This window comes from Hypanus sabinus, chromosome X2, assembly GCF_030144855.1.
Source record: "Hypanus sabinus isolate sHypSab1 chromosome X2, sHypSab1.hap1, whole genome shotgun sequence".
In the NCBI taxonomy this organism is placed as follows: domain Eukaryota; kingdom Metazoa; phylum Chordata; class Chondrichthyes; order Myliobatiformes; family Dasyatidae; genus Hypanus; species Hypanus sabinus.
In genome coordinates this window covers 40,778,364-40,922,542 of record NC_082739.1, presented here as the reverse complement: position 1 = coordinate 40,922,542, position 144,179 = coordinate 40,778,364, and positions in this window count along the sequence as shown.

Sequence of the window (144,179 nt, the reverse complement as noted above, 5' to 3'; positions counted from 1 at the left end):
TTAGGGCTACACCCCTGTCACCCACTGGCTCAACCATGGATACTGACACTGAATGTAACCAATCAGTAGCTGAGTTTTAATTGACATGTAAAGATTAACAAAAAGAACAGCACTTGTTTAAAACATTTATCATAATACAAAGTTCCCATACTGGATTTATAGTATTATTTATCATAGGATTTCAGAATCAGATGTTCTACAATTCATTTTTCAATACATGCACCATTTGTAATCTGGTCAAGATTGTATTTGGAAACTTGATGTTGCAAATTCTTACTATGGCTCATGAATTCCTGTTCAATCTATGTTGACCTTAACAAAGAGCATTTAAAATTTTTTTTCAAAAGATTTACGGTAAGGTCATATACCGAGGATTACATGTTGATCATTGCTTACCAGTTCTGTACTTATTCTCTACTCTATTATCACTCCCCATTTATCAGGAAAGAAAATTGTCAACTTGCCAAGATCTAAACACAGTGCCCTGGCTAGTTTTTATCAGCCTGTTACATCATTCACTCAGTGTTAATGCAATCTCACATTTTAGTTCGATACTTACATATGAATTCAAGTGAATCACTTTGAAAATGTGTGAGATTCCATCTTCACTTGTCATGGTGGCAGGTTTAATGACTTATCCATTTAATTCTGAGGAAAGATCTGATTACATAGTCTCTTTGAAAAGATATTTTGACAGCTTTGTGATCATATACTTCTGGAAAAAGAATGGCCAGGAACTGTGAATATAACAAAGTCTATCAACATTTCATTGTCCTTAGCAGATAGCACCCATCACCAGCAGCATAGTTTTTTTTTTGCAAAGGATATACTAAATATATCATGGAGACAAGCCACAAAATGGATTCAAAGGGCAAGACAATATTTCATGCTGTAAAACAACTTAGCTAAAGAATATGACTAGTCATTACAGCTCTCTTGATTCGGTTCACTGAGTTAGTTGAGGAATTGCAGACAAATCCTATTTATAGACAACATTAAAACCACACCCTTAATCAGAAATAGATAAATTAAAGAGACTGTTTTCTTATAGAGGAAATGAGCTGAAATATCTTCAAAGTGCCCTTGAAGAAATAACCCTTCCCACACTGCATGAGGGTCTGACCCATGACTATTCAACGTGGAGGAAGAACATTATAAAATTGTACTGAGAACCTTGAAGCCACGAATTTCCCTGCATATACAATGGAAGCTGTTCTAGAGTATTCTGGTGCTATGTGAATACAGCAGATATTAATTCAAACAAGAACCCAGGTTCATTTCTTATTTTAAACATAAATATGTTCAAGAAGTTTGCAATTAGCATTCAGTTTTTTGGTGATTGTGAGTAGTAAATTGAAGTTAAAAGCACAGGCTGCTTCACAGACTAAAGAGATTGCATATGCAAGAACCAAATGTTAAAACAAAGAGTTTGTGTTAATTGGCTTGTATCAAGCCGGGCAACATGGCTAACTTATTTGTACCATAGTAACTTGAGTGCAAGCTGGCGGACCAGATGGATGCTTTCATTCAGCACATCAAACATGGTCACAGATATAGGCAATCAATAATTTTTGTGTACCTTTTATATTTATGTACTCAAAGACAGCCCTGAGAACAATAGTTTTGGGTATCTGGCTCTCTGTCATCCAAAGTTTTAAGATTATTTATGTTAATTAGTTTCTCTCAAGGGTGTTTGAACCTTCACAGGTATCCTTCCACTATGTGTATCAAAGAAACTGTATTGAAGTAAACAATGTCATTGTAACTATTAAAATTGTATTGCATCAGCTACCCTTTGATCTTAAGGGTATAAAAGTGGGATGTACCTTTGGGTTTGTGAGCCTCTACAAAGTGTGTCTCTAGAATGCTGCTTGCTTGTTGTGCTGAATAAAGACTTCTATATCACCAGCTTCAGTGCCTCTCTGGTGACTACGTAAACAGTCACAACAGAAGCAATAGACAAGTTGCCTTCCAGTCCTCCGTGTCAGCCATCTTCTGCCCCGGCAATCACCTTGTGAGTCACTTTGAAAATTTCATAACCAAAATGGAATCATATCATCCTCAATCCCAAGTGACTACCTCAGAAGAGTAAGAAGAAAATTGGTCAGAGTGATGAGAGTCATCCTTGTACTGTGCTCCCTCTTTAAAAGCATGATTATAATTCAAGAGCTGTGTTTAGACTGAGAATGTTCCTGGGGTTATTTCAGTGTTTCAGGCACTGAAGCTCTTACTCTAATCCAGTTGTGAAATGGGGCAGGCCTGAACATTTCATCCCTCTGTGGAATGATGAAGATCGCTGCTTTCAACTCTCTGTGGATGAATTCCAAATGATGTCTGGCAGAGAGAATGAACACAGACATCAGAATGAGATTACAGTCTCCACAGGAATGACAGTAACAATGTACGGAGACAAATGGGGCTTCCTATCTGGATTCTTGTGAACAATGGATTTATTTTGAGTCATCTTCAGAGAGGAGGGCAAGAAAACTCAATGTATTCCTATTATCATGAATGTTAGACACAAAGAACAATTTCACACACTATTATTTGTTGTTGCAAAAATTGAATAGCAAGTATTTTACATATGTAAACTGCCAGCAAGACAATTTTTACTATGCTGAAAACTACATTATGACTCACTGGTTTCATAAAAATCAATTTCTCATTGTTTACAGGAATTTTAATGATGTGCAACTGGAGGATAGATGTTCCCTGAAGTGTTATATCGAAATGGGATTTTAAATGAAACTGATACTCTGTATTATATATTATAAATGTTTTTTGCTTCTGCCTGCAGCATTCTTCTTTTGTTCTTACAAATGGTATAGAGGAAGCAACCAGTGGTTCTGTAGTCTTTGGGGAGGGGGAGGGTGTGCGTTCTGCATTTAGCAATGCAAAGGATTCCCAGGATGGGAAAATAATGTAATCCTTCACTGGAAGTGCCATTAACATCAAACTGGGCTCTGGACAATAATTCAGGGATGGAATGATTTTATACCATCGTGGATACTGACTAAATCTGATCAATAGGCTGAAGGGTTGAATTCCAGACAGGGTAGAAGTGGGAAATTCGTTTGAGAGAAGCATGAATCCGAAATGTGTCACTATTAACAAATGCTAGACTGAGGAAAAACTTCATCCCTTGAAGTGTAAAATCTCAGAATTCACTATCTTGAGCAATCCTCTGTATCAAGAAATTGATGTCAGATAAATATCTCTCAGTTACCTGGTTACTAAGTATTTTATGTTTGAAATTGGTGAAAGATATTTAAGCACAAAGGCCAAAAACAAGGCCACTAAGAATGAATAAAGGCCAAATAATGATTCCAGTACAAATCATAATAAAAGAGAAATTTTAATCAGTGTACAGCATAATCATAATTTTATATGTGTAAACAATTCTGCGGAAGCCCATGCACTAATCACAAAATATTCTCACAAAAGTATAACTAGAAAACATGGAAAGTTTTGATTTTTTTTCTCGCTTGTACAAGCTAAGAAATATATACACCATCCGAATGATAACACAATGAACAATATCATCACGTTACTCATGATATTTGTTTTGGAAAATATAATTTTGTTTTTAATTTTGGAATGAAGTTCTACGTTAAAATATTCAATGCTTGGAAAAAATTGTACTTCAGAGCCAAACATGCAGTCATCATTCTGATTCAAGTCAAGTCAACTTTTATTGTCATTTCGACCATAACTGCTGGTACAGTGCATAGTAACAATGAGACAATGTTTTTCAGGACCATGGTGTTACATGACACAGTACAAAAAACTAGACTGAACTGCGTAAAAAAACAACACAGAGAAAGCTATACTAGATCACAGACCTACACTGGACTACATAAAGTGCGCAAAAACAGTGCAGGCATTACAATAAATAATAAACAGGACAGTAGGGCAAGGTGTCAGTCCAGGCTTCAGGTAGTAAGGAGTCTGATAGCTTGGGGGAAGAAACTGTTACATAGTCTGGTCATGAGAGCCCGAATGCTTCGGAGCCTTTTCCCAGACAGCAGGAGGGAGAAGAGATTGTATGAGGGGTGCATGGGGTCCTTCATAATGCTGTTTCCTTTGCGGATGCAGCGTGTAGTGTAAATGTCCGTGATGGCAGGAAGAGAGACCAGGTTGATCTTCTCAGCTGACCTCACTATCCTCTGCAGGGTCTTGCGATCCAAGATGGTGCAATTTCCGAGCCAGGCAGTGATGCAGCTGCTCAGGATGCTCTAAATAAAATCCCTGTAGAATATGATGAGGATGGGGGGTGGGAGATGGACTTTCCTCAGCCTTCACCAAAAGTAGAGATGCTGCTGGGCTTTCTTTGCTATGGAGCTGGTGTTGAGAGACCAGGTGAGATTCTCCGTCAGGTGAACACCAAGAAATTTGGTGCTCTTTACGATCTCTACCGAGGAGCTGTCGATGTTCAGTGGGGAGTGGTCGCTCTGTGCCCTCCTGAAGTCCTTAGGAAGGCAAGCTGTCTGTTGACGTTTATTGCAGGAGGAATTTGAGCACAGGGATGAAAAAGCAGCTCCCAATGAGCTGATTTGTGCCTGTTAAGTGCATTTCATAACTATTATAGCCATAAGGATAGAACATTTCACACAATTTAAAATATTTAGGTATACAAGGCTAGACTAAATAGCATCCATATAGATGCTTACCTAATCATCAGTACAGACATAGTGGGCTGAAGAGCCTGTTTCTGCTCTATAATTAAAGCCTACATCATCAATCTGGGCCAAAATTTCAACGTGATGTACCAGAAGAGAACACTGACATTTTAGTTCAATTTGCTGCCCAATTCTCCACTTCAGAAATGATTTGATTAACTCAAAATAAAATCAACTTAAAATATAAAAAAGCACTAAAATATTACTTCTTGTGCATAGGTCTGGGATGAAACTTTAAGTGAATAGAATGCAGTGCATTGTTTGACCTCAGTCACTGGAATAAAATGTACTTAGGGTAAAATGTTCACAGAAAATAAAAACCTCTTTGATAATCCTTTTCCATTTGTACCTGTAATAATGTATGCATTATTCATACAATTTGTTACTGAAGAGTGTTTCACAATAAAATGATGACTTAAAATATTCTCCATTGGATAGCAGCATGGTTCTGGAGTTTCTGAAATATCTCTTTCCAGGAAGCTGCACTCATTGTAAAGCTACTAATCTTCATTAAGCTGTGATTTTATTTAGGGTATTTTGGACCCTGAGACAATTAGATGATTAGAATGGAATAAAGATTAATTTCCAAAGAAGTATAAAGTAGGAACTCCCTGTGCATCAATAATTTGGGTTTGTCAGATCTCTGGATCTAGCCTTGAAGACTCCAGGAAATAAAGCTTAATCTTCTGGATACTAGTCAAACTAGTCAGGTGCAAAATCCCAATAGTATAATAAAATAAATTATTTCAATTTTTCATTTTCTTTGAATACTTTTGCTCATTAGTCATAAAATTTAAAAATAATGATGGAAGTGAAAAAAAAAGAACATTTTTTCAACCATAGCCAAAAGACAATGAATTTCAGAGGATTGAAGGATTTGACCAGTAATTATGGAGAATGTTTCTCCGTCATGGAAGATACAAAGGTGCCTGGCGTAGGAGGGGAGAGGTTGAAGCAGCACTGGATGGAGTCATAAGAAATTTAGACTTGCCATTCAAAGTTGGTATTAAAAAGCACCGTCTCAGACAAACACACGTGAAATTATGGATTGCTCTCCCCCAAAACCAGGTAAATTGAAAATGCCAAAATTGCAATTGATTTTTAAGGTGAATGGTCACAGTCCTTTCTCTCACAGTAGGGGAGCCTAAAATAAGAGGATATAGGTTTAGTGTTGAGGGGAAAGATTTAAACGGGCCTGAGTGAACAGTTTATCACACAGAGGCAATGTGTACAGTACTGTCCAAAAATCTTAGGTACATACATATAGCTAGGGTGCCTAAAATGTTTGCAGAGTAGTATAGTAATTTTATATATTGCACGGTACTGCTGCCACAAAAAAAAAACAAATTTCATGACACATATGAGTGATGATAAACCTGATTCTAACATGGGTCTCCATTGTGGACTGAGAGTCGGAAGGGGACAGCCAGATGGGAATCATGGTTGGAAAAAGGGGAAGGGGAGTAGGAAGGAAGCAGGATGCACCAGAGAGGTACTATGTAATGATCAATAAACATCTTTTGGAATCAAATGACTTTGCCTACACCCATGCCACACGAACTCCCACCCTTGGCTCTTCTTCTCTGCCATCTGTCCCAAACCTCTCCCGCGACACTCCATCCTCACTGTTCCCAACATACTTTGCTCCCACCAGATTTACAAACTCGATCTCCGCTTCACATCGCCAAATACAGTACTGTGCAAAAAGTCTTTGGCCCCTTAACGATACATGTGTGCCTAAGACTTTTGCACAGCACTGTATATGAATATACTACCATAGAAAGTGGTAGAGTAGGGTACAATTACAACAGTTGGGCAGGAAAAATTGAGAGGGATATGGACCAATTGCAGAGAAAGAGACGTTTTGTGATTGTTGAGTTCCTCCAGTATTTTGTGTGTGTTGCTTGCATTTCTGGCATCTGCCAATTTTCTTTTGTTTGTAACTTATGATCCGTTTATGGATCATGAGAACTTCACACAAGTGAAAGTATAATGCATTCTAGCAAAAAGTTATCAAGGAGATCGATAAATAAACCTATCCTGTTGCTCAACAAATTACAATGATCTGAGCTTCAAAACTTGTGATCAGTAGCAGAAGGATCCATTGCAGATCTGAAAGATCAGCCTTAATTAAGGAAATAATTTAGATTGATTACAAATAAATTTGGATGGAAAGTTACAAGGGATATTGCATTATGGAATCCTTTTTCCAAGTTTGTCAATGGTAACTAACCATATGCCAGGCCCCATCAAAATATGTAATACTATCTGTTGCCAGAGCATCAGTGAGATCACAAATCAACAATCAATTTGCTGAAGGAATTCAATAGGTTGAGCTGGATCTGGGAGGGGAAAAGGAATTGTCAACAGTTCATGTCGAAAGCCAACATCAGGACATCAGAACGATTCCTTTCTCCCCATAGATGTTGTTTGAAACATGGAGTTCCTTCAGAAGTTTGTTCATGGCTCCACATTCCTTCTGTAGTTTTGTGTGTCTTACAAATAGTTCACTTGGACCTGAAGTTCCTTATAAAGCTCATGAGCTAACTTTACTCTGCCTCCCGAACCTAATGTCTGGATGAAGAGAAGGAACAACAACCATGGGCAAGCATGAGGAAAATTAATCGGGGAAGGCTTGATTTCAGGATTTTACATATGCACATATTCTTTTAATTTTTTATAAATATTTTTATTGAATTTTCAAATGATTACAGAAGGAAAAAAAATTATCAACCCTTCCCCCCTCCCCTTAACCCCCTCCCCCTTAACATATCCCTGTAGAAAGAGAAAAAAAAGAGAAAAAAAAAGAAAGAAAGAAAGAAAGAAAGAAAGAAAGAAAGAATGCCTGGATATCGGAAGATCCCCACATAATCCATGGAGTTCATAATAGCTTTAGTATGTATATTTATTTCTTTCCCCAAATAACCAATAATTTTATCTTCAGAGCATTTACTATTTAATATTTAATCCAACCTTTTGTAAATAAGGGTGCCAAATTTTCACAAATATTTCATATTTATCTCTTAAATTATGAGTAATTTTTTCAAATGGAATGCAGCTAAAAGCTATATCTATTTTCATTTTCTTAATGTATGTTAAAATTATTTTTCTTTTCACCAGTCCATTAACATTAAAACTTTAAAAGTTCAGTAAATTAGTCATTATTTTTAACAGGGTTACTCCAGTCTATAGTAATACCTAACTTTTCAACTTTTGTAGTACCTTGGGGAATCTTTTTAAAATTCTCCATGTTGCTATGTGTCTCCCCCCTGATTGTCCAGGCAAAGAAAGAAAGATTAAAGAAAAATAGATTATAAAGAAAAAATAACAAAATACCCCCCTACTAATGTTGTGAATAAAAAAAACACAACATTACCCCCCTCCGTTGTACGGGTCATGGCAATCGCCATGATTACACACATGAATCCTGTAGCAATTGATCTGAAGTTCCCCCAGCTCCCCGTAACATAAAAAAGTATATATAAGAGAAGAAAAAATAATATCACTACTCTCGATTAATATTTCTCAAATTTTTACCTTTCTCCCCCTGTATCATATAATTAAGAATATATTTAAATATTCTTCTGTCCTTAAACATCTCTCAACTCCATTCACTGTCCCTGTCTTCATCTTTAATCCGTTTCACTTTTAAATCTTTGGCTGTGGTTAGCGAATATTTGGGAGTTCTTGTGCAAATTCTTCCGCATCCCGAGAATCAGTAAAAGATCTTCTTTTTCCGTTATCCAGAAAAATTATCAGGGTTGCTGGTGGCGCAATATAAATTTATAACCCTTTTCCCATAAAACTTTTTTTCGCTAGGTTAAATTCCTACTTTCTCTTCAAAAGGTCATAACTTATATCAGGATAGAAAAGAACTGTTTTCCCTTCTATCATCAATGGCCCATTTCTCTTTCTGGCACATTGGGCAGCCGCCTTCAGGATCTTTTCTTTATCTTGATATCTTAAGCATTTCATCAAGTTTGATTGTGGGTTTTGATCAACTTGAGGTCTTGATCTGTGAGCCCTTTCAATTTCAATTAACTGGGTTCCTTCTTCAATTTCCAAAATTTCCAGTATCCATTTTTGAAAAAAAATTATTGGGTCCTCTCCCTCTATACCTTCTTTAAGTCTAGCAATCTTAATTTTATTTTGTCTGTTAAAATTTTCAAGTACATGCACTTTTTCCCACAACTGTTTACTTTCTGATGTCCAGGCAGAAATATTATCTTCCATTTTATTCACTCTATCAATGGTGTCTCCCATTGTTTCTTCCAAGTCTTTAATTTTCTTGTCCATTTTGTCCTTTCTTTTCATCATTTTATCAAACATAATCTTCATATTTTTAATATTTTTATTATTTTTAATGCTTTTAATTCATGCATTATTTGCACCAAAGATTTTTTAATGTCTCCAATATCACCTCCAACCTCTTCCTGTTGCTCTTCTTTGTTTGTCTCTTCAGCTTCATCTGATTTATCCAGAGAACCTGATTCCACCTCATATTCACTTTCACTTTCAGTTCTGATCATAGCTGGGATTTGTAGTTTGGGTTGCTCGTGTTTGCGCATGCCCCTTCCTTCACGCATGTGTAATTCCTGTTGCTCTTTTTTTTTTGGAAACGGTTGATGTTGCCGCAGTTTCCTGTTCCGTATCGCCAAAGGTAAAATGCACTTGAGCCCGAGGCTCTTTCATGGCGGCCAGCCTTGATTCTTTTCCAATTTGTGTTGTCTTCAAAATAGTAGTTTTCTTCTGCTTCTGTTTAGGAGACATATCTTAAGACAATCCTGAGTAGTTTGTAAGTAATTTTTAAAAAGTATTTACTAACTTTTCTTCACTTAAACATTATTTTACGGGAGAGCTAGATTTCCACATCTCGATCGTACGTCATCACGTGACGTCCCCATATGCACATATTACTGACCTTCCAGCCCAAAGTCCTTTTGGAACCTCTGTCCATTTTAGGTATTTTAAAATCCCTTAAATTTAATCACTACCTCAGCTATCTGGGCTCTGAAACTCATTCCTTTATGTTTTCTGGTTGTCAATCTCTCTTTTAAGATATTTGAAACATCTTTAGCCAAGACTTATTGTCATCTCTCCAATATTCTGACATACCCTGGTCCACTTTCCAGACATGCTGAGCTTCATCATTGAAAGAAACTCTAACTCTGTAAGAAGTTATTAATGATCATGGAATAACATGTGCTATAAATCAATTGTTGTAAAGCAATGAAGGAGATCAAACTAATTGTTGCATACCAATTTAGCTGCCACTGGAAATAGGCCTTGATGAGATAAATAGAGGCTGTTATTTATATATATGTAAATGTAGGCAATGGGGTTGTGAAATCATTCCATCTTTTACCATGCATCCACCAAAATTATGCTATTTTGATGAGAAAAGCCTTGAAAGATTTTGAATGTGAGGGGGTGGTAAGTGATTTGCAGTAATCAGAAAAAGGATTAATGAGGCTTGGCCTCTCTGAGATTGGCCGTATAACTTACTATTCATGATTAATTATGCGATAATTGAATGGACCCTAGTACTACAATATGCCTGCTGGCTGAATTAAGAAATGCTTAATTCAGAAATACCTGCCACAGCTTGCAGTCATATGAGTGACTACTTTAACTGACTGTAGACAGGTTTAATTTCTTAATGTATTTCTAAAAGGAATAGGAAATTAATATTGATGGAAGTCAGTTTGTAAGCAAGAATGTTGGAAAACAGAAGAGTGTTTGGATTTTTAAGCAACAAATTAATTAATTGTTCTAATTAGTATGATTTATTAACTAATTTGTTATGGCACTGCTTGTATTGTTACTGTGCTGATCTAATTCATGTAATGAATGGTCTGGAGAGTGTTCAAAACTTTAATATTGTAATCGGTCAGTGAGTATCCATGACTTTCAAATATGATGCTGCTTGGCTTTATTTAACTCCTTGAAAATGATCTCCTCTGACAAGTTTTAGTTTCTAAATAATGATGCTGATAACAAGCCTAAAACATTTCTCACTGTGTTAAAAGTTCAATAAAAAACAGCCAGAACTCAATGCAAAACTTATCCTTGATGATCTGAAGCCTGGACAATCTGGAATAAAGAAAGTTAAAATAACAACTACGGTTGTTGGTAATCTGAAATAAAAACAAAAGATACAGGAAGTACTCAGTGAAAAGGGAAAAATAATTAACATTCTGAAAAAGGGTCTCAGGCTTGGAACACTAATGTTTTTTTTTATAAATCCTATATGAACTGGGGACTGTTTCAACTTTTTCTGTTTTATTTCAGACTAACCTGGAACTTAGCCTCCTTGAGATTCTGCATCTTGTTGCACACACGGTGCCTTCTATTCAGGATGTAGCCCCATGCTTTCTAGCCCATCATAAAAGAAGAAGAAAAGCTTCCTTTTAACACCTTTAAAGTGATGATCAGAAGTTTCTACAGCCTATTGGGCACTCTGATGTCAAAAACATTTTTCCACCTTGAAATCAGCTCAGTTCTGCAAACCGCAATGTGACTGGATAAACTATTTTAGTAATGAAATACTTCTCTGCGTGAATTGTTTTAAAATTTCAGCTAAGCATGGAGAGTGTCATTTTTAAATTGGAACCTTGCTGGTTATTTCATTGTATTTTCCAGCATCTTAACCCAGGCAACCTGTTCATATTCTATACCTTCACATTATGGTCCGGCTCAATTCTGACCCAGCCCAAGAATCCCCTCATAATAAGTGTCTATACCAAATTTTGAACCACAGATCTATTTAGAATGTATAAATAGCCTATCTGACATTAATAAATGGGTGATTAATCCTTAATTAATGTTTCAGAGATCTAAAATCCATTTCAATAGATACAGGTCAAATTTGACCTGGAACAGCCTCAATATACAAAAATTTGTAGCACCCGTACAAAAGTAAATTTTTAAAAAATATTTTCATTTTTGCGCATTTTGGGTCACTTTAGGAAAAGTCATCAAATTTTGCTGAAAAATGGCATTTAGGGTATTTTTACTGCTGTCAAATGTCAAAACAGGTCAAATTTGAACCAAACAGTATGTAAGGGTTAAAAGATAGCTGAAAAGTGGATATGTTATTCCAATAAGAACTCTTATATGTTAATGACATAAAGGTTTTGACCTGCAGGTTACCTGTTTGTATGCAATAGCTTGCTGGGTTATTCACTTTGATCTTAGTGAATGGCATTCCAGATACAAGGGCTTGACCTGTATGTATGTATTGTATTACTAGACCTGCAAGCTTTAATGAATAGATACTATTTGCATTTTGATGAGCACTTTTTCCTTTGTGACAAATAAGAGGCACTGATATTGGTGGATATGGTCCCTTGTGGTGAAAGACAAATTTCTTGGAAATACATAAACCAGAAGGTGTTAATAGTTGACATTAACATAGCAAAGGATATAGAAGGAGTAGACGGAGCTGAGTGCAATCAAGAATCTTTTAATTAATATGTAGTAAGCTTAATTTGAAAAAAATGATGCTGGGTAAGTGAGAAACAGTGGCAGTTGGAGAGCATGTTAGGGCATTGATCATAATTCAGTTTTATTTAACACAGATATGGAAAAGGACTAAAATAGATTGGGAGAAATGGTTAAGTTTGGAATGGGCAACAGCAATTTTGCAGGTGTCGTAAGTCTGTGTAGGCATTGATGGAGTACATTTACAACAAACTTTTTTTACAATTTAAACAGAAGAAAAACTCTCAACACCATAGCTGTAGACCAGGGGTTAACAACCTGGGGTCCATGAACCTATTGACTGGTCCAAGGCAAAATAAAATATTGGGAGACCCTGCCGTAGATGAACCTATCAGGTAGACTAAAGCAAAACAAAAGGTTTTCTCTCAATGTGAAAGAGAAAATGTGTAGCAGAGAAGGAGGTGGGAACTGGCTCTGATGGGGTTGTTCTGAGAGGCTGTATAGCTGAAACGTGTTCTTCTATGTCTTTGGAAAATGTAAAAAGTGCTGTGAATTGCAACAAATTCAGGAAATTTGAGATCAAGTTAATTTTCAGCCAGCAGGTCATTTAAGTCCAAACAACCTCACTCTGTGTGAGTTATTTTTGTGAATTCTACCTACACAAGCTGACTAGTGAGAGAGTGAAAATCCAAAGCTTCTGTCCTTTGACTGGGGAAGAAGGGAAATTCTAGCAGTTCAATTATGGAAATACATTTTTTTACCTTGTTGGGAAGAAACCCTCTTAATTTAGGGAGTCATTCATAACGTTGGGTGTCTTGATGTGCATTACAGCTAAAAAACAAATCTCTTTTTTATGTGTGGCTACTTCTGTAATGCATTATCATTTGTAACATTGAGCGCTGAAAATTAAGACGATATAATCCTATCCATGCAGTTGAAGATTTTCCCTGCTCACTGTTTTCATATCTGATTTCCATCTCTGCAATGTTTTGTTTCTGGAGACTATGTAGGGCAGTCATTCCGCAACGTGAATACTTTACCAATCTTTTTCAGTGAAGGTGCTTGTGATTCAGTGCTGAGGCCTTGATGGATTAGTCAATTAATGCCATAGACAAAATAGAATTGGTAAATGCAAACATCATTTTGAAGAAACCCTTATAAATTAAACTATTTGGTTTGAACTGATAACTTTCTGTGGGAAGAAGGTTCTTTGTTAGTGGATCACTAAACATTACTGTCAGTTCTTGATAGCAGAGGAAATTCAAGAAAAATGGTGTTTCCAATTTCTTTATATAAAATGTGAAAATAAAATCAGAAGATGCTAAAAACAGGCTAAGGTTCTAGAAATATTCAACAGGTCAGGCAGTATTTGCAGTGTAAGAAATAGAGTAAATGCATGGATTGTGTTATTGCACCCCATTTGCTTGCATTGACTGCTCATAATCACAATTCTCCCACACTTAACAAGTTCAAATGTAGACTGATGATCTTGTTGACCCAAAGTGTCCCATAGATCAATGATGATCTTTGTTATGAATAACTGGGTCCTGAATATTGCAACTTCCTTCACAATGTTGACAGGCTGCAAAGCCCCATCTTCAGCTTTGCCAGCTGTCAAACCTTCCAGGGCTTAAAAATGTTTCTGAATGCCTTTGTAATTCAGAAACATTTAAGATGATTAATCATGAAAAGTGAACAATCAAAAATTAAGATAATTAAACAAACCACAACCAATTATAACAACCATATATTCTGTTCAGCTTTGCAATCCAGACTGGTGTTATTGCAGATATTGATGCAAAGAGACTCGTCAAAGAAAGAAGAAATACCATTTCTTTCAAAGAAAGAAGAAAGTAAGTAGGAAAGTTGACAGAATATGGTTTATTGTAAGGGAAAATGAATAGAAAAGTAAGGACCAGTCAATGTTTTGAGTCAAGACCCTTTTTCAGGACCTGATGAAGGGTCTCAGCCTGAAACATTGATTGTTAAGTTATTTCCATAGATTCTGCCCGAACTGCTGAGTTCCTCCAGCATTTTCTGTGTGGTGGCTTGGATTTCCAGTATCTGCAGAATTTCTTGTGTGCATGAACAGTTTAGGCTTGTTGGAAGAGTAAGAATTGACTTAATTGAAACATACAGTATTATACCTGAGGGGGCTTGACAAGGTAGATGTGGAGAAGAATTTTCATTTTATGAAGAACCTAGAACTAGAAGTTACTGTTGAAAGAAAACATTGTCATCTACAGTATTTAAAAGGAAGGTTTTTTTCACAAGATGGTAATTTCTGGAACTCTGCTCAACCAGTGTTAAAGATTGAATGTTTGAATGTTGTTTAGGCTAACTTTCATAAATATTTGATAAGGAAGAGGGTAAATGGTTACTATGCGTGGATGGAAATGCAGAATTGAGGTTACTGTCACATTCGCCATGATGAAACAGGCTGGAAAAATAGGGGGAGAGGGAGCTCTGGGAAATAAAGATGGCTATTTGAACAAAGCCTAGGGTGGTCTCAAAACACAAAGTCAGCCCAGATTAAAGTACATATGTAGCTGCAGAATACAATACTCCCAGAAAATCTCTGTCACAAAGAGAAAGCAATAGATAAAGAAGCTAAAATCATACTGGATCCTTGCTGAATATAATGATAGCAATGGCTATCATGAAGGCAAAAATGGGTTATGAATTATTCTTGGCAAGCAAGACCAAGAAGAATCCCAAGGCATTTTATCCTTATATTAAGAAAGAGAGGATAACTAAGGAGAGGGTAGTTCCACTCAAATATAAAGGAGGGAATTTCTGCTTGGAACCAGATACAAAGTACTAATTGAACATTTTGCATTGGTACTTACTGAAAAGAAGGATTGGGATGATAGTGAAAACAGAGTAGGCATGCATTTATACCAGGACACTTAAAGATCAAGGAAGCAGAAGTATTGGATCTTGTGGAAAGCATCAAAGTGGATAAGCACTCAGGGCCGGATGGAATATTTCCTAGAATATTGGAAGATACAAGTAAGATTACCAGGGTTTTGATCCTTGAGTCCTCACTGGCAACAAGTGAGGTCACAGTGAACTGGAGAGCAAGAAATGTGGGCCTTTATTCAAGATAAGAAATAGATAATTCCGTTAATAATAGGCCAGTGAGGCTCACTTCAATGGTAGAGAAGCTATAGGAGACGGGACTGAGAAATAGGATTTGAACATATTTAGAGAGGCATGGCCTGCTTAGGGTCAGTCAGCCTGGCTTTACATGGCAGGTCATGTCTTACAAACTTGATTGAGTTATTTGAGGAAGTTATAAAGGAGAGTGATGAGTGTTATCTACATGGATTTTAGTAACAACATGGAATGTTGAACATAGAACAGTCCGACACCAAAAAGGCTCTTTGACCCACAATGTTGTGTTGATCCAGCTAAAAAGTAAATAAAGAACTCTCAAAAACTAATCTCTCCTATCTACACAATGTTCATATCCCTCTATCTCCCTCACATTCATGTGCATAAAAGCCTCTGATGTATTTGTCTCTACCACCATAGCAGGAAGTGCATTCCAGACATCCAGCTCTCTCTGAGTGAAAAAACTTATTGCTCACATCCCCTTTGAACATACCCCCTCTCATCTTCAATGCATGTCCTCTGGTATTGAACATTTCTACCCTGTCCCTGTCTACTCTACCTATGCCTTTCATAATCTTATAAATCTCTATCAGATCTTCCCTCAGCCTCCGATGCTCCAGAGAAAATGATGCTGTCATGATAGCACAAGCCCTCTAATCCAGGCTGCATCCTGGTGAACCTCTTCTGCACCTTCTCCAAAGCCTCAACATGCTTCATATAGCGGAGCAAACAAAACTCTATGCAATACTGCGGATTTGGCCTAGCTCGAGTTTTATAAAATTGCAACATAACCTCTTGACTTTTGAACTCAAAGGAATTAGGTAAGTTGATTCAGAAAATAATGGCATCTAGGGTGAATTGCAAGTTTGAATTCAGAACTAGCTTACCCACAGAAGACAGAGGGTAGGGTGGAAGGCTGTTATCCTGGCTGGAGATCCATGACTAGTGGTGTCTGACAAGAATCGATGCTGGGACCTCTATTGTTTGTAATGTATATCAATGATTTGGACGAAAATATTGGTTTGGTGGTTTAGCAAGTCTGTAGATGATACCGGGATTGGTGAAGGTGTGGACAATGTAATGGACTATCAAAAAACAGAGTGGGATAGAACAGCAACAGAAATGGGCAGAGAAGTGGCAGATGGATGTCAATCCAGGGATCTATGAGGGGTCTGCACTTTCGGGGGTCAAATGAAAGGAAAAAGTACACAGTTAATGGGAGCTTCCTAAATAGCAATAAGGTATGGAGGGATCTTGGAGTACAAGACCACAGTTCACTGAACGTGGCTATGCAAGTGGATTAGGTAGTAAAGAAGGTGTGTGGAAAGCTTGTCTTCTTTGGCAGGGGTGTTGAGTTTAAGAGAGAGGAAGTCGTGCTGCAGTTATGTAAATTTTTAGTCAGACCACATCTGGAGTATTGCATGCAGTTTTGGTTATAAGAAAGATGTAGAGGTTTTGGAGAGGCTACAGAAGATGTTTACCATGATGCTGCATAGATTAGAGGTTATAAGCTATAAGGAGAGGTTGGATAAGCTTGGTTTGTTTTCTGCAGAGCATCAAAGAATGAAAGGAAACCTGATAAAGATTTTTTAAATTTCAAAAGACTAAGATAGACAGTCAGAATCATTTTCCAGGGTAGAAATGCCAAACATCAGAGGACTTGCTTTTAAGATTAGAGGGGGGAAGTTTAAAGACAATGTGAGGGGCAAGTTTAGCAGGGATGCCTGCAATCGGTTACCAGGGTAATTGTGGAAGCAGGTAGTTTAGTGGCATTTCGGAGGTTTTTAGATTGACACATGAATATGAAGAAAACAGAGGGATATTGATGATATACAGCAGAAGGATATTTTGTATAAATTAACATCAGGATCTGCAGAAAATTGTGGGCAGAATGGTCTGTCCAGTACTGCAGTGTTTGACGTTCTAATAAAAACGGCATATTCCTGTGTTTAATTCATTGAGTTCCTTCATGAGCTGCATGAGGTATAAAGCAGGTTGAAGTGGTGATCAGCCTACTGGAACAGACCTGTTTGTGGATAACGGGATAAAGTGATCAATTGCTCAGTTTCTTCAGCAGTATAGCACAGCTGTGAACTGCTGGTGTGAATTATAAAGACGCTAATGGGAGAAAGGTTATGTTCTGAATTGAAATAGAAAGGAAGGAACATGTGTAATTTTGAATGTAATGGGAAAACATTTCTTTCTAGCATTAATGCATGTTCAGATTTCTCATGAAATTAAAGGACACCATTCAGCCCATGAAGATTTTTCCACTTTTCAGAGAGCAATCCTACCAATCCTTCTACCCTTCTTTCTACCAGTGAGGAACCCTGGAGCACATCCTCAGCGTCTGCACAAGGGCACTTGGTGAGGGATGGGACTGATGGAGGCATGATCAGGTCCTGAAGACCATCGCTGAAGCCATTCAAGCAGACCATTGCCTTTGTAAGAGCTGGGGAGCAGCCAATACCCGCCAAAAGAACATCTGCAAGAGACTGGCAGCTGTTGGTGGACCTCGAAAGGCAGCTGAAGTTCCCCAACCATATTGCAGCCACCACCCTGCAACCTGACATTGTCCTTGTGTCTGAGCCTATGAAGCAGGTGATGATGCTGGAGCTGACAGTCCCATGGGAAGATCGCTTGGAAAAAGCCTTTGAAAGGAAGCTATTGAAGTACACAGGACTGGTCAGCAACTGCCAGCAGGCTGGATGGAGAGCGAGATGTCTCCCAGTGAAAGTTGGTTGTAGGGGATTCATAGCCCGTTCCTTAGCCAGAGCCTGCAGCAATTTGGGCATCGAGGGAGAGGGGAAGGAGAGCCATCTGCAGTACCACCGATGCGGCAGAGAGGGCCTCAAGATGGCTGTGGCTCAAGAGAGGGGAGCCATGGAGTCATGTGTAGCTAGCCATCTGGACACAAGCTGGGGTCTGATCAGCCCCAGCTGGGTCACCTGGAGAAGGGTGTATGATGTTGAAAGACCCAAAACACCCGATGATTCCAGGAGCATCACTGAATATGTGTCCAGAGGCATCGGTAGATGTATGCACACAGCATTCTCTCCAACATGCCCATCATCTCCACCCTGAATTCTCCTACCACCTACCTACATTTGGGGTAATTTATCCACTATCCAGCACATCTCTGAGATGCTGGAGGATACTAGAGTACTTGAGGTAAATCCATGTGATCATGGGGACAAAGCTGAAAGTCCACATCACATTGATGTCAGGATTAAACCGGTGTTGCTGGAGCTGTGAGTCACCCGTGTTATCTTATTATCAGTGTGTAATTATTCTGTTCCTTTTGCTTTTTTTTCCTCCAGTTGTTACCAAGTTCAAGCTCAAGCTTAATCAGCATTTAACCACACATTAATACAGGCAAACAAGACAGCATTACTATGGGCAAAGGTGCAAAACACAGTTCCAACAGCAGACACCACACAGCATATAGCACATATAGTACACAGTGTTATGATAGCAAAAAAGCATACAGTAAATAAAATATAGCCCATGTCCATGAGTGGCATATCCTATCGGTCGATGGTGCAAGGCATGTTGCCCTGGCCCAGTTTGCCTTCTGCTCAGTGAGCACTGATGGGTACCTCAGAGAGTAGAAGCCAGCCCTCCAAGCCAGAATGGATTCCAACAAGACTGCAGAGGCCTTGCTCTCTCCCACACTGCCTCAGTGTCTCCTCTTCTGGGCAGCTGCAGCAGGAGACACTGTGGCAACAGGTGACACCAATGCGCGGGGCAGCCAAAGCTACGCAGTGCCCCTGACATTGGTCTCCCCATTGAACCAGTGAACCAGACTTGCAGTATTCTACATTACTAACGTCCACCAGGGTCTTGAAGCCACAATAAAAACGTTCAAAACAATCATTTGCATCATTTGTTGGACCACACACCACCTCCGTACAACAATGACATGCAACAAGTCCAGGCAACAACACAGTAGTGGTATGCAGATCCATCACTATCCAACAGACCTGCAGTCTTAATGTCCAGCAGAGTCTTGCGATAGAAAAGATGTAAAGGATGAACAATTACACTCTTAGTGTAATTCTGTGACTGCACGGCAACTTCATCATTATACCAGAACCTTTGTATATTGCAAACATACACTATTGTAATACTAGCTGGGCATGTTAACCAGCATCTATGTGGGCAAAGGAATTGTTGATATTTCAGGTTGAAACTTTGCATTAAGACCTACCTGAGTAACGATCCAGGATTTTGACCCAAAACCTTGATAATTCATTTCTCTCCACAGATGCTGCTCAGCCCATTGAGTTCCTCCAGCAGATTCTTTGTTGCTGCAGATTCCAGTATCTGTCATCTCTGTTAAGTACCCTGGAATATTTTCCTACTTTTAGAGCAACAAGGTGTTTTGGCTGAAATTATTCTAACTTGCTGCAATAAATCTGGTTACCGTATAACCTCAACCTCCAGAATTACATCAGTCATTAATACAAGTAATGAGTGTCTCTCCAAGTGGGTGAAAATTAAATGAAGTGTTAGTTACTTTACTCCATGCTAATGTATGTGATTGCACACAACCATTGTGGGAAGCACTAGTGACTTGGTAAGTGAAATGGAAAGCGGAAGGACAAGAGAGAGAATTGCCCATTAAAACCAATTCAGTGTCAAGTGATGTGCTGTACAAATGCAGGGGTATGAATTGGGAGGAGAGGAGAATCAGAACAATCCATTTAACTGAAATTTATGGGCTTGAGCAGCAGAATTTGTATGCATTATTCCCAAACATAAAGCTACATTGAAAAGATTGAAAGCTCTCCACTGATATAGTATTAGACTTTCCTCAGCAGCAACCTATTTAAAGCCAATAGATACAACGCTTTGTCATTTTAGAATACATAATGAAAACAAATGAAGCCTATTCAGAATGCTGGAATTCATTACAATTAACAGTGAATGAAGTGGAGTTTTGTCAGTGCTTGAGGGTGATGTAGTGATGCAAATTATTGGAAGTTTTTCACCTGCCAATGAGAACTATATATTTTTATTTGCCATTTAGACCTGATTTACAGATTACATTTAATTTATTATAAATGAGGAATTATTCCAACCTAGATATGTTGCAGCATCGCTTTATGCAGAAAGGTTTCAACTAAAGTGAGAAGCTGTATCAATTTAGATTCGTTTATTTCCTAAAAAAAATGGAATGGCAAATTCAGTAAATTTTTATTTGCACATAACCAGATTGAGGTTAGCCTTGATCTGTTTTAGGGCTAGTGGAAAGATCCATCATATGCAAGCCTATCTGTGCAGGAAATATGTAAAAGGATTTGTCTACAGTCTGAACTGCTGTGAATGAATATTGACTGGAATGATGTTTGTAATAAAGGGCTCAGATGTACATAAAGCAGCAGTAACCTATTGTTTCCACCAGTGACAGAGAGGTGCACCAGGGTATAGTGTGAATATTATTGGTATATATCGGTGGAAGAGTGGAGAAAACATCTCTACCAAAAGAAGCATGAGGCACTCCTTCCCTCCGCTAGCCTGCAGCTCACACTTGGGCAAGATGTAGCATTTGCTTAGCTTCCCCCCCCCCCCCCACTGCCGATCAGGGTCACGTGAAGTTATGTGAGCAGGTGGTGGATGGCCGTATGAGAAACTGGTGCATATCACAAGTCCTGGTTATGCGACCACTGACACCAGGCAGTCAATCTCTGAAAAGTATTGATAATGGCTGGGGTCACCAATTATGTAAAGGCACTGCCCAGAAGAAGGCAATGGAACCACCTCTGTAGAAAAATTTGCCAAGAACAATCACAGACCATGATAGCCTATGTCATATGACACAGCACATAACAACACTGATGGTTGGTACAGAGTGTTTATCAGAACAGGAAGATCATACAAAATAATTGAAGTCAAAATTAAGGCTCTCAAAAAAACTTGGTCGATGCCACTTTCAAATGGTAGCTTAACTTGTCCAGTATGCATCTCCATCTGCTCCTGTATATTTGATGCAAAATAATCTGAGATGGTACATCCTGAATGAACAATGAAATATTTCCTTCACTTTAGATTATAAATTTCAATTCCACGTCAATCTCAGTCAAAAAAAGATTTCTTTGGATCATATTAGGTTTATTCAAGTTGTCATCTATAGTATATGATATTGAGACAATTGTCCAAGGTACTACAAAATTACATGGCAATGTTGAGCAAATTGATAAGAGTTAAATTTTATTGTGCTACATTGTAGATCTATTAAACTTGGCTGGAACTGTTTTCTTCTGGTCTAATGATTATGGTGCTTCTTTAAACAAGTTGCCATAGATAGAATCATATTCTGGATTCAAGACTTGGCTGTTGAAGTCAAGTTACTGACCCATCCCTGCAAAAAGAAACTCATTGCTGATCATTATTCAAAATACATGTATAATATATAATATAATACATAACATACCTCATTCCAGCAATGTCATCAGGCACACATGTATTGCTAAGTTCATTACAGCTAAAACGAATATAGAATAAGTGTAAATCAATGCAAACAGTTTAAGTACAAGGAAAGTCCTGAAACAACATAATTTATTAGTACAAACACGAGAAAGTCTGCAGATGCTGGAAATCTAAAGTGACACACACAGAAGGCTGGAGAAACTCAGCTGGTCAAGAAGGGTCCTGAAGAAGGGTGTCAGCCTGAAACGTCAAGTGTTTTCTCTTTTCCATAGATGCTGCCCCTGACCTGCTGAGTTCTTCCAGCATTCTGTGGGTGTTGCTCATAATATGTTCATTCCTTCAGTAAGGGTTAAACTTAGCCCTTCACATCAGACCTTTGACAAATGAGATATAACAACTTACAGAGGAAGCCCTCAGTTGTTCATGTGACATATGCTAATACTACAAATAACATGCAATGGAATAGAGAAAAATAGAGCATGTCTATTTTAAAAATCCTTTCCCCCCAAATTAAAATATATCAGGAAATGTTTCCTGTTACATCTGGAAATTCTGAGATTATTTGAAGGCTGCAATCACAACAATCTTTTCAACCTGCAATTTGTATGCACCGCTGTTATTATGCAAGAATGTGTGCTGTAGCATGGGATCGGTTGATGAAGAAGTTAGAGATTTGCATGTCTTATATTCAGGCTTTTAACTTGCTTACAATTCCTGGATTTTTAACTTGCACACAGGTTGGGCATGACTTTTGGACCATAATACACAGGAAATACCAGACTCACTGCCATCTGTGGTGTTTAGTAAATACAGGCCGTTATGATGGTTGCGATAACACAGCGTCACTGATTTATAGTAGGTGTTGCAATCTAATTATTTCTAACATTTGGATATACCGTGTGACTTTTTAAAAAAATCATCTCTTAACAGCTAACTTCACTTTGAAGCACCTCAGGCAGAAGTAAAGAGTGAGATCCATTCGTTCAGCACAGTACTTCAAATGCAGGGCAAAGAAAGATCTATTTTGAGAAGAAATATTTTATCATCGTATTTGGGTGCCATGGGATAAATAGCTTAGCCCAATGTTTCCAAACATCCTTTAATTTAAAACAACATAAATACATAAATAGGAATAATATATTTGAGAAGCAGTCAGCAGATTATAACTAAAATGAGCCCCAGACTTAGGTGATTTTCTTTGCATTTTGAAAATAAAATAATATATCACTGGTTTTGTCATTGTTGTCATGGTTATGAGTGAGGAGATCACTGTAATTGGTCAGATATCCAGCATATTGGTAATTGCAAGCCTGCTAAGGAATGCCTGTTGTTCACCGCAAGATGCTCTATAGCACACAGCTATCAGGCAAACAGTCTGTGCAGTTTAAACATTCAGCACTTTTGGCTGTGCAGTGAAAGGTTATAAAGGAATTCCATGAGTTTTACCGCCTACTTGAATGAGACGATCCATAATATAGAGTAAATTAACAATAAAAGCTGTTTTTCTAAACTTGCCCCCTCCCGTTTACGTGGATCATTTATCTTGTTAGGTTACTTTAGTCAGGTTGCAAGGGATGGTTGGGGTTAAACAGGTTAAGGCCAAATTGAAGAACATGAATTTATTAACTATGCTATAGAGAGCCCTGCCCGCTGCCTTAACTGACTATTGTTTCCAGTAGTGTTGTCTGCACTCTTCATTGGCTATGCACAGCCCCAGGTAGCCCAATATCATGAGGATCTCATGCTATTTCAAGCTAACCTGCCCTTTGTAAAGAGGAAAGGAACTGTTGTTGGGGGTTCTTCCAGAAATGTGCTGGGGAAGAATAAATAGTGATGATTAAGAGAATGTTCCAATGTATTCAGAGTAAAAGTGTTGGGATGGAGTCTTCCAGGCAAAAAGTGGAAGAGATCCATGTACAGATAACAGAGCAAAAATCTAAATGTACAAACTTTGTAATATAGGAAGAAGTTTAATGATCTTACATGAATTGTAAAGGTCAGTTCCTTCCAGTTCTGTTACTATCCTTACCCTTTGCATCTCTATCAGTCTCTGGACTTCATAAGCTGTATCAGATCTTTGGTTTTGAGCTTTGCTAAAGTATTGGCCCTCTATGATATTCTCCAAAGCTCCTGCCAAAGGATCTCAGTTATCCATCAATATGTCCTGCAGTAGAGTAGTTAGATTCCTAACTTGCTACCTTAGAAAGACTCCTTTACCTACATTTGATCTGAGAATGCCTGCATTCATGATCCATTGTTACCACCTGGCCTTCCAGCCAACTGCACCAGATTGCTATAGCTGGAAATTTGGTCTGCCGCCAGGCTCCCTGGACCCGGACATCCACGAAGCTGGCTGCTGCCATCTTTAAGGCACTTCACCATAACTGCAGTGTGTTCACTGCTACTTTATTGTCTAACATGCCTTGTCGCTTCCTGTTTACTGTTTACTCTTGCTCCCATATATATTCTGAGTCTCACCTTAGTATGAGTAGCAAAGTATGTTTCACAGAACATAGAACATTACACCACAGTACAGGCCTTCTGTTTCATGTTGATCCAACCTTTCAACCTACTCTAATAACAACCTAACACTTCCCTCCCACAGAGCCACCATTTTTCTATCATCCAAGAGTTTCTTAAATGTCCCTAATGTATCTGCCTTTATCACCACTCCTGACAGGACATTCAACACACCCATCACTCTCTGTGTAAAGAACTTAACTCTGACATCCCCCCATACTTTCCTCCAATCACCTTAAAATTATACCCTCCTTGTATTTGCCACTTGCACCCTGGGAAGCCGTCTCAGGCTATTCACTCGATCTAAGTCCCTTATCATCTCTATCAAGTCACCTCTTATCCTCCTTTGCTCCAAAGAAAAAAGCTCTAGTTTGCTCAACCTATCTTCATAATTCGTGCCCTCTAGTCCAGACGGCATCTTGGTAATCTCCTCTGCACACTCTCTAAAGCTCCCACAGCCTTTCTACAGTATAATGACGTGACCAGAAGTGAACACAATATTCCAAGTGTAGTCTAACCAGGGTTCTAGAGGGCTTCAACATTACAGCTCTTGACCTCAATCCTTCGACTAACAAAGGCCAACACACCATAAACCTTCTTAATAATCCTATTAACTTGCATGACAACTTTGGGAATCTATGGACATGGACTCCAAGATCTCTCAGTTACTCCACCCAGCCAAGAATTCTGCCATTAATACTGTATTCTGCTTTCAAATTCAACCTTCCAAAATCAATCACTTCCTTTTTTGGTTGAGATTGACCAATCTTTCTGGTCAAGATTGTGCTAAGCTGTCGTCTCTGTTGAGGTTATGGTTTAGACTTAGTTACTCTTTAGGTTCATAGGGATGGTTTTGGGAACAGAGTGGAGTGGACTTAGGGGTCAGGTTAGAGTTAAGAGCAGGGATGTGGTGGGGGGGGTGGTGAGGGAATTAGCAGTTAGGGCAGAGTCTAGGCCTCTGCTTCACATTTTGTGTTCAAAGGCCAATGATATAAATGTGCGACAAAGGACTGATGCCAGGCTAACAAAGCAGAAAAAATGAGGGCTGATGCCCCCACCCTAGTGTCAACATGTCAGTCTGGGATCAGAATTCCATGCTTGTGGGAAGCGTGAGGGCTGGCAACCCTCCTAGGTAGGGGAGTTGACAAGACTGAAGTTAGAAGCCCAGTTTTCAGGGTCCCGTCATCGGTGATTCTGGAGTTTGAGGCTTGGAATTTGGGGTCCTTACTCATTGCCATTATCAAGTTCTGGGGTCGAGACTGAAGATCAAATCCTGAATGTTGATTGGAAGTTCCAAAATTGAGGCCAAAGCCTTGGGTCTGTGGCACTGCAAGTCCTGTGGGGAGGACAAAGGCCCAATGTCTGTGAGAGCCCATGAGTCCACTGGAAAATGGAGGCCCAATGATGGCCTGTCCTGGAGTTAGAGGATGTGTGTGTGTGTGTGTGTGTGTGTGTGTGTGTGTGTGTGTGTGTGTGTGTGTGTGTGTGTGTGTGTGTGTGTGTGATAAAGGTGTGCCCCAGGTGATAAAGGGCTTGTTTTATTGCTGTAATTGATGCTTGTGTTAGTCTGTGAACATGGTGGGCTTGCTATGTTGGCACTAGAATGTGTGGTGATGTATGGGGGCTGCCCTCATCATATCCGTAGGCTGTGTTGGTTGTAAATGGAAATGACACAATTCACTGTATGTTTTGATGTACATATGATAAATAAATGAAGCTAGATCTGAATCTGCTTGTTCAGAAATATTAACATCATAATTTAGGATCCACCTTTGGTTTGACCTTCAAAAGGATACACCTTCTGATTGAATTTCATTGCGTTTGTATTCTTGGTTTAGTGTAATTTGCTTAAATCAGCATGTTAATTTTTAATTCATAATCTACACACAGAACAGAGATAGGTTATTTGCTCTGGGCAGCTGGCCAGTTATCAACACAAAATTCAATTCACATGCAACTCCCCAAAAGGTGTTGGAGCTCGTTTCAGAAAGTAATTTGTGGAGAAATACCCTCTTGAGACTTTGTAGTGCATATTACTGGCTGAATGATGCTGTATCATTCAAGTACGGAACCTTACAAATATACAGTAACAAGAGACTATGCATTTCGGAATGTTTGCTTTACTTTTTACCACATTCCCTCTTTGTATCTTTTTTTCCCAATTTCTCTCTGTACTCAGAAGATTTTGGCTTTGGCGCCATGGTAGCACCAAAGCGGTTAGTGCAACGCTATTACAGCTTGAGGCGTCAGAGTTTGAAGTTCAATGCCGGTGACCTCTGTAAGGAATTTGTATGTCCATACAGTGGAATGAATGGGATTCCCTGGGTGCTCTGGTTTCCTCCCACAGTCCAAAGACATACTAAGTAGGTTAATTGGTTATTGTCTTGTGATGGGGTTATGGTTAAATTGGGATTGTCGAGGTTTGCTGGGCCGTGCTGTATCTCTAAATAAATAAATAAATAGAACATAGACATCTTTAATTCTTTTGCTACCAAGTGTAACATTTGATTTTTCCAACCAGAAGTTTATGAGCTCATCTTCCACTCCATAATCCTGTGCACAATGCCTAAGGTGACACTTCACTATGGTGCTGATGGAGGGCAATATTGCTTGAAATGACATCAGTGACCTACTTCTGCTCCCATTTTCTTGTGTACTTATTTGTTTATGTTAAACTAAAATATATCCTCAGGTAGACAATTCCCCTGCATCATTGCAGAAGAGGAAAGAGTCCTTCCTTATTGTCTTTTTCATATTCTGCATCTTTCTAGTTGTAAATCAATTTTGTTCTATCTAAATGGCAGACACATTTCCTGCTTTACAACAGTGACTACACTTGAAAGAGGACTTGCTTTGGCCCGAAATGTTGACTGTACTCTTTTCCATAGATGCTGCCTGGACTGCTGAGTTCCTCCAGCATTTTGTGTGTCTTTCTTGGATTTCCAGAATTTGTAGATGTTTTTCTTGTTTCTATATTCTTTGTTCATTCAGTCTTCCTCTTTGCAGTGATAATGGAAAAATACACAAAATGAAAGCAAGGATCACACTTGCACACCAGCTCATAAACATGTAGCAGGAGGTGGTATGATAATTCTCTTCAAGCAGTAATGAAGAGAATCTTGGCCTTGCCCTGAAACATTGAATGTTTATTAATTTCCTGACTTGCTGAGTTCCTCTAGCATTTTGTGCTCTTCACACTCTAACTTACCTTTTCGAGTATAAATGAATAATTGTGATAAAGCTTTCAATGCCATAGAGTTTCAACTGGTCATCTACTTATGACTTAATATTTGTATGAATATTTGTATCCATAAGCCTCCCAAGGCAGTGAACTGTGTGAATATATTATGGACATCTGATAGAATGCCAGATTGCATTGAAGGATCTTTGAATCAAGCTATTTATTCACATAACTAAACAGACCCTGAAAGGCGTGAATAAAGTGGATATGGACAGGATGTTTCCAATTGTGGGATAGTCAAGGATATGAGAGCACAGTCTCAAAATAGAAGGGTGTTCCTTTAGAACAGAGGTAAGGAGGAGTTTCTTTAGCCAAAGGGTGATGAATCTGTGGAATTAATTGGCATAGTGTTGTGGAGACTAACTCATTGGTTATATTTAAAGCGGAGGTTGATAGGTTCTTGATTAGTAAGGATGTCAAAGAGAATGGCAAGAACACAGGAGAATAGGGATGAGAGGAAAAGTAAATCAGCCATAATCAAATGTTCGAGCAGACTCAATGGGCCAAATGTCTACTCTTACTCTGTGCCTTGTGGTCTATGGTCTAACCTGTGTCACAGAAGGTTATGGGATCCAAGTCACTGGGTGTAAATTTAAAGCAAAGATTGATAGGTTCTTGAATGGTAAGGTGGTTAAGGATTATGCGGAGAAGGCAGGGAAATGGGGCTGAGATGAAAAAAAAGAGCCATGATTGAATTTTGGAGCAGATTCAATGGCCTAATTCTGCTCCTGCATTTTATGGTCTTTTGCATTGCAAAGGATATTTGAAGCTGAGTGATGAGAAACTTGCCTCACACATCCAGAGAGCCACAGAGTAATGCTGCATGAAAGCAGGACTTTTGGCTTATCTGGTCCACGTCAACCACAAGTCTCGTCCCATTTGCTCACATTTGGCCATATCCCTCTAAATCCCTCCAGTCCATGTGCTTATCCAAATATCTTTTAAATCTGCAGCTCCATCCCACCACAGTCATTTGATAATGGAGTACTTCTTTAAATCCCACTAACACTGCTACACCCCTGGCTAAATCTCAGCAGCCAAGGCAGAGAGATTGGACGTGGTTTTGAACTTCCACATTACTAGCTTATTACTCTGGAACTTGACTTAAATGCAACCACTCTTAAACCCCACCCAAGGTTAATGGACATAAATAGATTCTTAACCAAATGGCACACACTGGGCTGAAATATATATTGAAAATGACAAACGATGGAATTCAGAATTGAAAATGAAAAATGCTGAAAACACTCAGCAGATATGCAGAAAGAGCAAGAGATGACCCGAGATGCTGTAATCTGTTTCTCCATCCAGTGTTGCTCTCTTACCTGCCAAGTGACCACCTGAATTGTTGCTTACTAAATAGCAGCAGTACAACTCACTGTTAGTATGAGAAGGCATTGACACCATCATCCAAATCACAGCACATGGAAACAATTTAATACATCATTCGGTTGTTCCCCGGAGGAAAGGAGGCTGGGAGGTACATGAAATTAAGAGAGGCATAAATGGGGTAGATCGCCAGAGCCTTTTTCCCATTGCAGGAGTGATAAAACTAAAGGATATAGTTTCAAGGTGAGAGGGAGGATGTTTAAAAGAAATCTGAATGATAATTTTTTCATACAAACAGTAGTTAGTTTCTTGAATGAGCTTCCAGAGGAGGTGGTAAAGGCAGGGACAGTAACAGCATTTCAGGCATCTGGACAGGTATTTAAATGAGTAAGGCATAGGGAATGGAATTAGTTCAGGCAAATTGGATTAGTATAGACAGGCACGGTAGCTGACAAAGACACAGTGGGCTGAAGGAGCTGTTTTAATGGTGAACAAATCCATGACTATATAAACTGGAAAATCCGTCACGTGCCTACCTCCCTACATTCTAAGGAAACCGAGCAATGATGTATAAATGCATATTCCCATAATTGGCTTCCAAGTGCTGGTGTTAAACCATATTTAGTTGATCTTAAATTATCACTAAACATTGGAATACTGCAATCTGTAATGGTGCTTACTGAAACACGAGCTGTCTCCTGGTCAAAGGATTTCACTGCAGCACTCAACCATCAGGCTTTTAAACCAAAGGAGATATCTTCATTCAACTTCACTTGCCCCATCTCTAGACTGTTCCCACAACCTATGGATTTACTTTTGAGGACTCTTCATCTCATATTAGAAACATAGAAACCCTACAGCACAATACAGGCCCTTCGGCTCACAAAGTTGTGCCGACCATGTCCCTACCTTAGAACTACCTAGGATTTATCCATAGCCTTCTATTTTTCTAAGCTCCATGTAGCCACCCAGAAGTCTCTTAAATGATCCTATCGTTTCCAGCTCCACCGCCGCCGGCAGCAGCCCATTCCACGCACTCATCACTCTCTGCGTAAAAAACTTACCCCTGATATCTCCTCTGTACCTACTTCCAAGCACCTTAAAACTATGCCTTCTCATGCTAGCCATTTCATTCCTGGGGAAAAGCCTCTGACTATCCACACGATCAATGCCTCTCATTATCTTGTACACCTCTATCAGGTCACCTCTCATCCTCCGTCGCTCAAAGGAGAAAAGGCCAAATTCACTCAATCTATTCTCATAAGGCATGCTCCCCAATCCAGACAACATCCTTGTAAATCTCCTCTGCACCCCTTCTATGGTTTCCATGTCCTTCCTGTAGTGAGGTGACCAGAATTGAGCACAGTTCTCCAAGTGGGGTCTGACCAGGGTCCTATATAGCTGCAACAGTACCTCTTGACTCTTAAACTCAATCCCACGATTGATGAAGGCCAATGCACTGTATGCCTTCTTAACCACAGAATCAACCTGTGTAGCAGCTTTGAGTGTCCTATGGACTCGGACCCCAAGATCCCTCTGATCCTCCACACTGCCAAGAGTCTTACCATTAATACTATATTCTGCCATCATATTTGACCTACCAAAATGAACCATCTCACACTTATCTGGGTTGAACTCCATTTGCCACTTCTCAGCCCAGTTTTGCATCTTATCAATGTCCCATTGTAACCTCTGACAGCCCTCCACACTATCCACAACACCCCCAACCTTTGTGTCATCAGCAAATTTACTAACCCATCCCTCCATTTCCTCATCAAGGTCATTTATAAAAATTACAAAGAGCAGGGGTCCCAGAACCTGAGGCACACCACTGGTCACCGGCCTCCATGCAGAATATGACCCGTCTACAACCACTCTTTGCCTTCTGTGGGCAAACCAGTTCTGGATCCACAAAGCAATGTCCCTTTGGATCCCATGCCTCCTTACTTTCTCAATAAGCCTTGCTTGGGGTACCTTATCAAATGCCTTGATGAAATCCATATACACTACATCTACTGCTCTACCTTTATCAATGTGTTTAGTCACATCGTCAAAAAATTGAATCAGGCTTGTAAGGCACGACCTGCCTTTGACAAAGCCAGGCTGACTATTCCTAATCATATTATGCCTCTGTATTTCTTGATATTCTCAATATTTATTGCATATTTGTTTATTATTGTTATTTCTTTCTTTTTATATTTGCACTGTTTATTGTATTTTGCACACTGGTTGTACGCCTAGTATGTGCTCAGAAAAATAAATCTCAGGGTTGTATCTGGTGACACACATGTATTCTGATAATAAAATTTACTTTGAACTTTTGAACTTTGAACAGTTGGTGCAGTTTTTCATTGATTTTATTATGGTTATTGTATTTATTGAGTATGTCTGCAAGAAAATGAATCAGGGCTGTATTTTGACATATAGAGTATGCACTTTGATAATAAATTTACCTTGAACTTTGAACTTTATGAACTATTTTTCCACAAATTTAAATTGTAAGGAAGATTCAGACAGGCAGAAATTTGAGCCAAGTTTAGCCAAGGAACAGAGAATCAATCAGCATCTGGACAGTGAAAAAGGTTTGTCTGGAATCCCAGTCACACCTCTGCTGTTCTGCCTTAGTAATTTGAAAACATCAGCACACCTATTCATTCTAATTTTACATGAAGACTTATCTGAAAGGTAAAGATAAACACTAAAGATTCTGTAGATGCTGGAAATCCAAAGAAACACACACAAAATGCTGGAGGATCTCAGCAGGTCAGGGAGTATCTATGGAAATGAATAAACAGTCGACGTTTTGGGCTGAGTCTTGATGAATGGTCTCAGCTTGAAATGTCGACAGTTCATTCATTTCTATAGATGCTGCCTAACCTGCTGAGATCCTCCAGTATTTTGTATGTGTTGCTCTGAAAGCTAAAAAGACAGTTTAGGTTTACAAAATGTTTATTTTCTAAGACAGAATGAAGTGCAGATTGAACATCGTGCATTCTGCAAGCTGGAGCTCAGAATGCTCATTTCAGAAATACATTATGTTGAAAATGCAACACATTCTTGTTGCTACAACAGCCAGTGACATTTCTCTGGGCAATCGTTTTATAAGATAAGCCATCAAATCTGTTCTTATCAGAATATTACACATCTTTGCACAAAACACCTGTTAAAAATTCTTGTTGTGAAAAATAATAGATATACTTGTTAATGGCAGCAAGCAAAACACATGGTGTGCTAGCAGTCAATGTTGCCTGTTGGAAAAATATGCTTTTAAAATTATTTTCAAATTATGCTCCTGGGTATAATAGTAGAATGTCTGTTAGCCTTACTCGTGTGATTAAAAGAATCTAGGTCTTGCCAGATTTTTGCAGGCAAATTCTTGTTTATTAGAATGAAAAGAGGTTCTTGTCTGTGTTGATATGTAAACTTATAACATGGTTATTTCATGCTGCAGTGTAAGGGCAATGGAATAACAGCTTTCCATATTCCCTAGTCATTCATTCCGTTCCTGGTTATAACTGCAGTTTGAAGGAGAACCCACACATATGTCATAGACTGGCAACAGGAATGAAATAATGGTGCTGGTGTTCATTGCTCTAGGTTGTGGCACTGGCAATACTGGGGCACAGGCATCATCATCCCCACATCTGGTCTAGGCCCAAGATGCTGCCTGGCCTGCTGAGCTCCTCCAGCATTTGCCTTCGATTTCCAACATCTGCAGATTTTTTCTTGTTTGCCATCCCCACATCTACCTGGTCAGATCTTGTAGAATTCTTTTTTGCATTTTAATAAAATCATCTTTCATTCATCTAATAGCAAGAATATCATGCCAGACTGCATCATATCCTCACGTGCAACATGACCACCATTACAGGAATGAATCTGTTGAGCTTCCCTGTCCTCCCTAAGTGGCAAATATATCATTTGTTAGATAGGAATGTAGGACCTGTTAAAAATATTGAATCTCACTTGAACTTGATATAATTACAGAAAAACATCTCAACTACTGCACTGAAAAATTCCTTGAGAATTCCGTTTTCACCCAGAGGGTGATTAGAATATGGAATATCCTGCCTCATGGAGTGGTGAAGGGCATCATTTCTCATTCTCCAGCCTTCTACGGCCTTCATCATTTTGTATACATTTAACAGGTCCCTCTTCAGCTCCCTCCACACCAAATCCATCCAGTCCAATCTATCCCGATAGTTGAAATGTTTCATTCCAGACAACATTCTGGTAAATCCTATTTGCATCCTTTCCAGAGAAATTATTTCCTTCCAATAGTGATGCCACCAGAATATTCTTCTTGCACATAGAATTGAAATATCCTTGTCACTGACACACTGCCACACAGGTATCAAAAACCAAGGTTATTCACCAAAACAATTTCATCTGTGTGATTTCTTCATTAAGAATGTTTTTTTTTTAATAGCAGAAAGGTACTCAGAGAAAATCTACTTATTATTGAAGGTAGTGAGAAAACTGGGGAACCGGAGTTAAGTAGACTGCAATTGTGACACCAACAACGCAGCTGAAAAGAAGATTGCCTTTCAGCCAAAGATATGGTTAAATCCTCATTGTATTGACATAAGCAAAGTAGAGGATTGTTCAAATTTTAGTTCTGCCAAGTGCACTGATGAAGAAAAAGTGTAGTTTAAAACATTCAGCTGAAATATTGAAGACTAGTATAGGTGAAACATTTATTCAATCACAACCATCTGGGAATAAAATAGCAATAGTTGCCGCAGACCATATCAATCAAGCAACATTGCTGAGCAAAGATTGGTTCAGAAAGTTGAAGATGATTGTAGAGAGGTTTTCAGCGTGGATTGATTAAAATCATATTCTGACATACAATAGTGAAAGAATGTAAAAGTATTCAAAGATAAAAAGAATGTTACAGGTGGTAATGCCCATACTGTATTGAGCACAGAGTGAGACCAATGTGTTGTATCCTGTCCCACATATGTTGAAGAACTAGGTAGAGAAATAGTTAGACAAATTAGAAAAAAATGAAATTCTGGTAAAGACAAGACAGAGTCACATGAACACCATTCAATTAGGAGTATGACAGACAGGGGATAGTTAAGCCAATTTTAGGGAGTTATTTATTAAGTAAGATCCTGGATAAGCACTCTAAAATCGTTGCGAAAGTGTCCAGTCTATCAGACTGGTTCCAGGAGATGACAGAGAGTATGGATGACTCCATATCCACATTCTACCTGGAGTAGCTACTGAGCTAGGATGATGTCTCTACTATCTTAGAAGTGCTTTGCTCTCCTGTGCCAAATGCTAGCAATACTAATGAAACACAACTGAGGTTACTGCCACAATCACCGTTCTGATAACACTAAGTCCAGGTGGGTTGCCAGTGAGAGAGCCTGTCATGCTGTTGTCAGGAGCAATAGCAGCATTTTAATGTGAGCAGAGGGAGTCTAAATGAGGATTGGAGGGGAAGGTTTTTTTTTATAAAGAGAGCTAAATCTGAAACTTTCTACAAGAATCAGTGGTGGAGTCCAATGCAATCACTGCATTCCAGAGATATTTAGACAGGTACTTGAATAGGCCAGGCATAGAAGGATACAGACCTAATGAGGGGAAATACGATTAATGTAGATTGGCATCGACATTGTGGACAAAAGGCTGATTTTTGTGCTGTACAATCCTATGACTCTATTTTAATCAACTTATTTACTTTGACAGCTTTCTGGAGGTTTGATAAGAGTCCATGTAACCTTTCACCATCTTAAGTGTCAATCTGCACAACCTTTGCTGCACTCTATTTATCTTTTCTTTGATAGGGATGCAAAGACCTGTACACATCATTGCAGAAACATTCTTATCAGGTCTTTACATAATTTGACAAAGGTGTCTTATTCTCGTATTAAATTCTTCTTTGATATTAATAAACTTTCGTCAGAGCCCCATCTTCTTCTGTAACAAGGGTACAAAACCCTTCTCTTCAGGTGATATTTGTCCATTTTTAAGATAACCCTTATGCGATACCTCAGAGGACAAATAGATTAATAGTGTGGCATGAGTCTAGGATGCCATGTGTTTAAGCTGCATTGAGTCGCTCAGGTTTCATTATTTGGGACACTGGCAATCAGTGTGCCACTGACTGTGGGATCAATGACTGCATGGTGGCAATAATGGTCACCACATGCTGATAGTTTAATGGCTCAGAATAGAGGTAGTTTCCATGGAAACTATACAGCAGTACAGAGTGACATCATGATTCATGTAATCTTATATGTAGAGGCCAGGGAGCTGAGGTGCATTTGGAATTGTGAGGATCATCTCCAATTAATGAATATACTGACAGATGCCAAGCTTCAGAAAATTTATCGTATGAGTATTTTTTTAACTTTAAGGTCTTGTTTGAAGCATTGCAGAAAGAGAAAGAGGAATATTTTGCTCGAAGCAGAAGTTCTGTGTGAGTATTAGGATCTGATTGTCAAATATGAATTTAGGTCTGTGATTGAATAGATTGATAAACCAAATAGGTTTAATTGTTAGAGATTTTGCTTCAATTTCAAATGAAACCAAGAGGCTACTGACTGGTTTCCCTTGATCAAGTGAAATGGTGAACATATGCAGCTGCAGCCTATTAAATCAAGAGAAGATTTTTAAAGCCCTTTTGGCCTAATGAGTGTTCCTGTTTGTGTTCTGATTCCAAATATCCATTTGTATACTTAACTGCAAGTGTTCTTAAGTGGAATATTTGATGAGCACTCCAAAGTTCATAAATGGGAAGAGCTGCTTGCCATGAAGGCACTTAGCCTCCAAGATCAATTTGCAATGCAATGGGTGTTAGCCTTGAGAAGCGAAGGCACTACGTACAATGAGGAATAGCATTCATTTCCTTTTGCAAGGCTAATTCATGATGACAATTGAACTTCTTCAATTTTGTCTTCAGTTGTGAGAAAGCATTTGTTATCCATATAAGAATCATAAAGGCACAGAGAACTTTGGTACAGAACAAGGCTATTTGGCCCATCACTTCAGTGCCAGTTAAAATAAAATTACCTCACTTAATCTCATCCTCTCAAACTTAAGCTGTAACTCTGCAGGCCTTAACACTTCAAGTGCACGGCCAGGTCAAACTTAAATGTTTTGAGGGTTTCTGTCTTATCCACACTTTCAGGCAGTGAATCCAGGCATTTACTGCACTTAGGATGAAGAAGTATTTCCTCCTGTTTCCTCTAATCTTCCTGCCAATTAGTTTTAGTTATCTTTTTCGTCAAGAAAGGGACCTTTCGACTTAAACTTCCACAGAACCGGAATTTACGGTCCTCAATTGCCTCCAATCAGCCTTAGTAGTTCTAAAGTAGCCATTATGCACTACTCAAAAAAGATGATTTTCTAATACTGGTAACCTATATCCTTACATACCCCTACCCATTCCCAACCCACTCTGGCGTAACCAGATCTTTTCCATGACCAAGCAGTAACATATACATGAGTGAACGTACTAGTACATTCTGCAGATCCAGCATAAAATAACCTTTTTATTTCTTCTGTGGTTCATCAGTCTCTTTTATCCATTTTATTGACCGGTTCCACAATTTTTCATGCATAGATGTGCTTTCCAAGTTTACTGCATTCTTACACACCACTCAGCACCAAACCATGCATTGTAAACTTTGCTTTGTTGTGCTTTCTTAACTGTCTTATCTCAAACTTGTCTCTATTAAATCTAATTTTTATGCAAAACTAACCAGATCATCTATTGGCATGACTTCCTTCCATCCAACTTCCTCTCAGGCAGGAGGTCCCAACCATTTTTTTATGCCATGGATGAATACCATTAAGCAGGGGTCCCATGGACCCAAGGTTGCAAACCACTCATCTAAGGGCTGTATTCCATTCACCCAGTTCCATCATCTTCCAGCTCTACACTTGAAACGATCCACTAACCAGAACATTCCTTCCCAATCAAGCAACAGTTTACTTGCACTTCCAATCAAGTATACAGTATTCAATATTCAAAACCTGAACACCACAGAAGAGAAGAAACCAACTCCCAATTGACAGGTTGCTTTGTGTAAGCTTCCAGCTGTCTGTCAATATCGTTTCAATAAGTTTGAAATGATATTGATGTTAGCCGGCAGGTGGCGCAGTGGCATCAGCATTGGACTTCGGGAAGCGAAGGCTCCCAAGTTTGAACCCAGTCGGCCCCCGCACCCCGGGCACAATTTTCATCCTTGCCAGGTTGAGCGCCAAGCTAGCCACTCAGCCTCGTAAGAAAAAAAACAAGGGTTGAGTCAGGAACGTTCATACCATGACGCAGTTAATCCAAAAGGAGACCAATCCTGACACCACACGCCAGACAAAGATGGCTGACTGTCTGGTGTGACAAGCTATGTTGATGATGATGATGAGTTTGATGGTGGAAAAATAACAACAGTGACTTTGAAAATCGCACCCATAAATGAACAACTAATTTTACCAACTGGTGCTACGACACCCAGAAATATGTTCACAGTTAATTGAGTCTGTTAATGTGATTTTCACCAATAAAGCTCTTTTTATTGGCTTTGGGCAAATAAATTGCTATTCACAAATGTTCTGGCAACACAATTTATAGCTCAAAAGAAGCAAATGTATTCACACAGATGGAAAAGTTTATCTTGGGCTAAAAGTGGGTGCAAATCAATGTTCCCTCTAATTTTTTTTACAGTTGCCCAATCCAATCATCGCTCTGAGCAGGAAATTTTGACCTGGCCTGAAAACTGCATGGTACATTAAATGTTTTTGTTTTGTATTATGCGTACTATGAATATTTAGAATGAATATTGAAAACTCACATACTTTTGATTTTATTTATTAATCGAAGGGTGTAATGAAATACAGTACAGCGAAGACAATTTTTCACATATTGTAAACTTTTTCTCATCTCTTTTTATTACAACTTTATTTGCTATAAACACTGTCCAGATTAATTTTGTATCCAGATGAAAGATACGTCTTAATCCTCATTAGATCATCCAAATGTTCCACTTCTGGTCTGTTTCTGGATTTACATTTGATTGAATTCATAAGACCGAATCAATGTTCGCAGACGGCACTAGGAACTTGAAATGTTTCAATGATGTCAACAAGAACTGACAGTTCTTCAAACTCTTCATTTAAAAGCGCACAGTTCAACGTATCACTGAACACTTAAATGAACCATTTTTAACTTTCTCAGAAATGACAAATTTGAAATAACAGTATTGTTGCAAATTTTTGGCTTTTGTCATAGTTCGTAATAGTAGCTGAGTATTTTTTTGTCTGTCGCACAAAATTCTCTTGTCCAAATTCAAAACTGGTTGCATTTGCAATAGCAACAAGGTCAAATGCTTGCCATCCTCTTAACTCATTGTCAGGAAATCTACTATCCAAGTGATTACACACAAGCTGAATGAATCAAATAATAGGGTCAGTACTGATTCAGAGCTAATATGCAAGAAGATCTCCGACTTGGTCAATTCCTGTTGCGTGACAACAAAGGACATGTGCACAGGAACATTTCAGTTACTGTATGGCCATGCATCTGTGCAGCTTAGAGGGAATAGTGGTGCAAATGGTTTCCAATCAGTGGCAGAAAAGATGGACAGAATTCATAATAGCAAAGAATCCTGAATGCAGTTGCTGAAGAAAGAGGAATTATATCTATGGCCCCTGCTTTTCCCTTTCTGTTTATACTATTTAGGCCTCTTGCTATTTTGTTCAATACACCTTAGCTAAGTTCTTCCTTAGTCACCTCTGTTCCAAAAAAAAACATGCCTATCCAAATTTTCCTCCAGACTAAGATTAACCCATTATTGCAACATCTTTGTACTTGTTCTTTGCTCACTCTAGTATAGTCTCTAACCTGAACTGTGCTGTAGCAGTGGTCCACCTTGTAAGCCATTCTAGCATTATTATCCTTTTCTTATATACTGTGCTTTATCTAACAAAATAATTCATCTTATCAGCTTTCATTACCACCTTATTAAATGATCCTGCTATCTTTATGTATGCACTATCTGGTTGTTCCAGTACTCTACTGATGTACAGTATGTTTTTAACAGGGCAGAAAATAGATTTTGGAAGTTATTTTAATTTTAGTTTATGAACTGTTACAAAAAAATTGAGCATGAATATGCCAGTACCAAACTTGGAATTAATTCCAAGTGTACTCATCTGCTGTTGAAAATTAGATTTGACCTTGAGTTTGAATAATGGCTGTGTGTGGCAGTGAAATTGCTATCTTATCAGTTCCCGCTGCCAACAATTGGACCAAGGTTAAAACTACTGGGATTATACAGACAGACATGTACAGAATCTTCCCCTATGTTAAATGTTTAATTATAGCAATGGCTACCTCAGACTAGTGACACAAAACTTGTGACTGATATCATCACAGCACGGAATTTACTGTAGAGATTTATTGTAAATTCAAAAATTAAAAATCCCAAGGCAGAAACCTGATAGGAATATCTAAAGAAGAAGCAGTAGTACCCTCCCAAGCCTGCTCCATCATTCAATAAGGTCTTAGCTTTACTTCAGCCCCAAATCTACATTGACATCCCATCTTCATTCTTTTAGTGCCTAAAATCCTATCAACCTCAGCCTTAAGAATATTCAACGACTAAGTCATTTCATCACATCCTGGATAATTAATCCCCTATTGTGAAGCAATGCACAATTATTTTAAGCTCTCCAACCTAGTTGTATTTTGTTACATTCACTTCTGCTTGCCTCATTATAGGAAGGATGTGGAAGCTTTAGAGTACTGGGAAGATTTACCAAGATTTACCAGGATGCTGCCTGGATTGGAGAGTATGTCTTATGTGAAAAAGTCTGAGCAAGTTAGGGTTTTTCTCTTCAGAGTGTAGAAGGATGAGAAGTGACTTGATAGAGGTGCATAAGGTGATAAGAGGTATTGACAAAATGGACAACCGGACCCTTTATCCAAGGGCAGAAATCGCTAATATGAAAGGGCATAATTTTGAAGTAATTGGAAGAAAGTATGGGGGGGGGATATCAGAGTTAGGTTTTTCACACAGGGAGTAGTGGGTGACAGCGGTGGTGGTAGAGGCAGATAGATTAGGGACGTTTATGACAATCTTAGGTAAGCACATTGTAGAAAAAACTGAGGTATTGAAGCTTATTGATTAGTTTTGAGAGAATGATGGTATTGAATGCTGAGCTGTAGTCGATAAAGAGTATCCTGATGTATGCAGCTTTGCTGTCCAGATATTCCAAGGTTGAGTGAAGAGTTAATGAGATGGCAATTGCTGTGGACAAGTTGCTTTGGCAGGCAAATTGGAGTGGATCCAGCTCGTTTCTCAGACAGGGGTTGATATGTTTCATCACTAACCTCTCAAAACACTTCATCACTGTGGATGTATGTGCTACTGGACAATAATCATTGAGGCAGATTGCCATGTTCTACTTAGGCACCGGTATAATTGAAGCCTGCTTGAGGCAGGTGGGTCCCTCAGACTACTGAAGTGAGAGGTTAAAAATATCGGTAAACACTTCAGCCAGGTGATCAGCGCAGGCCTTTAGTACTTGGCCAGGTACCCCATCTGAGCCGAGTACTTTTTGTCGGTTCACCTTCCTGAAGAATGTTCACATATCAGCCTCAGAGACTGAAATCACCGCGCTGTGGGAATTCAAGATGGTTCCTTCATGTTTTGACAGTCAAAGCAAGCATAGAAGGTATTGAGCTCATCTGGAAGCAAAATCCTGTTGTCATCTATGTCACTTGATTTTACTTCATAAGCTATGACTGCATTCAAGTCCAGCCACAGCTACGGAGCATCCTTCCTTGGTTCAGGTTTAGTCCGGAATTGCCACTTTGCCAGTGAGATGGCTTTCTGGAGACTGTACCTGGACCTCTCGTAACTTTCTTGGTCACCAGACTTGATAAGTGTTTCACGATTAATATTAAAATTCTTGCCTTTTAAAATATTTAATGTTGCAATTGATCACATTAGTTTTTCTTTATAGATCAGCACCTCATGCCTGGAATCAGTTCAGTGGATCTGCATTGTACTAACCCCAGAGAACGAACTGGGATCAGTACTAAAAAATGAGATTTTTTTCCAAAGCCCGTACAATCCCAGCAAGATTTCTCTGTTCCAGGGCCCCCATAACAGAGGGCCAATCCAGTTTTCGCCTTTCCAGTTGACTTCTATATTTGTGTTTCATGAACTAATGCAGTAAGATATACCTACACAGTAGCATTTAATGGTTTCTGCCTGTTTAGGTATTGGTCTGGAACTTACTGGTCAATATCACCAGGTTTCAGCTTTCAAAGCATATGATTTGGATGAGAAAATCTCCAAAACTCTGCTACTGGATTTTGCACCAAATCCAGAAATGAAATCCAAAGTTACTTGAAATTCACTGACATCTATAATAGCAAATTTACTGACAGATCTTGCTGATTGGTGTGGCCTATCATCAGAATGGAAATGTTATGACTGAAAGAAAGAAAAGAATAACATACATTACAATTGTTTTTATTACTTGTACTTGCTGCAGTTAATTTAAATACAGTGGATTCTGGTTAATTGGGATGTTGGCAGCTGCTTATTTGAGCCAACGTTTAAAGAACAAAAACTAATTGAGAAAATAGCTGGGATTTTCTTTGTTTCTTTGGGACACTATGCCTCTTAATTGTGAGCTGAAAGGCCCTTTCCTGGGCTGTATATTTTCTGTTCTATTACTGATGAGGTAAATATTGATAGGATTTGCTTTACTAGTAATGGTCAAACATTGGCTCATTCCCCACTCTCGGGCCTGGGCCCAGCCACCTCGGTTCTGCCTATACACACCATGCCTCAACCATCTTGCACCTTCAAGACTTCAGTTCACTCCACAAAAATGCTAGGTCATACAGACAGTTCAAAAGCTCACCTCCAACAGGGAAGTTCCAGGCAGTGATTGTATCCAAGATAAAGTGTGATTAATACAGTAACTTGTAGTTTTATTTTAGTTTGCTACCAGCAAATTGTCACTGTGCTTCACCAACACCTACTTAATCCGGAAGTGCAACAAACATATAACATTACAGAGAGCTTGCAAAAATCCTAAGGTAATTTTCCTGAGACTGAGGATATCCCTAACTTTGATTATGAGAGACGTATGGCAGTTGTCTGAGCTTCTATTATTGGTTTCCAGAGATGATAAATGTATTCCAAGTCTGAAGGCTGGCTTGAAGATGACAGACTGAAACAGGGACTGCAGTCAGTACATTTCCAAAGAGTTTCAGTTCAAAATTGTAGCCAGAAACCCATAAAAAATCACACAAATAGCAAAATGTTTCCATGTTTGTAAAATCAGAAATGATTAAAAGAAGCAGAGAAACATATATGACTAAAGAGGTAGTAGCAAAACCTTTCTCTCTTAAATTCCACAGGGAGGCACCAGCTAAGTAACATTCTGCAAGTCCAAAGTCCATGGAGGCTAATTTTCCAAGGTCAGCCTCACACCCAGTTAGGAAACCTCGGATTCCCAGCAGCAAATCCAATTTGGAACTTAAATCCAAACTGATCGTCTTCTATTCCTTCTAGGGTTAATATCTGCAAAAAACATTCCTGGCAGTCTGAATGTGGTTTTACATTCAATTAACTGAAATGCAATTGAAAGTTTTAATTTGATTTTCACAAACCAGGTTATTTGATAAACAGGATTTAGAAAATTCTCATACTGACCACCCAGTAGTCTGTTTATAGAGGCTGTGCATCTTGCTGTAAATCAATAACCACCAGGAATGGAGCCTGCATTTTTAATAGAATCACATATTTTTAGATAGAAAAGCATCTTTGAAAATCAAAGTAGAAAACCTGTAAGAGCTGTAAATCTGAAACAAATTCTGAAGATCCTGGAAGCATTTAACAGGTCAGTATCCTCTGTGGAAGAGATAATAAAGTTTGTTTCAGGCTGAAGACCTTTTGTAAGAGATGGTAAAATAAAAAGCTTGTTGGTTTTAAGTTGCAGAAAGGATGGAGGAGTGAGGGGAGTTGGAAATGGCCGATGGCAGATTAGTTTATTGTCATATACCCCAGGGTGCAGTGAAATTCCTTGCTTGCATGAAGCTCATTAAGTAAACACTATACACAGTAATAATAAATACAGTGATGAGTGCAAAGCAGCAGGACGGTGCAAGAACTGTAGTGCAAAAATTGTGCTGTAGTGACAATAATGAAATTACTATGAGATGTAGAATTAGGAGTCTGAGAAAGTGGCAGCATCATTGGGAAGGGGAAGTGAAAGAGGTGATTGGTTCAGAAGTTTGAGAGGAATAGGGAAGAAGATGACATTAAGCCTGGTCGTCTGGGCTATCAAGTTCCTTTATTTTCGCCCAGAAGTCCGAAGAGAGAAAGGGGATGGCTAAGGTGGCAGGCACCCTTGATGATACTTCCTGATGCAATGCACAATGAAGAAGGAGATGATGAGCATGTGATAAACTGAGCAATATTTGCCACACTCTTCAAGTTCCATTGATCTAGAGCAGAGCGATTGCCATACTAGAATGAGGTGCAACATGTATGAAAACTTTCTATAATGGATCTATAGAAGCCTACTACACCACAGTCCCCACCGCCACTACTTCATCATTTCCTGTCAGAATCATCTTATGTGCAGACACTCCTGCATCTAGCACAGGGGTGGGCAAACTTTTTGACTTGTGGGCCACAAAGGGTTCTAAAATTTGACAGGGGGGCCGGACCAGGAGCAGATGGACAGAGTGTTTTGGTAATACACCTCATAAAAGAAAATAAAATATCATGGGATATGTAGAAAACATGTGCTTTAATTTCAATTGAAAATGAACAAATGCATTACAACAAAATATCTGTCTTTGAAGTCCCATGGTATTTAGCTATTTATTGAAATGACTTTTAAAACACTGAAAATTAAATGAATAAAATACGGCTTTTTTTAATAGTAACAGTTATTATTTTAAAGCACTGAAAATTCTGTTATCCTTCAAGATATTATCATCATCCCTCTCCTCCTGACTGTCTTTATTTCAAAAATGGTAGGAGATGCAGGTCTACTTGTCCTGCTCCTTCTTATTCAATTGTCCCCTGTGCCAAAACTCAACAACGACCAGCCAGTATGCGGAGCGCGTTATTTGATCTGGAGCGCATTTTTTATTTTGAGAACGTACGTGCACCTGCGCACTACTCATGTCCATCACTTAACAGAAATGACATGTAACATGTAAGGCTTATTGAAAAAAATATTTTCAAATGCATTTTTTACATAACACAATGAAGAAACTTATTTTTAATTTCAGTGGGAACAGTGTGGTTGGTCTCCCTTTTTAGCCAGCGCATCAAAGTCTGGATTTAGTTTTGTTGTGGCGATTCTCAGGATGGATCTGAGGTGTTGGTGAGTTAACTTGGATCTGTGGCTGGCTTTGTTGATGTTCATGATGCTGAACGCCTGTTCACATAAATAGGTCGAGCCGAACAAAGAGTAAAGCGCAAATGTGGAGTAATACGCTGCACCTCAACAAAGGTCAATGTGTAGCGGTGTGCTACATGCAGCGCTAAAATTATGACATGGACTCGGTAACTGCAGTTGAAGAAAAAAACTTTATTCGAAATCCCCAGCCTCACTTTTAAGCCTCCCTCAACCTGCCCCCCCCTGCACAGAGTCTCCAAAGCTCTGTGCTCGCAAATCCCCGCAGGCTATCTCCCTTAGCCGGAACGCTGGCTAATTGTGAGCCTGTTCGGATGTGCCAGGAAATGGGTCGCCACAAATGTATATACAGTGCGTCATCTATTGGGAAAACGCCAGGATTGCGGGGAAAAAACGTTAACAAGATTTATTAATATAATTTCATCAAGTTCTGCGGGCTGGATTAAAAAGCTTAACGGGCCGCATATGGCCCGCAGGCCGTAGTTTGCCCATGCCTGATCTAGCATCACTTTATGTACATACAACCAGTCTATGTATATAAGCTATGTATTTATGTTTATTTGATTGTGCTCTTTATGCTCATTGTGATTTTATGCTGCATTGGATCTGGAGTAACAACCACTTCATTCTCCTTTACGCTTGTGAACAACAATAAACGAGCTTGATTCTTGAAACTTGTTTGAGAGAATCTTCTTGGATAAGCCAAATTCTCTCAGCTGCCTAAGAAGATACATACACTGCTGTGCTCTCTTGATCACTTCATCAGTGTGGAGGTACCAGGTGGGGTTGCTGGGGATATGGTTGACAACAAACTTGAAGTTGTCAACCATCTCTACAGCTGATTCCTGGATGAGGACAGGCTGTGACATTAAGAGCTGGATCGTTCTGACACCATGCTTGCAACTTTGTGAGCTCTTTCCAGTACTCCTTAAATTTCCAGTACTCCTTAAATTTCAAAACTGAACTGTATTTATCGAAAATGTATATACGAAAGGATAAACATAGTGCAATATATTTTGCATTCTGAGTGTGGGATGAATAGTGCAAACAGACACCTCTGATAGTGTATGGCTGTGCAGATGATGGTATTTGGTTAATAGGTTAATGGGAGTGAATATAAACAAAGGAATGTAAAGTCTGTGAAGTGAAATGCTGTGTCAAATTCTCACCAGGACAGGCCGTGCTATTGCAAAAAAAAAAACTGAGTATTATGGATGATATTTACTTATTTATTTATTGAGATACAGTGTGGAATATGGCCTTCCAGCTATTCGAGCCATGCCACCCAGCAACCCCTGATTTAACCCTAGCCTGGTCACGGGACAATTTACAATGACCAATTAACCTACTAACTGGTATGTCTTTGGACTGTGGGAGGAAACTGGATCACCCGGAGGAAACCCATATGGTCATGGTGAGAACGTACAGAGTCCTTACAGGTAGTGGTTGGAATTGAACCCAGGTTGCTGGTGCTGTGAAGCATTGTGCTAACCACTACACTACCGTGCCACTCTATGTGAAAAATTAAGTAGAGTTAATGCTTCAGAATGCAGATCCAAAATGGTAACTTTACATCATTTCCCACTGATGCTGGCTGACCTGTGCTCTCAGGATTTTCAGTTTTTATTTCAGATTTCCAGGATTTGCAGTTTGTCAATTTTTAAAATCTATTTTCTTGCTCAGATTTTAGTCAAGGAAGAAGGTTTAGAGGACGTGACAGCAATATACCAATGTATTCATATTCCAGGTGTAAAATTTCCAACATGTACTACACCAAAATCACAACCATACTAAACAGGTGTTGATAAATCAGTTATTCATTTATCAACAGTGGGTCACCTACACAAATTTATTGGAGAAATTGTATCTTTTATAGTTGTGCTTCATGGAAGAGTTTTTACCTGAATATTTGCGCAAGATGATATCCAGTTGTTCTCTACACAGCTCTAACATAGTGAGCAACTGCGTAACCCACAGTTATATACTCCAGGACCTAGACAGGCACTACAGACTCTGTCAAATTAATCAATCAGCCTGCTGATGCATGGTTTGCAATAGCAAACCAGTTCTACCTCATTTCTCATGAACACCCAACAAAAGGCTCAGAAATCTCCAGAGGAACAGCTTCCTCAATGAAGCAACTGTCATCATCATCATTAAATTGTGCAGCAGAGAAAGTGTCCCTTGGACCCATCTCCTCTATGTTGATTTTTTGGACCAATCACACTCATCTACCTGTATAAAGTCTGTATACTCCTATACCTTATCTATTCAAGTGCTTATCCAAATGTCTCTTAAATGTAGTGGTGTATCATCAGCTCTGCCAGTGCGTTCTTGATAGCCTCTACTCTCTGTGTAAATACAAAGCTTTCCCCTTAAACTCCTTCCTCTCACCTTAAGCCTGTTGGCGTTGATGGCCCTATCATGGGAAAAAGATTCTAACTCCCTACTTAATCTTTGTGTGGTCACAATCGATCAAATGAGGCCATTAATGCACTTGTCCAGCACCATTCCTGCTTAGCCTTAGGGCCTTCAAGTGACAATTGGAAGTTATAGCTGAGTTAACACAGTTCAGTATTCCCTTTGACATTTACACAGACACTATTAGAGTTGAGTGGAGATGAGACAAGCTTTGATGGTACACTTTTCATGCTTCGTTCCCTCTTAAAAATAAATCAATAGTTACAAAGCAAAAGTGTTATGGCCATACTAGATTCCCTGCAGTGTTCACTTCATGAACTAACCTGGTGACCATAGGAAATACATGGCCAGGAAAGACCATTTTATTTCTAGTGAGCCAGGGAAACATCAGTCTGTTTTAACAAGAAGCCCTTCTTCAGCATGCAAGTGAAGCTTGATGCAATGTTCCTTTCAAAACAAATCATGGTTGTCAAGATATATACCAGTACTAATTGAGGAGAATCATTAATAAATATATAATAATTCTGGGTCAGGAGGTAGCTAATGTTGGTGACTAGGTGACCCCAGCATTTTAAAATTGGAAAAAATGCATGCTTACCTCAGAACATTACAGGGTTGGTTGTGTAATGACCTTGGAAACCCTTAAACAAAAACAGATATGTCTGCATTAATTCAAGCAAATTCATCACCAAACTCCAGACTCTGAGAGTCAATACCTTCCTCTACAATTGGATTCTTGACTTCTGCCCAACAGGCCACAGTCAGTAAGGATAGATAGCAACACCTCCATCACGATCACTCTTGACACAGGTGCTCCACAAGGTTGCATCCTCAGCCCCCTACTCAACTCTCTGTACACTCAGGACTGCATGTCCAGATGCTGCTCCAACTCCATCTACAAATTTGCAGACGATACCACTGCAGTGGGACTCATCTCAAATAATGACGAATCAGAGCACAGGAAGAAGGTGGAGAGCTTAGTGACATGGTGGCATGACAGCAACCTTTCCCTCAGTGTCAGCAAAACAAAAGAGCTAGTCATTGACTTCAGAAAGGTACAGCACACATACTGCTGTCTACATCAACAGCTTCAAGTTGCTGCCTGTGCTTACAGATTGTGGTCTGTTGGTCAATATCACCAACAGCCTGTCTTGATCTAATGATGTTAATGTCACATCCAAGAAGCCCTCTACTTCCTCAGGATGCTAAAGAAATTCAGCATGTTCCCGCCAACTCTTACCAATTTTTACCAATGCACCCTTCTGTCTGGATGCATGATGGCTTCCTATGGCAACTGGTCTGCACACGACCACAAGAAACTGAAGAGTTATGAACAGAGCTCAGGACAACAGAGAAAGCAACGTCCCTTCTATGGAATCTGTCTGTACTTCTTGCAGCCTCAGTAAAGCAGCCAACATAATCGAAGGCCCCACCCACCCCAGAATTCTTCCTTTTCCCCTCTTCCATCAGGCAGAGATACAAAAGCCTGAAAACATTTACCATCAGGCTCAAGAATCGCTTCTATCCCACTGTCATCAGACTCTTGTACGATAAGATGGAGTCTTGGCCTTATAATCTACCTTGTTATGATCTTGCACTGTATCTACACTACTTTTAAAGTAGCTTTTACACTTAATTCTGCATTAATTTTACCTTGTTCTAGCTCAATGCACTGTGTAATGTATAAACAGTATGCAAGCCAAGTTTTTAACTGTATCTTAGTAAGAGTGACAAAAATAGAAAACCAAACCAAACCATGCATTGATGATCACCAAATAAGGTGATAAATTACCCAAGTTGGTCCTATCCACAAAATAAAGGAGAAATCCAATCTGGCCCATGACTTTAATCATCAACAAAGTGAAGAAAGGAACTATAATCAGTACTTACTCATCAAAAGCCTGGTCACCAATGTTCAGTTTGAGGTTCTACAGAACCACTCAGTTCCAGATCCAGTCACACGCATGGCTCAAACATGGACTAAGAAGGTGAAGTGTAAGTGACTGCCTTTGTTATCTCTGCAGAAGTTCCTCAGGGCAGTATCGTATCATGGGCACAACCATCTTCAGTGGTTTCATCAATGGTGTTCCTCTATCATCAGGTCATAAGTATAGTTGTTTATTGAAGATTGATCAACGCACAATTCCATTTGAATCTCCTCAGGATAATTGAGAAGCAGTTTTGAGGCACAAAAATAAAACAGTCATTGTCCAGCAAGGGTCAGTCTAATTATCTTTCCTTGACAATTAATGGCATTTATCATTGGTCTCACAATTCATATCCCAGGATCTCCAGGAGCTAGAAAATGGACTTGATCAGCCATGTAAAAGCTGCATCCACAAAGACAAGCCAGAGGCTGAGTATCCTGCTGCAAATAATTCACCTCCAGAACTACTAAATCCTTTTCACCATCTGCAAGACCAAAGTTGGAATATTTATTTATTTATTTAATGATACAGCCCTTCTGGCCTTTGAGCCATGCCGCTCAACAACCCCTGACAAACCCGCTTAACCCTAACCTGATTACTGGAACATTGACAATGACCAATTAACCTACCCGATATGTCTTTGGACTGTGGGAGGAAACTGGAGGGCCTGGAGAAATCCCACGCACTCTACAGGTAGGACGTACAGAAGGATGCTGGAATTGAATTCTGAATGCTGGAACGTCCTGAGTTGTAATAGCAGCGTGCTAACTGCAATGCTACCATATTATAGACAATAGACAATAGACAGTAGGTGCAGGAGTAGGCCATTCGGCCCTTCTAGCCAGCACCGCCATTCACTGTGATCATGGCTGATCATACACAATCAGTACCCCGTGCCTGCCCTCTCCCCATATCCCTTGACCCTGCTATCTATTAGAGCTCTATTTAACTCTCTCTTGAATGCATCCAGAGACTTGGCCTCCACTGCCTTCTGGGGCAGAGCATTCCACATTTCCACCACTCTCTGGGTGAAAAAGTTTTTCTGCATCTCTGTTCTAAATGGCCTACCCCTTATTCTTAAACTGTGACCTCTAGTTCTGGACTCACCCATCAGCGAGAACATGCTTCCTGCCTCCAGTGTGTCCAATCCCTTAATAATCTTATTCTCCTGGATGAATGGAGCTCCACAAACTCAGCACAATCAAGGTAGCCTACTTGATTGGCAACTCATCCACAAGTCTTAACATTTATCATCTCATCCACTAGCACATAGTGTGTGCTATTTACAACATGCAATGCAATGTCTTGTACAGGCCACTCCAAGAGTAATTCCCAAATTTGCAACTACTATCACTGAGAAGGTGATGTATGCATGTGAACATTACCACTGGGAGGTGGTGCACACAATCCTGACTTTGCCATAGTTTGTCGTTCCTTCCTCATCTGGAACTCATTATCCCATAGCTTTGTGTGAATATCTCCACCAGACCAACAGTAGTGGTTCAAAGAGATGGCATCTCATGACAAAATAAGGATGGGCTTTTTGGTGATACCTAAATCCTGAAAATTGAATGAATAAATAAAAGTGAAGGAGACCTATCTTTATCAGGCCAAACAAGCTCCTTCAGTAATGATATCTGGATTAAAACCCACGGGTGTGTCTTTTTCTTCTCGACTTTGTGGGTATTGTGTAGTACTTAAAACCAGGTCGCATCTGTATTGAATTAACTATCAAAGAATCTTTCAAATCATAGAAACAGGCCTTTGTGTCCACTGTGTCTTTTCCGATCATCAATTACCCATCTATATTAAAACTCATTTTATCATAATCTAGTTTGTAGCTTTCCAGTCCCTGGCAATTCAAATACTGTAGTTCTAAAATGTTGTGTGAGTATCTGCCTTCACCAACCTCTCAGGCAGTGTGCTTTAGATTGTAACCACCCTCCGGGTAAAACTATTCTTCCTCAGATCCACTCTAAGCCTCTTCTCGCCTACTCTCAGCCAATGTTTTCTAGTTTTTAATACCTATAGGAAAATAGCTATGCCCCATAAAATTTTGTTTTATCTCAATATGAATTCCTTCTTCTGCCCTGCTCAATCTCATCCGTTCCAAGGAAAAATCCATTCTCTCCTGATAAGTGAAATGCTCCATCCCAGGCAACATCTTCTTGCATCTCCTCACTGCCATCTCCAGTGCAATTATGTCTTTGCTAATAGTGTGGTGACGAAAACTGCACTTAGAATTCCAGCGATTCCTTAAATAAAGCTTTATAAAACTGTAACATAAATTTTGATCTGAACCATTAACCCCTTCCTGCCATCAAACTCTTCCTGCAGTGTCTCCAATGCAACTATATGCCATCCCTTTGTACTTCATGTATGAGGACTGGTAGACCCCTTTATAACAGTGCTTTGTAATTTCGTTCCATTACAATAATCTGTTTTCCTACTTTCTTTCAAAGTGAACAACCACTCATTTTCTTATATTATACTGGACTTGCCTACTGAACACACTTATATCCCTTTATCATCTTGATGCCCTCTCCTCAACCCACCCGTTTTTGTGCCATTCACAAATCTGCCCACAGTGCACTTGACTCCTTCACCCACCTCATTAATACAGATTGTAAATAGTTGAGGCTTCAGTACTGATCCCTGTGGCATCACACTAGTTACTGATTTCTAATCTGAAATTGATTCTCCTGTCCAGATTCTCTGTCTTCTGGTTCTTATCTAATCCTTTCTCCATGCCAATGCCTCAAAACCCAATGCTTTCATTTTGTGCAGTTATTTTTTTGTGTGGTACCTGAGAAAATAACTTTTGGAAATCAAAATTCATTATATTTTCCTCCTCAAGAACTCTAGCAAATTTGTTAAACATTATTTCCCTTTCATAAACATATCGATACTGCCTGATTGCATTATGATTTTCTAAATATATTTATACCTTTTCCTTCATAACAGAATTCATCTTTTTTCCAATGACAGAATTCAGGCTAAATGAAGTATAGATTCACAAACAAGAGCAAATCTGCAGATGCTGGAAATCCGAGCAACACACACAAAATGCTGGAGGAACTCAGCAGGCCAGGCAGCATCTATAGAAAAGTATAGATTTCTGTTTTAATTCTCTCACTCTTGAATAGCAGTGTTTCATTTGCATAGAGGTGTTAACATTTACAAATGGGCACCTTTTGTAATTCTTTGATTTGGTGAATGTCAGTAAAAACAGAAACAAGAGAACATAGGAACTGGCTATTTAATCACGCGGCCATTCCCACCAGTCAATGGCATGGTGGTTGATCTGTAATCTAACTTAATTTTCCTGTCTTTTTAACGCTAATGAATAATATGTATAAATATCAACTGATCCATCATCAATCACTATTTGCGAAACGAGCTCCAAATTTTTACACCATTCTGTGTGCAGATGTATGCCCTAGATTTATTTCTGAGATTTTAGGCATTGAGTCTAGGCCTACTCAGTTCATTCATTATGAACTAAAACAAATAATTTTGCTGCATGTCAGTTATTTTCAACATTGAAAACATTAAGTAAATCTCTAGTGACTTCAGAATTCCAGGGAGCATACTCAGCTATGTATAATCCATCCTCGAATGTTACCTTTTAAAATTAAATACTGTATGTAGGGTTCTCAGTAATATTAACTGTTAACTGCTAATAATAAAATGGCTTCTCTGTTATGTTAACTGATGAGGTAATGTTCTTTGTGGCTGAAATGTTCAGGTTATTATTATAGATAACAGGGAACTAACCAAAGGAAGTCATGTCATTCTATCTGTATGTGTGGAAACCTGGGTGAGTGCACGGGAATTCGGCGAGGAGCGGCGAAGAGGAAGGACGTGCGGGAAGCGCTCTGGTAGACCACGTTGTTGGTCCCAAACCAGGGGTTGAGGAGTCCGGAGGAGATCGAATAGTGGAGAGAAGACTCTGTCTCTTGAGCTCCAACGATTGTGCACAAACTGAATAACTCTGATAAGTGTGGCACCTTTCCTTTTATATTTGTTTCCCTACTAACCACATAGTCACAGTAAGACTTCTAAAGTGAAATCATTTAATCGTACATTGTGTGCTGTCTGATGTTATATCTTGTGGGGTTTGTACTGGGGTGCATTACACAGCATCTACGCAAATGTGAAACACAGTTTGGTGGGCAGACGACTGTTTCCCCCTAGACAAACGTGAGGTGGTAGAGCTGAGTGTTGCATTATATCGATATTGTCCTTCCAGTTTTTTTCCCAAACTGATATATCTACCTCAATACAATAATACACACTCAGATGTAGAATGACTCTTCATTGTTGTTTCCGCAACAATTTTATTCTACCAGTCAGGGTTGTTAGCCCAGAGCTGAACCCCTGAACCTGGAGGATCGGTAGACCACTCTTAGTCTGTGTTCTACCCTTTGACCAGTTTGCCATGGGTGAAGCATAAAGCACTGACTCCAGACAACATAGCTCTCTGGGTCATTGAGGCACACAAGCCTCCAAACCCTACAACAAGGTTGTGGTCCTCTTGGAGGAAAGCAGACCATCCAAGGTCAGAGTTGAACCCTGGGCTCTGATACTATGAGGACGTGGTTCTTCTAGCTGGGTCACCATGTTGCCCAGGGAGCTCTAGATTTAGTCTAAATATGACTCTTTGTAAATGGAACACAACTTTAATTAATTGTGTTCTATTCTCCAGCTGTAAAGATCAATATCTCTCAGCCCTTCTTTAAACCCAATCTGCAGACAAGTGGTTTCAAACCTTTCGGAAGTGCTTGCAACCCTTCTCTGTCTAGTCTCTTTCACATATGTAATGTATTTTATTTAGTGAGTCAATAATGAAGTTCATATAGGCCCCAAATAGCTTCAATTTTTGTCATCAGTGGAGAAACTGGGTGCTGCCCAAATACAACATTATGAGATGCAGGGCTGATGCTGGGTAAATGTCAACAGCTCTCAAGAGGAAGTCGATCTGCTAATTAACCAGGAAATGATCAGCAGAGTGAACAAACATGTGCAAAATAGATTTTATGCATTAATTCTGCATAAATAAGCTATACAATTTCATGCAAATTTACATAAAACACAAATTGCAGACAGTACAGGAACATCAGCAAATTCTAGAGAAAAATCTCCAGAAAATAATGCATTGAATGGCGAATAGCTACATTTATATTATTTGCATACAATCAGCCTGCAGTGTGAGTGAAAGACAATGACCATTTTACTTGCTACAACAATGCCACTAAATGCAGCCAAATAAATTCTAAAAGCCAAATTGTTTCCTTTGTGAACTTTGAGATATCAGAAAGAAAAGGTTCTAATCTGAAAAGAATTGGAATCAATTAATAACAGATGATCGAGTAGAAGAAATAAGCTAACTTCAAGTTGATATATTTAAAAATAGAAAGGAGCATAAGGGACGTTTTAATCAAAGAAAGTTATTTTTTTGTTCCTTTGTTCTTACTTACTCATATTTGTAACTGTATCAACTTGATTTTATGTACTATTTCTCCACAGAGTTTTGTTTAGAGATGTTAAGAGTATAGATATTGAAAGGGATGAGAAGAGAACAGTGACTGAAAGGTGTTACTGAAAGAGAGGGATATGAAAGATAAGGTTTTAAGGATTCCTCTGGAAGGAATATAAGGAAACCACCACATAGTGCTAGCAAACAGTCACAGGGATGCATGGTATCAAACTGAGGCACGAGCAAATAAATTACTTTCTTGAAGCAGGATGCTGTGATTTTATTAATTTGTGTGCCCGGCATGGAGTCTCCACTAGGAGATCTTATCATGTAATTGTGTGGGGAAATCTTTGGACCTCATAAATAGTTTTGATCAATTGTCTGCTGCACATACCCAATGGGAAAAGCTCCCAGATGCATTCATAGCATCTATCTTTTAGAGACATACAAAAGACTTGAGCAATAAATGTACTGATAGAATATGCCCCTGAGTTAAAAAAGTTTAGGATTCAAACCCTAATGGGTACTTGTGGAGAGGAATACCAGCAGATTTTTGCTCTACCTCCGGCATCCTCTATTGAACTTGTCTGTGCTCCCTGTTGTCATGGCAAAGTTGTACACATAATCAAGGGCCCCTCTCACCATCATCATTCTCTCTTCTACATCCTCCCATAGGGCAGAAAATGCAAAAGTCTGAATAAAACCCCTATCCTGCTGGTATAAGACTCTTAGACAGTCCTCTTAAATGATAAATGTGAACTCTTGACTTCAGGATCTACCTCATTCATAATGGTTTTCACACTTCATTTTCCTCATTGCACTGCACTTTCTCTGTACCTGTAACATTTGATTCTACATTTACTTTCTCCTTTTTTATGACCTCGATGTACTACATATGGAATGATCTGTCTAGACAGCATGGAAACTAAAGCTTTTCAATGTACATATGAAAATAATAAAGAACTAACAATAATGGGAATATTCATAACTTGTCAGTGAAGGTACTTTCTACATTATATGGACTGTGGGAATCCTTCCAGCAGGAAGAACTAAATGTCCTATCCACAGATGTATGGCTGTGAAAGGAGATTGGGCACCCTACTTATTTCACAATGTTCTCCAAGGAAATTCTGTGACAGGTACCTATCCAAAACTTCTGTTACAATTGAACTCAAATCTACCACTTCTGCTAGCAGTTTGTTCCACACTAACACCACCCGCTGAGTAAAGACATTCCTCCTCAGGTTCCCCTTAACTATTTCACCTTTCACCCAAAAGCAATGACCTCCAGTTCTAGTCTCACCCAACCTGAGAGGAAAACGCCTGTATGCGTTCACCCTATTTAATGTATACCTAGTATTCTAAAGGAAACATGACACAACTGGAGCTAACAAGAGAGGTCAGAGCCAACATAAAAGCCAACAAGAGGGCCTGTAATAGAGCAAAAATTAGTTAGAAGTTAGAGGACTGGGTAGCTTTTAAAAACCAATCTAAGGCAACTAAAAAGTCATTAAAAAGATAAAGATGGAATACAAAATAAACTCGTTAATAGCATTAAAGAGGACACAAAAAGCTTCTTCAGACACATAAAGTGTATAAGAGAGTGGATATTGGACCATTTGAAAACAATGCTGGATAGCTAGTAATGGGGAACAATGAAATGACAGTTGAACTGAATAAGTATTTTGCATCAGTCTTCATGATGGAAGACACTAGAAGCATGGTGGAAGTTCTAGATGTCAGGGATCATGAAGCGTGTGAAGTTACCCTAACTACAGAGAAGGTTCTTCAGAAACTGACAGGTCTGAAGGTAGATAAGTCACCTGGACCAAACAGTATACAACCCAGAGTTCTGAAAGAGGTGGCTGAAGAAGTCGGGGAGACATAAGTAATAATCTTACAAGAATCACTAGATTCCGGAATGGTTCTGAAAGACTGGAAGATTGCAAATGTCACCCCACTCTTCAAGAAGGGAGGGACGCAGAAGAAAGGGAACTATAGGCCAGTTAGTCTGACCTCAGTAGTTGGAAAGGTGTTGGAGTCGATTACTAAGGATGAGATCTTGGGGTAGTTGGAGGCACCTGATAAAATGGGCTGCAGTCAGCATGGTTTCCTCAAGGGAAAATCATGCCTGGCAAATCTGTTGGAATTCTTTGAACAAATAACAAGCAGGATAGACAAAGGAGAATTGGTTGAAGGTGTGTACTTGGATTTTCAGAAGTCCTTTGACAAGGTCCCACACATGATGTTGCTTAACAAGCTACGAGCCCATGGAAAGATTCTAGCATGGATAAAGCAGTGGCTGATGGGCAGGAGGTAAAGAGGAGTGACCTCATTGAAACCTCTCAAATGGTGAAGAACCTTAATAGAGTGGATGTGGAGAGGATGTTTTCTATGGCAGGAGAGTCTAAGACAAAAGGACACAGCCTCAGAATAGGGGGGCGATCTTTTTGAATAGAGGTGAGGAGAAATTTCTTTAGCCAAAGAATGGTGAGTCTGTGGAACTCTTTGCCACAAGCTGCTGTGGAGGCCAAGTCTGTATATATATTTAAGGCAAAGATTGATAGATTTTCAACTGGTCAGGGCATGAGGGGATATGAGGAAAGGGCAGGAGATTGGGTCTGAGAGGAAAATTGGATTAGCCATAATGAATTGGCAGAGCAGACTCGATGGGCCAAATGGCCTAATTCTGCTTCTATATCTTCTGGTCTTATGGTCTTATAGTATTGTGTACCTCCATAAGAATTCAAATGTAAAAGCAAAAGCTTTTTGGGACATTTCAAATGGACATTAAGAGATTCGCAGCAGTTATTTGAAGGACAATGAAATTTTCAAGTTTCCTGGCTAATATTCGTCCCTCAGCTTCGACAAATAAAATCAGCTTATTTGTTTCATTGATCATTCTACAGTGTATGACAGTTTGCTTTGTCCAAATAGCTGACATGCTTATTCTCAATATGACAATGTCACTTCAAATGCAATTAATCGGTGATCAATTTCTTTGAGATGTCCTGAAACTGTGAAAAATGTTATCTAAAGATAAGTTCCTTTTATTAATAAATACTTGCTAATAGAGCTTATGTTAAGATCAGCGTATGAAATGCAAAATTATGAACACAAATAATATGGTACTTTATGTTACAGGAAGAAGGGATTATTGTGCCTGTGTTTAAATGTCTCTTTGCTTCAATGTTTATTAAAGAAATTACAAGCTACTTTCACACCAGACAGGTTGCATTTCATGAGAAGCTAACAAAAAGAAAGGCAGCATAAAAGGTATTAGTTATAGTGAGTGCAGTGTTATTCTGAACAGTACATTGGTTCTCTGTACGGAAGCTATAGGAGAACTGCCTGCAATGTTGAGTAAGAATATTATCTGTGTAGGCACTGGTACCTTCAGCCAGGCAAAAAATCACCAGCTTATAGTTTGCTTACAAGGCCAACTGAGAATTCCACTTTTACAGTCCTTGTGTGAGCACTGTTCTGTGTCTGTTAACTGCTGGTAGTCAGTGAGGCAGCACGGGGAATGGGGAATGCATTAGCAGATCTCAATCAATTTATTGTGGAATTCTGGAAATACAAACACATATAAACTCCCAATTTTAAGCATTTCATCAAATGTGCATTAATACAGGCTGTGATTGGCACAGGCTCAGAAAAAAAAAGATTGAAAGGTAAGAGTCCAATAGAATTTCAAAATTATGAAAACATGCATAGAGTTTTTCCTTATTCCTTTACGGGTTGTGGATGTTACTGGCAATGCAAGTGCTTATTGTACATCAATAATTACCTCTAAACTATGGAGGCTGCTGTAACTCAACCCATTACTGGTTCTGGTGTCCAGCAAGGTAAAGTTGGTAGATTTACTACCCTGAAGGACCAGATGAGGGTTTATTAATAGAGAATGTTTCAATTATGGCAAAGAACATAACTAGAAGGCAGAAAGATAATAAGACAGTCACTAAGTAATCCAATAGGGAATTCAGAAGACATTTATTTATCCAAAGAGCAGTGCATATGTGAAAGTCATTATCACAAAAGACTAGTTGAAGCAAATAGACATTTTGTTATTGAGGGAGAGGGAAATGGAGAAGTACATTGATAAGAAAGGTGGGTGGGAAGCATAAGCACCATGCTGCACTGGTTGGAATATGTAGCCTGTTCCTGAGCTGTACTGAAATCCCATCTGTAACTGTGTAACAGTACCTCTTCTACCTTCCCTATCTTCCCAAAGTCTATAGAAACAATTCATCAGGATCAGGTATTTTGTGCTTTTTTCAGTTACTATCTCCCCACCTAATACTTTAACTGCAGTTGTATTCTTATAAACTCATCTTTTGCACCATTTCCTCCAGGTCTGTCTCCAGGCGAGTAGCAAAGCAAGTTAATAATGTACTATTTTTACCAGTTATTTATGCTTATCATCTCCCTTCCACTTTCTTCCTCTGTGTTTATGCTGCTTTCTGCTAAAAGACAAGCTTCAGGGTTCGTCATTCTTCATAAATATCCCAGTTAAGAATATATTCAGTCAATTCGCTTGCACTTAGTAACCATGTTCGTTTTATATAGTGTGACATTCATTGTCATTCAGTATGGTATTTGATAATTGTGGTTATTCTGTTAATATATTGAATAATATCCCTATTTACTCTGTGTGGACTTTTGATATTCATGTTTCATCTGCTGGCTTTTTAATATTGCAGTAGCTGTTTGATGGTCTGAATAACTATTCCTTATGGAAATGTGATAATTATAGCTATTGTCTTGTGCAATTTGATACTATTGCATTTGTAGATTGATCCAGTTACATTAATTCTATGTACAATTCATGTAGATGTGATTATACTTGTGTGTGTGTGTGTGTGTGTGTGGAGGGGGGGAGTAATGTACTAATGATTTAACTAGTGTGAGTTACAGCAGCAGAGAGCATGGCTGATGTAATCATTAATTTTATTTATTTATGGGATCAAGGCTTCTCTAGCAAGTCCGAGATTTATTGCCCATCACTCGGCAGTATGTTCTTGAGGAGGTGGTGGTGACCCATGGTGCTACTGGGGAGAATGTTCCAGGATTTAAATTCAGCAACTGCTGATCTGTGAAAACAGAACTTATGGATATACTTAGTAGGTCAGATCTATTTAAAAGTCCATCGGCCTAAAGCATTAATAAATTCTCTTTCTGCAGATACTGCCTGACTTGCAAAACATTTCAAAAAAATCCTATTTTTTTTTACTTCAGAATTCCAGCATCTGGAGTTTATGTTGTTTCCACTGGAGATATATTTCCTGTCACAATGGTGGACACAGTGATCTTCACGAATAGAGGTCCACATAATGTAGAAATCACAGATCACCAAGGAATGAGTTAGGCCAATTAGAGACCAGAAAGTTAACTTTTATGTGGAGGTGGATGTATAACCATATAACCATTTAACAATTACAGCATGGAAACAGGCCATCTTGGCCCTTCTAGTCCGTACCGAACACTTACTCTCACCTAGTCCCACGGACCCGCACTCAGCCCACAACCCTCCATTCCTTTCCTGTCCATATACCTATCCAATTTTACTTTAAATGACAATATCGAACCTGCCTCTACTACTTCTACTGAAAGCTCATTCCACACAGCTACCACCCACTGAGTAAAGAAATTCCCCCTCATGTTACCCCTAAACTTTTGCCTCCTAACTCTCAACTCGTATCCTCTTGTTTGAATCTCCCCTACTCTCAATGGAAAAAGCCTATCTACGTCAACTCTATCTATCCCCCTCATAATTTTAAATAACTCTATCAAGTCCCCCCTCAACCTCCCATCTTTGTCCTTTTAGGGTATAGGCTGTCAGAATAGTCTAGAATCAAAATCAGAATCAGAATCAGGTTTATTATCTCCGGTATGTGACTCAAATTTGTTAACTTGGCAGCAGCAGTTCAATGCAATACTGTACATAATCTAGCAGAGAAAAACATAAATAAATAAAATTTTAAAAATAATAAATAAACATGTAAATCAATTAGTATGTGTATATTGAATAGATTAAAAAAACATGCAAAAACAGAAAAACTGTATATTTTAAAAAAAGTAAGGTAGTGTCCAAAGATTCAATGTCCATTTAGGAATCAGATGGCAGAGGGGAAGAAGCTGTTACTGAATTGATGAGTGAATCGATGGCTTCTGTACCTCCTACCTGATGGTAACAGTGAGAAAAGGGCATGCCCTGGGTGCTGGAGGTTCTTTATTATGGACACTGCCTTTCTGAGACACCGCTCCCTGAAGATGTCCTGGGTACTTTGTAGGCTGGTACCCAAGATGAAGCTGACTATATTTACCTCCTTCTGTAGCTTCTTTCGGTCCTGTGCAGTATCTCCTCCATACCAGACAGTGATGCAACCTATCAGAATGCTCTCCATGGTACAACTATAGAAGTTTTTGAGTGCATTTGTTGACATACCAAATCGCTTCAACCTCCTAATACAGTATAGCCACTGTCTTGCCTTCTTTATAACTGCATCAATCTGTTGGGAACAGGTTAGATCCTCAGAGATCTTGACACCCAGGAACTTGAAACTGTTTGCTATCTCCATTTCTGATCCCCTCATGTGGATTGGTATGGCAAATAAGTTCAGTAATTTATAGATGGTACATGTTGTAATCATGCTTTTGTTCTGACTTATACAGTATATTCAAGACACACTTTATAATTATATTTACAGTTTAATTTTCCGTAAGCAATTGACAAGTCAATGTTACCTAGAATAGAATTAACAGATAGTTGTAATAACTGAGAAATCCTATATGTATAAACCATTGCTCATGATAAGTGATGATCAAACCCAAGGACCATTTTGCAGCTTTCATGGTTGAGTTCAAATGATGATAGATTTTGCTCAGTAAATGCTGCACAAGAAAGATTTATTAACAATTGCAGAGGCAGGTCCCCTTTCAGTTCCAAGTCATTTGGCCCAATATCTAAACATTAAGCTGTCTTTGAAAAAAAAACACAATTCTGCAGTGTTGGTTAAATCAGAGTTTGTCATCTGCATTGAGTAACTGTAAATGTTGAAAATATTGGAAGTTTTCTTTTCAACATTTCTTTGTATTTCTTCTGTGGTTGCTTTTAGAAGTTCATACGGGACAGCCATTTCTTTCAGCCTGGTTTGAAAAGAATGGGAAGGCCAGTCAGGCCTTTAATCAGTTACAGATGATGGGCGGTTTCAGTAGAAGAGGCACCTTCAGGCAATGTATTAGCTTCCAAACCATAAACCATAAACAAGCTCATTAATAACTGAGCTAAACTCCCTTTCCCATTAGAAAACAGCACTTATTACAACCACCCATGCAGAACATGTCATTTCCAGTTTGCACAAACACCCTGGAACAACATTCAGATGCTGGTGACATTCCTTTTAATCACTGACTTTCACAAACAAGTTGTGCTCTTCCAAGGTATAGATACATTTGCACAAAGAACTTAGTCCTTGGCAATATAGTAGTTCCATTGGAAGTATACAAATGTAAACTGTATGGTTTTAATTTGAAGTACTCAACCCTAAATATAAGGACCTTGGTATTAAATTGTGTTCCCAAAGCTATGTTACTTTTTTACACTTTATGACTTAAATGTGTGGTTTACATCTTGTTGTCTTCCTGAGTCCAGGTCATAAGCCAGTGCATTGTACAATGTGCACTTTATACTCAGAATATTCTTTCTCCTCTCCCAGGTCATTACTTCTAGCTTTGAGGTTCCAGTTGCACTCAGTCCATGATACTGGGCAGGCAATACATACCTGACAAAAGACACCCAAAATTTCTTCCAAGCTCTGTAATGAGAATAGAATACCCGATGTAAAGGAGATGCAATTCAATGAGACTCCATTGAAAATGCAGCATCCTCTCTGATTCTTGGGAATCTCTTGCCCATGAACATGGAGTAGGAGAATTTAGAATGGTACTGGCAAAACTTGATGCCATGCACACAGATACCTTGGAGCCCATCATCTCATACATTACCCACCCACCTACCCCAGGTGAGGGAATAGGAAGGAGAGTTAAAATCACATGCAAACTGAAAGATCAACGTAGCCATTGTGGACGGACAGATCATAATGGTTGCCTAGATCACACTTGTTTTTACCAGTGTAAAGTAGACCACATTATGAGCACTGAATGCAAAGGACCAGATTAGAAGCAGTGCAGATGAACCTCTGCCTCATTTGGAATGGCTGTTTTGGTCTCTGGGTGGTGACGAGGGAGGAGATCAAGGAACAGATCCTATGTGTGCAGGAGAAAGGGCCAGAAGATGGGGAGAAGCATGAGCAGATCAGCAAATCATGAAAAGTGTTATCCCTTCAGAAGGCAGGAAGTGAAGAGAGGGAAAGATGTGCCTAGGGGCAGGGTCACATTGGACTTGATAGAAATGCAGGATCTTGATGTGTAGGTTATGGAGGTTGGAGGGGTGAATAGTGAAGACCAAGGGATCTCTATTGCTATGCCGGCTGGGGGGCTGGGGGGGGGGAGAGGAGGTGTTGAGAGCAGATATGCAGAGAGCTCGTCACAGTTCTAAGCTGGGATCCATCACATCTACTTAAAGTTTCTGCTTAAACCATTTATCAATCACTTCTTTTCTGCAAACATAGATGCCTGTGTTAAAGTTTTCTTGTCATTTGTCATGTAGGTGAACATGGAGACTAATGGTTGTTTTCATTCTAAAGAATTTCTGTGCCATCAATAGAAAATCTGTATGTTGACCCGACCATTTTGCAAAATAAAGCAATTTTTGTAATCATTCATCCCACTTTTTTTTGTAATCCAGAATGTTAATGGAAGCATAATGAAGTCATCATGGATGCACACTGAAATTTCAACATGCATGATGATCCTCCATATTGTCTTCACTTAATTATTTTTTGGTCAAGTGAACTGCAGTGGTTGTAGTGAGATGCTGTGACTCTTGCATGGACATGCTCTTCAACCCTGTGCACTCAAGGGACTGCAGCCATCTGGTGAAAGTGAAGAAGAAGTTGTCCCCTGTAAACAAACATTTGTTGGCTATTTGATACACGGACTCGGAGCAGACTGCTTGTATTGGCAGGAGGATCCTGCATTGGCTCTAGAGATCTGTAAACAGATAAGCCTCACGCCATGGTAACCTGCCCAGCTGCAGGATAGCTGTCCGCACTCTGAATGTTGTGTCTAGGTCATCGAACAACAGATGCCACAGTTGCGTGACTGCTTCTCTGCTGAAATGGAGTTAGTTAACACTGTCCTCCTCATACGTATCCAGGTATGTGTGGATGGAGTCATAAATGTGTAACTCAGGCCACAGAATTCATCCTAATCCCACAAGTTGCTCCATCTCCTATTGTTCTCTCAGTAACTTAACTCTGTTGGATCTCTCCAATCTAATGGGAACAATATTCTTAGCCAGGAAGTTCCATGCTTATCATGTGATCTGATTTCAACAGCAGCTCAACTCAAACTGATTTACTTAATCCATGAAAAAGAAATTATAAAAATGAAGAACGTGTGGCAAAAAGAAATTAGCTAAAACTTTTCCCAAAAACTATGAATTGAATGTCCCTTTACCATATGTTCAGCAAGTCAAAACCATCAACTGTTGATGCACACATTTTAAATAGACAGACACAGGCTCTATAGCAAAATCATTCTTAGGGTACAGGTGAAGATGTTATAACCACCTTTTATTGTCCCTTATGATTGCCCATCAACCGCATGGAAGGCCGGCTAATTCAGAAGGTAGTCCAGAGTCAGTGATTTCACAAACACAAGAGATTCTGTGGAAGAAAGGTGGGGACCCTTGATGATGCACAAGAAGTGCTGCTGCAAGAAAGCAGCGTTCATCATCAAGGACTCCCACCATCCAGCCCATGTTCTCTTCTCATTGCTCCCATCAGGAAGGAGGGACAGCAGCCTTAGGTTCCACACCACCATGTTCAGGAACAGTTATTACCCTCGAACCATCAAGCTCCTGAACTGGCATCGATAACTTCACTCACCGCAACTCTGACCCAATTCCTCACCCTATGGGCTCACTTTCAAGGACTCTACAACTCATGTTCTTAGAATTACTTATTTATTTACTTTCATTTGCAGTTTGTCTTCTTTTGCACTGTGCATTGGTTGTTTGTCAGTCTTTGTGTTTCATTTTCATTGAATGAATAGCATTTTGTTTTCCTGTGAATGCCTGCAAGAAAATGAATCCCTAGGTAGCATACTGTTATATATATGTGAATTCATTAAAAAAATACTTCAAACTTTGAACTTTGAGATGCTGGAAATCATGAACACACGCAAAATGCTGGACGAACTCAACAAGTCAGGCAGTATCTATGAAGAGGAATAAACAGTTGATGTTTTAGGACGAGAACCTTCATAAGGCTGGAAGGTGGAAAGGAAGAGGGCTGAAGCCAGAATAAGATGGTGGGTGGTGGGGAATGAATACAAGCTGGCAAGTGATAGGTGAGGCTAGCTGAGCAGGAAGGTGGATGGAGAAGGGTGATGAAGTAAGAAGCTGAGAGGTGATAGGTGGAAGAGATAAATGCTGAATAAGAAGGTAGCGGATAGGAGAGGACAGTAGATCATGGAAGAAGGGAAAAGAGGAAGTGTACCAGAGGGAAGTCATGGTCAGGTGAGGACGAGTGAAGAGGTGAGTGGTAACTATAATGGGAGAGGAGGGGGAGGGAGGAGTAATTACTCAAAGTTAGAGAAATCTAAGTTGATGCCATCAGATTGGAAGCTAACCAGATGGAATATGAGGTGTTGCTCCTCCAGTCTGACTTTAGCGTCATTATGGCAGCAGAGGAGACCATGGACAGACATTTCAAAATGGGAATGGGAACTCAAATTGAAATGGGTACTTCACATATTTTTTAGACTAGCTAAGGATAGATTTCATTCTCTGAGCAATAAAGTGAAAAGAGGCCTGGGCATCTTAAAGAACCTATTAAGGGTCAGATCTCTAAGGATAATACTAGCAGAACAATTGTTTAGGTGTTTAATTGGAAAAAGTATCCAGGACTTCTGCTTATAGGATGTCAAAGTGCAATCCCATGGCAGAGACCAACCTTGTTCAAAGTCTCTAGCATTTAGGCAGGGAAATCTGAGATTCCAATGGCAATTACAGAGCTAGGGGTAACAAGGCCGAGACAGTTTAAAAATATATTATCACTTTAACTCAATGACTTTACTTCTTTAGCTAACGATATTTTGAAGTTAAATATTTCAAATTATTACTATTATTTTTATAGTTTTTATTTATCTCTGAATGTCTTTGAATGAAGAAAAGAAATTACCTTATCTTCCACAGATTTTACACTGGCAAAACTGGGGTTGGGGATATTCTAACCATTTAATGTGAGTTTTTGGGGTGCAAACTCTTGTCATGGTCAAAAGCAGGTCTGAAGGCAAAAAGTGCCCAGTCTAATTTTCCATGTGGTACTAATGACCTATAATGGTGAACTGTGAGCTTTACTCTGGGAAAAAAATAATCAATTGCACATTGCTAAAAGGATTTTATTTTCCAGGACAATGTTCTTTTCTCATGGAGCCAGAAATGTTTACAAGCAAAGAAAGCCAAATCTTAATTCTCAGTGTTGCCATCTAACAATAATTTACCATAGCTTGTATTATTAGATCAGTATATACTGTATGTTTTGCATTATATTAATATTGGCAATTGGCTGATTTTTGCTGCTTATACTGCTTGCGATGCAGTGAAAAGCTTTTGCTTGTATGCTATTCAGACAAATCATTCCAAACATAAGTACATCAACAGAATAAAATGGATTTAAAAAAATTCAATGCAGAATATAGTTTGAGAGGGATCCTTGATTACGAAGGCTGCTTTCCTGAGGCATTGGGAAGTACAGACAGAGTCAAATGAAGGGAGGCTGGTTTTTGTAACAGACTGACCTGTAATCACTACTCTGTTTGATTTCTTGCACTCTTGGGCCACAAGAAATGTTTGCAATAATGGTACGGATGGAATAAATGTGGAATAGATGCAGCTTCAGCCTAAGTGCTACACTTGCCCGTCCATCTCCTCCCTCACCTCCATTCAGGGCCCCAAACAGTCCTTCCAGGTGAGGCAACACTTCACCTGCGAATCGGCTGGGGCCGTCTATTGAGTCTGGTGCTCCCATTGCGACGTCCTTGACATTGGTCAGACCTGTTGTAAATTAGGGGACTACTTTGTTGAGCACCTCTGCACCACCTGCCACAATTGGGATTTCCCCGTGGCCAAACATTTTATTCTGATTCCCATTCTTGTTCCAACTTGTTGGTCCATGGCCCCCTCTTGTGCAAAGAGAAGGCCACCCTCAGGGTAGAGTAGCAACACCTTGAATTCCGTTTGGGTACCTTCCAAACTGATGGCATGAATATCAATTTCTCTTTCTGGTAAACACATCCTACACCCCTTCCTTTATTCCCCACTCTGACCTTTTACTTCTTCTCACTGCCTATCACTTCCCCCTGGGTTCCCTCCTCCTTTCCTTTCTCCTATGGTCTACTCTTCTCTCTTATCAGATCCCTTCTTCTCCAGCCCTTGATGTTTCTCACCGACCTAGCTTCACTTATCACCTACCAGCTAGCCTCTTTCCCCTCCCCCCACCTTTTTATCCTTTCCCATCCTTCTCAGTCCTGAATAATGGCCTCATCCTGAAACGTCAACTGTTTATTCATTTCCATGGATGCTGCCTGACCTGCAGAGTTCCTCCAGCATTTTGTGTGTGTTGCTTTGGATTTCCAGTATCTGCAGACATTCTTGTGTTTGTGCTCTGTTTCTATAGTTACTGAAATTTAACTTGAGAATGTGTTCTTGTTTTAAAAGCAGTAACCTGAGAGGGTGACTCCTGCTAACTGGTGTTAATGGCTCCAATCGGAAAACTGGTGTTTGAAATTTCAGAAATAATTACGTGTGTTGATGGCCACAAATATCTCAGACATAGTGCATGGTTGTAGGTGGACAACAGGTGAATCCATTCTATTTGGAAGCACTCAATACTTGCTATCATTCCAAGATGCAGATGTTCCTGCTGGGGTTGGCATTTATTACCTTTTTGCTCTCAGGACATTTCTATAGTTTACTTACAAGTAGGTATAAACCTACCTGCAGGCAAATTCAAAACTTATTGACTCATGTATATGGCTAGGATGCCTAAGACTTTTGCACAGTACTATAGTAATTTTATGGATTGCACTGTACTGCTGCCACAAAAAAACACATTTCTTGACATATGTGAGTGATGATAAACCTGATTCTGATATGGGTCTCTATCGTGGACTGAGAGGGGGAAGGGGGCAGAGAAGTGGGAGTCATGGTTGGAAAAGAGAAAGGGAGTGGGAAGCACCAGAGAGACATTCTGTATTGATCAATAAATTGTTTGGAATCAAATTACCTTGCCTGGTGTTTCAGGGCTGGGTGTGTCTGCACCCTCGCACCCCCCACCCCCACCCTGGCACTCTTTCTCTGTCACCTGTCCAACACCCCTCCAACGGCACTCCACCCTCAATATTCCCAACATTCTTTGCTCCTGCCTGGTTTACAAATTCACTCTCTGCTCCATTTTGACAAATAGAGTACTGTGCAAAAGTCTTAGGCACCTTCGCTGTATATAGAACTACAACTAGTAAATGATTTTGCTTCATATTTCATAGTCTACTTTAGTAATTAAATTTCAGGTGTCTTACAAATATGATAAATCCATTTTCACCTCTATTTCCATTCTTTAATATATCAGTGAATATTTTTAATGCTAAGAAATAAAACAAACACAGTTCTATCACACTGATTATGGAAAGTTTTACAGTTTCAGTCAAGAAAATATATTTTAGAAGAACCTTAAACTGTCACTAAAAGAATGCAACTTCAAGTTAAAAATTCATATCTTAATAGACAATGGGAATATGCTGCCACTTGTTTCGTACTAAATATTTTCTTTCTTTAATTAGCCATTTTATGAGAACCTTATTTGACTTAGGAAGCATTATTCCTCTTTGTTGATTTCATGATCTTGTCTTATCTTCAGTTCTAGTTCAGTCTAGTTTTTGTACTGGGTCATGTAACACCATGGTCCTGAAAAAACATTGTCTGATTTTTACTATGTACTGTACCAGCAGTTATGGTTGAAATTACAATAAAAAGTGACTTGACTTGACTTTATTGCTGTGGTGCTGAGTGTTCTCGTATCAATGCTCAATGTTTGTAACTGGTTTCAGCTCTTACCCAACTACACCAGAAGCAAAGAGACCTTGGCTGCTCTCTGTGTGGAGTCTACATGTTCTCCGTGTAACAGTGTGGGTTTCCTCTAGTTGCTCCAATTTCCTTTAACATCTCAAAGGTGTGCAGGATTTATTTTTCAAGATGGCACTGAGCTGCAGTCTCCATTGAGATTGTGGCTCAGAATTAGTTGTTTTTTTAAGTTTCATCAAGGTAGCTTTGGGGACAGAGAGGGGAGTTAGAGATCAGGTGAAGGTTTAAGGACAGTAATGTAGGGAAATCAGAAGTTAGATTACGGCTTAGGGACAGGGATGTGGAGGAGTTGGAGGTCATGCCTCTGCTCTTTTTTCAAAGTCCGACGATGTGAATGGGTGATGAAGGATGTCAACAGTCCAAGCTTCTGCTTCGTGCTTGATGCACCATGAATAACTCACTGAGACATGAGGCGAGATATAGGCTTTTATTGACTGGAAGAAAGAACAAGTAGCAATTGACCACCATGCTACATCCTGGAGACTGAGGGCAGGTCTCAGGCCCCAATCGCCTTTATACCGGGGTCTGTGGGAGGAGCCACAGGAGCAGTCAGCAGGTGGGGCGTGTCCAGACAGGTATATGTAGTTAACAGTGCTTGAAGGCTAATGACCAGGAATCCTTGCTGGCAGAAGGCACAGTCCATGTGCCTGGAGTTCGAGCTTGAAGTTTGGGGCCCCATCCTTGGCTAGTCTGGGGTGGGCACACAATACTAAAGAGAGAGAGAGAGAGAGTGTGTGTGTGTGTGTGTGTGTGTGTGTGTGTGTGTGTGTGTGTAGGTGGGAAGCTTGTATTGCTTTTGTTTCATTGGGGGTCAGCGGTTTGATGGTAATTTGGGGAGAATAACAAATAATCTTCATGTCATGTTAATGCGAATGGATGCATGATAGTCTGTTAGGTCTTGGTATTAAGCATTTGGATTGAAGATGCAGAGTAACACTCCTCAGTAAAAATAGAATAGGTTTGAGGGACTGAATGCCCTTCTTCAGTTCTGAAATTGTGCTTTAAGATAGTGAAACATGCCAAGAAATTTCAAAAGAGCTACAGTCTGGTTGAATGGTGCCATTATAATAATCTCTCACTTAAAGTCCGCAAAACCAATGAGTCGATTACTGACTAGAAGAGAAAGATATTGGAGGTCCATGAGCTAGTCCTCATATAGGGAATGGAGGTGGAGAGGGTCACTAATTTTAAATTCCTTGGTGTTGGGGCTCCACAGGAGACTGTCCTGTCTCCCTTTCTCGTCACCATTTGCACCTCGGACTTCAACTACTGCACAGAGTCTTGCCATCTTCAGAAGTTTTCTGGTGACTCTGCCATAGTTGGATGCATCAGCAAAGGAGATGAGGCTGAGTACAGGACTACGGTGGGAAACTTTGTCACATGGTGTGAGCAGAATCATCTGCAGCTTAATATGAAAAAGACTAAGGAGCTGGTGGTGGACCTGAGGAGGGCTAAGGCACCGGTGACCCCTGTTTCCATCCAAGGGGTCAGTGTGGACATGGTGGAGGATTACAAATACCTGGGGATACAAATTGATAATAAACTGGACTGGTCAAAGATCACTGAGGCTGTCTACAAGAAGGGTCAGAGCCGTCTCTATTTCCTGCGGAGAGTGAGGTCCTTTAACATCTGCCGGACGATGCTGAGGATGTTCTATGAGTCTGTGGTGGCCAGTGCTATCATGTTTGCTGTTGTGTGCTGGGGCAGCAGGCTGAGGGTAGCAGACACCGGCAGAATCACCAAACTCATTCATAAGGCCAGTGATGTTGTGGGGGTGGAACTGGACTCTCTGACGGTGGTGTCTGAAAAGAGGATGCTGACCAAGTTGCATGCCATCTTGGACAATGATTCTCATCCACTCCATAATGTACTGGTTAGGCACAGGAGTACATTCAGCCAGAGACTCATTCCACCGAGATGTAACACTGAGCGACATAGGAAGTCATTCCTGCCTGTGGCCATCAAACTTTACAACTCCTCCCTCAGAGTGTCAGACACCCTGAGCCAATAGGTTGGTCCTGGACTTATTTCCACTTGGCACGATTAACTTATTATTATTTATTTAGTTATGGGTTTTATATTGCTATATTTCTACTCTATTCTTGGTTGGTGTGGCTGTAACGAAACCCAGTTTCCCTCGGGATCAATAAAGTATGTCTGACTGTCTGCCTGTTATCATGTCAGAGGATCTGTCCTGGAACAATCAGAAAGAAGGCACAACGGTGTCTCTGCTGTCTTAGAAACTTGCATTGGTTTCTAAGAAATTTGCATTCATCTGACACTCTGATAAACTTCTTTAGGTGCACAGTGGAGTGTATCCAGACTGGTTGCATCATGGCCTGGTATGGAAACACCAGTGCTCAAGAACTGAAATGTCAACAAAAAGTAGTGGATACAGCCCTGTCGAACACAGGAAAAACCCTCCACAACACTGAGCACGTCTACAGGGAGCACTGTACAGGAAAGCTGCATCCATCATCAAGAACCTCCACCATCCAGGCTATGCTCTCTCCTTGCTTCTGCCATTGAGGGGAGCTACAGGAGCCTTGGGTCCCACACCACCATGTCCAGGAATTAGTTATTACCCTTTGACCGTTAGACTCCTGAACCAGGTGGATAACTTCACTCACCTCAACTCTGAAATGATTCCACAACGTGTGGACTCACTTTCAAGGGCTCTACAACTCATGTTCTCAGTTTATTTGTTTGTGCACAGTTTGTCTTCTTTTGCACATTGATTGTATGTCAATCGTCGTGTGCATTTTTTCATTGACCCCATTGATTCCTCTGTTCTACTGTGAATGCCCGTAAGAAAATGAACCACATGGTAGTATATGGTGATTTATGCATATTTTGATAATGAATTTACTTTGAACTTTGAGTTTATAGGATTGGAGAGTGGAAATTCCCTGAAAAGATTCTCAAGTATTACTTTCAGTCCTCCTATTTGGTTTTGTATTCCGATCAGTCTCTGTCACCATGCTCGGTGTTGAAAGGACCCATGAGATTTCTCTCTATCTCTTACACTGGCCTGTCTATTTTGTTGATAACTGTTTTGAAAACTGATTTCCATTTGAGCACAGTGATTTTTGATCAGGGTGAATCACTAATCAATAGGATCAAGGCTTGCTAATTAGCAATTCCAGCCAGTCTAATATAAAGGATACTTTTGCACACTAAGTTACAATTATAATTAATGTCTAAATATTTATTGTGCTGTTTTTTGCTGCTCTTTATGTATCACATTAAATCATTATGGTCCACCCTTGAAGTTCTTTCTAAACGAACATCACTGTCAAATGAATCAATTCCATTAAACCCTGAAGAGATGATTGGTTAAGTAGGAATAGGGGAGTCATACATATGAGAAAGATCCTTCATCTGTGCTGTAATAGCTTCAACGAGCTGCTTATTTAGCTGAGTTATAAATTTGGAAGTTGAGATGGGTGTGGGAAAATTGACAATGTTCTTGAGTCTTCTCATTATGTTAAAATTACATCAATAAATGGCTTTAATTAGTGCCTTTAACAAAGAAAAATACATTTGAGACAATGTGCAGCAGCATAATCAGACACAAACTGACACCGAAAAAGGAGAGAGCTGGAGTAACTAACAGCTTGGTTAATAGGTACATATTTAAACAGCGTCCCAGGGGAGGTGGAGAGACTTAGGAAGAGAATTTTAGAATTCAGATCTTTCTGACCATGAAGCAGCACTGTTAAGTTAGGTCTATAAAAGTATGGGAAGCCAGGACTGAAGAAATGTAGAATTTTTTGTAGTTTTGGAAAAATGAAGGTGAAAGACAAAGTGGGGGGGGGGGGGTGCTGAGTCCGTGAAGGGATTAAGCGTGGTTTTGCAATGAAGGAGCTGGGGACTGGGAACCTGTGGTGAACTACATATACCTGTCTGGACACGCCCCCCCCCCCCCAATGACCGTGGCTCCTCCCACAGACCCCGGTATAAAGGCGATTGAGGCCTGAGCCCTTCTCTCAGTCTCCAGGATGTAGTATGGTGGTCAATTACTGCTTGTTCTTTCTACCAGTCAATAAAAGCCAATATCTCACCTCACGTCGCGGAGAGTTATTGATGGTACATCAGAACCCAAATTGATACGAGCGATAGAAGAGGCCATGATGTGCAACAGAACACAAGGAACATCGTTTTGGAAGAGCAGATGTTTATAAATCGAAGAGGATGAGGTAAACCAGGGGAACACTGAAAAAGTCAACAAACAAGGCATTTTCTTGTAACCCATTCTGCCCATATTCCCATCAGCTCCCCCAGATTCTACCACTCTGGTGTAGAATTGATGTATTTTAACACCGATAGCACATACCAACTTGCACATATTTGAAATGTAAGAGGAAACAAGAACACCCACGGAAACACACACGTTCACAGAGAGAGCACGTAAAATAACACTCAAAACACTGGAGATTAGCTTTGCCGGAGACGTGGAGCAGCAGTTCTATTAGTTCAAAGTTCAAATTTCAAAATAAATTTATTATCAAATTACATGTATATTACCATATACCGTCTTGAGATTCATTTACTTGCAGGCATTTACAGGGGAGAAAAAGAAATGCACTGGAACTTTATGAACAAATATACATAAGCAGACAAAGTTTGACAAACAACTAATGTGCAGAAGAACTTGAACTGTGCAAATAAGAATAATACTGAGAATGAGTTCTAAAGTCCTTGAAAGTGAGTCTGTAGATCACAGAATTAGTTCAGTGTAGTGGTGAATGAAGTTATCCATGCCGGTTCAGGAGCCTGATAATTCTAGTGTAATTACTGTTCTTGAATCTGGGGATGTGGGACTTAAGGGTCCAGTACTTCCTGCCCGATGGTAGTAGTGAGAAAACAGCATGGCCTGGATGGTGGGCATTTTTGACGATATATCGTGTTTTCTTGTGACACTGTTCCGTATAGATGCAGTCAGTTAGGATACTCGCCACCATGCATCCATAGACGTTCGTCAAAGTTTTTGGTGACACGCTGGATCTATGCAAACTTCTAAGAAAGTAGACGTTCTGTCTTGTGGTGGCACTTATGTGCTAGTCCCAGGACAGATCCTTTGAAATGGTACACCAAGGAAGTTAAAGTTCCTGACCCTCTCCACTCCCATTTCCCTGACTGGGACCGGCTCATGGTCCTCTGGCTTCTTCCTCCTGTCGTCAATAATCAGCTTTTCGTTTGTGCTGATGTTCTGTGAGAAGCTGTCGTAGTACCACCCAACCAGCTATTCAGTCACCCTGTAATAGAACAGAGGGCTAAGCACACAGCCCCATGGTCCACCTGTACTGATGGTTAGTGTGGACGGGATGTTGTTGCCAATCCATACTCACTGGAGTCTGCTGGTGGAGAAACTAATGATCCATTTGCACAGAGGCCTAGATTTTGGGGATTCATAATGAGATTTGAGAGGATGAAAGTTTTGAATCCTGAGCTGAAGTCAACAAAGTGTGTCCTGACTTATGCATCTTGATTGTTCAGGTATTCCAGAGCTGAGTGAAGAGCCAATGAAATGGTATCTGTTGACCTGTTGTAAGGGTAGGCAAATCGGAGCGGATACAAATTGCTCTTCAGGCTGTTCTGCCGTTGTGCCATGATTTCCCTTATTATGTTATGGATCCCTTGCAATAATTTCCTTCACCAAAGTCATGAATATAAATTGTAACTTGCCAAGATTGGTGTCTTGTTATAGACCCTGAATCCATTTAGACACTGAATCCATATATTGCTATTCTTTGTTTCCTGTACATTAACAACTTACTGATATATTACTTCCAAGTCCATGACGTGTATTGCTAAGAACTCAGTGTGTGGAATCCTATGGAATATCTTGGAAAATCTACATTGTTATTGTATCAGTACCTAATTATCCACTCTGCTGATTACAGTCACTAACTTTTCCAGTAGATTTATCAACCGTAATTTCCTTTTCATTAACTTGTAATTTTCTAAACATCATAGGCACTGTTAAACAGGAACAGAGGAAGGAAAATCAAATTTGAATAACATTGCTGTAGCACTCTTGGGGCCAATCGGCTCCAAGGCTGTGGACTCACTCTCAGGAACTCTGCGGTTCATGTTCTCTGTGTTATTTGTTCACTTTTTAATGTTTGCCTGATTTGCTCTGCTTTTTTGTACATTTGGTGTTTGATGGTCATGGTTGTGTGTGTGTGTGTGTGTGTGTGTTTTTAACGGGTTCAATGGTGTTTCTTTGTTTTGTGGCTGCCTGGAAGAAGACTAATCTCAAGGTTCTACATAATATACATACTTTGACAATATATGTATTTTGTACTTTGAACTTTGACCATGTGTGGAAGCTTTTTTTTGTCAGTCGCTTATCCACACAGGGTGTGGATTTGAATCTTAAAATATCACAGCAGGTTTAAACACGTTTCTGTTTAAACTTTGAAACTGCGCTAACTGAATTGATGCTTAATCCTGATAAGTCTGGAAGCTAAAAAGAAATAATTAAACCAGAGATGCAGGGGAGAATTGTGATGTGTGATATTTGCATGCAAATACGGCTTTCCATAAATTTACATTTCTATTTTTAAATGTTATAATATGTATGAAAAATATATATTAAAATAGAACACTAAAGACTTGCTGACATTAGTGTAATTAAACTGTCAGAATGATAGTGTAATTTTACTGCTATAACTTTTTCACTGAGGGATGCACTTGAATTTTTCTAGGGATGAACAAAGATTATGATACATTGAGGTAAATTTCCCAATACAGCTGTGGATTCAGGGAGAAATTAGTGTAGGGGCCTTTGGATATGTCAGTGTTGTAGGTTAATTGGCCTTTGTAGGTGCTGGTGGTATCTGGGAGAAGTTGATGAGAAGGTGTGCAGAATGAAATAGCATATAATATGGGGAGACTGTAGAAGGATAAATCAAAATGGATGTTTGATGGGCAGTTCAGATGCTCTGCGAAGATTGGAGGACACGCTTTATGAGAAGACAAGAAGGATTGTGCATTGACAACATTTTCTGCAATTCTACGTGGACAACGCAATCACTAGGTGCAAAATTGATCCAATAGCAAAGGAAAGATAAAATTGAAAATAAAATAAAATAATTATAGTACCTTCCATTATGATGATATAATAATGTTTTATAAAATTAATTTCTAAACATTCTAAACAGATAGATTCTTCCATCACAAAAGTTGATTTTTCATCTCTCCTCCTCCTCCTTTTTCCAGCACCTATACTACTCTCTCTAGGCTCTTCATTTAACCTCCCAGTTATGCTCAATTGCAAGGGCAAGACATACTAATTTATCTAACTTTAGAGTTCCCAACATTGCACTGAATTAAAAAAATAGCCTTATGAAGGGTCAGTCATTGTCACCCAATCATCTTTTGGAACTTGAAATGTTAAATAGGGAAGCAATCAACCAGCAACTAATTTGTCAAAAGCTGATGATCCCTTCAAATAGTTTGATTGGAGATTCCTTAATACAAGCTTAAATTTGTTGAGTTAAAAGATGGCTTTAACTGGAACCCTTAAGTTAAAAAAAATGACAATGCAGCTATTTATGTCATTAAATTGAAGGTGCTGTTACAAGAATCACTTTATTGTAATAATGATCAGTGAGGCACAGAGAATCTGTATTTATCTTTATTGTCTCAATGGAAAAACATGTAAACTTACCTGTGTGCACACTGACCAAGTGTTCCTGACCTTCTATGAACATTCAAAGAACAGAAAAGATATAAAAAGCTAAAAAGGACTAGCCACATGTTCTTCGTGTTCTCATGGGGTACCTCACATCCGTGATACTTGGTATCCTACAGAGTTACCGCAGCCAGCGCACTTGAAGCATCTGCTTTTATATTCATTTCTTACCATTTCAAATATTGCATTCCAATGTCATTGGCTGTAGGTCATGTGTCTAACCTTTCACACCTTTTTATTGGCTCTGCTGCAGGCCAGCATCCACTTATTGCTCTCTTCCCAGCAAATGACAATTGGTAACTTATGGTTCTTTGTTCTCAATTAGCTTGAATCATGTAAACTGAAGTTTACAAACCTGCATGTTATATCCAACCAAAGAACACCTCATAAATAACTTTTTTTTATCTGGAAATGATCCCGAGTTCAGCAGATTACCTAAGGCATCATTGTGCCTTCTTTAAAAAGCTGATCAAGCCATGTGACTAACACACAAAATGGAGGACACAATCTCTGCATAAAATAGCAGCCTCCGTCTCCTCTCTCATAGCAAGAGCAAAGGAAATTAATCTGCTTCCACTGTCCTTGATTCATTTGAATTCACTGATTTGCAGACAGCAATCAGCACTGTCCGATCATTTTCTTTCCAGCAAACAGTGCTCTAGTAGCAATTTTGGCAGGTTGACTGGATTCACTGTGCATCCCACTCCTCACCCTCCAGAGTAGGCACTAAGAATGCTATTTTCACACTAAATGGGCTTTAGGTGCTTCACAGCCAAATACTACTGAGTGGTACTTCATATTGCCATTGGATAGTAAGCATTTAGACTTAAGTACCCTATACATTTCCTTGCAAAAGGTTGTATTTTTTCTAGCCACAATAACCTGTATCAAATATTAATGGAATACATTTAAATCAGAAACCCAATGGTACAAAATGACTTTGTGGAAATTTTGCTTTTTATATCAAATTACTTTACAAAGATAAGTTATGAATTTCAATCTGCTTGCAGAGGACACTTTAAAATGTACAAAACACCTTTTATATGTAAAGATATTTTTCAATAAAACATGATTTTAGAGTACGAATGTGCTAGCTACAGTTTTAGAATTTCCTTAGCCTTTTGGTTCTAGTTTATTTCAGCTGAAATCTTAAATTACACGTTTGAATGAGCTCCAACGTACCATATCTCAAACCGCATTAATCTGTGCCCTCACGTTGAAATAGATTATCAATAGCAACACCGGCAAATGGGCAGCAGAGACTGCTGGCAAATTGTAAATTGATTGCAATTATTCTGATTGGTCCATATGTCTGACTACAGTCCACAGAGATGTATGTGACGTCACATCCGATTGCATTCTGACCTTGAAAGTTGATGTAGATTTAAGCAAAAAAGCAACGAAACAACAATCTGATTCTGATCTTTAACCATAATATCTTTAATGAATTTATGCTGGTGAGACTTTGTTTAATGTGGGGAGGCTGATGCACTGACAGCCACCACACAGTCCTTGGCAGGTCAGTGCCAGGCTCCAGTGGCATGGAGTGCAAGATGACTAGGACCCTTCACTGCTGCAACCTTCCTTTGCCTTCACTGACGTGACGTGTTATCATCTTCCACCAGCTCCACTGTTGTGGTCTTGGTTGTGTGGTTCTTTGCCTGGAATCTCCTCCCTTGGCCGTACTACTATGCGTGACCCTACTAGGAACTAAACTCCAAATGGCATCACTTTCAGGATCTCAGTAACTCACAAGCTTCTCCACGATGAGAAGATGGTGATGCTCTTTCTCCATTAAGGGAATCCTCCCTGACATCCTGGATTAAGTCCTGTGGCAATTAACAAATGGGAAAGGGGGAAGAATTGTGAGGTCTGGAAGCCCCTAGTCACCAGATGGCAAATTGGGTGGGGGGGTGTTGTTTCAGTCTCTGGGCTCTTGGGCTGAGACAGAAAGAGCACTTCAGCAATTTCACCCATGACTGAGCAGCCCTGTTTACCTCATTACCTCAACTCTGCTCACCTCATTCAGGGAAGTGGCTGGAAAAGGTGCCCTAAAAATAGCCTGCCTTGAAACCTCCTGACTGGATAACTCTGTTTAGAGGGCAGACCAGGCCAAGACTAAAAGTCAGGAGCCTGCTTGACACTGCCAGCCAACAGCAACTTAAGGCCTCTTTTGGGGAAAACCTCCAACAGGAATATCAGGAGGATTTCAAAGAACACTGAGTTCTGCTTAAATCCATCATCCTCGATGCCTGCAAAACACCCATGGATATATGCTGAGAAAACATTAGGATTGGTTTGATGGAGATAGCACAATATAACTCCAAGAAAAGGAAAGCCTTTTGTGCCTGGCAGAATCATATTGGCAGCAAGGCCAAAAGAGAAGCTTAGTCTAGAGCCAAGGCAAAAGTCTAGTGCAGGATCAGTGAGCTAAAGAATTCTTGGTGGACTGAGAAAGTCCTGGAAATCTAAAGATTGGCTGACACTGGTGACATGAGAGGCTACTTCAGTGTCATCAAAGCAGTCTATGATCCATTAGTTCAGATTAAGCTCCCTGTGCTCAAAGGATGGGAAGAACTTGCTAAAGGATTGGAAGGATAATGATGAAAAGAGCACCTCAAGAACTTCTTAATCATGACAGCACTGCTGAACCGTAGATTACTACCCAAATCCTCCAGAAACCTGTGAGAGAAGACATGGGGGATATTCCTTGAATAAAAGAGGCCCATGATGCCCTCAGGAACCTGAAAAGCAACAAAGCTACTGCTCCAGATGGGCTCCCAGCAGAGATCCTCAAGAAAGGTGGACCAGCATTCCTACACCACATACATGCCTTGATCCTGAAAGTCTGGGAAAAGGAACAACTGTCCTCTGAGCTCAGGAATGCTCTAAGAGTGATAATATTTAAGAAGGGAGATAAGGCAGATTGTGATACTTATAGAGGCATCTTCGTCCTGTCAACAACAGGCAAAGTGCTTGCATGTATCCTTGTCGACCGATTTCTTCTGCTATCTGAAGAAGTACTCCCTGAAACACAGAGTGGTTTCTGCCTATCTAGAGGTACTGTAAATATGATCTTCACAGTATGGCAATTACAGGAACTATGCGGTGAACAATGGCAATCCTCGTAGTTGGCTTTCATAGAATTGGCAAAGGCATTTGTTACAATAGGCCACCAAGCTGTATACTGTCAAGACATGGCTGTTCTGACACGTACTCATGAATACCGAGGCTACTGCATGATGGCATGTCAGCCACAGTACTCAGCAGTAGAGCCACTGAATCAGAACACTTCTCTGTCAAGACAAGAGTCGAACAGGTCTGTATCATTGCGCCCACCCTATTAGCCACCTTTATTCCTGCCACCCTTCACCTCATTGGTCAAGGCCTACCACAGGGAATCCCAATTGTGCTTAGAGTGGACAAAAGGCTTTTCAACCTCAACTGGTTCAAGATCAAGAACAAGGTCCGCACCGCCATTATCATGAAGCTTCAGTATGTAGATGACAACACCGTTGAGGCACACTCTGAAGAAGACCTCCAATGTATCCTGGATGCCTTTGCCAAGAGTCCTGTTTTGAATATGAAAAAGACACAGGTCCTATCTCAGACATCTCTCAACCATTCACTTATTCAGCCCTCCATAAAAGTTAAAAATATCACCCTCGAAAATGTAGACCACTTTTCCTACGTTGGCAACATTCTCTGCTCAAAAGCAGACATTGACTCTGAGATCAACTATTGCCTGAGTAGAGCTAGTGGAGCTTATGCAAGATTAAGGAAAAGAGTCTTTGAAGGCTGTGACCTACAGGTCCAAACAAAACTTTAGGTCTATAGAGCAGTCGTCCTTCCTACATTATTGTAATGAGCTGAATCATAGATCACCTGAAATCCCTGGAACAATACCACCAAAGGACCTTACAAAAGATTTTGAGGATCAGCTGGAAGGACAGACATGTTAACGCCAGTGTACTGGAGGAAGACAACATGAACAGCATTTCCACCACAATAATGCAACAGCAACTCCGATGGATAGGTTATGTCATTCATATGTCTAACTCATGTCTCCCCAAACGGATTCTTTACAACAAGTTGAGGAAAGGTCAGCAAGCTCCTGGTGAGCAAAAGGAAACATTTTAAAGGTTACATAAAAATCAGCCTGAAGAAATTCAAACTTACATCTAAAATCTAGAAAACTACTGCACTTGATCGATGCACCTGGAGGAAATCTGTTCAAGAAGGAACTGCGCTACAAGAGGGTGACCTCTGCTGTGCCACAGAGAACTGGTGGCAGTTATGAAAGGAAAGAATGAATAACCAAAAGACCAACCACTAAGCTGGCACTTACTCATGTCCATGTTGCTCCAGAACTGTGGATACTGTATCAGCTTCTGCAGCCATCTGAGGACCCTCCTTAGGAGAACTTTTCACTCAACTCATGTGATCACACTACTACTACAATAGTGTCCATCATAAACCAAGTCAGTATTAATAACTTGCAAAAGAGTTTTGTTTTTTAAAAATTTAGACTAATTTTCTTCATTGTATGTGAACCTATACTCGGCTAATCCTTTATTTAAAAATTTGGAATCAAATTTACTTGTTTTCAATCAACTGTATATAATTAGATCAAATTATGATTTTATTGGTTCTTTTTCTTTACAGCTTAGCAAACTGATTCCAAACGAATTAATCTTTTTATGTGTCAAAGTGTCACCAAGACTCTCTGGATGTTGAATGACAAATTAGAAGAAGAAACCATCTGTCAACACCAAAGAAAAATAGCCATACATCATTGTTTATACTTCAGTGACACCTTTCTGTAGATTGTAACTGATGAGGGAAGCTAAGTTGTATCACAATTTTTTTCAGGTGTAATATCATGGGCAAATGTCGTGAAAGTTGTTGTTTTGCGGCAGCAGTGCATTGCAATAAATAGTAATAAAAGAAATTATAATTAGCAGGATATTTAAAATATTAATTAAATAACTAATGCAAAAAGAGGAAAAGTACTGAGATAGTGTTCATGAGTTCATTGTCCATTCAGAAATCTGATGGTGGAAAGGAAGAAGCTGCTCCTGAAATGTTGAGTGTGTGTCTTCAGGCTCCTGCACCTCCTCCATGATGTTAGCAATGAGAAGAGGGCACGGCTAGGGTGTCTGAGGGTGGGGGGGAGGGGCGTCCTTAATGATGTATGCCGCTTTTTGAGTCATCGCCTTTTGAAGATGTCCTCAATGCTGTGGAGGCTAGTGCCAATGTTGGAGCTGACTGAGATTGGCATGGATCGTCAAATGCATGTCATAAACCTCATTCACCACAATCCTCTGTTGACTGTTACTGAGCAATCATTATCTTCATGCTTTTAATGTCCATTTGATGCCATGTGCTTCAAGATTGCTCATAAGCCTGTAATGCTTCATCTCGTTAAAGGCCTTCCAGACACCCTTGTACATCATATCAGCTGTATTGCTCTCTCTTCATTAGTTCACTAAAACATTCTGCCAAATTGGGCAATCAAACATATTCATTAAACATCCATACTGGAATGTCTGAATTAATCAATGTTATTGTTGTAGAAAATATTTTGAAAATCACCCCTTGCTCTGAGGTTAAGACGACTGGTATATAGTTACAGGATTTATCGTCTCTCACGTTTTAAACAAATGAGTAACATTTGTACCTCTCCTATCCTTTTCTAACTAAAAATGCATTAAAAATACTTTTCCCATGTTCCCACTGAAATCTGAGGCTGCATTCCATCCAGCTCCGATGGCTTACCCACTTTAAAACCAGTCATCTGGTTTAATAACTCCATGTTATCATTTTTTTTTGGTTGAAGTGAGTCTTTCAACGATCTGCTCCTCCACTATTACTTTGGAAGCAACCTATCCATGCAATAAGAAATTAGCCCATTGAGTATAAAATTGCTCACAGAGTAATCCCTTTAATACTATTCTCCCAATATTTCCAAGTAACCCATTTTCTCTCAAGTGACCATTAACTTCCCTTCTATTTCTCCAAACTTTGCCCTACACTGTGGACAATTTATAGTAGCTAATTCAACTTTCAACCTTTCAATTAGCATATCTTTGGGACGTGAGAGGAAATCCATGCATTCACGTGGAAGAAACAGAACCTCAAAAAGCTCCTAAGGGCAGGATTGAACTTGTTTGCAACAGCTGTAACTCAACAATTTTTCAACTTACCATTGTGTCACCCATAGATTTACCTTTTTTTAAATCTTTGAAGCACAAATACTACTAAAATAATGTAAACATAGTTAGGTAACCCCCAGAAGATTAATCCATTTCATTCATTTGGAACTAATTTAAAAAGATCTAAGAAATAGTTTAAAAACTGAAATTCTTTACCTTCTTTGCTTTCCCAGTCCTGAAGAAAGATCTCAGCCAAAATGTCAACTGTTTATTAATTTCCATAGATGCTGCTTGACCTGCTGAGTTCCTCCAGCAGTTTGCGTATGTTGTTCCAGATTTCTAGCACATATGAATCTCTTGTGTTTAAAATTCTTTACCTTTTGTGTATTTTATCCATAATGTGAAGAGATACATACACTGAAAGGGTGGGTTCCACTTTGTAAGTCAGGAAGTCTAAGAACAATATCTTTTGGAAATGTTAGTACAGTGTATACCATTTCAGGAGAATGATACACTGCTTGTTATATTGAAAATGGCTTCATAAATCAAGGTAGGTACCACAAAGAGTCAATGGCGTTATAGTAAAGATTCATAAATTGACTCTATTGTCTTGAATCTGAAACATCAGCCATCCGACAGATGCAGCCTGACCTGCTGAATGTTTACAGCATTTTCTGTTTTTATTTCATGAAGTGAATGTCTATATATGAAGGAATACTTGTCTAGATGATTCTTGGTTTCCTGGGGGAAATGGAGGTGGGGTTGCTTGCTTTGTAAATGAACCACATCACATAACGTGAAGCCATGTCATCTGCACATGACAACTAATGAGTTAAAATAAATAAATACTGCATTGATTTACCTTTATCCACACAAGCTCAGAAAGTGAGTTTTATTCCGTACCTCAGAACTTTCATGGTGATCTGTTAATTCTGTAAGAATGAATCACCATAACCCGAAAGTAAAGGGGGGTCACCTGTTTTTCTATGTCCCAAGTCTGGGAAGTCATAGCACTTTAAAAAGTCATCATGATAACATTTAAAGTTATTTTAGGGCTTTCTACCTCCACAGTGTTTTCAAAGCCTCCTATTCTCACTTGACTTTTCTCTGTTGGATTTCAACTTCCATTTCTGCCAATTTCTTTTCAAGCTGTCTTTACATGTTAAGTGTAAAGTGAAGAAATTGTAAAGAGTGCAAAGAGGTTAATTTAATGATGTACTCGAGTAAAATGTCAAGTACAGTAAATATTACAAATATGGTGACTTGTTTGGAAGCAGAATATTGTTAACATTGAATCATGTTGATGTGGTCAAAGGAATTTAATATATAATGCTTCCTATTTTCTTTAACTCTCTTTGGACACAAAGTTTCAAAGACTTCTGTTTTTTCTTTACTCTAATGTGCATAGACATTGAGCATGGCCATAACAAGGCAAATGTTCCTGATGTGTATGTCTGTGTATTGGATACCTGCTGGTAGAAGGCTCAACAGTGGATCATTATAATACTGGCTTGCTGTGAGGCTCAAGTGTTGAAAGCAGAATGCCTCTGGCATAAATCTTTGCCACATTTTCAAGTATCCTACTTCCAGTCTGTTATTTGATGTAGTTTTGAGAAATAAAAGCTGATGGCTATGTGGCTAAAGGACTGAAATTCATCAGCAGAATGTAGGCAAGTTTTATGAATGTATAAACTTAAGAGAGAGTTACAAGTCAATTTCCTTTGCCTCCAGATAAAAGCTGCTTAGAGCCCACTTCCCCAGGAAAATGTATCAGGTGTTCAACCCCCGTCACCCTCCACAAAATGGGCTTGGTTTATCCTCTAAGGAGCTTTCTGGATTTACATGTTTTAGCAACAATCATTAAAAAATGTTGGACATTTATCGGAAAAATGCACATTGTAACTCTGCAGTTGTAATTGCAAATCCCAGCTGTGAGATTTTAATTTACTGGCTCTCCAGGTAAAACATGGGTTTTGGGTTCTTGGTCAAATTTCAATTATAGGGCATCTAAAGTGGAGAGGTAAAACTCATTATTTGTTGAACTGCATGGACAAGTATGTCATCAAGGCAAATCTTTTCTCTTAAAAGGGATCCCAGTTAGCAGAAAGCATATAATCACTGTGTTTATTTGAATAGTATAACCAGTTTGTTCTTTCTTCTTCCTAGTTGTTCACTAAAACACTTTCTCAAACACATTACTTGATTCCAAATCATACTGTAATACAACAATATATTGTGACATCACATAGATTTTCTCCAGCGTCAGGTTTCCTCATGCTTTCCAAAGACTTGTGGATGGATAGGTCAAATATCCACTATAAATTACCCTTCATGAGTAGATAGAACATGTGGTGAGAATAAAGTAGGATTAGAGTTGGATTAATGTCAGTATACAAGTAGGCTGGTGTGTATAGATTTGTAGGACCAAAAGGTGTGGATGACCCTACAAAGTCCAATGAGTACTTGTTGGTAGGAGAGCTTTTAGATTAAGATGTCCATTCCTCTAAGGTCTCACTGAAAGTATGCATGGTTTGCAGTGCATCAACAACTATTTCTATATTAATTTACAGTAATTGGTACCACACAGAAATTTATGATTTTCGAGTATCCAAAGAGCTTTCCAGCAGAGATTAGCAATATAAATTGGCTACATGCTGCTTTGATGATCAGAACTTTAGTAGTTACTTTATTTTCAAAGCATTGGAATTTTCCCCTTTGAATGGCTGATCAGGGATCACTTGCCGTCATCATTTAACACAGGTTTGTTTATTTCTTCCACTGCTTTGAACATCTTTGCTTCCAGCTATATGTTCATTTACAGTAGGCAGAATGATCAAGGCAGGAATGCAGTTGGGTTTTACAACAACGTCCACAATGCAAGGCCGTTTCATGAGTGAACTGGAAGAAGCGCATGATTAAACTTTATCTAAGCATGCACAAATAAGCTTCATTAACAAATATAAAAGCTGGAGGAACTCAACAGTTAAGGCAGCCTCTATGAAAAGCAAGGGTTTCCAACCTTTTTTATGCCATGGACCAGTACCATTAAGCAAGGGGTCTGTGGACCCCAGATTGGGAAACCCTGATGGAGGGGAAATAAACTGATGACATTTTAAGGCTGGGGCCCTTCATCAGGTCTGGGCCCCGAAATATCAACTGTTTATTTCTCTCCATAGATGCTGCATGACCTGTTGAGATCCTCAGTCATTTTGTGTTTATTACTCTGGATTTCCAGCACAGTGCAGAAGCACTTGCAATTATGAAACTGCACTAACATTCATTTGATTATAATTATCCTTTAAAGGTCCCTGTATTACTGTACTGAACATATTGCTCCAACTTTGTGTCCAAGCACCTTTCAGTCAGAACAAGTACCATACTTCCATACCTTGTGTTGGCCACAATGACTGTGGACAATAGGTAGTGGAGCTAGCTTCTCATGATATATAATAGAAGGCAGAAGATTCAGTCTTGGGGTCACCATGTATGTGTATGTGTCTATTTGTGTGCATGTTTGTCTAGTCATGCCTGTCTGTCTGTTCGCTCATGTCCGGATGTGAGAGCATGTAGCCACAACTGTGCCAGAACTATTACAATGTCTAGCAGAAGTGTTGTATTACAAATGCCTGGAAGGACCAACAACATATGCAGACTGGTAAACATGTGCTCCTACATTGCTGTGTTGTTAGTTACAACTAGAAGCATCAAGGTTCAAAAATACAATCTACTACTCAATGTTGCAATGGATTTGATATTGTTACGAACCCCGTAACTGGGTCACTTATCAGCAAAGATAGAGAGGGTCCGTTGAAGTCTGATGGTACTATTTTTAACAGTATTTATTAGTAAAAATACACAAAAATAATATCAATGCAAACATACAGATAATATACGTCGTCAATACTAAATCTAAAAGTGCGGGTATAATAATAATCAACAAGAAATAGCTCTATCGTTGTCTAGGAGATAATGTATTGTCCAATGGAAATATAAAAGTCACTCAGTTCATGCAGGCTGCAGCCTTTTGTTGGAGAGAGAGAGAGATTTGGAAAAACTTGCCAGCTTTCCTTTTTTATGATTTCGATCCATCAGAGTCTCATTGGTGTGGCCGGTCACTTGTGGCCTCTCCTTTAGCTAAGCCGTTCTTCCATGGTGAGCCCACTACCCTGGCAAGGGAGGACGCACACGGGCCCTCACCGGCGTTCGCTATAATACGCTGTCACTGGCTTTCCAGCATTTCTCCTGGTGCGTCTGAAGGGGCTGTTCCCCAGACCCTCTTTTATCCTTACTCATGGGGTCTCAGATGTCAATCAGGTTGGGATGATGCAATCCCTCCACCAGCCCACTCTGGTCATCCCCTGAGGGGCTTCAATGAATAGTACAGTACTCAATACACAATTCCGTCTCCAAGAGACAATAGCCGTTATCAGGGGTTTTTGTTTCGCTGAGGCCAGGACACATTCCAAACCTTGAGGATTCTGCGTGTCTCTCTCTCATTTTCTGGGTCCCAGACCCGAATTAATAGCGATCTTGCGATGCTCAAAAAGGAGGGGGCGACTTTGTACCCTTCGGCCCCTCAGAGTTGTGGCACATTCGTAACAATATTAACAGGAAAATGGGGAAGCATCTGTGAGTTCTTCATTGAGCTGGCCTGAGGAATTGCTTTAGAAAATGGAAGTAGTCAGTCTGTAGCACAAGCAATCTGCTGGAGGAACCCAGGGAGTCAAGCAGCTCCGTGTGGGAGGAAAGAAATTGTTAATGTTTCTGATAGAAACCCTGCTTCAGGTGTCTATAATCTGCCTGCCTTATAGTTAATTTATATGAAGGCAGCCAAGAACTGTCAACTGAATCTAAGAACTTGGGAGAATGTGTGATGGGTGGGATAACCTTGAGCCCATGCACCAGGTATGGAGACACCGTGTACAAAACATAGTGCATTAAAGCACTGTACAGGCCTTTCGGCCCACAATATTGTACCAACTTCTTAGCCAACTCCACGGTCAAGCTGACCCTTCCCTCCCACATAGCCCTCCATTTTACTACCATCCATGTGCCTGAGTCTCTTAAAATGTTCCTACTCTACCTGCCTCTGCTACTGCACCTGTTAGTGTGTTCCATGAATTCTGCACTCTCTGTGTGAAGAAATTACCTCTGACGTCCCTCTATCTCATTGAAACATATCGAAAATAGATAGTGTGGAGGTGGCGAGAATGTTTCCTATAGTGGGAGATTCTAGGACCAGAGGGCACAGCCTCAGAATAGAAGGACAGGACGGCCCTTAGGACAGAGATGAGGAAGAATGTCTTTAGCTGGAGGGTTGGGAACTCATTGCCACAGACAGGGGTAGACGCCAGTCATTGAGAATAGTTAAAGTGGAGGTTGATGGGTTCTTGATTAATCAGGGTGTCAAAGGTTACAGAGAGAAGTCAGGAGAATGGGGTTGAGAAGGATCATAAATCAGCCACGATGGAATGGCAGACCAGGCTTGATGGGCCTATGTCTTACGGTTGTGTGGTCTTATCTTACTATGATTTTTCTATACTACGTATTGTAAATAATCATTAGACATTGAGAATAAATTAGTTGCTTCATATCACTACTTACAATCTGTTAGGGAGAATTGATCAGAATGTGGGGAGAATAAAATGAGTTTAATGGAGGAGTAGAGTAGATGTGTGGTTGATGGTCAGCACAGACTCTGTGGGCTGAAGGGCCTATTTCCATGGTATATCTCTCTATGACTCAACAAAATGACCCCGTAGCACACTGGATTCGGGAGGGATGATAAAAGTGAACAGCATAGAAGAAGCCTGAAATAGCTGTACAACACATTAATATTACACATAAAAACTCCACACATACAAGCCAATGATTTGGGAATAAGGCACAAACCTTTGGAAACATGACAGATAGCAATGCTGAAAAATGGTGACTGTGCATCCAAGACTAGTGTGCTGCCTCAGTATTGCAAGGATTAGAATATTAAGTAGTACTGTGGGATTTAATCCATCGAGGTAAGGAGATGAATAAAATGGTGCACTCACCAAATAAAAATTCTCCTCACGTGTTTCACAGAATCAAAACTGGCAACATTTGATAAAAGTTTTAAACAACTTGATTCTTTACGAGTGCACGTCGATAAAACATGTGCTGATTTTCTGTTCCATGGCCTCAAGCTATCCCATATAAACATGCCTTAAATCAGAAACAAATCCCTTCACCACTGTAGTTCAGTCTGATATAAATCAGAATCAGAATTGAGGCAGCAAGGTAGCACAGTGGTTTCTGTAACGCTATCGCAGCACCACTGTCCTGAGTTCAATCCAGCCGCTGTCCGTAAGGAGTTTGTACGCTCTCCCCGTGACCATGTGTTGCCTCCAGGTGCTTTGGTTTCCTCCCACATTCCAAAGATGTACAGGTTAATTGGTCACATGGGTTTAAATGGACGGTGCAGGCTCATTGGACTGTCAGGGTCTGTTACCATGCTTGATCTCTAAAGCTTTTAAAAATATTTGAGAATGAGGTTTATAATCACTGACATAGGGTATGAAATTTGTTTTGCTGCAGTACTACAGTAAAACAAATAAAAATTACTGTGTTACAAAAATATATAAATAGTGCAAAAGAGGAATAAAAAAGGTATTGTTTATGAACTCTTCAGAAATCTGATAGTGGAAGGGAAAAAGCTGATCTAGATCATTGAGTGTTGGTCTTCACATTCCTAGAGTTGAGAGGGTGAACAGCTTCAAGTTCCTCAGCATACACATCACCAAGGAAATCACGTGGTCTGTACATACCGGCTGTGTGGTGAAAAAAAGCACAACAGCGCCTCTTTCACCTCAGACGGTTGAAGAAATTTGGTACAGGTTCCTCAACTCACAAGGACTTGCTACAGGGGCACAATTAAGAGCATCACTGCCTGGTATGGGAACTGTAATTCCCTCAATTGCAGGACTCTGCAGAGAGTGGGGCAGACAGCCCAGCACATCTGTCGTTGTGAACCTCCCACTATTCAGGACACTTACAAAGATAGGTGTGTAAAACGGGCATGAAGGATCATTGGGGAGCCCAGTCACCCCAACCACAATCTGTTCCAGTTGCTACCATCCGGGAAACGGGACCACAGCATCGAAGCCAGGACCAATAGGCTCTGGGACAGCTTCTTCCACCAGGCCGTCAGACTGATTAATTCACGCTGATACAATTGTATTTCTACGCTATATTGACTGTCCTGTTGTACACACTATTTATTACAAATTACTATAAATTGCACATTGCACATTTAGACAGAGGTGTAATGTAAACATTTTGTACTGCTCATGTACATGAAGGATGTAAGTAATAAAGTAAATTCAATTCAATTCCTATCCGACAGTAGTATTGAGAAGAGTGCATGTCCTAAATGGTGATGGTCCTTCATGAAGCATACGTGTGGGAAGATTGTGCCCACGATGGAGCTGGTTGAGTCTCATCTGCATTGAAGCCTCCATTCCAGAGGGTGATGCAAAAAGTCACACTGCTCTCCACTGCTGAAATTTGCAAGAGTCTTTGACGACATGCTAAATCTCCTCAAACTCCTAATGAAGCATGGTCTCTGGTGTGTCTTCTTCGTGATCCTCCAAGAAGATTATGCCCAGGAGCTTGGTCACCATTTCCAACTCTGACTTCTCAATGAGGACTGGTGTCCGGACTTCCCTTTCCTGATGTCCGTAATCAGCTCCTTCGCCTTGCCGACATTGAGTGCGAGGTTGTTGTTGTGACACCACTCATCGAGCCAATTTTTTCCCACTCCTGTATGCCTCCTCATCGCCATCCAAAAGCTTAAACAAAGACTACTATATTGAACAGTACCAGAGCTCAGACAAACTGTGGGGAAAAAAAAGTATGTTAAGCAGGACATTGGATAGAAAACTGGAAATGTCACAAAATGTAAAGGCAGTTAGAGAAAGCTGGGGAAAATAAATGAAAGAATCGAAGAAGTGATGCATAATAAATAGAGGTCTTACACTAAAGAAAATTGAAATGACTATAGAAAGAAACAGAACGAGCAAAAGGAAATTTGGAAGTAAGAAATAATTGGAAGTGCAAATGAACATGAATATTTGAAACAATACAACTGGAGAAGCATAAAGAGATCTTACTTTGGATGAAGAGATACTAAATGAGTCACTTGACACTTGTGGGTAATGGGAATTGATCCGGTACAGGATCAGCAATTAGATAGGTTAAGAAAGTAATGCCGAATTAATTGGCAAAAATCAAAGCTGAAATTGCCCTGGGCCCTAGTAGCCAATCCAAAACTTTCATAAGTCACAAGCCCCTGACCTTTAGCCCTGCATGTATTCATAAAGCTTCCTTTCAGAAATAATTATTCCTCTGGCCGAATGCAATTTCATTTAATACAGTCCAATTCATAACAAGTTATGTGGAAAGAAAATTCTCCATGTTTCACTTCTGTGCCTTTTTTTGTTTGCCTACAACCTGACTCTATACTTCCTTGGTTAGCGACCCAGCAGCTGCTGGAATCAGTTTCAACACTTTAAATATTGCTAGCAATAAACAGTCTGCGGAAAAAATTCAGTGGGTTGAGCGGCATCTATAGGGGGAGAGGAAATGTCAGCATTTCAGGTCAAATCCCTGCATCGAGATCAGATATGATAGATGCCTACAGATCTATTTCTTTTAGCATTATGACTCCCCTTAGCACTAATTATTGACTGATAACTTAACCATGCACATTGAGTTGTTGCTCTCTCTGCAAAGCGAACATACACATTAACGTCTCTGAATGTGTATCATTATTTATTTAATATGTAGAGGTACAGATGGAACAAATTGATGACAAGTAGGAAACTGAATGTCAGCGACTATCACTGACTGCACTGACAGTTACGAGACGACAGAACTCAGAGGAAAGGAGAGAGACAGCGAGAGGAAATAGTACAGAGAAGGCCATTGTGGATGCGAGCACAGGGATGTATAAGTAACAGTGCACAGTACGCAGCAAGAGGTGCACAACAGCAAAGCTAAAGTGGAGATAACGTGACGATGGCCTTAGTCGGGAAAGTTGACAAATTTGATAGTGCTGATGAGGTGTGGGAATCATATATCAAGAGGGTTGAACTGCCAACAGGCAAGGCATTCAACAAAATTGTTGCAATTTTACAAAATCCCTTGAGCCCAAAACTGTTAGAGATTTGGATCTTGCAAAAGGAACCAGCCAAAGGATAAAAGTATTTCTGAATACCTTGCAGAACTGCACAAACATTCCCGATACTGTAACTTTGGAGATGAACTTTCTGATGCATTAAGGGGCAGGCTTGTATGTGTTTAATGTTGAATCAAGTTCATGGATCTGGTAAGTGAGACAGAAGATGCACTGAATTCAAATGCGTATATTAATCATTTATTACAAACAGTAAAAATTTGACTCAACATTCATGTTCCCTAAATTACAGAAACTACAAAGCTGAAAGTTCAACAAACGTACATACATTTAACAAATATGCTTAGATAAAAACATGCACAGAGAATACCTTCCCAATGGTCATGTGCCTTAAACAAAGGGAGAGAGCTAGAACCTCCCACACATGCTCTGTATATACCCAGGATATTTGAAACTGGAGACCAGACAGCTAAACTATGGAAAAAGCAGCTGTGTTTTCTAAACTAACCAATCACGATAAAGCGACTTTTGACAATCAGAATAAGGCATGCTCCCTGCCCCCCCACAGGATACTTTGGCTTGCATAGTCAAAGCTCTCAAAAGAGGCTACTGTCATAAAGAGACCTAACCTTAAAACAGGCATTGACCATTGCAATATCAATGGAGAAATCAGCAAAGCATGGATCAGTGCTACAGAAAAAGAGTTTAGAATGTGAAACGCACAAATGTCCCTGAATGGTGCAAAAGCCAAATATATTATTGATGTGGCATATCCTCCCATGATGCAAATGATCGTTGGTTCAAAGAGAAACTTTGGAGAAAGTGTCACAGAGGAGGCCACATAGAGAGAATCTACAAGTCCGACAAAAAGTACAGCCAAAGAAAAAAGCACACAGAACAAATAAAGTGACTGAATGTGAAACTGAATGCCTAGAACCACATAGCATTACTGAAGCAGATCACCAGAATCATATGGATCACAACAGATGTGTCTGGTGTAAAATTGAAAATGGAGCTGGATACAGGGTCAGCTTTGTCTGTGATTTCAGAGGTTGACTATAACAGACTGTTTTCTTAATGACCATTAGAAAAGACTTCGGTGATTCTAAAGACCTACACAAGCAATGAAGTGTCTCCCAAAGGCAAACTAAAAATGAATGTGATGTACAGAGGCAAATGATGATGATGATGATGATGTCAACTCAGGCCTGAGAGGCCAACGTCAGGCATTTTCATGCCTTACAAGGCCCGGAACTAAAGATTGTGTGGTGCACCACTCCTCATACATACATTTTCCAGTATTTTTCTTTATTTTATGAGATTGAGTTGTGAGCTCAACACCCAACCCAGCCCAGATGGAAAGCGTACTCAGGAAAGGCCTGACCTGATTCGAACCCGGGAACCTCCGTTTCGAAGTCCGGTGCTGCTGTCACTGCGCCACCAGCCAACCAGAGGTAAAATGCAGCAGTTAAAGCTTTACGCATTGAAAAGTGGAGGGCCACTGCTTTTTAGATGTGAATGGTTGAGAAAAATCCAACTGGACTGGCACATATAACTCAATGTGTCATTAACAGGTAACTGCAGCCCAAACGGTAGCACTAACCAGAGACTGTCACTGCTGCTGAATGCCAAGGAGAAGGGGATTGGTAAACTCAAAGGCATAAAGGCCAGAACTGAACTGGATAAGGCAGCAACACGAAGATCCCATAAAGTGCGTCCAGTGCCTTATGCACTCCGTCCCTCCGTCCTAGGGTGGATGCTGAAATGCGGAGCTTAGAGGCGCCTGGAATTCTCTGCAAGTTTGAGTGGAGAGATTAGGCCATACCCATTGTCCCAGTGATCAAGAAAGGGAAGGCTAGAGCTGTTCGCATATGCCAGGACTTCAAAGTCAGCATCAATCCTGTGCTGTGTAACGTGCATTTTCCCCTGCCACAAATAGAAGACATCGTTGTGTCTTTGGTAGGCAGGGAGACATTTTCAAAGATTGGCTTGTCACAAGCCTATCTGCAAATGGAAATTGAGGAGTCAAGCAGGAAGGTCCTCACAATCAACACTCACAAGGGACTGATCCAGTGTAATCGTCTTGTCTTTGGTGTCGCATCAGCTGCAGCAATTTGGCAAGAGCAATGGACCAAGTGTTCCAAGATGTCCCAGGAAGACGATGTTACCCTGATGACATCATTCTGACTGGCAAAAATGATGAAGAGCACCTCCAGAACCTTGGTAAAGTGCTTACCAGGCTGAGTGAGTATGGTCTGCTCATAACGAGAGACAAATGAGAGTTTTTCGAGAATGATATCTGAAATTGTGGACATCCATTGGATGGCTTACATAAGTCACAAGAGAAGACCGAAGCAGTGCAGCAGGAACCCAAACCAGAAAATGTGTCACAACTTAGGTCATACTTGGGCCTTGTTAACTACTACCACCTGTTTTTCCCAAAGATTGCTACAGCGTTGTACCCATTGAACACACCGTTACAGTCAGGAGATAAGTGGGAGTGGTCAGAAAGATGTGAAAGAGTGTTCAAGGAAACAAAGAGACGAATACCATCCGATAAGCTGATCACCCATTATGACCCAACCCTGCCCTTCAGACTAGTGTGTGATGTGTTCCCTTATGGTGTCGGTGCCATTTTGTTGCACGCTATGAAAGATGGAGCTGAACGTCCAATTGCATCTGCTTCAAGATCACTGATGAGCACAGAAAACAACTTTGCACAGATTGTCAGTAAGGCCCTTGGTCTAGTATGGGGAGTCAAGAAGTTCCAACACTGCCTCCACAGACAAAAGTTTACTCTAGTGACAGATCACCAGCCCCTGGTGTCCATTTTCAATCCCAGGAATGGAATTCCACTGATGTCTGCCACCTGACTTCAACGTTGGGCACTTTTCCTGGGAGCCCACTCTTATGACATAGAGTTCAAGGGTAACAAACAATCCACCAATCCTGACAGCTTGTCACGTTTTCCACTGTTGACAACTGAAGAAGAAAAGAGACCCAGCAGAGGTGTCCCACGGGGAATTGGTGGACCAGCTGCCAGTAACAAATTCTAAAATACAAAGAGAAACAAGGAATGACCCAACATTGTCAAAAGTCTATGACATCACCATGCAAGGATGGATAGCTTATGGTAACCCTATATTTCCAGAGTTCTCAGCGAGACAAGACCAACTGCCTGTATGTCAATGAACCTTGATGAGTGGGTCTGGTGTTCTGGTTCTCTCTAAACTGCACACCAGAGTGCTAGAAAATCTGCACGAAGGACACCTGATTACAGTCAAAATGAAGAGTCTCACCTGGAGCTACATGTGGTGGCCAGGAATAGATAAACAGATTGAAGACTTGACCAAAAGCTATTTGAAATGCCACAAAGTTCAAAATGCACACACACAGGCACCTTCACACCCATGGGAGTGGCCAACATTACCATGACAAAGAGTACATATTGACTTTGCTGGGCCATTCATGAAGTCCATGTTTCTGATTGCTGTGGATGCTCATTTGAAGTGGCCAATGAAGTCAACCACATCAGAAAAGATTGTTTCCACTATATTTTTTTCTTACTCAAACAAATTGTGAATGACAACAGACCACAACACATGTCAGAAGAGTTCTGACTATTCATGAAGAAAAATGGCATCAAACATTTCAAGTCAGCTCCTCACCACCCAGCAATGAATCGGTTAGCTGAAAGTTTTGTCCAAACCTTCAAGAAGTCCATTAAAGCTATGGACACAACATGGACAATTTCCTTTTTTGTGTGTCAGAGCTCTGTTCATGTGATGATAAATCAAACACCTGCAATGCTGTTCATGAGCAGGAATCTGAGATCTCGCATAGACCTCCTGAAACCAGATCTACGGAGTGAAGTGGAGAATGATGTTGTGTACTTGGATTTTCAGAAGGCCTTTAACAAGATGCCACAGATGAAGCTGCTTAACATGCGATGAGCCAATGGTGTTACAGGAAAAATTCTAGCGTGGATGAAGTAGTGGCTGATTGGCAGGAGTTAAAGAGAGGGAATAAAGGGAGCCTTTTCTGGCTGGCTGCCGGTGACTAGTGGTGTTGCACAGAGTTCCATGTTGGGACCAATTCTTTTTACGTTATATGTCAATGATTTGGATAATAGAATTGTAGTCATTGTTGCAAAGTTTGCAGATGTTATGAAGATAGGTGGAGGGCAGGTAGTTTTGAGGAAGTAGCGAGGCTACAGAAGGATTTAGACAGATTAAGAGAATGGGAAGGAGATGGAATACAGTCTTGGGAAGTGTATGGTTATGCACTTTGGTAGAAGAAATGAAAGGGTTGACTATTTTCTAAATGGAGAGAAAATACAAAAAAATGAGATGCAAAGGGACATAGGAGTCCTTGTGCAAGATTCCCTGAAGGTTAATTTGCAGGTTGAGTCTGTGATGAGGAAGGCAAGTGCAATGTGAGCATTCATTTCAAGAGGACTAGAATATAAAAGCAACAATGTAATGTTGAGACTTTATAAAGCACAGCTGAGGCCTCACTTGGAAGTACTGAGAGCAGTTTTAGGCCCCTTATCTGAAAAAGAATGTGCTGAAACTGGAGAGGGTTCAAAGGAGCTTCACAGAAATGATTCCATGATTAAACAACTTGTCACATGAAGGCTATTTTATGGCTCTGAGCCTGTGTTCACTAGAATTCAGAAGACTGAGGGGTGACCTCATTGAAACCTATCAACTGGTGAAAGGCCTTGATTGAGTGGATGTGGAGAGGATGTTTCCTGTGGTGGGAGAGTCACCAGAGACACAGCCTCAGAATAGAGGGGTGTCCTTTTAGAATGGAGATGAGTAGGATTTTTTTTAGCCAGAGAGTTGTGAATCTGAGGAATTCTTCATCACAGGCAGCTGTGGAGATGAAGTCCTTATGTATATTTAAGGCAGAGGTTGATAGATGCTTGATTTATCAGGGCATGAAGGGATACAGAGAGAAGCCAGGAGATTGGGGCTGAGAGGAATATTGGATCAGCCATGTTGTTTTTTGATAAGGCACCTGCAAAATCTGATGCCACTTCACAGGTCCAGAGGGGCTATCCTAAAAGAAACAGAGTGTCACATAAAAGACTGGATCTTTAGTATCATGAAGTTGGTTATGGACTGTTATTTAAAAACCAGAAGAAAACATCAAGCAAGCAGTATTACTGTTAAAACATGTTTATTTGAACATGCCCTGTTAAAGGAAAATGGTATGTTTTGTTGCATATACGGTTATATGTTATATTAATCTAAAGGGGAGGAAGTGTAGTATAGGAATCTATTTCTTTTAGCCTAATGACTCCCCTTAGCACAAATTATTGACTGCTTAACTTACACATGCACATTAATTTTCAGCTTTCTCTGCAAAGTGAATATATACGCGAACTTCACCTCTGAGCTGTGCCTTTATTTACTTATTTATTTGTTTGTTTGATAGGTAGTTGTACAGACGTAGCATTAGGTATGGAGGGATAAAGGCCATGTTCAGGCGGAAAATATTAGGTGTCATGTGGCAACCCACTTTCTGTGCAAGCGAACCGGCTCACAAACAGCCAGCGCGTGGGGGGAGAATTTGGTAATGCACCTTTGACGTCATTTCCGCCCAGGGAGGGCGGGCGCTAGGGATTTAAATGCCAGCGCCGCGAAGTTTGAATAAACTAGTCTAGAAATGACTTACCAACTGCGTGTCATTATTTCAGCGCTGTGTGTAGCACATCGCTACATTGGTGACCCCGACGGTCCAAACGAGATTTGGACCAAAGATGACCGACTCTTCATCTGTTCACGCAGTTTCGCTAAAACTGCCGACTTTCTGGACGCTGCGACCACACGTGTGGTTTAGCCAAGCAGAAGCCCAGTTCCAGATTCGGCAGATATCCTCTGATTCCACGTGTTACTACCACGTGGTGAGCGCCCTCGACCAGGAGACGGCCGCCCAGGTTGCGGATTTCATACAGTCGCCCCCAGAAGAAGGCAAATATGAAGCATTCAAAGCACTGCTCATTGGGACCTTTGGTCTCTCACGGTGTGAGCAGGGTGCCTGCCTGCTTCACCTGGACAGTTTGGGAGACAGACTGCCGTCAGCATTGATGAACTAGATGTTGGCCCTGGCTGACGGACACAAGCCCTGCTTCATGTTCGAGCAAGTGTTCCTAGAGCGACTGCCCGAGGACATACATCTGCTGCTGGCCGACGCAGATTTCAGTGACCCCCGGAAGGTGGAGGCCCTGGCAGACGTGCTGTGGAAAGCCAAGAGGGAGAGTGTGGCGTCCGTCCGTCAGATTACCAGGCCACTTGCCCAACAGCAGACCAGACCAGGCCCGTCAGGGGGCGCACACAACACAGAGGCAGGAGTGAGGAGGCCAGTGAACTGTGGTGTTTCTACCACCAGTGGTGGGGCACAAAAGCCCGTCGTTGTCACCTGCCCTGCAAGGGCCAGGGCCAGGGCCAGCTGCCACTAATGACTATGGCGGCTGGCCACCAGGACAGCCTCTTGTACGTCTGGGACACACAGTTGGGACGCCACTTCTTGGTCGACACCAGAGCGGAGATCAGCGTCTTGCTCCCGACGGGGTACGACACCCGCAACAGGAAGCCAGGACCCACCCTGAGGGCCGCAAACGGCAGCACGATACGGACCTACGGCACCCGCACAGTGCAGCTGCAGTTCGGCGCCAGCCGGTTCACGTGGGACTTCACACTGGCCGCCATGGCCCAACCACTCCTGGGGGCGGACTTCTTGCGAGCTCACAGCCTGCTGGTCGACTTGCAAGGGAAAAGACTGGTACATGCCGAGACTTTCCAGACGTTCTCCCTGGGTTAAGCCAAGTTGCCGGCTCCACACCTGGACTCCATCACACTGTCAGACAACAAATTCACCAGAATCCTGGCAGACTTTCCATCGATTCTGGCACCGCAGTTCACGGCAGCCAAGCCCAGACATAGGGTACAGCACCACATTCCGACCCAGGGACCACCCCTCAATGCCCGTGCACGAAGGCTCCCCCCGGAAAAGTTCCGCCTGGCGAAGGAGGAGTTCAAAAGGTTGGAGGAATTGGGGATCATACGGAGGTCCGACAGCCCATGGGCCTCCCCCCGCACATGGTGCCCAAAGCAGCCGGGGGTTGGAGACCATGCGGCGACTACCGCAGACTGAACGAGGCTACAACTCCAGACCGCTACCCCGTGCCGCACATACAGGACTTTGCAGCAAACTTGCACGGGGCAAGAATCTTTTCCAAAGTAGACCTCGGCTGGGGATACCATGAAATCCCGGTGCACCCTGAAGGCATCCCCAAAACAGCAATCATCACCCCGTTCCGTCTGTTCGAGTTCCTCCGAATGCCATTCGGCCTGAAGAATGCCGCACAGATGTTCCAACGGCTAATGGATGCGGTGGGATGCGACCTGGACTTTGTGTTCATCTATTTGGACGACATCCTTATAGCCAGCGGTAGTCACCAGGAGCATCTGTCCCACCTCCGTCAACTCTACTCCCGCCTGAGTGATTTCACCCTCATGGTCAACCTGGCCAAATGCCAGTTCGATCTCGATACCATCGACTTCCTGGGCCACAGGATTACCAAAGACGGGGCAACACCTCTGCCCGCCAAGGTAGACGTGATCCGCCACTTTGCCCGGCCCAACATGGTCAAAGGCCTGCAGGAGTTCATTGGTATGGTGAACTTCTACCACCGTTTCCTCCCCTAAGCTGCCTGTATCATGTGCCCTTTGTACACCCTGATGTCGGGCAAAGGCAAGGACATTACTTAGGACGAGGAGGCCACAGCCGCTTTAGTTAAATCCAAAGAAGCCTTGGCAGATGCCGCGATGCTGGTACACCCCAGAACGGATGTTCCGACCGCCCTCACGGTGGACGCATCCAACACAGCAGTTGGTGGGGTGCTGGAGCAGCTCATCGAGGGGCGCTGGCAACCCCTGGCATTCTTCAGCAAGCACCTACGACCACCCGACCTCAAGTACAGTGCTTTCGACTGGGAGCTGTTGGCACTGTATCTAGCAATCTGGCCTTTCAGGTACTTAAGGCAGGCCATTCACTGTGTTCATGGACCACAAACCATTGACCTTCACGTTCACGAAGGTGTCCAATCCCTGGTCGGCTCGCCAGCAGCGACATCTGTCCTACATTTCCGAGTACACGACGGACATCCAGCATGTCTCGGGAAAGGACAACGTCGTGGCGGACGCACTCTCCAGACCAGCTGTCCAGGCCCTGTCCCTGGGGGTGGACTATGCAGCACTGGCTGAGGCGCAGCAGGCAGATGACGAGATGCCCAGCTACAGGACCGCAGTCTCAGGTTTGCAGCTGCAGGACTTTCTCGTAGGCCCAGGTGAGAGGACCCTCCTGTGTGACGTGGCTACCGGCCAACCTCGCTCCATCGTCCCGGCAGCCTGGAGGCGGCGAGTTTTCGACTCCATACACGGTTTGGTGCACCCATCTATCAGGACAACTGTCCGGCTGGTCTCCAGCAAGTTCGTTTGGCACGGACATCACAAGCAGGTCAGTGAATGGGCCAGAATGTGCACACACTGCCAAACAGCCAAGGTGCAGCAGCACACTAAAGCCCCGCCACAGCAGTTCGAACCCACCCACCGGAGGTTCAACCACATTCATGTGGATATCGTGGGCCCCCTACCAGTGTCCCGAGGAGCGCGGTACCTCCTAATGATGGTAGACCGGTTCACAAGGTGGCCAGAGGCGGTCCCACTCACCGACACATCTACAGATTCCTGCACCCGAGCACTGAACGCAACCTGGGTATCTCGCTTCGGGGTACCAGCCCACATTACCTCCGACAGAGGCGCCCAGTTCACCTCCAGTCTGTAGTCGGCTGTGGCCAGCCTGTTGGGAATGCAGCTACACCACACAACTGCCTACCACCCACAGTCAAACGGACTAGTGGAACGCTTCCACCGTCACTTGAAGTTGGCCCTCATGGCCCGCCTGAGAGGACCTAACTGGGTGGATGAGCTTCCCTGGGTCCTGCTGGGAATTCGCACAGCGCCCAAAGAGGATCTGCACGCCTCGTAAGCTGAGTTGGTGTACGGCGCGCCCCTGGCCATCCCAGGAGAGTTCATACCAGCCCCAAGGGGGCAAGAGGAAGAACCTGCAGCAGTCCTGGACAGGCTATGCGAAAGGCTCGGCAACATGGCCCCCGTGCTGACTTCACAGCATGGACGGACCCCGACCCATGTACCCAAAGACCTGCAGAACTGTAAGTTTATGTTTGTACGAAGGGGCGGACACCAGGCACCGCTACAGCAGCCGTACGAGGGGCTGTTCAAGGTGATCAACAACAACGGGTCCACGTACGTTCTGGACATTGGGGGGAGAGAGGAGGTTTTCACGGTGGACCAACTCAAACCAGCCCATGTGGACTTGGCACAGCCGGTTCAGGCACCGCGGCGCAGAGGCAGACCTCCCAAACAGAGGCTGATCCAGACTGTGGACATTGGGGGGGGGGTGTATCGCCGGTTCTGGGGGGGTTATGTGGTGACCCACTTTCTGCGCAGGCGAACCGGCTCACAGATAGCCAGTGCGCGGGGAGAGACTTCGGTAATGCACCTCTGACGTCATTTCCACCCGGAGAGGGCGGGCGCTAGGGATTGAAATGCCAGCACTGCGAAGTTTGAATAAACTAGTCTCGAAACGACTTATCGACTGCGTGCTGTTATTTCAGCGCTGTGTGTAGCACATCGCTACAGTCATTAGCTTAATTAGTTCTTGTGCTTGTTAATTATGTTCTAGATGCAGGTCAATCCACCAAATTGTTCCTCCACATTTTTGCTCCAGACTTCAGCATTAATAGTCTGTTGTGTCTACAATTTAGCTGTTGCTGTTTTTTTAAATTTTCTATTTATTTAAGGCATTTCCCCTTTCCTCTCTGATTGCTTAGGACTCAGCAGACCACAATATTTATTCAAATCTCTGAAAAAAATGAAAAAAAATGAAAAAATACCATCCCCACCATGCAGTGTGGACAACCTCTAACTTAAATGTGGTACTGAACAAAAAATTACTCTCATGCAATTGAGGTGGTTTCCTGAAGAACAGCATGATCATTTTGATGACTGGACCATACAGTTTGGCTCACTCCCCACTGTTCTGCATTGAGTGGATTTCTACTGCTACTGCAGCAAAATGATAAGGGTTAAAGTAAAATCTCTTTTACTTGGAGGAATGTGAGATCCTTCCAGAAAATTGGCACTGTTGAGTTGGAAGCTGAAAGGTCTCTTTCTAAATTGCAAATTTCCCTGGTTATAAATACTCTCCTCTACACACAGAATAAACCAATAATTTAGTCATTTTGTTGACATTGCAGATGTTCATTGAGAGTCCTTCACTAGGCGTCATGAGAGGGGAATACATAGTGCAATTGCTTCCCTTAAACGCACTTTCTAGTAAAGGGAGAGAGATACTGGTAGAGTGAATGTACTCTTTTCCATTCATTTTCCAATCTCACTTTCTGCAGAAACAGTTAAAATACGAAATAAAATTTTACAAACAAATCATTTTGAGAAAATAGTCAATAAAATGCACATAGTGTAAGCTTTGTTGTTTTTACGCATGGATTTGCTGCTGATTTGAAATTTCCATTTCTCATTTCACAACAGTTCATATCAATACCTGGCCAAGACAGCCAGAACAAATTTCTTTGATGGCACTGAACAGCTTTCAGAGAAAACAAAAATGTATATAGACCATCATCTTGAACGTGAAATGAACCTGAATCTCTGATCTTTTTATTGTCCATTATCAACCACAGAGCTTAGCATTCATGTTTGATTTAATGCTGAACAAAGCCCTGGAAGGTCGCACATTTACTGTTGTCACAAGGCAGTAGAATATCTCAGTAAGACTTCCATAATAGTTATTATAGACAGGAACATAAAAGGTAGAAGTTCGAATAAACCATCCAGACTTTATGCCTGCTCACATTCAATGAGATGATGTTATCTTTCATCTCAGCACCAATTTCCTGTACTAAGCCCATATCCCTTGACCTCCTTCAAGTCTAATATTTATCTAGAATTTCCTCAAAAACTCCACAGCCCGCTTGAGTGAAGAATTCCAAAGGATCTTTGATATCCAGATGAATAGAGATCTTATTTTATTGGGGGACCACTTCATCAAGCACCTCCGCTCCATCCACCACAAGTCGAAATTCCTGGTGGCCTAACATTTTAATTCTGATTCCCATTCCCATTCTAACATGTCAGTCCATGGCCTCCTCTTGTGCCAACATAAAGTCACCCCTATGGTGGAGGTGCAACACCTTATATTCCGTCTGGATAATCTCCAACCTGATGGCGTGAATGTTGATTTCTGCTGGTAAAAAAATCCTCCCCCCTTTCTTTCTTTTATTCTCCAGTGTGACCTTTCACCTCTTCTAACTTTGTCCTGGGTTCCCTCCTCATTCCCTTTCTCCTATGGTCCACTCTCCTCTCCTGTCAGATTTCATCATCTTCAACCCTTGACCTTTCCCACCCACTTGGCTTCACCTATCACCTTCCAGCTAGCCTCCTTCCCCTCCCCACATCGTTTTATTCTGGTGTCTTCCCCCTTCCTTCTCAGTCCTGAACAGGCGTCTCAGCCCAAAACATCAAGTGTCCATTTTTTTCCGTGCATGCTGCCTCACCTGTTAAGATTTTTCAGCATTTTGCGTGCATTGCTTTGAATTTTCAGCATCTACAGACTTTCTCATGTTCTTATTTTAAACCTCTATTCTGAATGAGTAACAAGAGGCTATGACCCCTAATTTTAGATTCCCCCAGCCAAGGAAAATATTATCAGCACATCCACCCTGTCAATTGTTAAAAAAGCTATGTACGGTTCAATGGAATCACCTGGAAGATCAATAGCTCAGAAATGTAGTGAGGACAAGCAAACTGTGGACATTCCAATATCTTACATGGGTCTCTTCTTCTCATCTCACCATTTACACCTCTCCTTTCATTCATTCATTTTACAATAAATTAAATCATAATATTGGATTTTGTCTTTCAAACACCACATAAAATATATTTCATTGTCTTTTACTGCTGTGAGTAAAGGTCCAAATTCAATTGCCTCAGATTGTGGCTATTATTCTGACAAAGTACTGCTGTTTAAAAAAAAACAAATGGTTTAAAGAAATAAACAACCGGGCATCTTTATACTTTCGTGCAGGAACTTGGGCAGATAGAAAAATTTGCAGTACATGATACAGTATTGGCATTAAAGCTCCTGGAATGTCTAGAACTGCGGTTCTTCTCAATCTGACGGATAAATAGAACAAAATACTTGAGTCTTTATCTATTCTGTCTGGACCTCAGAGAAGGTGTACTTGCATCTGAATTTCATGTCGCTAGTGATTAGCTTGTTATTGCTACATGTACTGAGATACAGTGAAAATCTTTGCTTTGTGAGCCATCCATACAGAACAGTACAAAGAGTAAAGCGAAAACAGAGTGCAGAGAATAAACAGAGAATATTGTCTAACTGTTACAGAAAAAGTCCTTCATGACCTGGATCAACACGTTGACATTGTGTGGTGGCTTGAGTGCTTCAAGGACTCCATCAGGCAATGCCAACTCTGGGCCACCCATGTTGGAACAGCTGTGGACGAGATGCCAGATGAAAATTGATCCAACCCCAGCTCCCAAACAGACAGGCTCGTGTCTGCCTGTCCCAGGCCACACTTCATCAACTTGTGACTTGAGAGAAACCTATTAGAAGTGTGAAGGGAAAAATACCTGCCATACAAAACAACAAAAGGAAAAATGCATTGCAGGTAGACAAATCAAGTGCAAGGGCCTCAACAAGCTAGATTGAGAGATCAATAGTTCATCCTTTTCGTACATGAGGTCCACTAAAGAGTCTTGTAACAGTGAGTTACAGGCTGCCCTTGAACTTGGTGGTTCAGAAAAAGAAGAAAAATAGTGAGGTAGTGTACATGGGTTCGTTGTTCATTCAGAAGTCAGATGGCAGCAGGGAAGAAGCCTGCTGACTGCACTTTAACACAGCCTGCAGAGGAAACAACCAAAATGGAACTGCTAATTACTAAAGCAGTGATGCAAGAAAAGCCCCCAATAGAACCAAGACCCCTGCTGGCTTGGTTGTTTGGAGGAGAATAATAATCAATGATGAATGCACAGTTACTCTATAAATCATTGACATTATGCCAAAAATGATTCTGAAAGATTAAGTAATGCTTGAAATTCACACTGCTAACATTTTGAACTAATGATCAATCATGGAGCAACTTTACTGAAAGGGTTGAGGAGCAGGCAGAAGGGTGCTGAGGAGTACTTAGAACCATTGCTGTAAAATCAAGATCCCCAATATTGGAATCTGGAGCAACAAACAATCTGCAGGAGGAATTCAATGGGTTGAGCAACATCTGTGGGAGGAAAGCAACTGTTGATGTTTAAAGCCCTTCTGCTTCACTAAGGTTTTTTTGGGGGGGCAGGAGGTGGCATCCGTTATTTGCTCTAGTTAATGTTTAAGCTCAGACACCAGAATCTAATCTGACATACCCCATCAAGTTTAGAAGTTAAAAGTATAATTCAGTTCAACAGCAATTAGGGATGGTTTTAGCTTGTCAGTGATGTTCTCTGTCCAATTTACAAATAACAAAAATGTCTAAAAACCAAGGAAACAGTGCATAATGAATTAGTATAGCTGTAGTATTCCATAAATCACGAAGGCTGGAAATGCACACAGCCTATTTACCTTTCTTCAAAGGACTTAAAAACAATAAACATGCTGATGCTTTTCTTTGACACTAGGAGGCTATCAATAACAGGAATACATTTTGTGGCCACTTTAAAATGTTAATAAATACTACAGTATGTTATTGGTATCGTGAAAAGTACATCAGGGAACTGTAAGATACTCGTTAACACTTCAAAATGTGCACCAAATGATCAAATATAGTATTTATCGTGCACTGTTTGATATTATTTATTATAAAGGCTGTGGCCTTTATATAGTAGATTCTCTCTAACTAGCATCAAATGAATCATACAGTTGTCCTCAATCATCAAACTCTCAGTTCTTTACTTGTATGGTAATAAAGCCAATAAAAATAAAATTAACCTTTGGGAATATCACTAAATCTGTTGAAATAAAAGATAGTAATTGTTATTCTGGGGAACATTGCATTGATTTTACACCTGAAATTACAACTCCCCATTTATTGTCTTTCTTTTCTGCAAATTCCAGTGATATTCTGATTCAAAAATCGAAATTTGTAGAAGCCTTGTTCAAAAAGGTGTCTTAGTTGTTTGCCGCCTCCACTATTAAAAGATAACTAATTACGTTTAAAATAAATTACATGTCCATTGTCCTTCTCACTTATCTCAGAAATGTGTGGAGCTTCAATGAAGCATTTTGAAATGCAATGAATACTTACACACCTCCAACAGGACCACAAACTTGTAGTTTGGAGGCTTGCAGTCCTCAATGACTTGGAGACCTATGTTGGCTGGAGTCAGGGCTTTTCGCTTTGGCTCTTGGAAGGGTCACACATGCCGAACAGATCAAAGGGTAGAGGTCAGACTAGGAGTGGTCCACTAGTCCTCCAGGTTCAGGGGTTCAGCTCAGATCTAACAACCTTCACTAGTAAAATAAAACTGTTATGCAAGCAGCAATGAAGAATCCTTCCACCTCTGAGTGGCCAAGGACAGACAGCGATGTAGGACCTTCATTGTTGCCCTAAATGTCAGCGGCATTACAGGCAGTAAGTAAGCAAATACTGATACAGACACTTTACACAACACATTGCTTAAAAAGACCAGGTCTGTCTCCTATAATAATACTGGATTTAAATGCCAGGAGAAAAGTGAGAATGCCAGTACATATTGCTCCATGGCAGCTTGAGGAATTGACTTGTTTTATTGATATTAACAATAATAAAGAGCTTATTTCAGTTAAGGTGACCTTATAACTTAATTAAAAAATGGAACCAATTCACTAATATTCTATAGGATGGGAAACAATGTGTTTGTGTCTTATTGTAGCTCCACAGTGTCATATGAATGTATTCATCTTTAATGACAGATTGAATTACTGAATTGATTGTAGCAATTCACCAATCTATTTTAATTTCACTTGTGCCAATAGATGTGCTGCAGCTTTGCTTCAGTATTATCAGCCCAACCCCTCAGTCAGAGATGTGTTGTTTCAAATCCCACTGTAGAAAGGCAAGCACGTAAACTAATCTGCACTGTGATGGTGTTGCTTTTCGGATGAGATATCCAGTCAAGATTCCACCCATCTTCTTGCAAAATAGTTCATGATCCAAAGATGAAGGAAAGAAAAATATTGTCCGTTCATTTGCCTGTAGTTTCTGTAATATATACATATTTCTGGTGGCACTGGGTTTGTTGTCCATGAAGTTCTGAACTCAGATGAAGATCTTAAGCCCTATCTGATATGGATAGCTATGGATACCCTCACTAAAGAAAGGTTATACTGCAGCCACCTACTCTTCAAAGGCCAGATCACTTCCACGTTTATCCTCCACAGCGAGTATATCTGCCAATATCCACTATTCGAGCAGCGGGTCCCCTCTCCTTACCATGGAGGAGATACTTACAGCTAACAATGCAGTTTTAAACACGGTACATTTACTTCTAGTGATGCATGTTCAAATTTAGATAAAATTCTTAAACACATTTAAAACCCACCAAGAATTTCTGTCTCCAAATTACAAACAATTTCTATAATACAAACACAGGTACAATTCCAATAAGTTAAAAAGACATACCACCAAGTTGTAAATGAACGAGTCATCTGTTGCAGAAATCGAAGGCAGGGGAATGGATTCGAGTCACCCCATCTTTTTGTTATTATTCTTATAGTTCCTTGACCATTCCTAACACACCGGACTGTTCTCTTAGCAAAGACGAGGAAATCTGCAGATGCTGGAAATTCAAACAACAACACACACAAAATGCTGGTGGAACACAGCAGGCCAGGCACCAGCATTTTGTGTGTGGACTGTTCTCTTATACTGTTTTTGCTAGTTTGTGACTTCACATGCATATAATATCTATCTTTCATTTACATCCATCAGACCAGATGCATTGCTTAATTAAGCCAAAGCAGACAATATTGTTTTCTCTTGATAAAATAATAGGTCATTGAGGACCCTATGGTTCATTTGTTTATGACTAAAGGCTGAGTGAGGGATATTGGTTGGAAGTTTAACTCAAAAACAACTCATTGGAAGAGTCAGCTGCTCTGTTAGAAAGTTGAGCCGGGCAAAAAGGCCCCCTGGCCCTGGATAGTGAATATCCATTACATATTGAGAGTGTCTCTGTTAAACCCAGAATCTGTTAAAAATCACTAATTCCCTTGAGAAAGTAGTGGTGGGATGCTCTCTTGAATTACTGTACATTATGTGATTATGGTAAATAGTGGAAAGGCAATGGGGAGTCAGAAGCTGACCCCAGGGTTTGATCTTCTCCTGTAGCTATAGTGTTCATACGGGTTGTCTCATGAATAGTGAACTGTTATGTTGACAGTTGAATCCTGCTGATATTAATGCCTTTAAGTATCATTGGGATGTGGTTGGACTTCCTCTTAAGCACAAGAGAGTCTCCAGATGCTGGAAATCCAGAGCAACACACACACTTACTCTTGTTTGAGATGCTCGGACAAGTTATGTGTGGTGAGAATACTTCTTGAGAATTATCAGCATATGCCTGAAAATTGGGGAAGAACATCTATTGCTCTAAAATCACTGTCCAGCTGCCCTTGTTCCATATATTTGTTCAGGTGTAGCCTCTTCGCAGTCATTGATGAGGAGCTCTGTCTCACTTTGGCAAAACCTAATACAGCACAGAAGCCATCTCAGCATTGATACCCAATTGTATTTACACAACAGCTTTAGCAGCCAACTTAAAGTCATCAATTAGAGCAGTCAGATGTCTCTGAACAAGTCTGATATTTGTAATTGTGCAGGAAAACTTAGGAAATTTAAGAAAAATGTTGTTGAAACACTTAAAGTGTATTTTTTATATATTTAAAAAGCTGAAATCACATCTCTATACTAAAACTAATTAAAATAATTTAAATTAACAAATAAAAAATATAAACACAGCTGTTTACATTTTCTCAGAAGCTGGTGCTACCTAAGTCTAATTTGAATGCTGTATTTGTCTTGGTTTAATCCAGTACAATTTCAAAAACAAATTTACCAATCTCTTGAAAGTCCTACTGAATTCCATGAAGACACAGCCTCTCAGCTGGAAGAGCCACAGAATTTCTATTTACTTCCATTTGCCAAAACTATGGCACTGTTTGGTAAAACGTGCAGTCAACGTGACTCCATTCATGAAACTGGCAATTGGTAATTGGTTTATTATTGTCAGATTTATTGAGAAACAAGTACATCAAAGTAGTACAAAGGGAAAAGCAATTAACAGAATTCAGAGTTTATGTCCTGATGAAGGGTCTTGGCCTGAAACATTGACTTTTTATTTCATGTCCTGCCCCCACCTCTATTCTCCATTCTGACCTTTGTTCTTCTCATCTGCCTACTCATTCCCCCCTGGGCCCTCTTCTCCTTCCCTTTTTCCTATGGTCCACTCTCCACTCTTATCAGAATCCTTCTTCTCCAGCCCCTGATCTTTCCCAACATTTGGCTTCATCTATCACCTTCCAGCTCACCACCTTCACCTCCCCCACCTATTTATTCTGGTGTCTTCCCCCTTCCTTTTCAGTCCTGAAGCAGGGTTTCTGTCTGAAACATCAACTGTTTATTAATTTTCACAGATGATGTCTAACCTGCTGAGTTCCTCCAGCATTTTGAGTGCATGACTGTTTATTCACTTGTTTAGGTGCCAACTGGCTTGCTGAGCTCCTTCAGAATCTTGTGTGTGTTGCTCTAGATTTCCAGCATCTGCAGAATCTCTGTGTTTATGCAGAATAGATAGACAGATAGCGACTTTATTTATCACTATGAAAAGTAGTGTTAGAGTAGCATTACAAGTGCACAGATATACAAATATTCAAATATTAGAAGAGAAGTGAAAAAGGGTAAAAGAATAAGTTACCTCAAGCAATCTAACAGGAGGGGATCACCTCTTCCCCGGCTATAGGCTGACTCATTATAGAGCCTAATGGTCGAGAGTAAGAATGACCTCATATATTGCTTTTTGGAGCAGCATTATAGTTCCAGAAGAAATGCAGAGCAGGTACACAAGATGCAAGGGCCATAACGAGGTAGATTGTGAGGTCAAGAGTTTATCTTTATTGTACAAAAATTCTGTCTGTTCAAGAGTATTATAACAGCAGGTTAGAAGCTGTTCCTGAGTCTGGTGGTCCGTGTTTTCAAGCTCATCGGAAGGGAGAAGAGAGAATGACCAGGGGAGTGGAGGTCTTTCCTGAGGCAACAGGATGTGTAGAAAGAGTTCAAATTAATCTTTTTTCAATTTGAAAGTTCAAAGTAAATTTATTATCAAGGTACTTACATGTCACCATATACAATTTTCATTGTGGGCATACTCAGTAAATCCAGTAAGCATAATAAAGTCAATGAAAGACTGTACCCAACAGGGCAGACAACGAGTCTGCAAAAGACAACAAACTGTGCTAATGCAAAGGAAGAAAAAGAAACAATAATAAATAAGTAAGCAATAAATATCGAGAACATGAAATGAAGAGTCCTTGAAAATGAATCATAGGTTGTGGGAACAGCTCAGGGATGGAGCAGTTGAAACTGAGTGAAGCTATACTTGTTCAAGAGCTAGATGGCTGAGGGGTAATTACTGTTCCTGAACCTAGTGTTGTCAGTCCTGAGGCTCTTGTACCTTCTTCCTGATGGACCCTGATGATGGATGCTGCTTCCCTGCGACATTGCTCTGTGTAGATGTGCTCAGTGGTGTGGAGGGCTTTACCCGTGATGGACTGGACTATATCCACAACTTTTTGTAGGATTTTCCATTCAAGGGCACCAGTGTTCCCATACCAGGCTGTGATGCAGCCAGTCAATATACTCCTCGCCACACATCTATAGAAGTTTGTCAAAGTTTTAGATGTCATGCCGTATCTTAGCAAACTGATAAGGAAGTAGAGGTGCTGCTGTGTTTTCTTCATAATGTACTTACGTTCGGGGCCTGGATAGGTCCTCTGAAATGATAACACCAAGGAACTCAAAGTTGCTTATCCTCTCCACTTCTGATCCCCTGATGATGACTGGCTCCTGGACCTTTAGTTTCCTCCTCCTGATCAGCTCCTTGGACTTACTGACATTGAGTAAGATGCACATATATTGAATAAAGTCCATCTATGTCACCATATACTGTAGCGTCCATAAGTTGTGCAATCAGTTCAGTCTTGAGTTGAGTGAAGTTATCCATGCTAGTTCAGGAGCCTGATGGTTGAGGGGTAGTAACTATTCCTGAACCTGGTGATGTGCAACCCAGGGCTGCTGTACCTCCTTACTGATGGTAGCAGCAACAAGAGAGCATGGCCTGGATGGTGGGGGTCCTTGGTGATGGATACTGTTTTCGTGCAACACCACTCCTTGTAGATGTGCTCAGTGATGGGGAGAGCTTTACCTGTGATGGACTGGGCTACTTTTTATAGGCTTTTCCATTCAAGGATATTGGTGTTTCCTTTCCAGGCTGTGACGCAACCAGTCAATATACTCTCCACCGTGCAGCTATAACTGTATAAGTTTGTCAAAATTTTCAATGACACGGTGAATCTTAGCAAACTTTGAAAAAAGTCAAGGCACTGATATGCCTGATTTGTGAGGACACTTACACATTGGACCCAGGACAGACCCTCTGAAATGATAACACTGAGGAATTTACAAGAAATTTACTGACACTCACCACCTCTGATGAGGACCGGTTCACGAACCTCCAGTTTCTTCCTCCTGTAGTCAATAGTCTGCTCTTCAGTTTTGCTGATGTTGAGTGAGAGAGATTGTTGTTGTGGCACCACTCAGCCAGATTTCCAACCTCCATCCTATATGCTGATTCACCACCACCCTTGATTCCCTCAGGGTCAGACTCGATGGGTTGAATGGTTGAATTTTACTCCCATGTCTTATGCCTTATGGGTCATATGTGAGAAGAACAAGGGGCTAAGCACACAGCCTTATGGTGCACATGTGCTAACAATGATTGTGGAGGGGATCTTGTTGCCAATCCATGTGAGGAAATCGAGGATTCATTTGCACAAGGAGGCATTGAGGTCTTGGAGCTTATTGATTAGCTTTGAGGGGAAGTTGAACGCAGAGTTGTAGTCAATGAAGAACATCCCAATGTATGCAGCTTCACTGTCCTGATGTTCGAGGGTTGAGTGAAGAGCCAATGAAATGGCATCTGCTGTTGACCTGTTTTGACAGTTGGCAAATTAGAGTGGTATGCAAATTGGAGCGCAATGTCGATAATCATTGAGGCAATTTACCGCATTCTTCTTGGGCACTGGTAAGACTGAAGCCTGCTTGAAGTAGGTGGGTACCTCAGACCATTGAAATAAAAGGTTAAAGGTATCAGTGCAAAACTCCAGCCAGTTCATTGGAACAGGTTTTAGCACTCAGCCAGTTACACCATCTGGACCAGGTGCTTTCAGTGGGTTCACCCTCCTGAAGGATGCTCTCATGTTGGTCTCAGAGACTGAAATCACAGGGTCATCGGAAGTAGAAAGAAGGCAGCCAGATTGTGAGATTTTGTGAAATGTGGTCTCGGGATTGAATGGTAGGCATTCCAGATTGTAATGTAGTCGTGGTTGAGTGTTGGGACCCCAGGTGTTGCAAATGATATATTGATGATAATTGGGCAGGGATTTCTTCAAGCAAGCCTGATTGAATTCCCAGGCAATTATGTTAAAGGTGTTGGGAAATGCTGTTTCTTGTTTGCTAATTGCGGTACTCAATACACCGAGTGCTTGCCCAAACTTGCAAAAAACCTGTAATGTACGATATAAGCAAAGAGGTCCTGCCATAAAAGAAGCTGATCATTATTGACAGATTACTAGTGAGTTAATGACACCTACCGTCACTTTGGTGATGACTGAGAGTCGACAAAGGGACAGGATATACCTGGCTAATGTGAAAAATACTGAACTGAATTGTGAAGAATTGTGAATTGTGGTGGAATGTGAAGAAGATGGTAACAGCGAACAACATGACCAAAGGCAACGTCCTTTAGATAGTTCACAAAGCTACTTCTTTTCCTTATTTTACTTCTTTCAAATAATGTTTCTGCTACAATTAGAACCATAGAACATTACAGCACAGAAATAGGCCTTTTGGCACTTCTTGGCTGTGCCAAGCCATTTTTCTGCCTAGTCCCACTGACCTGCACCTGGGCCATATCCCTCCAAACCCCTCTCATCCATATACCTGTCCAAGTTTTTCTTAAATGTCAAAAGTGAGCCCGCATTCACCACTTCATCTGGCAGCTCATTCCACACTCCCACCACTCTCTGCGTTAAGAAGCCCCCCCTAATGTTCCCTTTAGCTTTTCCCCCTTCACTCTTAACCCATGACCTCTGTTTTTTTTTTCTCCCCTGGCCTCAGTGGAAAAAGCCTGCTTGCATTCACTCTATCTATACCCATCACAATTTTATAGACCTCTATCAAATCACCCCTCATTCTTGTACGCTCCAGGGAATAAAGTCCTAACCTATTCAACCTTTCTCTGTAACTCAGTTTCTCAAGTCCGGGCAACATCCTTGTAAACCTTCTCTGCACTCTTTCAACCTTATTAGTATTCTTCATGTAATTAGGTGACCAAAACTGCACACAATACTCCAAATTCGGTCTCACCAATGTCTTATACAACCTCAGCATTACATTCCAACTCTTATACTCAATACCTTGATTTATAAAGGCCAATGTACCGAAAGCTCTCTTTACGACCCTATCTACTTGTGATGCCACTTTTAGGGAATTATGTATCTGTACTCCGATATCCCTCTGTTCTACTGCACTCCTCAGTGTCCTACCATTTACCTTGTATGTTCTACCATGGTTTGACCTCTGGAAGTGCAATACTTCACACTTGTCCGCATTAAACTCCATCTGCCATTTTTTCAGCCCTTTCCTCCAACTGGTCCAGATCCCTCTGCAAACTTTGAAAACCTTCCTCACTGTCCACTACACCTCCAATTGTTGTATCTTTGTATCATCAGCAAATTTGCTGATCCAATTTGCCATATTATCATCCAGATCATTGATATAGATGACAAATAACAATGGACCCAGCACTGATCCCTGTGGCACACCACTAGTCATAGGCCTCCACTCAGAGAAGCAATCCTCCACTACCACTCTCTGGCTTCTTCCATTGAGCCAATGTCTAATCCAATTTACTACCTCTCCATGTATACCTAGTGACTAAATCTTCCTAACTAACCTCCCATGCAGAACCTTGTCAAAGGCCTTACTGAAGTCCATGTAGACAACATCCACTGCCTTCCCTTCATCCACTATCCTGGTAACTTACTCAAAAAACTCTAATAGATTGGTTAAACATGACCTACCACACATAAAGCCATGCTGACTTTTTCTAAAAAGTCCCTGTCTATCCAAATACTTGTAGATCCTATCTCTTAGTATTCCTTCCAATAATTTACCCACTACCGATGTCAAACTTACCGGCCTGTAATTTCCCGGCTTACTTTTAGAGCCTTTTTTTAAACAACAGAACTACATGAGCTATCCTCCAATCCTCCGGCACCTGTCCCATGGGTATCGACATTTTAAATATTTCTGCCAAGGCCCCTGCAATTTCAACACTAGTCTCCCTCAAGGTCCGAGGGAATACCCTGTCAGGTCCTGGGGATTTATCTACTCTGATTTGCCTCAAGACAGCAAGGACCTCCTCCTCTTTAATCTGTATAAGTTCCATGACCTCCCTACTTGTTTGCCTTGTTTCCAAAGATTCCATTCCAGTTTCCTTAGTAAATACAAATGCAAAAAAACCCATTTAATATCTCTCCCATTGGAACCTGTAACTTACATTTTGATGCTGTATTTTGATTGAGTGATCTGGTGCTTTGCTCTCTTCGTGGAAGCTTGGTGAAGTTTCAAATGGAGGGTGCAAGCTTGAGGCCAAGATACCTAGAGACCATAAGACCATAAGCTGTAGGAGCAGAAGTAGGCCTTTTGGCCCATCGAGTCTGCTCTGCCATTCAATCATGGGCTGATCTAATTCCTCCAGTCATCTCCACTCCTCTGCTTTCACCCCATACCCATTCATGCCCTGGCTAATAAGAACCTAGCTACCTCTGCCTTAAATACACCCAATGACTTGGCCTCCACAGCTGCTCTTGCAACAAATTCCACAGATTTACCACCCTCTGATTCAAGTAATTTCTCCGCATCTCTGTTCTAAATGGACGTCCTTCAATCTTGAAGTTGTGCCCCTTTGACCTAGACTCCCCTACCATGGGAAATAACTTTGCCATATTTAATCTGTTCAGGCCTTTTAGCATTCAGAATGTTTCTATGAGTTCCCCCTTCATTCTCCTGAACTCCAGGGAATACAGCCCAAGAGCTGCCAGACATTCCTCATATGGTAACCCTTTCATTCCTGGAATTATTCTCGTGAGTCTTCTCTGAACCCTCTCCAATGTCAGTTTACCCTTTCTAAATAAGGAGCCCTAAACTGCACACAAAATTCCAAGTGTGGTCTCACAAGTGCCTTATAGAGCCTCAACATCACATCCCTGCTCTTATATTCTATACCTCTAGAAATAAGTGCCAAAATTGCATTCGCCTTCTTCACAACCGACTCCAGTTAGAGGTTATCCTTTAGGGTATCTTGCATAAGGACTCCCTTTGCACCTCTGCATTTTGAATTCTCTCCCCATCTAAATAATAGTCCGCCCATTTATTTCAAGTCAAGTCAAGTCAACTTTCATTGTCATTTCGACCATAACTGCTGGTACAGTGCACAGTAAAAATGATACAACATTTTTCAGGACCATGGTTTACATGACACAGTACAAAAAACTAAACAGAACTACGTAATAAAAACACAGAGAAAGCTATACTAGACTACAGACCTACACAGGACTGCATAAAGTGCACAAAAACAGTGCAGGCTTTACTATAAATAATAAACAGGACAACAGGGCAAGGTGTCAGTCCAGGCTCTGGGTATTGAGGAGTCTGATAGCTTGGTGGAAGAAATTGTTATATAGTCTGGTCGTGAGAGCCTGAATGCTTCGGAGCCTTTTCCCAGATGGCAGGAGGGAGAAGAGATTGTATGAGGGGTGTATGGGGTCCTTCATAATGCTGTTTCCTTTGCAGATGCACCTTTTAGTGTAAATGTCCGTGATCGCAGGAAGAGAGACCCCGATGATCTTCTCAGCTGACCTCACTATCCGCTGCAGGGTCTTGTGATCCGAGATGGTGCAATTTCTGAACCAGGCAGTGATGCAGCTGCTCAGGATGCTCTCAATACAACCCCTGTAGAATGTGATGAGGATGGGGGGGTGGGAGATAGACTTTCCTCAGCCTTCGCAGAAAGTAGAGACACTGCTGGGCTTTCTTTGCCACCAAAATGCATGACCAAGCACTTTCCCACACTGTATTTCATTTAAAAAACACAAAATGCTGGCAGAACTCATCAGGCCAGACAACATCTATGGGAGGAGGTAATAACGACGTTTCAGGCCAAAACCCTTCATCAGGAGTGAATTAACATGGGATGGTCGAGGGGGGATAAGAAGTGGGGGGAGGGATAAAGCAGAGAGCTGGGAAGTGATAGGCTGGAGGGAAATGGGCTAGGGGGAAGGTGGAGAATTATGGGAAATAAAAGAGAAAGTAAGTTAGGGCTGGGGGGGAGAGATTATAGTGAGGGGGGAAAAAGAGAGAAAGAGAACCAGACTACTTTGTCCCTCCCCCTACTTCTTATCCCCCCTTGATCATCCCATGTTACTTCACCTCTGATGAAGGGTTTCGGCCCGAAACGTCGTTATTACCTCCTCCCATAGATGCTGTCTGGCTTGCTGAGTTCTACCAGCATTTTGTGTTTTTATTTATGTCCAGCATCTGCAGATCCACTCGTGTTGCCATTGTATTTCATTTGCTACTTCTTTGCCCTTTCCCCCAAACTATCTAAGTCTTTCTGCAGGCTCTCTGTTTCATCAACACTATCCGTTGCTCCACCTATCATTGTTTCATAGGCAAATATAGCTTCAAATCCCTTAATCCCATAGTCCAAATCATTGACATACATTGTAAAAAGCAATGGCCCCGACCCAACCCCGTGGAACTCCACTGGTGACTGGCAGCCCACCAGAATAGGATCTCTTTATTCCCACTCTCTGTTTTCTGTCGATCAGCCAGTGCTCCACCCATGCTAGTAACATCCCTTTAATTCCATGGACTCTTATCTTGCTAAGCAGCCTCATTTGAGGCACCTTGTCAAAGGCCTTCTGAAAATCCAAGTACACCACGTCTACTACATCTCCTTTGTCTATCCTGCTTGTAATTTCCTTAAATAATTGCAGTAAGTGTGTCAAGCAGGAATTTCCTTTCAGGAATCCTTTCAGAGACTTCACTTCTTGCAGATCTCACCAATTAAATTGAGTAAGATTGAAATCAAAGAGGACAAGCGAGTCTTCAGCACCGTCTGAGTTTGAGCAGTCTTTCTCTCCCTCTCACTCAATGCTGCCGGAGGATGGTGCCAGAGTCTTGGGTTTTAGGCATGGTTTGTGGATTGGACTCTGTAGTTCATGTTATGATGTGTTTCTGGCTTTTGGTTACATCTTTCCTTGTGCTATTTTGTGTGAATGTGATTGGAGTGGACTAGGTCTGTGGTCTGCTGATAAATGGCACAGCACTAAATTGAACTGTTGTACTAAACTGAAGATTTCTGACTGTTTCAATGCCGCTTTATATTCTGTGTTTCTTGCTCATTTTTGCCACTTGCGCAATTTGGTTTTTTTTGTGCATTGGGTATATGACGTTTTCTTTGAACGGGTTCCATGGTGTTTCTTTGTTTCATAGCTGTCTGTGGGAAGATGAATCTCCTGGTTGTATACTGCATAAATAGTTTGATAATAAATGCACTTTGAATCTTTGAAGCAGCTTGATGAGAGATGGGGTTAATCCTAGAACATGTCTCCAGCAGGCCATGTATGATTATCTGAGGCTTTGTTTTACCTAGTACGCTCCAGTAATTCTTGGTTTCAAACAAAGTGAAACACACTGGGTAAGTTCCAGCTTCTGGGATCGTGGAGAGGGGAGAAAGCTGCAAATGGTTATTGACATTTCTAAGTGAAATTGGTTGTAAACAGTTCAGTGTTCCACTTGGCATGCATTGTTTTTTGGTTTAGAGGGCTTCAGAGTTCAAAGTAAAATGTATTATCAGTGTACATACATGTGACCACATACAACCCTAAGATTCTTTTTTCTGTGGGCGTACTTAACAAATCAATAGAACAGTAACTGTAAACTGGATCAATGAACAACAAACTGTGCAAATGCAAATATAAGTAAATAGCAATAAATAACAAGTATGAAATAACAAGATAAAGAGTCCTTAAAGTGAGACCATCTGTCGTGGGAACACCAGAAATAGAATGAGTGTAGTTAGCACCTCTTGTTTAAGAGCTTGATGGTTGAGGAGTAGTAACTGTTGTTGAACCTGGTGGTGCAAGTCCTGGGGCACCTGTTCTTTCTACCTGACAGCAGCAGCAAGAAAAGAGCATGGTGAGCATCTTTGATGATGGATGCTGCTTTTCTTTGGCAATATTTCATGTAGATGTGCTCAATTGTTGAGAGTGCTTTACCCAAATCCACTATTTTTTGTAGGATCTTCCCCTCAAAGGCATTGGTGTTCCCTTGCTAAGCTGTGATGCAGCCAGTCAGCACACTTTCCACCGAATGTCTATAGAAGTTTGCCAAGGTTTTTGATGACATGCTGAATCTCCGCAGACTCCTGAGGAAGTAGAAGCACTGTTGAGCTTTCTTTGGAATTACAATTATATGATGGGACCAAGACAAGTCCTCTGAGATACTGACACCCAGGAATTTCAATTTGTTGACCCTCTCCACCTCTGATCCTCCAATCATTACTGGCTCATGGTCCTCTGGTTTCCCTCTCCTGAAGTCTACAATCAGTTCCTTGGTCTTGCTGACATTGAGTAGAGAGGTTGTTGTTATGAAACCATTCAGCCAAATTTTCAGTCTCCCTCCTGTGTGCTAATTCATCACCACATTTGATATGGCCCACAACAGTGTGTAATCAGCAAACTTGTAAATTATTTTGGAGCTGTGCTTAGCCACCCAGACATAGGTATAAAGCAAGTAGAACAGAGAGCTAAGCACACATCCTGGTGGTGCACCTGTGCTGGTGGAGATTGCGGAGAAGATGTTTTTGCCACTCTGAACTGGCTGGGGTCTACAAGACAGAAAATCCAGGATCCAATTGCACAAAGGGATATTGAAACCCAGGTTGAAGTTTACTGATTAGTTTTGAGGGGATTATGGTGTTACACACTGAGCTGTAGTCGATATAGAGCTTCCTGTTGTAAGCATCTTTGCAGTCCAGGTGTTCCAGGATTGTGCGAAGAGCCAATGAGATAGCATCCACTGTAGACCTGTTGCTTCGGTAGGAAAATTGGAGCAAATCCAAGTCTCCACTCAGACAGGAGATATGCTTCAACACCAGCCTCTCAAAACACTTCATCACTGTAGATGTAAATGTCACAAGGAGAGGTTGAATTGACTATGTCTGTTTTCCTTGGAACATAGGAGAATGAAGTGTGACATGATAAAGTACATAAATTTATTAGAGTCAAGGACTGGGTAAATTTCCCATAAGCAGAGTTTAAACTGGAGGTGGGGCGAAGTTAAGATGGCACTAAATGGCAACTCCTTTGCTTGCTTCTTCAGAAACAGCTTTATTTCCATCTTTAATATCTTTATTTTTCCCTTTCAGGGTTCTTTTGAAGACCCTGACCTGGAGTTAAATGCTGACGCCAGTCCTTTGCGGGAATGGGACCCACTCTCAGGGTTCCATAACTGGACATTGTTTGGCATGCCAAGAGTTTAGCCTGAGAGTCTGGCTCAAATTCAGAAGTCTAGTATCTCGGGGCTCTGGAGACGGGTAGATTGAGGGTTGGTGTCACTACAGGAGACATAAGTGTCGTCAGGGGAGTCGGGATATCTGCTGTGGTGGGCCCAAAGACCTGAGATCTTTGTGATCTTTGGGCACAGAGCTCGGAAAAAGTGGCGCAACGGACTTTTAACAACATAAACCAGCGAGTTGTTTGTCATGTCTCCCCACTCGCTGGGAAGATGGAGACACCTACGTCTCCTTTATTAGAGAAAGAGAGAATCTGCGGTGTGTTGAATGCTGGGTGAAGCACAAAGTCTTTGGGGTAACTGCAAGTCTGTGTCTTTGCTATTGCTTTGCTCACGCTTGAGTGCACGGTGATGGTGCTGATGCTTGCTTTTTTTTTGCTGGTGGGGGGGATTGTTGCTCACTGTCGCTTATGTGGGGGAGGGAGGTGAGATGGGGGGCACTTTGGGGTTCTTCCATTAATCTGTTGTTCTTTCTTTGGAGCACTTCTCTGTTTTCGTGGATGCTTGTGAAGAAAAAACATTTCAGGTTGCATATTGTATACATTTCTCTGACATTAAATTGGACCTTTGAACCTTTGAAAGCTAGAGTAAATACATTTAAACAACAACACACACAAAATGCTGGTAGAACACAGCAGGTTAGGCAGCAAAAGATGCTGCCTAGCCCACTGTGTTCTACCAGCATTTTGTGTGCATTGTTGTTTGAATTTCCAGCATCTGCTGATTTCCTTGGGTATATACATTTAAGATGAGAGGGATGAGTTTTAAATTGTTAAACCATAAAACATAGGAACAGAATTAGACCATTTGGCCCATTGAATCTACTCCACCATTCCATTATGGCTGATTTATTATCCCTCTCAGCCCCATTCTCGTGATTTCTTCCTGTAAACTTTGACACCCTTTCTAATCAATAAATTAGCAACTTCCACTTAAAATATATGCAATGACTTACACTCAATAGCCACATTGTTTCATACCCCCTGTACCTAATAAAGTGGTCACTGAGTGTATGTTGATGATCTTCTACTATTGTAGCCCATTAACTTCAAGCTTCAGAGATATTCTTCTGCACACCACTGTTGTAGCACAAGAGTTACTTTCACCTTCCTGTCAGCTTGAACCAGTCTGGTCACTCTCCTCTGACCCTTCTCATTAACAAGGCACTTTCACCCACAGAAATGCTGCTGAATGAATTTTCTTTTGTTCTACACACCATTCTCTGTAAACTCTAGAACTGTCATGTGTGAAAATCGCAGGAGATCAGCATTTTCTGAGATACTCAGACCACCCCATCTGACACCAACAATCATTCCATAGTCAAAATCAATCAGATCACATTTCCTCTCCATTCTGATGTTCAATCTGAACAATAAATGAGCCTCTTGACCATGACTGCATGTTTTTATGCATTGAGTTGCTGCCACGTAATTGCCTATTGTGATATTTCAGTTAAAAAGCAGGTGTACCTCATAAAATACCTACTGAGTGAAGCCCCCATATCCATCTGTGGCAAATCAAATTCACAGATTCACTACCCTCTGGGTATAGAAATTCTTCCTCATCTCTGTTCTAAAGGGACATCCTTCTTTTCTAAAGCTGTGCCCTCTGGTCCTAGAGCCCCCACTATAGCAAACATCATCTCCACACCCACTCTATCTAGGCCTTTCAATATTTGCTAGGTTTCACTGAGGTCCCTTTAATTCTTCTAAACTCCAGTGAGTACAGACCCAGAGGCATCAAATGTGGCTCATACAGTCGACCTTTTATTCTTGGATTCATTCTTGTGAACCTCCTCTAGACCCTCCTCCAATGGCAGCACATCTTTTTTAGATATGGCCTAAAACTGAAAAATACTCCAAGAGCAGTCTGACCAATGTCTTATAAAGTCTCTGCATCATATCCTTGCTTTTACATTCTAGTACTCTCAAAAATGAATGCTACCGTTACTTTTGTCTTTCTTTCTGCTGTCTCATCCTGCAAGTTAGCCTTTTGGGAATCCTCCATGAAGACTCCCAGGTCCCTTTGCACATCCGATTTTTGAATTTTCTCCCTGTTTAGAAAATAGTCTATGCCTTTATTCTTTCTGCCAAAGGGTATGACCATATACTTCCTTACACTGTATCCAATCTGCCACTTCTTTGCCCATTTTCCTAATCTATTTTAGTCCTTCTGCAGCCTTCATTATTCCTCAACATTATGTGCCCCTCCACCTATCTTTGAATTGTCTGCAAACATGGCCACGAGCCATTAATTCCTTCATCCAAATCATTAAGATATAATGCGAAAAGAAGCAGTCCTGACAAAGACCCTACAGAGCACAACTAGTCAGAAAGGTCCCATTCCCACTCTTAATCTCTTGCCAGTCAGCCAGCATTCTATCCATGCTAATATCTTTCCTGTAGTTCAACGGGCTCTTATCTTGTTAAGCATCCTCAGGTGCAGCACCTTGTCAAAAGTTTTCTGAAAATTCAAGTACACAACATCCACCAATTCTGCTTGTTATTTCCTCAAAGAATTCCAATAGGGTTGTCAGGCAAGTTTTCCTTTAAGGAAACCATGTTGACTTTGGCCAATTTTATCATGTGCCTGCAAGTACCCTGAGACCTACCTTAATAATTGACTGCAACCTCCTCTCGACCACTGAAGTCAGGTTAACTGGCCTATAGTTTCTTGTCTTTTGCCTCCTTCCCTTCTTAAGTAATGGAGTGACATTTGCAATTTTTCAGTCTTCCAGAACCATTCAAAAATTTATTGATTCTTGAAAGATCACTACTAATGCTCCTCAATCTCATCAGCTACAAGTCTTAGAATTCTGGATGTAGGCCATCTAGTCCAGGTGACTTAACTACTGTCAGTCCTTTGAGCTTCCCAAGCATCTTCTCCTTATCCATAGCAACTGCATTTACTTCTGCCCCCGGACACTCTCAAACTTCTGGCTTACTGCTGGTGTGTTCCACTGTGAAGATTGACGCAAAATATTTTTAAGTTTTGTGGGGGATCTGAGGGGTAAATGATTCATTCAAAGAGAAGTTGCATCTGGAATGAGCTACCAAAAGAGGTGACAAGGAGAGGAACAGTAACCGCATTAAAGAGGCACAGATGGATATGGAATTAACGGAGGCATGGGATAGCTATTTATAAGCATAATAGATAGTACCAGGCATAACAATCATGACTCCATGTGTTATACTACATGGTTAGTCTTTTCATTTTATGGTAATAGTAGAAAGATACGCATGAGCTTGGCTACAAGATACAGATTGGAATACTGTTCTGCTGATGGTTCATGGCTCCCTAATTCTGACCAATTATTTCAACTCAGTGGTGCCACTCCAGAACACAATTAAGTGTGAAATAGGGATTTTCTCCTCATAAAAACATTACATTGTCCTTTTCATAACTGCATTTGCAGGAGATATACTGGTTAGTATGAGATTTTACCTTTATCACTTATATTGGTCCACAAACCACCTGGAATATAGATGGGTTTGATATTGATGCACTTCAACACAACCAGTTCAGTCAGTACTGGTAGTTCTGAGTCAGAGGTGCCAATGGATTATTGAAGTCCCTCTCTCAGGGTGTATTCTGTGCCATTCAGTGTGATCTGTGAACATTTGGTCTACCATGAAAAGAACTGATTCATTGTGTTACTGATTTGTTAGGCAGTTGATGATCAGCAAGAGTTTTCTCTTTCTGTGTTGGACCTGAAATCATGAGCCTCATTGTATCAATGCTAAGGACCACGAGGGCCACTTCCTCTTGAATTTTCTGCCCCACTAGTGGGACAACAAAATCACCCAGTCTAAAAGACAAAATTTTGTGATCATGCTATTCCTTGATTCATCTGCAGGACTGCTCTCTTAACTGAGGAAATACTCTTTCCAAATGTTTGTAAGAATGACTTTGCAGGTCCATTTATTGTCAATGTCTTTGTATCTAAATATGGTGCCAGTGTTGATGCAGATGGAATATTATGTTTTATTTTAATCTCTTTTAATGTACAAATGAGTACTTGCTCAACCATTTCAGAAGAGGTCTGGAATTACATATAAGTCAACCATGTATTATCAGATGGATTAACACCAAAGTAGTAGTTTCATGGTCACAATTACTAATTATTCCAAGTTACTTGATTAACTGAATTTAAATCTCCCAACAGCTATTGTGGAATTTGAATTCATGTCCCCAGATCATCAGTCCAAGAAATAAACAATGGTACCATTGTGCTAGAATCCACAACTCATGAAAGGGTCCAGAAAATATCTCGAACTATGAAAATCATTCTTATTTTTATGATGAAAATAGGTATGATTTTCATAGTTCAAATTTTTACTATGTCTTTTCTGTTTTATTTGGATGAAAACGGACAAATGCTCAGCGAATTCAAGATCAAAGATGGATGATCAGCTGCAGTACAACTGCAATGTTGTTTATATATTCACTGGGAAAACAAGGTAATGGAAAAATCAATCTATAGAATTGAGTTTTGTGATAGGAAAGGAGTTAAAAAAAAAGTGGGCCAGCTTGTATATATCCTCTTCTACAACACTTTGGCAGGTGATTAAAGCCAATTTTTCTTTGTATGAAACAATGTTTTTCAAAGGAAGGTGGCTGTTGTGAACACACCCTTTTATAATTCTCATGCCATAATTGTAATAGCTTACCACAGAAAATAGCTGAAATAATTTAGACTCATATTTTTTCTAAAGTCTCAAAATATCATTTGCAACACAGACTCCGCATAACCATAAAGTTTGATAGAATCTAAATCTGTTAAAATCATACAGTCACTACTGTTGCACATTTGTGGACTAGGTTGCATTGCTTTGGAGAAAATGTTTCAAAATTGCATGCTAATTGATGGCAGTAATCAGTCTGCAGTCAGTGATCTGTGAGCAATTGAGCGGAGAATGCTGTAATCACAACACACAGGCTGTGGTCAATGTAATATGATGCGAATGCAAATGAACTCCACTCAAGGGTATTATAATATCTTCAGCTTTACATAAACGAGTTCTGCATAAAATAAATCTGGACACCAAGGAATAACCAGTTGAAGTACAATTAACAAAGGAAACAGAGTTTGTTTTTTTGCCTCTTTTCTGTTTCCCACTGAGTTGAGCCTTCAGCACAGACTCATTAGCCCGACCTCCTGGTTAGTGAATTGACTTAATAAAATGATACATGATTCTATGCATTGGATAAATTCAGAGTGACAATTAATCACTGTGTTCCATTTTCTGTTATAACCTTTGCTTAGTCCACCACTGAAACCTTGTTTAATAGTATTCCAACCTGATCTGCTAGTTGTCCATTTCAAGCATGTACTGTGCCTCACTGATATTACTCTGCTTCAGTGATGATGGAACTGATGCAAGGGTCTGTACCTCAGTTCATCCTTGCGGTTATGTAACAGAGGAGTCTCTGATCTATAGGTTGTTCCTAGGGGCAAATACTGAGACAGACATAAAGTGCTGTTGGAAGGTCATCAACTCAGTAATGGATGCTCTTTGGTCTGCAGAAGACTTGTTGGTCTTCCAGCATAGCGAGATGTCTGTAAGGGAATGTTGCAGACGAGCTCCATCCAGACTGCAGGGGTATGCACTGAGGGATGCAATGAAGCTCAGTGTGGCCAATGCTAATGTTCTACAGTCTAGGCTCCTTCCACTATCGGACATGGAGGGGCAAAGTTGGACGGGAATAACCCCTTGAAAAATCAAGGAGTGTATCACCTCAGGGAACCACAGGAATGGCAATGGTGCTATGCCTATTTGAGCATTTCTCTCTCTTTAATGTTCACACTACTGAATGCACTGATGATGAATGTTAAAACTCTTTGAACTGTTTCTTCCTTTGTATTTCTTTTTATCACGAACAAAGTTTACTTTTGAAGAAAAAAAAGCCTGCAGTTATCTGTGGCCTGAACAGTGGAAGAGTCTTTTAAGCTTATTCATCGAACTTACACTACCTGGAAAAGCTCCCTGAAAACTTCTGAGTGAGTGTTTTCCCCAATTGCTTCTGTTATTCATTGCCTTCTTATGCAGTACAGGTGTTTTGCTTATTAAGTAGGTGGCATTCCTCCGTAATGGCTTGGAAAAGCTTGTGAGGTAAAATCCTACTCCCCATCATGGACACAATTAACATTGATAGTTCAGAGCAGAACAGTCGGGGCTGGAGGGTGGGGGATAGAAATTAAACCTTAATCAGTTCTGCTAATGGTGTGCCAGAATTTCAGCTGCAGTGGCCTTATTCCCTTCACCGTAAAACAAGCAATAAATTGTTTCTTCTGTTATCTTGTTAAATGTACAGAACTTGGTTCAACCAGCTGAAAAATGAAATTTTGAAATTTTCTTCCTTCTGTGTCTAACTTACAAGTAGTTCTGGTTAGTGGCTTAGTTAACTTTCACATCACAGTGAGTAACCCAATACAGATTGACTGACCAGTCACATCATTTTTGGAACTTTCTTTTGCAATAATTGGATATTGTATTCACTCATACACATCGTGGCAGTCCATTGTCTGATTCGTTGGCTTAAATAACTTTGGAAAACTTCAAAGCAAATGCTGGATTGTCATTTATTTTATCTTAAAATAATCAGCACATCAACCAATCACATTAAGGTGATTTGTGGTTTTGTTTTTGCCTTTTACCTGTGTTTTAGTATCTAGTGACAATACCACAAGAGATAGATAGATAGATAGATAGATAGATAGATAGATAGATAGATAGATAGATAGATAGATAGATAGATAGATAGATAAATTATGCTGAAAACAAGAATTGCAGAGTCCTTGAAAGTGAGTCCATAGGTTGTGGAATGAGTTCAAAATTGAGATGAAAGGTTTTCCATGTCAGTTCAGGGGTTTGTTGGTTCCTGAACTTGGTGATGAGGGGTCTACGGCTACTGTACCTCCTTCCTGATGCCAGCAGCAAAAACAGAGCATGGTGGATGGCAGGGTTCCTTGATGGTGGATGCTGTTTCTTGAGGCAGCACTTCTTCTAATGCTGGGGAAGGATTTACCTGTGATGGACATGGGCCATATCTACTACTTTTTGTAGGCTTTTCCATTCATGGGCATTACATTCTGTGCTGGGTTAGGGGCTGGCCCCTGCAGTCTAACTTTTCTGTTAGTGCTGCTCTCCAGTGTTTGCTCCCTGGAAGGCAAGCTAGATTGCCATCATCATCAGATGATCCAGAGTGAGATGTGAAACTACTGCGTACTTGTCCTTTCAGAAACGTGGCTCCAGGACAATATCCCATGCACCAACAATCTTCAGGCCATGCCACTCTGGGATTTGTGCTAATACTATTTTTGTGACTGTATGTGACTGCATGTTCTGTGTTTTCTGGAGGAATGACATGGTGAATCTGCACAAATTTCTAAGAAAGTAAAGGTACTGTTGTGCCTTCTTTGTGATGGCACTTATATACAGGTCCCATGACAGATCCTCTAAATGATAACGCCAAGGAATTTAAAGTTACTGACCATCTCCTAATGGGGACTGACTTATGGACCTCCAATTTCTTCCTCCTGTAGACTATAATCAGCTCTTTGGTTTTGCTGACAATGAATGAGGGGTTGTTGTTGTGATACCATGCAGCCAGTATTTTAATCTCTCTCCTATTTGTCACCACCTTTGATTCGGCCAACAACTGTGTTTGAACTGCTTTATTGATGATTGCCCTTGTACAAGTGAAAAAGGTGTAAATTATTCTAAACATATCAGAACAAATATTCATTCTCATTGTAAGTTGGGAAAATTGGCAAAAATTAATAACAAGTAATATTTGCATAAACATCATAATGCCCAGTAGCTGTCGACTCTGTCCAAAATCTTCTGTCTGATTAGTAATTTGCTCACTATAGCCCTGCACTGTGACCAAGAGGTCACTTGCACATTAACCACAGTGTTTATTGTCCTTGTCATGTACCACTTTAGTTCACTTGCATTGGCTGGCATGTATCCACTTACTTATACCTTCTACTTTCACGAGCAAGTTGTTAATTAACAGCACTTGATAAGGACCTTCCTATCAAGCTCCAAGTAGTTCTTAATACGTTTCTTAAGCAGAACCCACTCACCAGGAATCAGGGTGTGCTCTTCCTCTGTTGGGTCAATCCAAGTGGCAGAAACCTGTTGAGAAGCAGACTGGATAGCATGGGTTAATTTCACATAATAATTAACTATACTGTTTGCCATAATGTGTATATCAACCTCTCTGAGATAGAGAGTTCTTGCCGGTTACATAGGATGCCTGTTACCACCTCGAATGGACTTAATTCACGTTTTTTTGTTTGGGATTGCTCTGATGCTACACAAGACCACAGGAAGAGCCATGGGTCATGGTATGCCCTCTTAATCATACTTGGTTGTTTGATGGTTCTATTCATTCATTCTTTTACTTGTTCTGATGACTGGGTGGTGTGAACAATGGAAAAAAAACATTCAGCGTTCATCCATCAGTTGGCATAATTCCTGACAAACAGTCCCAGTGAAATGTGTTCCGTGGTCAGAGTCAATGTGACAAGGCAATCCCCATCGAGGAATATAATCCATGGTCAGAGATGTTGCCATGTGTGTGGCAATGGCTTTCTTTGCTGGAATAATTTCCACACATTTTGAAAACTTGTCCACTATTACCAGTGCATCTGAGTATCCCTGACACTTTGGTAAAATAATGTAGTCTACATGTGGGAGTAAAAATGGAATAGGTGGGTCAGGAGCACTTAATTATGGTAGCTTCCCCGTAGCTCCAAGATTTTTTTTCTGGCATGTGATCCATTTTTCAAACATTTATTGAACTTGTGCCTTGAACTTTGGATTCCTCCTCCAATGGAAGATACTGCTGATCACCTTTTCCACTTCAACATGTGGAATAATAATAATAATAATAATAATAATAATAATAATAATAATAATAATAATAATAATAATAATAATAATAATAATAACTTTATTGATCCCAAGTGGGAAATTCTTTTGTTACAGCAAAATTTAAAAACACTCTTAGCAGTGTACAGATTTAACTGATAATAAAGTTCAGGATAATAATATACACAATAATAATTTACCAATGTGTAATCTTTTGAAATAACGTGCAATAATAATTTACAAAATATTAAAACAGAGACTATTGTACTATGATGTGTGATCTCCTGTTGTACAGAGATGAACTGTTGTACATGCTTATTGCATTTGGTAGGAAAGATTTTCTGTAACGATCCTTGTGACAGTGGAGCTGAATGAGCCTGTTCGAAAGGTGCTCCACTGCTTATTCAGTAGCTCATGGAGAGGATGTGCCAGACTGTCCATAATGGATAATGGTTTGCTTAGTGACTTCCTCTCCATCAATAACTCAAAAAGAGTCCGGATTGTAGCCAAGGACAGGTCCAGGCTTTCTGATGCTTTTTATCTGCTGTGCCAGATATGGAAGCAATGTACTTGAAGCTACTAGTCCACCATTCTCCATCCAGAATTACTTTTCCTGGTTAGAGCATTGAGCCTGCATCTCTTGAATATGTTTTATGTTCATCTGTGATACAGTGTTCAACTTTGTTTCCATAACTTCAGTTGTTGTGTTTGCTGCATGTATTCTCAGTACTTCTTTTAAGTCTTTGACCTTTTTAACTTCTTTCCCAAATCCCCTTTTTGCAGTTTTATCCGTGAATGCATTTCCACGGCTTTCCATTGTAGTCATTTTGGAGTGTCTGCAGTTGTATGACTTTTATGAGCCCTTGTATTATCTGACCATCATGATTGGATTTTCAACAGCCATAAGAAATCCCCTTTGTCTCTTGAGTTTCAAAAATCATGAGCAATTTCAAAACTGTATCAAGAATTAGTGTAGATATCAGCTGATCTTCCTTCCGCCACCTTCCAGGCTTCACTCAGAGTTTTCAGTTCTGCCTGTTGCACATAGGTACCAGGAGTCATGCATCCTGATTTCTCAATTTCAGAAAAAAACAACCCATCCAGTCATTTGAATTCCTCTCTCAATCTTTCAGGAGCTATCTGTATATAGAGGCGTTTCTTTGTAATAACTTGCATCTTCATGACATGTTATTAATCTTGCGCAGTCTTCCATGTCCGACTGTAAAAGTGTACTGGATCCACTAGACTTGCTCATTGAATGTTGATATTAGATACCTCAAGAGCAGCAGATGGCTTGGACCACCAAGCAGCTGTATTTGAGAGGAGCTATTCATATTCAGTCATGTGTGTACTGAGTGTGGAAATCAAACATCTAAAATTTGATGCAGCACAATACTAGAAATAGCCATGACTGTAAGATAGGTTACCTGCACTGCTCATAAACATGAACCCCTTCTTAATGCTTTATTATACAATTTAGCAGAGTAATATCCATCAGGACACTTTAGGTCTCCATGTTCCTGAGTGAAGACTACCATCATGAGGTCGTGTTTCTTATTGATTTACAGGGTAAGTGGTCCACCTGTATCCATGATTCCTAATATAGGTGCAGTACACAATGTCACCTTTGAAACGCTATCAGTTGTTATTCATTAAAAGTTACAGGGTTGTCCAAATATTTACTGCCTTTCAGGAGACTGTTGAGTAGTTGTGTGGTATCAGCATACTGTATGAATCGATCCATGGTCTGTTGTAGTTAAATGATCGGAGTTGCTGGACTGTTGTGGTTGGCTTTGCTGACTTGCATGATCCTCAGTGATTTCCTGCTTACTTTGGGAAACTTTCTGCCCTAAGTGAATTACTTCTTCTTGTGCAATTGTGCCGTGTCCAGATTTGCTTTGTGACCCTTGGAGGATAGATAATCGAGCAAATAAATCACATCATGTTCATGCTGGTCTGCAGCTTGAGATGCAGTCAGGATATCATCCACATGTTGTATGATAGTTGTATCAATGACTGGTAAATCCTACAGATTTTGTCTCAAAGCCATGTGATAGAAAATGGGACTCTTGTGGAGTCCTTGTAGTAGCTTCATCGATGGGTATGGTTGACCATCTACTGAAAGCCAGCCATGGTTGACATTCAGCCACCCCTGGTATGGACTAGAATCTATTGGCCATATCAATAACTGTAAATTACTTATGAAATGGCTTTTTAAATGTTATTGATTTATTGAGATACTGCGTGGAATAAGCCCTTTTGATTCTTTAAGAACCTGCCGATTTAATCCTAGCCTAATCACAGGACAATTCACAATAAACAATTAACCTACCAACCAGTATGTCTTTGGACTGTGGGAAAACTGGTTACTTTTGATTTAGTCAACCACATGAGATTCCAAACGACTTTACCATCTACAAACTGAAGGGTAGACTTCAAAGTTAACCAGACATCCATTCTAAGAAGAGGTTGTGAGATATCTCCTACCTAGAAATGTATTTCTTGTAGGTGGGGACCAAGTTGTACCTCAACCAGTTGGCTTTTGATTAGTGTGATGTCATTCTGCACCAGATGCATATTTACGGATATCAGTCAATGGTATTTTGCACCTTTGGGCAATAGATGGCTTCGTTGCCAAGTTTGCAGATGAGATGAGGACTGGTGGAGGGGCAGGTAGTGTTGAGGAAACAGGTAGGCTGCAGTAGGACTTAGACAGATTAGGAGAATGGGCAAGAAAGTGGCAAATGAAATACAATGTTGGAAAATACATGGTCATGCACTTTTGTAGTAGAAATAAATGTGCAGACTATTTTCTAAATGAGGCGAAAATACCAAAATCTGCGACACAAAGGAACTTGGGAGTCCTTGTGCAGAACACCCTAAAGGTTAACTTGCAGGTTGAGCTGGCAGTGGTGAGACCTCACCTTGTGTATTGTGATCAGTTCTGGTTCCTCATCTAAGAAAAGATGCGCTGGCATCGGAGAGGGTCCAGAGGCGGTTCACAAAGATGATTCAAGGAATGAAAGGATGGCTTTGAAAATGAAAGGATCTGAGGAACGTTTGATGGCTTTGGGTCTGTACTAGCTGGAATTTAGAAGGATGAGAAACCTTTTGAATGTTGAAAGGCCTAGACAGAGTAGGAGTGGAAAGGATGTTTCCCATGGTGGACGAGTCTAGAACAAGAAGGCACAGCCTCAGGTTAGAGGGGTGTATATTTAAATTTGAGATGTGGAGAAATTTCTTTAGCCAGAGGGTGGTGAATTTGTGGAATTTGTTATCACATGCAGTTGTGGTGTATTTAAGGCAGGGATTGATAGGTTCTTGATTGGACATAGCTAATCATTTGACATAGAACATCAAAGGTTATGGAGAGAAGGCCGGGGAAAGGGGTTTAGGGGGGGAAAAAAGGATCAGCCATGAATGAATGGCAGAGCAGACTTGATGGGCCAAATGCCGTAGTTCTGCCCCTATGTCTTATGGTCTTATATCCAGTACAAATTCAGCACAAAGAAGAGAAAATCTGCAGATGCTGGAAATCCAAACAACACACACAAAATGCCGGAAGAACTCAACAGGTCAGGCAGAATCTATGGAAAAGAGTACAGTCAAAGTTTCGGGCCAAAGCCCTTCGGCAGGATTCAGCACATTCATTTCCAATCAACAAATTAACCAAGTTAACATATAAGTCATCTAGTTTTGCTCTGTCAAGGCAAGCAAGGGCTGCAGGGAAGGGTTGAGTCATTTTTTTGAGTGTGACAATATGTTCATTTCATCCACCATTGTTTATTGAAATCGTGTCATCAAATTAGAACCTTCAGACTTTTGCAAGGCAGAGGAATCAACTTGTTATTGAGCTTGTTTCACTTGTCTATCTCATTCTCTATGTCAACAATTTTAGCCCAATGTCCTTTCTTACGACAGAAGTGACATTGCATTTTAAACAACAGGCTTTGGAAGTGTGACTCAGACTGAGATTGCTGCAATACGCACTGTGAATTGCAGTCCATCTTTTTTGTTGGTTAACAAATGTTGGCTGCTGACATACCTGTAGTAACTGTGGCCGTTGACTAACAAGCAATGTCTCTTGACCCATGGTCGGTGGCTGTTGATCAACAGGTAACTGACCTACCTGTAATGTTCTTAGTTGGATTTCAATGTCTCGTTCCACTTGTTTAGCAGCTTGCACTAGCTCACTGTGTGAAACAGCATCTTTACTCCAATTCAATTTTGTTAGTTTTACCATATTCCTCATATTCAGATACATCCTCAGAAATTCTTTGCTGGCAATCAACAACTTTCTTCAAGTCAGTCTGTACTGGGAGCTATTCACCCAACCACCTCTTAATAGCATTCCAACCACCTTGTGTATTTTGTTTATCATCTCCCATGCCAATGTCAACTATCAAGTTTGCTGAGAAGACAACATTGTAGACAAAATTTGGATACCATCATGTGAGTACAGTTTTTGTATACTCTTAAAACATTGAAGCTCAACCCAGATCTTTAAAAGTCCTCTATTAGGAGGTGGAACTTCCTTGAACCACTTATCAATCTTTCCTGCTTTAGGTGGTTGATGGTAAGCCACCTGTCTCCTTTTATAGGTTCCATCTCCATGCTTTTGTGTCTTCATTCCCTTGGGCTTTACTAGAGCAAGCTGTGATATAGCTACCAATCCTATTGTTTCATCACTGTCATCCTTGCTTGAGTCGCTAGAGGCCACTGTAGAGGCTGTAATTCCTCAGATTCTGGATGGATGCACTGTCTCAGGGGACTGTCCAATGCAAGGGGTGTTTCCCATGAAGAATACATGGGCACTGGCAGGACTGTCCACTTGAAGTTCCTTTCTTCTCAATCTGCTGCACTTCATTTTGAAGCTTTGTACATTGCATTTTAATTTAATTATATTTGTTTTGTTTTTGCATTCATTCAGTAAAAGCAGAAATTTGCTCATTAGACGTTTTACCATTTCTCTCATACTATTTTTGTAGTTATTCACACATTTTTTCTTTCCCTAATTGATCAGTTAATTCCCTTACTTGCAAAGTTAACTCACAAATTTGATTCTCAAACTGACCACGTGTTAGCTTAAACTGTTCTTCAAACCCAGCACAGTCATGCCTTCTTAACAGTATTAAAACTACCATTGCAAGGCAGTTTGTTTTTTTGCTTGAAGTAATTTTCTGAATTTTATCCCATACTTTCTCTATATCATTTAAGAGCCACATTTCATAAGACTCAATATTGGTGGTATATTTTATCTGGATTTTTTCATTAATCTTACCAACCTCAAATGATTTATTTAGGGTAGATATCAGACCCTCAATCATTTGTTCACATTAACTGGAGATTCTATAGTTGGGTTCACAACTTTGGCCATTGTCTTAATTCAATCTCATGTAACACTTAGTATCTATGTACTTTATACTACTTTGATTGTAATCCAATGTACCAACAGATTGCAACTGAAGTTCACATAGACTGCCCCACAACCAAAGTATCACTTGATTGCAAACTACAATGAAAGTTACAATAGATTACAACCAGCAGATTAAAATAGCAATTTACATATATTTCCTCAATCCTACACTTCTACCAGATGATGTATTGAAGTGATTCAATTTGGAATTAGAGGAAGCTCTTATTTTCTTATAAGCTTAGATGCTGAAAATTTCCTTATGATTGTGATTCTATAAACCTCTGAGTCGACACCCCAGCCCCCCTATGCTCCAGGGAAAGAGTCATAACTTATCCAGCCTCTCTCTTTTTGTAACCTAAGCCTTCCAATCCTAATAATGTCCCCATAATTCTTTTTTGCACCCTCACTAGTGTAATGACATCTACAGAGTCCACCCTCTCTGCTGTTATACAATTATAATGCCATTTCGGCAGAAGAACGAGTTCTACAATAACTTACGGCACTTGCTCCAGTTGGTTTCTCTGTGGTGCATGTTGGGTTTAAGTAGTGGAGGTTTAGTTATAGTCAGTAGTACCTTCCCACAATCTCAGAGTCCCTTGCTGATGAATGCAGTCACTCATTAAAGTGGTTAGAACTGATCTCATGCTACAATTACAATAATTAACATTCAGGACAAAGTTGGTTCAATGTGCATTAGAAAGAATAATGCTTTCTAGAGCTGACAAACTTATCCCTCAAAGTCTTTATGTGGATCCTCACTTAATAGACAAACCTTCTACAAGCAATGTTTTAAAAATCACCAGTTTTATCTGCCTCATTAACCTTTAAAAATTCTGTGCAACTGTTTGGTCTGGTAGTGGCAGCTGCCAACACTATCTACATATCTTCATGTAATATGGTGAAAAATGTCCAAATATTTAGCTGATATATATATTGTACTTCATGGCTGGACACTATTTGAGAATATAATTGGGTTAAAATGATTAAAAACATGCAGGAAATGATAAAAACGAAATAGTTTGTATCAGTTGAATTAAATTGCAAATGCTGAAGCAATTAATTGACAGTAACTGCAACAGCTTTCACTGACACATTTAACCACTGCAGAACTGCAATGTAAGGTAGACTCCTGCACTCACGCGTGCGCAGTCTCTATCCCACACGCTGAGTACACGTGGTGCCTTGTGCCTGTTTAACAGTCTATTTCAATTTATGTTACATCTATCATAACAATGGTTTGCACATATCAAAGATTTAAAAGACACTTTATAAATAGACAAACTAACAGGGTTCTCCCACCCATACTTCAAGTACGTACAGTAAATTCCTCTGCGTGATGTTTGAATAATGATTCTTTTTATATAAATGTTGAGCTGGTATGGCTTAAGTGTGTGATGTATAGGCATAGGAACAGAACGCACGTTGGAAAAATGAGCTCATTTGCTGAATTAATTTGAACAATGGAAAATCTGAAATGCCATTGTGGTAATGTTAAAATGCCTTCAGAAAGCTTAATAAGGGTTTTCCTTTTATATCAACTGAGGAAGTTGTTATTCATATTTGTAACTTTCCTTGTTTTCACTGGTTAAATGGTAGCATTCTCATTGTTTTTTCTTATTACAATTTATGACATTGCAATAAAAGGCTAGTCGGTAATTTGGTGAGAAAAACAGGAAAAGCAATTGTCTAGTTAGCTCTGTAGAATGTATTTGATTTCACATTTCCTTATGACATAGAGGGGGGCCATTTGGCCCATAGGGCCTTTGCCAACTCTCAGACCAAGCTCATCAATCACATTTCCATACCAATTTCCCTGTGTAAACTATTCTCTCACACTGATTCCAGTTCTCCCAGCAAACAGTTACACCTTGGGATAATTTACAGAAGCCAATGAATCAACCAATTGACACATTTTTGAGATGTGGGAGAAAACTGGAACATCTGGAAGAAGCCTACACCGTCATGAGGCAAATATATAACCTCTTTGATTTGTCTTTAACAAGTGCTGAGGTTTTGAGCCTATTGACAATTAAATAGCCCACATGTAGACTGTGAATTAGAGCATTGCTGCTCGTGCAGAGTGACTGACTCTAAAGTACTTCAGCAAGAGCCAGACTTTCGAAGACAGGCAATGAGTAAATTCGACTGGGACAAAAATAAAATGGCAATTAAACGTCTGCTCTACTCAGAGTGCATAAATAATGGACAAGCTGTGAAATGACCTTACAAATAACCTTGTAGAACTGTCAAGCTGTTGTGGCAGACCTGGGTATAATGCAATAAGGAAAGATGACAATTTATTTAAGTTAAGGAAAGTACAGCCTAGGTGAAACCTATTTGAAACATTTTATTCTGAGGTGGGTGCATCAAAACATGTGAAGAACAGATTCATTTACACTCAACGAATCTGAGAGTCTTGTGATGTCAGAAATATAAATCTGTCTGACAGGTTGTGTTGTCATCAGGGCATTGAAAGAGTTAACTGATGGAACACATTTGAATTCTATCAAGGAAAATACAACATATGCTTATTATCACAAATATATGCACAAAATGAATGCAAATCAAACCGTACATGAAAAATGATCGTGTTCTTGTGAAAACAAATTTCCACAGTTTTTGATGTAATGGGTGTTTTTTTTTCCCTTCCCTATTTCCTAGCTATCTGTTATGAGATCCTAATACAAGGTGTGCTTGGCATGATGAGGTATTGTATGCATCAGTGATTTTTCATTTTAGAATAATGCCAGCTAAATTATGAATACATTACACTGAATTCTGAACTGAAAATTGGTACCGTTCACAAGGCTGATTTGCTTATGGCTGTATGCACACAAAGAATACTGATGTGCTATGTTCTGAATTTGGGCAATCTTGCTTACTAGATATTCAGCTTTCCCAGTAATCCATGCCAAATCCAAAAGCAGCTCTCCTGAAATGTTCATCTGCTCTTCATGAAGTGTATTTCATGAGCTGGCGGGGATTTTATGAAAAGATAGAGGCTTGCTGGAGATCATCTGAACTCCAGCAATCTGTTATCATCTTTTAACATTTTCAGCCAGCTGTTTGATTATTTACTGTAATAATTCATAACATGCAATGCAATGAAAGATCACTGACCAATGTTTCCTCCTGGTGTGTGGCACTCCTCACAGTGCTAATGGAACTCAGTGACAGGAAGGCTGTCTTCACAGAGAAACCGCTGACTGAAGGTTTGTGCACCGTAAGCTTCACTAACACCAGTACGATAGTGACCAGATAAACTCGGTAAGGTTGCTTGAAGAAACCCTTTTGGCCAACCTCCAGGAAGTTTCTTTAAACTTGTCCCATTGGATATTTTCCATCTTCTAGAGAGGGTAGTTGTGATCTTGGTGTCACATTGCAACTGAAAGATAGCATTTTTAGTGCTCACAAAGTGCGGGAGCAGAGTATATATTCCTCCAGAATTTTCTGCTTGTTATTCTGGATTTCCAGCACCTGCAGAATCTCTTGTGTTTACCTTTAGGTCTCCGGGTCTCCATAAACATACAGTATATGGAGTATGTGTTGTTAGTCCATGATCTTCTGACTCATGAGTGAAGCCTGAGCAACTGTTCCAAAACCCAGTTGTTGTAGACTTCCTCCTTCTGACTGCTAGGCTAACTACATCTCTTTTGGTCCTTAGTGATGGCAAACACTTGTATTTGTTCAATGCTGCACACTCACTGCAGTTTTCACTGTAGTCAAGTCAGGTTAAGGTAATATGCTAAGCTTAGGCTTTGTGCAAAGCACATCTACTTCATCAAAGTGCCTGAACCTTTTCTTCTGTCTGAAGCCTGCTAGAATGCCATGCAGCATAGTGCTCCTTGGCCCACTGACCTTCAATCCCATTTTATTCTCCCCACATTTTCATCAACTCCCCCTAGATTCTACCACTAACCTACACATTCACAGAGGCCAATTAACTTGCCAGTCTTTGGGAAGGAACTGGAACACTCAGTGGAAAGGTAAATGGATGATCTTTGTGAAGTACAGTAAGAGTATATAACAATGTATTATGCAGCTACCATTAAAAACAAAATACTTTAAAAAACGTTTCTGACTATGTATTCATTTAAAGGGTTTATATTGCCTGATGGTTTCCATCCATGCCAGGTTGAGCACCGAGCTAGCCACTCGGCCTCGTAAAAGACAAGGGTCGAGTCAGGAACGTTCATACCGTGACCCGGTTAATCCGAAAGGAGACCAATCCTGACACTACACGCCAGACAAGAATGGCTGACTGTCTGATGTGACAAGCTATGAATGAAACTGATGGTTAATAATTTGACCTATCAAATGCTAGCATAAGTGGCTAGCATAGACAATGAGCTTCTCACTAATTGGTCAGTAAATCCCAGCCCCCAGACCTTATTAATCTTGTCACAATTTGTAAATTAGTTCATTAGGCAGACCTATGGGTAGTAGTCTTGTTAATCTTTATAGCTTGCTCTTAAAGACATTAAAGGATGTGTAATGCATTATAAAATTTACAAAGAAGAAAAGAATGAATAAGAACAGAAAAACATAACAGTTGTTTGCATTGGACTGTTGGTTCTTTGGACATACTGCTTCATTTACAAAGATCATGGGTGATCTTCTATTTCAATATTATTCTCATGCACTGTCCCCATAATTTTCAATTCCTTTAATATATTGACATCTATTAACCTCTGCTTGGAATGATTTAACCTCTGCAGCTCTCTAAGGTGGAAAAGTCCAAACAGTAACCACCATGTGCATGTAGCAATTGATAGTGGCAGGCTACCTGTGCTTGTAGCTATGGACACAATTCACTCTGCTTCACTGTCATTTCTTAGAACTTCATGCATTTACTGATTTACTGGTTAAATGATTAACTGATGAGCATAGACATCAATTAATTTATCTGAAGTGTTTGACGTTTTCTGATGGGGATGGTGGGGGAGAAACCAAAAGGAATATGCAATGGTTTCCAGAACTCCAGCATTACTCTGGAATCAATGGGAATTGAAAAATAATCAGTCTGAGATTACTGTAAGAAGAACTATTATTAAAATGAGAAAAAGTGTTTGACCTGTACATGAAATAGAGGTCATATGATGAAGATTCCAGGAAAATATTCAAACAGAGTTGCTGTTTTAAGCCTGCACAAATAATTCTGAAAAAACAAATTGTGGGTAATTAATAAAATCTGCATGACAGTGCAATAGTGAAGCCAAAGCTGAGGTGACTGGGTTATTTTCCTGGCAATTAAGCCTGATGTCCTCACTATGTAAGAAAGTATGATACATCACATGCGTACAATTTCAATCCTCCAGTCACATACAGTTTCTGCACCGATTGCCCAACTTTTATTGGGAGAAGTTTATGAACCGAAGAAGGATCTCAGCCTGAAATGCTGACTATCTGTTCATTTCCATGGATGCTGCCTGACCTGCTGAGTTCCTTCAGCATTTTGGGTGTGTTGCTCTGGATTTCCAGCATTTGCTGACTTTCTCGTGTTTAGAAGTATATGTAGTTTCAGTCATGGTGCTTTATGCATTAGCATTTTTTGTTGAACAATTGACTGTTTTCTATGAAAATGGATAAAAAAAGACAAATTGTCTGAAATTGTGTAACCAATATTTATTAATAAAAAGCTGATGTCAAGAGAAAGTGACCATGAAGCTATTGTGCACAAAGCAGAACATTTTTTATTATATTCTTCTCATTTTTCTCCTCTTTCTTCTTCACAAAATGATCGAGAAAACACCATTGTCTGTTTGATAGATAAAGCACATGACTGATATGAAGATGGTTCTAAATTTGATAAACTGCCCTGTATGCTTCTGTGATTGTCAACATCTAGATGTGAACTGATGAGACACTTTCTTTCATGGAATACGGCTAAACTATAATCCCTTCAGCCTGCATGGACAAAGAGATTCTGCATATGCTGGAGATCTTGAGCAATGCACAGAAAATGCTGGATGAATGCAGCAGGTCAGGCAGCATCTATGGAGGGAAATAGTTGATGATTTGGGTCAAGAACCTTTATGAGGGCTTTCAGCAATCTCAAAGGTGTCACTAACTAATATGAAGTTGCAGATACCAAGAAGCCACTTGTGCTTAAGTCAAGTAATAGTAGGACCATGAATGTTCTCTGAGTGAAAACAATAAGAATGTAAACCAGTTTACTCAGTTGGGAATTACTGTTCACTTGAGGTATAGTGTCAGGGCTGAATAGCCTCATGATATTCCCTTAGCATTCTTGAACGTGAAAAATGCTGATTTGCTTGTTGACAATGCAACACTGACCTCCATCAAGTCCAATAATAGCAACTGTTGAATCTATGGTATATGGAAGCTGCAACAGTGTGATTTTAGAATTAATATTTGTAACAAGGAGCAAAGAAGAAACATAGGCAGAGGATCAGACATGCCATCCAGTCCTGTTTATTCTGTTAAATGTTTGCTGCCTGGCATTTCTGCCTGCTTCAGTTTCCTATTATTCTCCTTAAAATCTGTCAGTCTATCTCAACTCCTGATGAAGATCAATATTGATTTTGAGAAGGGGAGCTCTTTAGCATTCTTGTAAACAGTCTGCATTCATATTATAGAATTATGATCAACTAAGGCAATACAAAGAAAAGAACTATTCAGTCCTCAGACACTTGAGCTTCTGCAGATGCTGGAAATCCTGAGTAAAACACACAAAATGCTGGATGAATTTGTCAGCAGGTCAGGCAGCATCTATGGAGGGGAGTAGACATTTGAGACCCTTCATCAGGACTGGAAAGGAAGGGGACAGAATAAGAAGATGGGTGGAGTGAAAGGTGTGATAAGTAAGACCAGGTGATCTGAAGGTTGGTGGGGGGGGGGGTGGGCTGATGGTGTGAGAACCTGGAAGGTAATAGGTGTAAGAGGTAGAGGGCTGAAGAAGAAAGAATATTTTCAGAGAGGAAAGTGGAGTAAAGGGAAGGAAGTGGGGAACTGGAAGGAGGTAATGGGCAGGTGGTGAGGGCAGGGAAGGAGAAGAGAAAGGGTGAGAGGGCCATCTGAATGGGGGAAGATATGAAAAAAAAGAGGGTGGGTGGAATAGAGAGGAGTGGTTACTGACAATTAGAGAAATCAATGTTGGGGTGTCATCAGATTACCGGAATATGAGATGTTGCTCCACCAATCTGCATTTGTCCTCATGGTGGCAGTAGGCCTGTCGGAATGGGAAGACAAATTGAAATTGGTAGCCACCAAAAGATCCTGCTTTTTAGGGCACTTGGAGTGAAGTTGATCAACTGTAGACTCCATGGCATGAACATTAGTTTCCCTAACTTCCAGTAACCATTCCTCTCGCCCTGCTTTTTTCTGTTCTCCCTCAGCCCTCTTCCTCTTCCACCTATCACCTCTCAGTTTTTAGCTTCACTCCCACCTTCTCCTGCACCTGGTCTCAACTACCAGCTGGCAGCAGGTTTGCCACCCCTTCCCCCACTTTCTTAATCTGGCTTCTACCCCCTTCCTTTCCAGTACTGATGAAAGATCTTGGCTCAAAATGTCAACTGTTTATTCCACTCCATAGATACTGCCTGACCTGCTGAGTTCCTCCAGCACTCTGTGTGTATGTGTGTGTGTGTGTGTGTGTGTGTGTGTGTGTGTGTGTGTGTGTGTGTTGCTATTCAGTCCTCTTTGTCTTTGACAAACTCTCTATAGAGCAATCATCTGTCTCTTGCCCTGGTCTTTAACTTGTCCTTGTTTAGCTTCTTTACCTGTAATGATGTGTACACAGATTCTCACAATCTTTCGCAAAAGATCAATCCCTGTTGCTCTTGCAATAAAAGCAAGAAAGGTTGAAAATACTTAACAGGTCTCACAGCATTGTGGATCTCTTTTGTTGCTAAGGATATTGAACTTGAAACATAAACTCGGTCTCTATTTCCACAGATGTGGCCTGATCTGCTGACTGTTTCCAACATTTTCTGTTTCTATTTCAGATTTTTATATCTGCAGTTTTAATTTTTTTTTAATTCCAAGTTCTTCTTGCTCATTCTTACACCTAAGTTACTTCAGCCCTAACCCCAAACCTAAACCATTTCAGTAGATATTTTGCTGCATCTCTCTTGGGCTGTCAGACCTTTCCTGATATACTTTGGTTGGAACTGGTGGCAATAACTCCATCACTTAACTCAGGACTTTGATTGGTTGTGTTAACATGATGACTGATTATTGTTTTATTATTGCGCATATTCAGAAGTAAAACCTCAGATATTTTGGGAACATTTAACCTTGTTTTTACCTTCCATGTTTATTATATTACTTGACCTCAACTAGGATTGACTGCTTGGCATCTGACAGTTTTTATTAGTTTGTGACACTTCAGAGATTACAGGAAGAATTGAAGATGGGCCGTGTTCCATTAAAACAAATGAGAAAGCTGTCTCTTCATCTCACATCTCGATGTTATCAATCAGAGAACCCTTCAAAACTATATTATGTTTGGGGCTGAGCTTATCCAGTTGAGCATGCATAAGAGGTGGTAGCAATCTATTGTATTTTTTTTTATTTTTGTAGTGCTAGTCTGTAATTGTTCTTGCACCAAAAATTCCTATAACCTATGAACAAATGGTATTTGCAAATAATATGACCTGACTCACTCAATGATGTTTACTCTGCAGATTACTGGAAATAAGAGGTAGAGTCAATGTAATCTGGTGTGAAGAGGTGGACAACTTTATCTTGTGTTAACCAGTCAGACTGTAAAGACATGAGAGAAGTTGAATGGGTGAATTCAATAACAAATTAACTGACAAAATAACACGCACAAAATGCTGGAGTAGCTCAGCAGGTCAAGCAGCATCTCTGGAAATGAATAAACGTTCAACATCTTGGGCCGAGAGCCTTTTTCAGGGCTGGAAAGGAAGGGGGAAAACACCAGAATAAATAGTTGTGGGAGCACATCTGCATGAAACGCTGTTGCAGCATCCATCATCAAAATTCCTCACCACCCAGGCCATGCACTTTTCTTGCTGCTGCCATCAGCTAGAAGGTATAAGTGCCTCAGGATGCACAAGACCAGTTTCAAGAACACTTGGTGACTAGTGGTGTTCCACAGGGATCTGTTCTGGAACCCCTCTTCTTTGTGATTTTTGTAAATGACCTGGATGAAGAAGTAGAAGGGTGTGTTAGTAAGTTTGCTGATGATGCAAAGGTTGGGTGTGTGGATAGTCTGGAGGGTTGTCAGAGATTGCAGCGGAACATCAAGAGGATGCAGAACTGGGCTGAGAAGTGACAGGTTGACAGTGTTGTTAAGAAGGTGTACGGTGTGTTGGCATTCATCAACCGCGTGACTGAGTTCAAGAGCCGTGAGGTAATGTTGTTGCTATATAAGACCTTGCTCAGACCCCACTTGGAGTACTGTGTTCGGTTCTGGTCTCCTCACTACAGGAAGGATGTGGACACTATAGAGAGAGTACAGAGGAGATGTACAAGGATGTTGCCTGGATTGGAGAGCGTGCTTTATGAAAATAGGTTGAATGTACTTGGCCTTTCCTCCTTGGAGTGACAGAGGATGAGAGGTGCCCTGATAGAGGTGTAAAAGATGATGAGGGGCATTGATCACGTGGCTAGCCAGAGGCTTTTTTCCCAAGGTTGAAATAACTAACATGAGGTGGCATAGTTTTAAGGTGCTTGGAAATAGGTACTGAGGGGATGTCAGGGGTAAGTTTTTCACACAGAGAGTGGCGGGTGCATGGAATGTATTGCTGGCAGCGATGGTAGAGGCAGATACAATAGGGTCTTTTAAGATCCTCTTAGATAGGTACATGGAGCTTAGAAAAATAGAGGGCTATATAATAGGGAAATTAAAGGCAAACTGTAGAGTAGGTTATATGGTCGGCACAACATTGTGGGCTGAAGAGCCTGTAATGTTCTGTAAATTTCTATGTTGTGCGTAGTTACTGCCCCTCAGCTATCAGACTCTTGAGCAAAAGAGGATGTTTTCACTCATCTATTGTGATGTTCCCACAGCCAAGCGTCTCACTTTAAGGACTGTCTTGTTGTTTCATGCTCTCGTTATTTACTGCTATTTGTTTATATTTACGTTCGTTATTTTGTATGATCTGCTTGCTCTTTCATTGATCCTGTTGGTGCTTGTTATTCTCAATAGGTTCAGTAGGTATACGTAATGTCAGAGAAATGTATACAATATACATCCTGAAATTCTTTTTCTTTGCAAACATCCACAAAAACAGAGGAGTGCCCCAAGGAATGAATGACAGTTAAATGTTAGACCCCAAAGTCCCCCCCCAGCTCCCCCCTCCCATGCACAAGCAGCAGCAAGGCAACGATTCCTCCACCTCCCCCACCAAGCACTCAAGCTTGCAGTAAAGTATTAATAAAGATACAGACTGGCAGTACCTCAAAGACTGCATTTTCACCTGGCAATTTAGGCCAGCTGGTGGCGCAATGGCATTAGCGCTGGACTCCAGAGCGAAGGGTCCCGAGTTCGAATCCGAGTCGGGCCACGCTTTGACTCTGTGCCC